The sequence below is a fragment of the Polyodon spathula genome, chromosome 8, assembly GCF_017654505.1.
Source record: "Polyodon spathula isolate WHYD16114869_AA chromosome 8, ASM1765450v1, whole genome shotgun sequence".
Taxonomy (NCBI): domain Eukaryota; kingdom Metazoa; phylum Chordata; class Actinopteri; order Acipenseriformes; family Polyodontidae; genus Polyodon; species Polyodon spathula.
Genome location: NC_054541.1, coordinates 18,398,588 through 18,542,766, shown reverse-complemented (window position 1 = coordinate 18,542,766; position 144,179 = coordinate 18,398,588). Strand labels below are relative to the sequence as shown.

At 39.3% G+C, this 144,179-nt stretch overlaps 3 protein-coding genes across 6 annotated transcripts; 1 reads left to right on the top strand and 2 right to left on the bottom strand.

The window, feature by feature from the left end:
* Positions 1 to 54,361: 54,361 nt before the first annotated feature.
* On the top strand, positions 54,362 to 78,713 carry LOC121319556 (protein FAM180A-like). Its single transcript, XM_041257126.1, has 3 exons — positions 54,362 to 54,601; positions 75,309 to 75,406; positions 77,957 to 78,713. Exons 1-3 carry the CDS (start codon positions 54,523 to 54,525, stop codon positions 78,275 to 78,277), a joined length of 498 nt encoding a protein of 165 aa, XP_041113060.1. The 5' UTR covers positions 54,362 to 54,522; the 3' UTR covers positions 78,278 to 78,713.
* Positions 78,714 to 87,863: 9,150 nt separating this feature from the next.
* Positions 87,864 to 117,858, bottom strand: LOC121320217 (solute carrier family 23 member 1-like). The gene is made up of 12 exons (XM_041258469.1): positions 117,829 to 117,858; positions 110,333 to 110,476; positions 109,508 to 109,665; positions 103,551 to 103,710; positions 98,811 to 98,992; positions 98,107 to 98,227; positions 96,080 to 96,236; positions 92,974 to 93,227; positions 92,171 to 92,335; positions 91,529 to 91,637; positions 90,060 to 90,155; positions 87,864 to 89,119 (listed from the first exon to the last, which is right to left on the bottom strand). Exons 1-12 carry the CDS (start codon positions 117,856 to 117,858, stop codon positions 88,869 to 88,871), a joined length of 1,827 nt encoding a protein of 608 aa, XP_041114403.1. The 3' UTR covers positions 87,864 to 88,868.
* Positions 117,859 to 129,359: 11,501 nt separating this feature from the next.
* On the bottom strand, positions 129,360 to 142,110 carry LOC121319552 (nuclear pore complex protein Nup205-like). Of its 4 annotated transcripts, none has more exons than XM_041257120.1 (8): positions 140,504 to 141,303; positions 137,030 to 137,238; positions 134,783 to 134,881; positions 134,198 to 134,346; positions 133,852 to 134,037; positions 132,445 to 132,551; positions 131,232 to 131,373; positions 129,360 to 130,609 (listed from the first exon to the last, which is right to left on the bottom strand). In XM_041257120.1, the coding sequence occupies exons 4-7, from the start codon at positions 134,333 to 134,335 to the stop codon at positions 131,358 to 131,360; spliced, it is 447 nt and encodes a 148-aa protein (XP_041113054.1). In that variant the 5' UTR covers positions 134,336 to 134,346; positions 134,783 to 134,881; positions 137,030 to 137,238; positions 140,504 to 141,303; the 3' UTR covers positions 129,360 to 130,609; positions 131,232 to 131,357. The 4 variants fall into 4 exon arrangements, with proteins under 4 accessions (XP_041113054.1, XP_041113053.1, XP_041113055.1 ...); XM_041257119.1 differs by having other exon boundaries at positions 134,198 to 134,399; positions 140,504 to 141,297; XM_041257121.1 differs by having other exon boundaries at positions 131,232 to 131,370; positions 134,198 to 134,399; positions 140,504 to 141,296.
* Positions 142,111 to 144,179: the final 2,069 nt, after the last annotated feature.

Here is a 144,179-nt window from a genome sequence, read left to right as displayed (position 1 = left end):
CAGGCTAGGTAGCCGGCAGGGCGTAGGACGGTGATCCGGGTCGCACGGGCAGCGGCGACCGGGATATTGCTGCAGAGTGCAGCCCCTTTTCTTTGTAGTTTTGTTACTGTTTTATTTTTCCTGTTTCTTAGTGCCTTCGATTTTTGCAGTATTGTTTTGAAGCACCTGCGAGTGCGCCTGAACTGTTTACCCTTGCTTGGTATTCTCGTGGTTCTGTTTACCATAGTTGGTAAGCAGACCACGGACCAACAGCGCCCTCTGCGGGCTAAAGAAACCCAAAGCGCCCCTGAAATAAAACTGGGCACCTGTGTGGTGTTTTCAATTACACCTGTCTGTCTCCTGGTCAGTGAATTACCCACACCCCTTCCACAGCAATATAAACCCATTTATATATATATATATATATATATATATATATATATATATATATATATATATATATATATATATATATATATATATATATATATATATATTTATTTGTCATAAAGGTTGTACAATTTTGTATGCATATGACATACCTGTATATACAAATTTATTTTCAAATAATTGTTTATTTCATTTTTTACCATTTTTTGAAGATGCGTGTTATGTAACATGTCTGTATATAAATACATTTCTGTTCAAATGTCCGTTTATTTACAATGTTTCAGTTGTGTAGATGCTTTATATGATGTTCCTTAAAACTACAACTTATGCTCAATTGTTTGTCCTTTCATTATTGTTTTTTGACAGGTCATGGTTGTTCTATGTATGCCTATAAACACAGTTATTCTAGTGTTAAGGAGCAGCCACATCCTCACTTGTTTTTGGCAGGGACGATAAATTCCAGGAAGAAATAACCCCGCATCAGCAGAATGACTGTAGCTCTCTGTCTGCATGAAAATGATTTGCATGCTCGGAGGCCGTTCAGAGTTAACATGTTGACAGCTGAGAGATGAAATAAAAAAGCTTTATGCTGACTGTTGTGTTGTTCAAGTTAACCCGTGGGGTGGTGGAAGTGTGAGGAATCTCCTTTAACACAAGAATGCCTTTGGGACAGATTAAGGGTAACCTTACTGCTCAGCGATACATTGACAAAGTCTTTGAGGCAACTGGAAGTCCTGAAAGCCAATCTGGAAGTGTCGATTTTCCAGCAGGACAATGCAAGACCACACAGTATTAAGATTATAATTGCACAACTTCAAGAAAACAATGTCAAGGTCTTGCCGTGGCCAGCTTTTTCTCCTGACCTGAGTCCAATAGAACATCTGTGGGACCAAATCACCAGTGCCATCCACAGGAGGCAACAGTGACCAGCCAACTTTCATCAGCTGGCTGCAGCTGCACAGGAAGAGTGGCAGAACATCCCGCAGCAGTTTATTCTGGCTGATAAGGTCTGTGCGTCAACGCTGCCAGGATTGTGTTAATGTTCAGGGAGGTCATACCTGATACTAATGTGCTGTTTTCATTTTGACATTGTGTCACGTTTCAAACTGAAAATTTATCAGAATTCTCTGATTTGTACTTCTGTTCACATTTTCTGTGATTTTGGTAGATATCTATGTTTAAAATATTTGATGAAATTCATTAGACCCGAGTGTTGCATTTCTTTTGTGCATGTTATATGTAGGATTACTACTATTCAATTTAATTTTTTTTTTTTGCCAAATCAACAATAGCAATTTATTTTGTAAAGAATTTACTGGGTTTTTTTCAATCTTTATTTTTCAACTCAAGCAGAGCATGGGTGAAATCAACCTTTATGGTAAAAAAAAAACAGACTTTTTATGCCATTAGAAACTGAACCCCTTTATCATACTGTCTCCTTTTCTCCACTTCACCTCACTTGTTCCTTGATCAAGAAAGAACCTGTATTCAATTATTTGCAGTATAATTTGCTTCAAATTGGCATAGTCGAAAAACGACTTAATTAATAAACGTATTTGATTACACCGTGTAACAATTTTTATTTTTTTTTGTTCCTGGGTAGTAAGTGTTATTTCCTAATTGCTTATGCCTCAAAAGTATAGAAAATGGCTATTATTTCCCACAAACTTTGCTTTTGTGACCAGGACAGTGATATTTCAAAATATCACTATTTCCAATGGGAAAAAGGGCAAATGTGTGTCTTTTAGTTCACATAAAGTCAGAAAAAAACAAGATATGAATCCAAATTAACATGTATTTATACTAAAGTAATACAAAAATGACTACAAAAGATTTAGAAGTGAGTAGTTTTTCAAGATTTACGATTATACTGTAAATACAGTATAATCGTAAATCTCGCAAAACTACTCACTTCTAAATTTATTATTTGCTGATTTTGAGGGGCACCAATATAGTAATCATTATCAAATCCTTCAAGCCACAATTGTGTCACCTGTTTCATTGCTCCAAATAGTACACAATGCATGTAATCAGGAACAAAACCACTTGCAAGTAGGGCAAATTAATTAATGGAGATGAGCCTTTGACATCTCTAATACTTTGTTTAGTGCAGACAGCCTCCTCCATATCCTGAAGCATCCCACTGTCTTTTTTGTCCTCATACACCTCAGGACCAACAGGATACTTAATACAGCCACCGATATACACGCCTGGATGATAACAAAGTCCACAACCGTAGCAACCATTATACTGTATTGTGTTCTGCATGAGAGGTCTTGCTACAGCATCAACACAACAAGACATACCTGCCAATTTGCTGTTCATCGGAGCTGAATTGTTCTTCCTTGTAACTCCATTATGTGCTAGCTGTTTGGCTTCACTTTCAAACTTGCTTAAAGAAATATCCACAGCTTCACATGGTCGATATATGGCTGATATAGCTGCGGACATCAGACCCAATAACCTCTGGAAACACACCAGGGGAATGCTTGATCCCTAATGAAACAGGGAGAGACAGTCCTCTATATCTGCTACTCTGTCGTGTGACAGGTAAGCGCGCATTACAAGGGAGTCCAGCCAGAGACTCATGAATGTCACACGCTGCACTGGTACTAGTTTGCTCTTTGCATCGTTGAGGGTGAGTCCCAGCCTCGCCAGATGCTCCATCGCTATTGCCGTATGGGCTACTGCTCCTTCCCACGACTGGGAACAGATCAACCATTCATCTAGGTAATTCAACACCCTGATCCCTTGCAGCCGCAAAGGAGCCAGGATGGCATCTACACACTTTGAAAAGGTGTGGGGGGCTAGGAAGAGGCCGAATGGCAGCATTGAAAACTTGTACACACTTCCCTGGAAGGCAAAGCGGAGATATTTCATGTGCACTGGACGAATGGGAAAGTGAAAGTACACATGTGGTAAACCACTGTGGTAAACCAGTCACACTGCTAGATCGACTGGAAAATGTGACAGCAGGTCAGCATTTGGAACCTCTTCACCTGTAGAAAACCATTGAGGTGCCTCAGGTCTAAGATGGGACGGAAGCCGCCATCCTTCTTGGGCACTAGGAAGTATCTCGAGTAGAACCGCTTCCCATGGGAGATGGTGTCTACGAGACGGATAGTCTGTTTGCTCAGCAAGGTGGATACTTCCTGATGGAGCACGAGGCCTGGAGAGGGTCTGTCACAGATTTGTGACCCCCTCGAAAGGGGCCTGCTGCCTGGTCAAGAGCTCTAACACTTGGGATAGCTGGGCCTCCAGGTCCATAATGTCCCTCACCCGGGTCGAGCGCTTAACTCACCTTGCAGGTTGCTCTGGAGAGGGAGAGCACTGGTGTGGCCTCTATGGCGGAGCATAGTGCCTGGGTGAGCTCTGTGACAGCTGGAAGAGCGGGGGACTCAGGAGCTCCCAGAGCCGCTGGTGGCCTGGCCCCACCAGGCGAAGCCCACTCTGAAAGAGCATCCGAGAAATCTTCGGAGTGCTTCTGAGTGTGAATTTTTCTTTAGTTTTTTTTTTTTAGTCATAAACAAGAACACAAAAGTTATGGTTTACTGAATGATTACGGAAGTCAAAAAGGATCCACACACAATGAACAGGAGAGTGGCGACAAGGAAACCACTACACAATCAAAGTAAGCGAAAAAACATTATTTTATTTGATCAAAGAACAAGCAAATAAAGAAATAAATTGCTCAGTGCAAGTGCAAACGTTTCAGTCGTTTGACCGTCTTCAGTGCTGTGCTGGATTGAAAACACTTTTGATAATGTTTTATAAGATCTTAAATCTGACAGTAAGGATGAAAATGTAAGCCAGTCCAGCCAGTTCGTGGAAAATATAATACTGATAGTACTATTATTAACTATGATCACTGTGCATTTGTGCCGTATAATGGCTTTTTCTTAGCCCGATGTAACTGGTTTAATTTTATTATTTATTTTTTTTTTTTTACATGTTTTCAACTCTTAAGTCTAATATTACTGTAATTACTACTGCTGCTGTTTGATTTTTTTTTATGCAGCAGGACTGTTTTTGCTGATTGGTGTTGAACAAGGCTAGCCTCCCCTTTCTCCCCTTCAGTCACTTCAAAATGTAAAACCTGAACTTAAAATTTGTGGAATATCATTTTTTTCTCAAAAAGCATTAAAATGACAAATATAGAAATAAATTATAAAAATTGGTTTAGAATATACCCAAATAAACATTACAAGCATGAGTACTATTGATTGCAGTAGTCATAATAGTAAAGGATTGAATTGTATAGGATGTGATAGTACTGGATAAAGGCATCTGCTAAATGTAAATAATAATAATAAGAAGAAGAAGAAGAAGAAGAAGAAGAAGAAGAAGAAGAAGAAGAAGAAGAAGAAGAAGTAGTATGTTACACTGCTGGTGGCTAGGCAGGTTGTGACAGAATGTGAGGTGGGTTTCATAAACATTTGTTTTGAGACCTTTCGAGGGACACAAGGATGATGGCTTTTCTTTGCTACTGATAGTTTTAGTTTTATTTCTGAAATAATAAACATAATGTCCATAGCCACACAGTTTCTAATTGACACTTAGATCTGCTACATTAAAACATTATTTAAAGACAAACATTAAAAGGACTGCGTATAGCAGTTATGTGGCAAAGTGCCCGCCCCTGTATGTATTTTGTGTTGTGTATTAATGTTGGTATATAGTCATTGGTACACAGGATATAAACGGGTCTGTGTAACACGAGTGTTTAAAATGTATATTTGTATTTTGTCACAAAGATTGCATAGCACTTCACGTGCAAGTTAAACGTAATAATATGTGAGCACGGGGAATTGCACTTTATTAATTCACGTGCAGTTGTACCGCGACTCCAATTGAATGATTGATTAGCAATCGAGTATCAGTACAGCTGCATAAAAGCTGCATGTTTTCATCCACTAGGGTTGTTGTGTGTTCGGTGAGTGGAGAAAGGGATAGGAGACGGAGGTAATAATTGTGATAATAATTGTAACAGTATTAAGTAAATATCTGTTCACCGTGTTTGTCTGTATGGTCCATTTTGTTTGTCTTTTTGTTTTGGAGAATGTGCCGTGTCCTGTGTTTTTGTTTGTTACAACCTTTTTATTTACTATTCTGTTCACTCATTAAATGCTGAGCGAAACCATTCGCTCAGCTCCACCAAACTCCACCTCTCTCTGTCATTTATTTACTGGTTCCTGTTTCTGGTCTGACGTCCCCCACTCCGGCCATCTTTGTGACAAGTTATTATCTGCATCTTGTAGTTCAAAACTGACAAATAACTTTAATTACAGTGAAACAACATCCAATGTTAATAATAATACTCAATCTGTTTTTATTGATTTAGACCTATGGACATTCTAAAATATGAATTTAGTTACACGAGAATTGAACACGGTTAATGCTAACATTACAGTATTAAATGTATTACATAACTGACAAATTCATTTTTAAATATATAGATAGGTCAATTGCCCAATCGGTTTGATGTATCAAAATCAGCAGTTGAAGTCTGTTTTCAAGGTGTCATTCGAGTCACTTGCCAGCTCTCAAAGAAGTTGATTGAGTGCCCAGGTTTTATGGATGTTGTTGGTTGTTTTCCTGGAGTAATTGATGATACACAGATCCCCATCAAGGCCCCTCAAGAATACTCTGAAACATATGTGAACAAGAAAGAGTTTAATTCAGTACCTCTTCAAGCAGTGTGCTACCACAGTATGATGCTTGCCAATTGCTACAGTGGTTACCCACATTATTTAGATTTACTATACATTATTTAGATGTGTTAAGGTCTCATAACAGCTGACTGCTGCTCCAGTAATTTCTGCAACATTGCCATTTCTTCAGTGTGTCTCTGTTGTTGTTCTTCAGCTTGTCTCTGAGCAGATGCATGACAATTTGCTACTTCTGTCTGGTATTCTTTTAGCCAAGAGGGCTCATCAGGACATTTTCTTTTTGTTGTTTTTTTGTTTCTGCAGTAAATCGCTGGCATGTTGACAGATGTTCCTCGAGTGTAGGCGTAGTTGGAGTGTTGGATTGAGTTCCAGATTCAAATGATGACATTTTACTTCTTGTTGGAAAGGTGTTATTTTTACTAATGAAGATGTGCTACGAGCTTTCGATCAGGGATTTATGTTTGGATATTTAAATAATAAGGTATCAAGCACATTAAAATACAGGCATGTTGCACGACCAGCTCCAGATTTTTTATTATTGGTGACTGCCTCCTTGTACACCTTTAACATTCCCATCCATTTTGTGTCGCATTGAATCCCAGTAACTGTGTGCACTATTTTTTAACCATTTCTGCCGCTAAATTTTCCCAAGCTGTTTTTTTTCATTGTTGAAGAAAAAAAGTTGCTGTGAAGCAATTCAAATAAGAAATGAGCAAACGCACTGCTTCCTAACTCCAGGAAAAAGACTTTAATCTACCACTGCCCTCAAGTCCCATGTCAACATAATCTACCTGTTGTATTGATCCTGTAGAATCTTAAAAAAAAAGATATATACTTGTAGCTACATTGTTATATACATTTAGCTCTATACTTTATATCATTAATAATAAAAGCCTAATAACAAAAAAAGAGCTATATAAAAGTGATGGTAATTGTCATTGCCCTTAGCCCTGAAAACATGTTGTGTCTTCTTTCCTGCTATGAACTTCAACTTACTGCTCAACGTTACATACTAATGTCTTTAATAATATATGTAATCTATAAAAAGCGTACGAAAGGTTGGTGGAGGTTCAAATGGATCAGACATGAATTGTTGACATGCACACACTACGGACACTATTAATTTAATCTTCCACCCAGACCCAAAGTATTATTGATTTATCATACTTAAGCACTTTACACATTTTTTTTTTACCTTTAACAGCAAGCTGTTAACTCAGTCATTTTGAAAGAACACTCTGAGAATCCAGAAGAATCCAGAATTATCTGAAGCCATGGATGCTCAAATGCACATGGTCTTCAAAATCATTTCTATAAGGGCTTTAGTGAAATGCATTTTAATTGGTTTGTCATCCCTGAATTTTCTAATCAGTATTTTTTATCGCAGAAAATATTTTCTTGACAGCCTTCTTGGCTGATTTGGTATGTTGTAAGGTAATGCTATATTGTCACCATCAAATCATTGTGTATGCAAAATCTTCCGATATCATGCCAAATTTCACCCCCCTGAGTCGCATGTCAGCATTTTGGTTGCTATGTGTGTCCCTAAGTCACATGACATGTCAGCGTTTTGTTGGTAGGTGCATCCCTGCTTAGCTCCAATGTTGCTATGTGCATACGTTGTTTAGCTCCACATGTCTTAAAAATATTAAAAGTAAAACTGCTAAATAAATAAACATCGTAAAGACTTGTAAACTCAACAAACTGCATTTTGATTGAGTGAAGTGTGAAAAATTATTTTATGCTAATATGAAAAAATAAAATGTCACTGCATTTTCTACCTTCACCCTTAAAATATTTGCCTTATTCTCTGTAAACAAATTGAATGCTTAATTAGAGCTACTATTACATTAAAAAGACCAAAATATGCCGATTTGTTCTAGGTTCCTTTTGAAGTTCTCTTTTACATATTATGTTAGTTCTTTATCTGAATAGGTAAACCACTAAATTATAAAAATAAAACTTCAAGTTTCAATATTTAGTCTGGGCAAGCCTTAATTTTCAACCCTAACCAAATGCTGTATGCAAACACACAGTGTATCATTACTTGTAACAAATAAACAAATTAATTTAACTCAATTTGTATTTATTTTTAAAGACAAGAAGCATCAGGACTACATGAAACACCATGGAAAAGCAGGGCCAAGAACTGGTGATTTCGTAATGCCATCTACGTCAACTGTCAGTACCACATCAGCTGTAAGTTCCATACCAACTACAAGTTCAACTGTTACATCTTAACTTGCACCTAAACAGTCAACCTCATCAGCAAGCACCATGCGGTCTTTTGTCAGTTCAAATCCAGCTTTGGCTGCAGAAAGTTGCTGGACAGCCAAAGTAATCACTAGTCACTGTTCATACAAGTCCTGTGAAGGGATCAGCAGCATTGTTCAATGAATGCAATAGCTCAACAGCTCACTTGTGGGGAAAGAAAAACAGCATACGTTGCAACATTTGAGATAGCGCCCCACTTCTTTTCTTGGCTATAAAACAGCCAAGCAACCAGGCTATGTTTTACTGTTTGATGAAGGTTTGAACAGTGAGATGCAAAGTAGTCAGCTAGATGTCCACATCAGATTCTGGAATGAGAATTTGGTCCAGTCATCAGATTCTGGAATGAGAATTGTGTCCAGTCAAGATAGTTGGCATCCTACTTTATGGGTCATCATACATCTGTGTAGATTTATGAGAAATTTGAAACAGTGTGTGGGGACTTAAGCTTCAATAATCTTGTGCAACTCTCCATGGATGGACCTAGTGTTAATTGGAAGCTGTACTCCATGTTGCAAGAAAACACTGAAAAGGAAACAAGTAAGAGCATGCTTAATGTGGGGAGCTGTGGCTTGCAAGTACTGCACAATTCAGTCCGAGGTGAATGTGCAGCAACAGATTGGGAAATTGACCATGTCCTTTCAAGTCTGTGATGGCTGTTTAAAGATTCACCAGCTCACTGTGAAGACCTCATAACTGTGACAGGTTTTCCCCTGGATTTCTACAGACACATATGGCTTGAAAATGTTGAGGCTGCTGAGAGATTCCTTCACATCATACCTTATGTTGAATGGTATGTGAGTGTGGCAAAATCAGACCCAAACAATAAATCATTTAGGCATGTCCAGATAGTTATTAAAGATTTTTTTTTTTTTTTTCACAGCCAAAGTGAACTTTCTTGATGATTGCCAGAGAAATCAAACCATTCTTAAAACTTTACCAGACAGGCAAACCAATGCTACCATTTCTCTCCATTGACATGACGTCTTTGATCAAGGGACTGATGGAAAGGTTTATCAAAACTAAAACAACCACATGGATGTATCCAAACTAAAGGTTGGCTTTGTTACAGAAATAATTCTGATGGAACTCAAAGCAAAGCAGCAGACATTTGACAAACAACTTTTGGAATTCAGATGGAACTGCAAGTCTTTTCTGCGAAGATGGTAGCTAAACTGCTAGAGAGATGCCCACTGTAGTACCTTCTGGTGAGACATGTGAACTTTCTTGATCCTAGGGTCCTCATCTCTAATACAGAAGCATGCAACAGTAAACTGACCTGGGTTCTGCAGCTACTGGCTGAAGCAGGCTGCATCCCAGGAAACAGGTGTGATGAACTTCTGAAGGAATTTGACTTTTTGGAGATTCCTCTTTGTTTAGTGGCTTCAGACCCGAGGTTTATCAATTGGATACATACTTTTATGACCACTTGGCTAATAAAGCTGAGTTCAGACATCTTTGGGAGACTGTGAAGATTGTGCTTATCTTGTCACATGGACAAGCAACAGCTGACCATGAGTTTACAATGAACAAAGAAGTGATGATGGAAAACCTTGCTGAGCAATCCCTGATAGCACAGCTATCATTAATTACCATATTCATAGTGTGGGAAGTGTGCTTAACATCAGTTACTCCAAAGAGCTCCTCCTTTCAGCAGCAGGTGCCAGAAGTACCAGACATACCTGGAGGACCAATGCTGAAAAAAGGAGGCTCAGAGAAAAAATATCAGAAAAGGACCTTGATTGACGAGGTTTCAAAGATCAGTGCAAAAAAGAAGCGAATGAAGGATGATGTTCAAGTCCTTATGAAATCAGCTGACAAATGTACAGAAAAAGCTGAAGCAACTGGCAAACTGGGTTTAATTTCCAAATCAAATAATTTGAGAAGAACTGCCAAGGAAAAGCAAGTTCAACTTAAACCTGTGGAGGTGGAGCTAGAAGACAAACAAAGAACTAAAGGAATCATTTTAATGTAGTCTATGGAATAACTTGCTTGTAGACAGTAATATCTAAAAAGTGATTTTATTTAGTTTTTTCAAGTTTTGTACAAGATCAGCTATGCTGGACTGGATTTATTTTATTTATTTATTTTACTTTATTCCCCTCTGATCTGTAACTTGATTTACTAGACTAAATTCTTGGATGATTGCTTGCAACGCTGATTGAAACATTGAGTTTTGTTATACTGCATTCAGTTTACTGATCCAGAGCTAATCTATACATGAAAGGTGAGATTGATTTTTAAAGTTGGTTATTAGCATCATAAACATTGAAAACTGTTAAAACCCTTAAATTAGGGTCTTGGAAATTGTTACAGTGGTCCTTGATGGCCCTTGAAAAGCCTTTGAAATTTCCATTAGAAAAACTGTATGAACCCTGTTATTATTTGGTTTCTAATTCTTATCTTGTTTCTATTTTTTAATCACTTCATTGAAACTTTTTTTTATTTAACCAATTAACTCAACTAGGTTCATAGCCTGAAGCCTATTTGCTGAAAACATTTCAAGAAACCTTAGTTGTGAGGTTTGAGCTAATTTGCACACTTACCATTGCCCACCTTAAACCCAGTCCAGGCAAGTAACGAACTAGATCAGTTTGACAACATTATTCTTAGCCATAGATACAAAGTTACTAGCAAGATTTGTATCTGGGTTATAAACTGTTCATTAATTAAGTTTTTTTTTTTTTTTTTTTTTTAAATCAACATTTGGCCGTGAATATTTTATTGGGGTTAGACAGTAAGTAACATCAGGATATACGTAACATTGAACCAGATTCAGGACTATATGATGGCGGAAATTAATTACTGTGGAGTGAATGAGACTGTCAGAAGAAAAAGCAAAACAGATAATGGAAAATTAAATCCACCACCAGCACCACCGGTACGTTTCAATTGCAGATCATTTTTGATTAAAAAATGTCAGTTGTGTAGGCAGAGACAGATTCAGGAGCACACAAATAAAAAAACTCTTTCCTCAGCAGAAATAAAAGAAAGCAAGAATGTCATTGTTCAAACATTGCACAAAGCAACACTGAAAGGTTGAAAATTAACATAGAACCACCAGATTTTCGACTACCTCAAAACCGCCATGTGTGTCTTTTTGACCCATACATTTTAAAACTACTTCGATATGAAAACGAAAGACAAACTATTCAAAAGTTGTATTCATGAACATCATATATAACATTTAAATAGCAGAATCACCATATTTCTATGAAAAAATAATCATAGGGTGTTATTTTCAAAAGTAGTGCATGAACAGCACGACTACAAAAAATGAAAAACTATATTAAAATTAACAAAAAAAAACTAGTGTAAAAAAGGTGTAAACATGTATATGTATATAGAAAATTGTAAAAACGATTTATTTATTTTTGTAAATAACAAAGTAAATATAACACAACTTCCAGTATTGAAAGCGATAGCGCTTTGTGCGAAACACTGTTCAGTGGAGCTTCTATATATTTTTTTCTAAGTGTTCGACCTGGCAGCTTACTCAGTCATACAGTCCACACAGAAAAAAACGCTTCTCAATATTTCCTGTGGATTTACCACAAACTGCCTTTTAACAGTTGTATTGTCATTGCACTTTGCTACCTGGCACCTTTTCCTCTTGTATGTGCCTATCAGGTGCAGTACTGGGTGAAGGCTGCGAGGCATTTGCAAGCTGCTTTCCATGTTTCTGATCCAGATGTTTCAGCCGAAGCTCCGTGGCTAACTGTAAAATGAATTCCCTCCACTGATTTTGATCCCGGTGCATTCCCTGTACAAAACATAGGCATTTATGGCTGCCAGGTCCAAAACATTGTAAAAGACAGCCACTCCATGGACGTATTCAACAGTTTCTGGCTACTTTTTCCATCAGTCCCGATGACCACTGCATTGTGTAAAGAGCTGAGAATCAGCATATGTTTTTTGCACCTGTACACAATCAGGGTGGCACAGTCGTCTTGCTTTGTTCACTGTTCCTACAAGCATTGTTTTTTTCTTCTTCAACACCCTGGCCAAATGAAATGAAGTTAAGAAATTGTCTGTGGTGACATTTCGTCCCTTTCCTAAATATGGCACCATAAGTTTAAGCACAACGCTATCTCCCAGTCTCTGACCGACAGGACACATATCGTCCTTTCCCAGGTAAGGGAACCCATTCAGCAGGTACTTAAAATAGAGTCCTGCATCGGGTCGGGTACCTGCGGAGCCCGTGGGTGACCCGCAAATGAGGGTCAAGTTTGGGTCGGAATGTGAACTTTTTTGCAGTTTCCAGTTTGGATGCGGGTCAAAAAAATAAATAAACCGGATCTGAATTTGAATCACCAAAAACTTTGTGTACTCGTCTGTAACCCTTTCCCAAAAAACGTAATAGGTAAGTGAAGGTAAATGTACCAGTATTTCCTGCACTAAAGCAGGAGGCGATTATGGAGGAGTCAGCTGACTAAGCAGTGTTGTTTTTTATCACGTCTGCTTGGTGATATTAAAAATGTTTGTGAACGAGGTGAAACAAATGATATCATGTAGTTCGAGAGGTAAATCAGAAGTGCGAAATTATTTTGGAATAATGGCGATTGAAAATAATAAAACATGTGACTGGATCTGTTGCTTGTAAGACCTGTCACCTTTTTGTGAATGACAGCCACAAAACTGGTACATCATCTCTGTGAAAGCACAGGTGTAGCTCCCTTTCAACTGGTGGCACGAAAGGAATAGAAAGGTATTTTATAGCAAAGTAGAGATAGTTAATATGTTACAGTGTTAAAATATATCCACACTAGAGAAAACTACCACGCTGTATAGCCTATTGTGTAAACTCAGTCTGTGAAGAATGGTAGAGATATCTGTGTGTGAATGTGAGAGAGTCAGTTGACGCAGGCAGTAGTAAAGGACAAACACTTGCAGTTTCGGGTCGGGTTGCAGGTTTTATTAAAGTGGGTCAGGTTGGGTCCTGGGGAAAAATACGGTGTTGCAGCGGATTGTGGATTCAGGTAGGGTCCTGTAGTATCGGGTCCGGGTCGGCAGCGGGTCATAAAAATCGGACCCTTTGACAGATAGTGAGAGGATCTGAGCTGTAAATCTCTCTCCCGATCCAAGAGGGCGCTAAGCAGAGGTACTTGCACACCTGTACTGAGACGGGCCGGCTTGGAGAGAGACTGGCAGAAAAAGAAGTTGCCATCTTGGTGCAGGGCAGAATGACCATATTAGGGGACAAGATTACTGTGATCAGCTGTGCTGCTTTAGACAACTAGCAGGTGTGTTGAGTTGCGTTGATTATGGTGGAGTCTCCTGGTATACAAGGGCTGTCATTTTGCAAGTGCAGGGCTTTTGGATGTAACACTGAACCTGGGTTGCTGAGCCATTTGTTTGTTTGCTGCGTGTTTTTGATTTGATTATTGTCAGGACCGGGGTCGGAGTGAGTCATCACGACAAGGAGCTGCCGCACTACTGCTAGAACTTTCACCTTGGACACCACACACCCCGCACAACTGAATTGGACACTTCAGCACCTGAGCACCTGCACTTTCCACCACACCAAAAGTGCACAATAGAGCTGAGAGGGACTCGCTCTATTGGGACTTATGATTTGTATTTTTTTGTTGCTTTGGACTTCATTCTTGTAAATAAAACACATCCCCTACCATTGCTGTTATTAGGGTTATTTAAACCTGGACCAGTGACACTGTGACGTCTGTTTCATCACCACACCCACTGCACCGTCACAGACCCGTACAGGACTCTACCTTAGAATCAATGTCCATTGCCAGCCAGAATTGTATTCTGAATTTGTCCGGTTTGCGGGGAAACAGCTGCTCACCCACTGTGATGTGGCTTGTAGCAGGCAAGGTAGTTTTCAATTAAGCCATTCCATACTTTGGAAGCCAGGGCAAATTTATCTGTATCAAGTTGCATAATCCTTGTTGCTCTCAGATCAAAACAGAAGAATCTGAGAATTTCAGGGAAGCGATTTCTAAATATTATTAATAAAGAACGAAAATCCCCCACTATGTTGACCAGTATCTCTCCAAGTATTGGCTTTTGCAGCTGTAGGCGTCACGAACATACAGGATTGCAATGGCAACTTGTAACTCCTCCACAGACAATGTCATTTTTTTTCGTCATTTTTTACCCAATGTGCCTGTGCTACTATACAGCGTTGAATGTACAGTAGCATTGGCATATTGATCAATAACAGGAACACACTGAGGCTCAGATTTATAAAAGGACTGGGCATGTTTTACGACCGTAAAACAGGTGGTGAGGGTTCTGAATTCTTGGATGGGATTTATACACAGACGTACTGTCCAGGACTGTTGTTTTATAACTGTGGTCGATGACTTCACGTTTTCTTTCTGCGAACACCACGGCAGAGAAAAATGTGGTGTGGCGGTCCTTTTATTGTTTCGACATCAATACAAAATAATCTGTGCACTGTGGCAGAGCGAAATAAAAGAGATAAAAGGCACAAAAAGGGGGCACACTGTCCGACTGTCCGACACAAAAAATACTGACACCAGTACTGCAGTTGAAAAGAAGACGTGTGGTGCGTCCTTTTATTTTTAACACAAAAATAAAAGGTTTTAACAAAAGTAAACACTTGTTCACAGAGCGAAATAAAAGAGATAAACAAACACAAATCACAAAAATAATAACAAAAATAAAAACAAAAAGGTTGGGTCATAGACTTCACTGAATGAGTACACTTTGCTTTTGCTTCTCGCTCTCGCTCTCAATACTCCTCACAATCCTTTTTTATATATTCAGCCGGGGGTTTAGCCAGCTACCAATTAGCTGGTTATTCCCCGGCTGCATTCTGCATTAGTTTTTGAATTACAGGCAGAGACGATTTTGCCAAACCTCGCCTCTGCCAGAATGTACACACATGCATGTACACGCCATCTTCTTAAATAACTAGACAAATAAATATACAAAATCATAATACAAAAATGAAACAGTGCAAAACAATAACACACAAGGTGGAGGGGGAACCCATTCTAAAAATAAATACAAATAAAAAAAAAAAAAGTGTAAAAAATAGCCGTCCCGAAACGGGACGGGGAAAATATACACGTCCCGAGAATCCGGACAATATGTAGAGGAACTGGGAACACGATTACGTGTGTACCGGGTTACCGGTGGAGGGGGGAGTCAGGGTTCGAGGGTCTTTCTCCCCCAGACCTTATCAGGTACCCTTCTCAGGAGGAGGGTGGGTACAGAAGGACCGACCTTCGGGGGAGAAGGCCCCCGAGACATTCTCCCGTCCCCCTTGACCAGAGGACTGGAAGGGGGAGAAGAAGCACCGCCCATCGGTGGGAATTGGACCACCCGTAGTAGCACGGTGTGATGTTATAGAGGGGAGAGTAGGTCTCCTGACCTCTCCCTTCTTCCTTGCGGTTGGCAGCACCCTCTGGTGGGCCTTTGGCCACACTGTCGCAGGGGGAGCTGCTCTCCTGACCTCTCCCCCCTTCTTTGTAGCCAGCAGCCCCCTTTTCTGAGACGCCAGCCCCAGTGCTTCCTTCGGTCCTGCATCTCCGAGCAAATCAAGACCGGCAGCGACCCCGGGCGAAGCAAGACCAGCAGCGACCCCGAGGGTCCCTCAAGGAGGCGACGGTGGCAGAGGACCCTGGGGAGACGAAGGTGAGAAGGGAGCCCCTGGCCCTGAAGACGTCCGCAAGAGCTCCACTTCTCCCATTTGTGGACTCAGGGTCCGACATTGTGCTGTGATTGGCCCTCTTTGTGGCCGGATGGCTTTCTTCCCCGCTCCCCTCAGTAGCTTATGCAGGGGCTGTTGAGGTCTGTCTGCCTCCTATCCTGGTCCCTCCCTTGACGATGAGAAAGGCAGCTCCGGTTCCTCTCCCTCGCATGGTTGAGACAGCTCCTGGTCCTCTCCTCGTGACCATGGGGATAGTGAAGGCGGTGGTGATGGAGGTGATGGAGGTGAAGGTAGGAGGTTGGGGAAGGCGATGAAGGTGGTGAAACCAGCAAGCATCCTCCCTCTGCTGGTGGGTCTGGAGGCAGAGGTAGCTCCTGCCCCTCTCCTCGTGATTGTGGGGGTGGTGAAGGAAGGGGAGGTGTCACCAGCATGTCTCTTCCTTCCGCTGGCAGAGGTGGGATCAGCAGACTCTCTCTCTCTGCTGGTAGGGGTGAAGCCAGCAGGCATGCGCCCTCTACTGGCAGAGGTGGAGGCAGAGGCAGCTCCTGCTCCTCTCCTCGTGCTGGGGGGTGATAGTGGTGGTAGTGATGGGAGTGAAGGTGATGAGACCAGCAGGCATCCTCCCTTTGCTGGCGGAGGTGGGAGCGACGGGTAGTCCTCCCACGGTGGTGGAGCCGACACCAGCAGGCAATCTCCCTCTGCTGGTGGAGGTGGGAGTGACGGGCAGTCCTCCCAAAGCGATGGAGGCACCACCAGCAGGCATTTTCCCTCTGCTGGTGGAAGGGGAAGAGGCAAGTCGTCATCCCCTGGGTTTGGAGGCAACACTAGCAGGCATTCCCCCTCTGCTGGTGGAGGTGGAAGTGACGGGCAGTCCTCACATGGTCATGGAGCTACCACCAGCAGTTATTCACCTTCATTCCTGTGTCACCCCTATAGTGTGGAGGAAGGCTCCCCAGCTGCTCTCCTGCAGTGGCTGTGGTGGGACCAGCATGGGATCTTCCTTGCTGGGGCAGGCTTAGGCTGTGGCTGTTTGGGATCCTCCCTCTTAGGCATTGGCTGGGTCTGGTCTCTCACCCAGAACCACTCTGCCGCATCTCCAACCAGGCCCTGGTTCCAGGCCTACTTATATTGGGGGTCGCTATAGGGGCAGTCCTCCCGAACGTGCCCAAACTCAAAGGCTCCACACATGGGGGCCCCTTCAGCCCTCTATTCTTCCTGCTTGACTGCCCAGTCCAGGGGTCCACCACCTCTTCTGCTGCTGCTATTGCTGCAGCTGCTGCTTCTCGTTCCCCTTTCCCAAGAGACCCCTTTCCCACCTTTCCTCTTCTTCCTCCCATATTTTCTCATCTTCCTCTCTCCAAAAAGTTATATACAAATTAAAAATTTTAAAACTGCAGTACCCTCTTCTGCCTGCGACCAGGAGGCGCTGGTGATCCCATTCTGGACAGCATGTGTGACAGGCTGGCGTTATGGTGACGTCAGGCCAGCAGCAGGAACAAAAAATACTGACACCAGTACTGCTGTTGAAAAGATGTGTTACAAGTACTGCTTGTACCAAAATTTCCACTTCCATATTGGTAAATTTCAGTTTTCGCTTCAGAGAATCCTCATCACCATGGCTAGTACCAGGCTGAAGTCTTTGTGTGCCATTCATTTTGGAATGTGTAGGCTACACATGCAGGGTAGACCCAAACTCATTATTTATTGTGAGAGGTGTGTAATTCTCCACCGCTAATTGCGGTGAGGGGTATTTAAATTGTTTGATTGCGGAATCGTCTGCTTCACCTAAGTAGTCTTATAAAATAGGTTGCTATTTTGACGCTGAGTGCGGCCGTACTAAACAAGCACATTAAGTGGATTTTTGCGGTCAGTTTTTCCCCTTTATAAATTTGGGCCTGAGTGGGGTATCAATGCTATGTTTTGCGTGCGGCATTGGACCTGATGTTTCAGTCAAAACATTTTCAGATGCACGTCTTCCCACAGCCTCATATCCGTGATTTATAATATTCCATAGAGTCCCGTCTTTTCTGGTCTCCTGAATGTTGCTTCCAGAAGCCGATGAAGCCGTTGTTGTTATCCAAGATGCTGGTTGGCCAGAAGCCAGCACTTGAAAAGCTGCTGCTGCAGATGGCAAAACCACCCCTGGCACCACAGGTAATTACCTGAAAGTGGAACATTTACATCCATGCCCTTGATGTCTGCTCCTGGTGGACACTGTTTGAGGAAGACCTTCTGGCAATTCTTTCACACCATCTTCACTTTCATTCTCGGAACTGCTCGTTTCTAGAACCCAGGAATGGGTCATTGTCACTCAGATCCCCTGCATCAGACGCATCTTCAGGCAGAGTGCGGAGCATTTCAAGCAACTGTTCTTTTCTCAATTTCTGTATTTCAGCCATTTTACTTTCCTGCCTATTCTCTGTCACTGTACTTGTAACAATGAATTGCTATGCCAAGTAGCTATGTGATGACAGAATATATACTGTACTCATATGAGTTTTCATGCACTTGCAAGGATTAGAATACACATTTACACGCTCTTTTATTGCCTTTAACAGGCAAGACTGTCTACAATATTAAAAAAACATGTATTGTAATACATGGGTCAAATTGACCAACTTGGCGGTTCTAGGAAGAAGTGCTTATAATTTTTTCTTTTTTTTTGCAAATCTGGGGCTATATTACAGTAATAATTCCTAACTTGCTTTCCTATCTTATCTTCTATTGTTAAGATAGGAGTGGTATTACAGAAGCGTTTCCTAACCCTCTAGTTGCTGTACTTTCTTAAATGCTCCACCCTATCTTAACTTTAGTTAGAAATTCCTATCTTTATGAACGAACATTAACCGTTATCTATTAACAGCTTATCGAGTTTGTATCCAATGACAACTGTCACAACTCACTCATAATCTTATCACACAAGGTTGTTATTTTTTCTAAACAATAGTATTTGTAGTGATTTATTTTAATTATTTAAAATATTTTAACTGCATTAAGATACTAAGACTACTAAACAAATGTGTTAAAATTGAACATGGTTCTCAGATCAATTATATAAACATGTTCATCTTTATAGTAAAAGCTTAGGCTAATTGTGACATTCTTCATGTTTTGTACCTGCTCTTCCAGAATCTACAAAGTTGTTCCTGTTTAGCTCTATATTTTGTGTGTGCTCTGTTGTACCTGGTGACACAATAAAATAAGCCTTAACATTTCTTTATTTTCACAGCAATACTCTGTTCCGCGCTGTTTATTGTTTTACAGTAGCTACTGTTTTGCTGCTGGTGTTTGCTCATTCTCGACCGGTGTCATGAGGAAGGGTTTTAGGGGATACCTGGAATCTCCCAAAATCCAGCCACTTGGTCCTCTGCCCTCCTCAAAATAGGTGTTTACAACACTGTGTATAAAAAATGATTACATCTTATTGTATATTTATAAGCTTTAAAATGGGTGGCATATAAAAGAGGAAAACATATTGAAATGTTTCCAATTTTGTCTATGCTGTCCTAAACATTTTTTAAAAATCTAAATGCAAACCGGACAGAGTACATAAATAGGCGACTCATTTTATGTGTTGGCTACAGAGATTAGGTTTTTTTTTTTTTTTTCTTTTTTTTTAATGCTTACTACAACTGCATAATTTGTATTATTATTATACAAAGATTAAAATAATTACAATGTTTATTTTTTATAATCTATGTCTCTATTAATATAAATCCTTAAATTACAATACTTATAAATGTTTATGATTATGTAGTGTCATGCTACTTGCCTTGTGTTAAAGATGAACGAGTCGTGTGCTGAACCTGGTCATTTTACTACTAAGTGCCGTATTAAAAGGTTATTGTCACCAATGGTTTGGACATTTACTGCATGGTAACCTTTACGGCACACATAGGCTGGTTCATCTCCACCAGGTAGCACTTTGACTGGAAAAAGTAAGTCATCAACCAGACCAATCACACCCGGCATCCCGCTATCAGCTAAAAATTTCTGCTTGATGGTTTGAACTTCCGCATGGGATGGTAATTTGATATACTGTGCAGAAAGGCTGGCAATAGCAGTGGCTACTTCAGTTCAATTTTAAGATATCGATGGTTGAGAGGTTTTAGAAAGATCAACTTGCTCTGACTGAAAATCACCTTTTGCAACGAACTTCGTTACCTGTGTGACTATGGGTAAGGCCCCATGCCTGCGAGTGCTTCTTTCCAGCTGTGGTTTTAAAACTTGAATTATATTTAAAATCATTTCTCTTGGGAAACGGTAATTAGAAATTAGATTTTCATCCGAAAAATCAAGAACTGCGTTTGGATCTGTAAGAAGCCTTTCTAGCATTAGTTTTCTATTTTCTCTCCTCTAATTAAAAAAAAGTAACGCTGCCATTTTGAAAATATGGTACGTTTTATTTATTTATTTTTAAAAAACATGCGTAAGTTAGGATCGAAATAAACGAGTTAGGAACGTTCTGTAATACACTATTTCCTATCTTAAGATAGGAAAACAAGTTAGGAATCCTAGTTCTGTAATACGGATTTTCCTAAACTGACACTTAGAACGTCCTGTCTCAAGAGAAGATAGGATTTGGCAGTTAGGATATTTCTGTAATATGGCCCCTGGTGCTCAAACACCACCAGGATATTTAATTCATATATTTAGAAAAAGGTAAGAATGGACATGTACATACGATTCACAGTGGAAGAGTAATTAAAATTAAAAATCCAAAATGGGTCAAATTGACCTGCATGGTGGTTCTAGTGTTAAAGTATTTGGGGGGTAGGGCGGGGGGGGGTTATTTTAGAAAGACTTGGAGCAGCCTTGATATTTGGGATTGTGTGTTTGTGAAGCAGCTGTTCTGTGGTAAAATGCAAAGACCCTCACTGACTGCAAAGTGGCTCAGTGCCAAAAACACCAAAGTTGAAGTATTGAAGCAACACAAGAAAAATAAATTGACTCTAGATACTGTATGGTTCTGCAGTTAAAAAAAAAATATATATATATATATATATATATATATATATATATATATATATATATATATATATATATATATATAACAGCAATTATAAAAAAAACAAACAAACAAACATAAAACCAAAGCATGAACATAAATCACAGGCCAGTTCTAGACAAAGGACACCTACATCATGCAGCAAGTGGCTGAATCAGACCTGTGTTATCAGTGTTAGGAATGGCTAGACGGCACTAAATCCTATCAGAGCTGGATAAAGAAAGTTTACATTGGAACTGACGGCAAAGGACACCAATGCTAAAACCTTTTTTTTTTTTAATAAGACGAAGGAATGAGTCACTTTCTATCCCTGCAGTAGCAAGCAGATTGACAGGAAAGGACATTGAACCAAATCCCTTTAAACTTGTCGGAAGCAGGTTAGTGCTGTTAGCGTCAGTCTTGACCATTGCTTCTAAATCATTATGAAAATGACTGTTGTGGGTTTACATTGTTAGCAGCTAAATCCCATTCTTTATCCTGCTAATGCTGGTACTACAAATGTAGCTAAAGTAACTGGTAAAAAGTGCTTAATTCATTGCTACATTAATGGGGTAGAAGAATCCATTTTCTGGGACACCTGTGCTCAAGTCTCATTGATAGACACAAGGGAAAGAGAAACACTTACCAGAAATAGAGGTGACGTCAGACCCGGAAGAACACAGAAACCAAAACATGCAATGGCGGTGAACCTGAGACGTTTTATTAATAAATAAAAAAACAAAAGATTTAAACAACACACAACACTGAAAATAAAGTTCTCCACTTCTGAACACACAACCCAGAGTGAGTGAAAACATGTTGCTTTTATGCAGCTGTACCGAGACTCAATTGCTAATCAATCATTCAATTGGAGTCTCAGTACAACTGCACGTGAATTAATAAAAGTGCAATTTCCCGTGCTCACATATTACATTTTACCTGCAGGTGAAGTGCTGTGCAATCCTCGTGCCTAAATACAAGCATATATTTTAAACACTCGTGCTCATAACCCATATTTATATCCTGTGTATTTTATACATAAACACCAACGTTAACACACTACATACAACATAAAACACTAATAAACCTAAAGGGACAGGACACTCTGCCGCAGAGACCCATAGAAGACATAATTGAGATGGAAGGGAAGCTAGATTTGAAGGTAGTTAAGGGAACCGAAATCTCATATGAGGGCTGGACTGAAGTAGAATTCAGTTTGCCCACTACTTTGAACAGTTGCAACAAAGCGCATGTTCCTGTTTTTATAAGCCAAGAGGAACTGCAACACCCTGTGGCAGGCTGGCGAGTGGATAGAGGCCCAGAGACAGACTGCAGTTCAAAAAAATAACTATTTTATTATAAATAAACAAAAATAAAGTGCACAAGGGCAAAATAAAAAATACTCAAACACAAATAAAGCAAAAACAAAACTCACAAAAATAACAGTTTCCAGGCTGGGCAATGCCTTCACTGGATTCAAGTTTTCTACACAACCAAAAAAAACCAACCTGCTTCCTCAGCTCCCTCTTCCCAAATGAGAAGCAGAGGCCTCCTTTTATATCAGGTGGCTGGGCGCTGATTGATCGTTAATCAACCTAATCAACTAATCAACCCCAGCCACCTGAACATAATAAACCCAGGCAGGCAGGGGAAGTTAACCCCATCCCTGCCAATTTAAAAGGGCAGAGCTTTGCTCTGCCACACACCTCCCCCCATGTACAACGTACACCGGCCGCAATCGGCCAACTCCCCCCTCCCCCCCCCCCCCCCCCCCCTCCTCCCCCCAAGAGTCCAATTATGTCCCTTGGGTGGGCTGTTATGGTGGGTGGTGGTGGGCGGGGTTGATGTCGGAGCCCCCAAGCCTTCTTTGGTTGAGGGGGCCCCGAATGTCCAAGGTAGCATGGCGACGGCGGCCCGGCTCCCTCTGGTGGCGGAGGCGGCGACGGCGGCCCGGCTCCCTCTGGTGGCGGAGGTGGCGACAACTCCGGCTGGCTCCCTCTTGTGGCTTAGGCGGCGACCACCGCCTGCCCCGCTTACCACCGGCAACCGCCCTCCGCCGCCTGCGGCGGGGCCTGGGAACCACCGGCCTCCGCCTAGGCGGCCGCCGGGCCCCTCTGGTTGACCACCGGGGTGGCGGAGGCGGGCGGGCCCGGCTCCCTCTGGTGGCGGAGGCGGCGGCCCGGCTCCCTCTGGTGGCGGAGGCGGCGGCCCGGCTCCCTCTGGTGGCGGAGGCGGCGGCTGCGGCTCCCTCTGGTGGCTCGGTGGCCTGGCTCCCGCTGGTGGCGGAGGCGGCGGCCCGGCTCCCTCTGGTGGCGGAGACGGCGGCCCGGCTCCCTCTGGTGGCGGAGGCGGCGGCGGCTCCCTCTGGTGGCAGACCTCTCTGGCTCTGGGAGCGACGGCAGATCCTCCTCCCTCTCTGGCTCTGGGAGCGACGGCAGATCCTCCTCCCTCTCTGGCTCTGGGAGCGACGGCAGATCCTCCTCCCTCTCTGGCTCTGGGAGCGACGGCAGATCCTCCTCCCTCTCTGGCTCTGGGAGCGACGGCAGATCCTCCTCCCTCTCTGGCTCTGGGAGCGACGGCAGTCCTCACCCCTCTCTGGCTCTAGCGAAGGCTCCTCACCCCTCTCTGGCTCTGGGAGCGATCACCCCTCTCTGGCTCTGGGAGCGACGGCAGATCCTCCTCCCTCTCTGGCTCTGGGAGCGACGGCAATCCTCACTCCCTCTCTGGCTCTGGGAGACGACAGCAGCTCCTCCTCCCTCTCTGGCTCTGGGAGCGACAGCAGATCCTCACCCCTCTCTGGCTCTGGGGACGACGGCAGCTCCTCCTCCCTCTCTGGCTCTGGGAGCGACGGCAGATCCTCCTCCCTCTCTGGCTCTGGGAGCGACGGCAGCTCCTCCTCCCTCTCTGGCTCTGGGAGCGACGGCAGCTCCTCCTCCCTCTCTGGCTCTGGGAGCGACGGAGGCTCCTCACCCCTCTCTGGCTCTGGGAGCGACGGCAGCTCCTCCTCCCTCTCTGGCTCTGGGAGCGACGGAGGCTCCTCACCCCTCTCTGGCTCTGGGAGCGACGGAGGCTCCTCACCCCTCTCTGGCTCTGGGGGCGACGGCAGCTCCTCACCCCTCTCTGGCTCTGGGAGCGACGGCAGCTCCTCACCCCTCTCTGGCTCTGGGGACGACGGCAGCTCCTCACCCCTCTCTGGCTCTGGGAGCGACGGCAGCTCCTCACCCCTCTCTGGCTCTCGGGAAGGCGGCTCACCTCCTTTATTGGAGTGACCGGTGGATCTCCCATGTCTACCGCCAGGTAATTAACCACCATGAGGGCAACCTCTGGGAAGGAGGCCGGGTGGTGCTGTTCCTCCCACTGTTCCCACCTCTCCCCATCTCGACGCCACAGCGTGTTGATAACTATGGGGAGATCGTGGACGAGGTCTGCCTCAGGGTGCATCAACCAGTCCCAGATCTCCTGGGACGGGTGGTGAAGGTGGTGGTGCTGGAGGTAGTGGGGTGGCCCCTGATGCCCGGGGCTACTGCACCTCTTCCTGGGCCTGGTTGTAGGGGCATCCTGCCCAGTTGTGGCCGTCCTCCTCACACCGGCCACACCAGTTTGCCGGTGGCACGTCTGGGCAGGACCGCCAACGATGGTCCTCCTTCCCGCACCAGGAACACCAGGGGAAGAGGCTGGCCGGGTCCTCCAGCGGTGGCTGCAGCAGCTTACATTTCTTCAGCTGCTGCTTTTCCTGCCTTTGCCGCTGTCTGCTCTTCTTTCCCATTTTTTTTTTTCCCAAAAAAAAAAAAATAAATAAATAAATACTGCTCTGAGCCTCTAGGTGGCGCTATCCCACTTCTGACACCAAATGTGGCAGGCTGGCGAGTGGATAGAGGCCCAGAGACAGACTGCAGTTCAAAAAAAAAATAACTATTTTATTATAAATAAACAAAAATAAAGTGCACACGGGCAAAATAACAAATACTCAAACACAAATAAAGCAAAAACAAAACTCACAAAAATAAAGTTTCCAGGCTGGGCAATGCCTTCACTGGATTCAAGTTTTCTACACAACCAAAAAAACCAACCTGCTTCCTCAGCTCCCTCCTCCCAAATGAGAAGCAGAGGCCTCCTTTTATATCAGGTGGCTGGGCGCTGATTGATCGTTAATCAACCTAATCAACTAATCAACCCCAGCCACCTGAACATAATAAACCCAGGCAGGCAGGGGAAGTTAACCCCATCCCTGCCAATTTAAAAGGGCAGAGCTTTGCTCTGCCACACCCCATTCTAGGGTTTAATGTTATGGAGGAAATCATTAAATCTGTTCTAGGGACTCATGAATGAATGCCTTACTGTGTGCAACTCTTAAGCCCGGCCCTTTAAATTAATATAAACCTAGCCAAGACTGTTTTCTGCCTGATACAGTGCAAGTAATGCAAAGCTGAAGACCTTTGTGCAGTGAAGGCAGGGAAAAGGAATGTTAATTTCAAAAGGACAATCCATTGATGTGAAGTGCCTTTTCCATACCAATCTGACTGATGGGGATGTTACAGTACTTTTTGTAACCAGTGAGAAAACATTAGCCAGAGGGATTAACTGTAACAGAACAGTTAGTGAGACTTGCAAAGGGCAAAGCCTGCCACACAACAATTAAGCTATAGAGCCCGTTGATGTGGGCTCTACCATGTGATAGATGCGTTATGCGTCCTGAGCTGTAGACGAGGACGCTAACAAAAGTCAAGGTCATCTACCCCACCTTTATTTTCTCTTTAAAAAAAACTTTAAAACCTATATTTACCTTAAACTTTTGATATTTCTCCGGGTAACCTTCCGCTGAGGAAAATAGTCCCTAACATAATTAGAATAGAAAAATGACACACGTAGAGAAAATGGTTTGTATTATTATTATGACATTGCCAGATAAATTAACTGTAGGGTTGTTGAATTGTCTATGTAGTATAGAGTCAGACTCGAAACTTGTTGTTGAACGCGGGGCGTCAAACTGGAAGGGAGTGGATTGGCTGGTGCGGATAGAACTGAAACAGGGTTGTCAGTTTGACCGGCTGGTTTCCTTGTAAAACCATTCCCTTATCAGCTCAAAAGTCACATCTGCAACAAAAAAACATGCTCCAACACCCCAGCCCTGTATCTGCAATGCCTGCCCAATCAACTATCACTTCCCATACACTCACCTTGCACTCGTTGCCATTATTGGTCTTGTTCATTATCTTCATTGTTGGAAATATATTGCTTCATGCTCTTTCAGGTATTCTTGTATGTATGGGCTAAATATCTGTCCATGTGTGCCCTCATCTACCTGTGCCTTACCTGCATGTTGTCCGTGTGTCTTCCCAAAGGATATTTGCCTGCACCTGTGATGACGCCTCTCCCATTCCCTGTCTGTCTTTCTCTCTGTAGTAGTGCTTTTAAGGATAACCAAGAACACTTCAGTTCGTGTTGAGCACTTTCCTTGGCACATGTGTCTCAGCATATTTATTCTGGTTACAACCCAGCTGATAAGGGAATAAGCATTTCAATGTAAAGCGAAGCGATAAAGCAGAGCAATCAAAAAAAGAAGCCAAGTTATAGGCAAAAATTGTGTGAATGTTGGGCCCCAGCATCTTTCCAATTGTGCCTATTTGCTTGTTCCTTATAAGGTTGCCCCAATTGCTTCTCCTAACTTGGGCTTTTGTATTTATTTGTACTTATCACCCACACATTCAAAAATGATTGTTTTCAACTGCTCTGTTCAGAGTTAGTTCTGTACCATGGACAATAGTCCTGGCTCTATAACTGTTTCCTTGATACATTTTATGTTGTTCACAAAGGGTAATTTTAGGAGGTACGCCCTCCAGCCAAAATACATACGTGGGCCAGAATTCATTATTTTTCATATCATTTGGTCCCCAACATTTTCTCTCTTGCACATCATCAGTGGTCAGCCATGCAAAGGGTTCCAGTGATTTATAGCACACAAGGTCTAAGCCAAGGCTACCTGTGACAGCAGCCCCTCCCTCTCTGGCTCTTGGGTAGGCAACTCCTCCCTCTCTGGCTCTTGGGTAGGCAGCTCCTCTCTCTCTGGCTTCTTTATTTGACTTTTTAATGGAAGAGGTTGCATTTATTTTTTCATTTATATCCTTTGTCAGAATTCACACATACTCTGTCTAATTTTTGGAAAGACCTTCGATTCAAAACTGCTGATGACCAGTGAATCTTGCTTTTTAACAAACCAACAAGGAATCCTGCTTTGAGGTGCCAAAGACCAAGCCTTATCATTTGAAGGTCTAATAGCCTTCCAGTATTATACTGTGTACAAATAATTTCCTCTGTTTATCACTGCAGTAAAATCTTTATATAAATTAAACATGTATATTCTTTGGTTTAATTGATACTGTAATATCTAAAATACACTTTTTGCTTGGCTGGAGAAATTGAACTAATTCTTAAATTGATTAAATTAAATGAACATTATTTCAAATGTGACTTAACAATATATTTACAATATTGTCAACGCCATGCTTCTGTTATAATAAACTTTTGATATGTCCTTTCAACAGTTTAACTTTAAATGGCACCATTAGATGTATTTCTAATTAAGTTACTTCAGTATCCTATTATTTTACTCCATTGATAAATCTTTTATATTTTGAATGGAAGGTCCAGTTATTTATATCTAAATACAGGCTACTGTTAACATATTAGAATGGTATAACTATGTCTGACCTTCTTCACTATTCATACAAAATCCAGTCAAAGCAGGTTTTAAGACAACCTTTGCTGTTTGCCAATTTTAGGGTTGATTAGTATGAAACACAATCATAAGCATTATTCAATACTCATTATTTCAAACTAATATCTAACTTAACATTTTAACATGTTTTAACATGTCCAACACTTTCCATTCCCATCTCTTCCTGCCAGGTTCTAATTAATTTCAGTTATATATAGAAAATTATTATTGTAAGATAAACTCTTATCTTCTATTATCCAAAAGATATTTCCATTCATTAATATTATAGAGAGGATCTTGGATGTTAAATTGCTGATCATCAGAAAAAATTCGGCTTCATCAGCCAACACCAATGAATCATCTTCAACACTGCCTGTACCACAAGCAAGTGAGAATCAAGGTTGCAGCATTAGTTTGTATTCCTTTAGTAAGTTTACTGTTAGAAATACAGTTTACACTATTTTTATTTTATTGTCTTGTTTCTTTTAAATACAACATTCTAATAGCTGTATTATTGTAACCTAAATAAAAGATTTACTTCTAACTCAGGGACTCCTTTTAGAACAAGTCTTTATACTTTTTTTCAAATAAGATACATGACTGCACAGTCATTTAAACTATAAATGTGTTTAGCTCCCAGAAATATAGCAGCAGTTGTAAGACTTTAAATAAGAGACTTGACTATAAGTCTGCTTTTTTAACTGGTTACCCTTTACAATCATTTTCTTTTTAGTTTTTCCATTACAAGATTTTTATTATTTTTCTACTTTAAACATCTAACAGAACATGCATATATTTATTTCAAAGTATGTTTTTCCTTTGGTACTCAGCTCAGCAGCTTTATCCAGAAAGTTAGCTACCAGGGTCTAACACCTAAATCAAAGACTTGCCTACTTCTGATAAGGGTCTGCCTAGAGCTGGTCAGCCCGACCTTTCTCTGCATGCTTTTACACAGACTGTACATAACAGCTACTTAATATTTTCTGCCAAGTATACAGGTCTATTTGAAACAGAGTATATACAGAATTACTATGATTACTGACTAAGAGTATATCATATTATTTAAATCAATACATGTTCATTTAGACCATCCAATTCATGTCTAACATGTTTGGCAGGAACACCCTCCTCACATTCTAGCCTACCCAAATGAGCCCATGTCACTGGATGACCACTGTCACAACCCACACATTCAAATCTCTTTATATCCCATGGGTCTACATTCAAGTGTGAAAATGACATCCCTTCAGGACTATTACATTAAAAAAGATTTCAACAGTGTCTAACGAAGTGACTACAGGCAGGGCAAGATTTGGACGTAGTCAGGGGTAATTCACCTCGGCCCCTATCACATCTGCACTAGTCACATCCACACTTAAAAAAGGATTGAGTTCAACTGCTCTGTTCAAAGTTAGCTCTGTACCGTGAACAATGGTCCTGGCTCTATAACTGTTCTCTTGATACTTTTCATGTTGTTCACAGAGGGTAATTTTAGGAGGCACTCCCTCCATCCATAATACAGGAATGGGCCAGAATTCACTATTTTTCATATCAGTTGGTTTCCAACCTAGTTTCTCTTGCACATCATCAGTGGGCAGACTCATTGTAACTGAATCTGGGTCCATTAAAGAACCGTTTACTTTGGCAACTGAGACCTGCCATGCAAAGGGTCCCAGTGATTTATAGCACACAAGATCTATGCCAAAGCTAGGTGTGACACCTTCCATATTTTACATTTAGCAGTAGCTCTGGACCTTTTGCCGAAAAGAACGGTTTGAGTGCTAAAATCTCATTGAGCAAAAGCTCAACATGGGTGACTAAGAATTTTTTTTCTTTCTTTTTTCCCCATTGCTGCGACGACATGCACACTTCCTCACTGTTTTCCAGATAAATGGAAGTCCAGACTATTGTAATGTGACTAATTGGCTTGTTAAGAAACCAGAAAATCAATTGTGTTTCAATTGAATCAGTCAAAAGGCTTTGCGAGTAGGAGATATGAACTTGTGCCTGTTGAAAATTCTACTGCCTTTTCACTGCTCTACCCCCCAATTTATTATATTATTATAGTAGCATGGAAACATTCACTACATTCCATTGCTCCTGAGTCATTCGCTCTCTGACTTACACATCAACAGATTGTGAAATTCTTAAGGGTAGTTTCCTACAGTTCAAGTGATTGTAGCTAACAAAATCATTCCATAACTCTTACCTGTTATGCACTACGTCTCAAACGTCCTATTTTGAAAGAATGGTATATCTGGTACTACACATGGTTAAAGGAATGTATTTGTAAGCTATCTTTTAATTGCACTTTCTTGGTCATTTCACATGTGAAATTGTCCCCACTCCTTCAATGGCTGCTTTCTTGTCATTAACCAACCACCTGCTTCCCCACTTGACTGACATGCTTTCAGCCCCTAACATGCTTTGACCCAGAAACCACTGCTGAAGTGAAATTAACAAGGACATGCAAGTATAACACATATCCTGAGAATAAGGCATATACATTGAGAACTTTCTTTAACCTAAAGAAGTACCAGATGTCATGTTTTAAGATGAAAATACATGTTTCTTTCAAACAGCTAATATGAGACCTGTGTAGCTATTAGAAGTTCAAAAGAGTTAGGATTTAGAGAACTATTTTGTAAGCTACAATTACTTTAAGCACTGCATATGGGTATGTCAAATTTGCTGTCAACCACCGTGAAGTGACCAAATTCCTGAATGATCAAATTGTGAAATGACAAGAGAACACTATACCTAGTGTCAGTGTTCAAGAGATGTTAGCCAAAAATGAACAATACAGCAGAGGTTTGATAATACAGTGCTCCCCCGTTAGAAGGTGGCCCTTTATACCACAGAACAGGTTATAAGGTGGTTTGGTCGTGGTTCCCATTCTCCTTTTATTTCTACCAATTTGCCTATACCTGGCATTGAACTTGGATTAAGTTTGTCTGAGGAATCATGAAAATATGTGACAATAAGATCTTTCAACTCAATCAGCACACGATTTGAATGGAATAAGAATGGCTGTTCAGGCACTTAAGATTGTCCAGACAAACTTCAAGCCAGGTAAAGGCAGATTTAGAGAAAGATTATAACATTAAAAGTAAAAAATGTATAGCAGTTTACTGGGTTATGTTTTACTATGTGCACTGGGCATCACACTGTCACTTAACATTCTAGAAACCCAATCGTAGGAGTACAATAAAGAACAAATTCCATACATCACAACCAGTCATTCTATTTTTCTAGATATGGATAACATTTCAGGTGCTTATGTAAACCTTGTGACCCTTTTTGAAGGCTATTATCTATTCAGGGATACCAAGCTATTTACCAAACAAGGGCTTTGATTGGGTTTAAATGGGAAATAAATGTCCCACCCCCATGGCTCATTGTGCCTAGAAAATGGACACATTTTGAGGTGCCACCACTCACACATGTCATTAAAATAATCTGCATCTACAAACTTCGACCTTGGTTTAATAGATAAGTCCCGATTGTGATATATATATATATATATATATATATATATATATATATATATATATATATATATATATATATATATATATATAATGTTTTGTATGTGGGGTCTTATGGGGTCTTACTGTGTTTTACATTGGATTATTGTGGGTTTGTTTTTTGTTTGTTTTTTAAAACGATATTGAAAGGTAGCTTGCATGTGCTTTTCTATGCTTTATCTATACAGAGAAACCTTGTTTTTTAGGTCAGTTAGGAGACCAACAGGACTTGGCCTTAATATAGGGTTGCCTTACCATTGAAGGCACATTGTTGAAGCATTTGTAAAATAAATGTATTAAGATAGTTTATTTATTTTAGTTTTCCACTATGCAAACTATTCTAATGTATACTTTCTAATGTTTGGATTATTTTTTTTTTTAAATCAAATGAGTTACGTTTTGCATCCAAGTTATCAGAGGTTATTTAGCACCTCTTTTGGTGGTTTTAATACTAAATACAGGGGTGACCTTAGTTTTGAAGTTGCTTGTTGTCAATAGAAGTTAATCAGGGTTCAAAAGTGGCCTTAATTGTGAGGTGGCCTTTTTATTGGTGGATTTTACTCCACTTCACCTTGATATGCTGTTGCCTTGGTAAACCACAGTTAATATTTCTAAGGAGTAGACTTATTTTAATGGTTTATTTGATCAATTCAACAATATTATTTTTGCCAGTAGACTTGAATCAATATCAACCCTGCTGTGACCAAAAGGCTAATGATGTCTGTAATCGCTGTTAACTGAAAACTACTTAAAACTAGTGACAAAACCTAAGGGGCACTTTTGAGTCCTTAAAGTTCAGTTTATTACTGGTTTCGTATGATCAACGGTTTTAATCTCCTTTCACAAGAAAATAGTGCAAACTGCACTTTGGTATAAAGACTTTAATAAATCTGAACCATTGTGGTCTGTGATTATGTAGCTATATTTTACTGTGTCTTAATTTGCAGGCATGTGTTGCTGTGAAGAAAAAAACCTTCAAATTAGGTTATTTAGCATTAGAAAAACAATAAGAGGAAGAGGAATGCAAACATATTGTTGAGAAAATTAGGTAGAGACACGTCCCATAGTAGCTGACTTGAGACTTTTATCATGTGGTATACAGAAAGAAAAGAAAATGTGTATATATTGTCAAGGGCAGATTCATTGTTGATGATTTGTGATACTTTCTTTACGTGATATATCATATTGTAGTAGAGGTATGTATAATTTGTATATAAGACCAAAAGCAAAGCATAGCTCACAAAAGTGGTTCTTAAATGAAGAATAATTGTGCTTTATAGTTGGTGTGAATACATACTAAGGCTGGGGTGATGTCTAGGTTATCATTATCGATGTATCGTTCTCCAAAAAAGCCAATGCATCAATTCATCAACATTATGAAGGGTAAAAGAAACAAAAAAAAAACACAGTAATACATGTGGAGCTGTGGATTACTGTGTAACAGTGCTAGTAATGCTTTAACAACTATTATGCATATTAAATTGATTACATCAGTTTATGCATATATATATATATATATATATATATATATATATATATATATATATATATATATATATATATATATATATTGTATATTATTTGTGTTGATTTGTACCTGTTGGGGGTCAAAGTAAAGTCCCCCCAAAAAAACTAATTTTAAAAAAGTTATCCCTGTCCACAGCAATTTAGTAACAAGAGTGTTGACCAGGGCTTTTATTTGAATTGTGTTAAAGAAAATTCTAGTGACCACATTTTGTTTTAATTGAAGCAATGACTGGCATTTGCTTACAACTGCCCAGCATTGCAGAATACCTGCTCACTAGGCACTGACATTCTGCACTCTGCACTTAATGCAAAAAATAATTGTAGATTCCAAATTTAATAAAAAATGTAAACTTTCCATTGCTTAAACCCTTTACACTAAAATGATGCACAGGCTTGATTATCAACCCCTAGTTAGGGCACCTCTTATTTTGTATTGTGTTACATAAAGGTGCACTCAGCAACCAACTTCCCAATGGGATATTGGACAGGTAATAATCAACAATAATTAATGCATTGATAACAGTTTATTATTCAGAAGCAAGAGGCAAAGAAAAAAGCCACTGTGTACAACTGAAAACACAATATAATTATACGTTCAGCAAGATATAAAAAAAATGCAAGCCTTATAGAATAAAAAAACATGCATGTTCTAGTAATATAGCATATGCACAAGGCACCAAATAGGGCACCAGGATTTGAGCAACCGATGAAGAAGGAAGCTCCTTAACTGTAGCTAGGCACCTTATAAAGTACAGCTCCCAGGCTTGGGTTGTTGCTCAAACAGCACCTATACCTCGTCTTTGGTGTGTAATAAAGGTGAGAGAATCTGTGTGCCCAGTATACCTCTTTTAAGATATATGTGAGGGAGACAAAAGGGATGCAGCCAAGTCATGTTACGCCTCATTAGCATTTAGTCCTCATTCATGGGCCCTCCATTTCCCAAGTGCCAGTGGCTTATTAGTATTCAAAAGTGGCATTGTAGCAATAAAAAAATGACTACCGGGTCATTTCACTTGCATTGGCATATGGTAAGCCATTTGTTGCTTCAAAAGAAGACTAATTCTTAGCAAGATGGCATAATTAAAAGGAGCTGCTACTAACTCCCCCTGCAGGCACAGTGTGTGTCCATAAAAGCTTCTGCTTTGCTCAATAAACGTCTGGGCCTGGCAGCTGTGAAGAATAATTCAGTGACAGGTGAGGTCTACCGTGCTTCTTGTACATGCTGGAGCCTGGTGCTTGCCTCTCATTGGTAATTTACTTGGGGATAAATCTCACTTTTCTTTTGGGCCTGAGGCAGATTTTTCACTGAAATCCCAGAAGATATGTACCATTGCATCACTGTTCCCCTGTGAAAGTTTCTGACACAAGTTGACTTAATCAACTACAAATAACCAACGAGGTACATGGCTGTGTGGTGTACACCCAGACATCAGCAACTAACAGAAGTATGGTGTTGGTACCAAGGCTGGGTCAATCTGTTAGCATTTACAGAAGTATGTTTGTATGTCACCGATCCTCAGGTACAAGCCTGTGTATTTGCCCCATACTGGGGTCTGGGTCACGGTCACGTTCACAGAATTCAGGACAGCACATGCCATCTTCTTACAGCGGATCACTTATTCAGCAGTACTTGAAGAGTGGTTTACTGCCAATGTGATTTACAATGTATTCAAGTGACTCAATTTATAATTAGTATTAGTGTTTTAAGCAGAAGTTTTGACTTTTGGTATAAGGTATGGTGGTAAATTTGCGGCAGGACTGCATTAGGAACCTTGAGCAGGGTCAAAACCCAGCCCCTTAAAGAGCAACTTTGTACAGGTCTGAATTCTAAGTTATCTGAACTAACTAGAATTCTTCTCTGTATCATTTACTCTTTCCAGTAACCAATCTCTGCTTTCCTGCGACTGAAATATTTTGTTGTTGTTGTTATTCCATGCAACCTCTTCAAGTAAAATATGGGGTACCGGTGTAGTGTTAGAAAGTGGTACATCATCAGAATGTGGTACGTGTACCAGAACTTGACCAGTGTAATGCCAGAAAGCGGTACGTTGTCACATTGAAAGTGGTATGCTCTCAGATTTTGGTACATGTGCAATCAGTTGCAATCTGATCGGTGTTTTTCTATTGTCAAACAGAGTTACATTTACCATTAGCTATATAAATATTTGCATACTATTTTCTTAATGGTGGAAAAATATGATAAATTGCATTAACAACAATGTAAAAGACTGGAAAATATAATAAGTTAAGGTAAAAAAAGATGCAAAAGACCTAAAACAGCATAACGTACCAGATCTGAATGGGCGCTTCCCGGCTTTCTTAGCGGAAGTTGTTTAGGCAGCGTTTAGGCACGCGCACGTAAGCGCACGGCCGGGCTGCACATGGTGTAAGGTCCGAAGTAGGTCCGAACTTTGGAACACTAATCAGGGAAACATAATAATTTTGAACTCGTATATGATAAGAATTTGAATATTTTGGTTCTTACCTAGTTAGACCACGGGACGGGGACACACATAAAATATAAATATACAACACACACCACATAATTGCAACCACATATACATAAACATGTACCCTATATTACACCACACTATATCTTACTCACAATATTTTTATTATAAACACAAATTATATATTTAATATATATATATATATATATATATATATATATATATATATATATATATATATATATATATATATATATATATATATATATATATATATATCATTATTTTAGTTTTACTTACTCAATGTGAAACTTATTGCTTCTGCTGAGCAACAATTCTGTCAAGATGTGGAGGTATCTTCTCCAAGCACACACGCATGTCATGGTCAATGTTCATCTTGGCTCGGTACTTTGTTTTCATCTATGTCATGGCTGAAAATCCAGTTTCGCACAAGTAGGTTGTACTGATCCAGACCAATGCTTTCAGTGCTGCAGATGAAGCAGTGATGTATTCATCGGACCACTCACATCAAAATGTCTCCAGTGGCATTTCACTGAACTTCTGAGGGAGCTGTCTGATGAAATGTCAATGAGCTCTTCTAACAGCTTTGATGGGACAGAGGGTGATAGTTAAGCTCCAATATTTTCACTAATGGGGTTTGTAGCCCACAGGTGAGTTCAGGAAAGTAAGTATTACATTTGGTGAGTAGACTAGACAGAGATCATACATATTAGTTGTCCCCCCACAGACACGAACTTTCCAAAGTTGTAGTTTCCTTTTGAATGCGTTGATTCTTTCAAAATGAGTGCTCCCACTTTGCATGGTGTTATTCAGCTCATTCATTTCACTGAATATGTCTGCAAGGTAGCCCAGTTTTGCCAGCCACACATAATCTTTCAGCACTTCAGCAAGTTAGGTTTCCTTATCAGCTAAGAAAGCGCGTAACTCTTCCTTGAGATTAAATATACGGGTAAGCATTCTGCCTCGAGATAGCCATCTCACCTCTGTATGCAAGAGCAAGGAATGGTGCTCTGCGCCAACTTCCTCACAAAGTCCAGCAAAACACCTGGATGTTTGTTGCTCTGAATTTAATAAAATGAACGAGTGTTACCACTCTGTACAGAACACTGTGAAGACCTCCTTCCATATCTTTTGCAGCAAGCGCCTCTCGGTGTAAAAAGCAATGTGTCCAAATAGCGCGAGGTGCAGCAGCTTTTATTTTTTGGACAACACCAGAATGCTTTCTGATCATTGCTGCAGCTCTATCAGTGCAGCCCCCAATGCAATTAGTCCAGCTGCTTTCTGCTGAAGTCATAAAATCATCTAACAGTTTGAAAATACCATGTGACTTTGTTGTTGTCTTGAGCTCCTTGCAAAACAAAACATCTTCCTTTATTCCCTTATTCCACACATACAGAACATAGGCAAGTAAATGGGACATTCTAGAAATGTCTGTGGATCCATCGAGTTGTACAGCAAAACCATTGTCACGCAGCTAATCAATGCACTGCAAAGTTATGTCTTCTGACATAAAAGCAATCCGTCGTTTGACAGTGTCATTTCACGTTGGTATTTTTGCCAGGTCCTTGGGCTTCTGCTCTCCAAACAATTCCTTTAAAATTTCAGTGGCACACGGCATTATCAACTCCTCAGCATTCATATGCGATTGTTTTGCTTTAGTTATTTTCTGCGCCACTATGTACAATGACACTACAAGCTTTTTATCCAAGGTAGTCTTCATTACCGTTTTAGTACCAAGCAGTTCCTTATCCTTTTGCTCAAAAAATGAACGTTGCTTGTTTTAATATATTTCAAGCTTGGTAATTATGTTTTTTACTCCACCACCGCCTCCTTGCTGTTCTTCAGCTCTTACAGGTGAATTTAAAAGAAGTTCTGTATCATCATTCTGTGGGTTTTATTGTTTTTATGCTGATGGTTGAATTACAAATGTGTCCATATCTGGTATTTATTGTGTGTGTTTACAGCGATTTCTCCTCTGCTTTGTAATTTGTCGTGCTCCTGCAGAAATTGCTCTATTACACCATATGAGAACGTGTTACCTAATCTGAGAACTCATTCATTTCTGCCCATGCTGAAGCTAATAGTTTTCAGCATGTCATAAGCATACAGGAAAAATAACACATTCTCTGGTTTATTTTTATTTATTTGGAGGACCCCTTGAAATCTCTTCAAGGCCCCCTAGAGGGCGTCGGACCCCCGGTTGAGAACCCCTGTTCTCTGAAATGCAGTGTATCCAGATCATGCTCCTTCCTGCAACAATGCTGGTTTTCTGTTCCCACAATATGCCATTTCAGTCAGAGCGAGAAGGGTGTCTCACTCCAGCCGTGTACCTTCAGCCCTGTAGCTGCAGCCCTGTAGTCGTGCAAGCAAACTCCTAACAAAGTCATCCACGATCATTTCATAAACAAGGAAGTAAACAATAAAACAAATAATTTGACAGGTAATTTCAAACACACACACATTTATTTTTTTAATATTATAGTATTCACGTTGCATTGCAATGTTAAATAAACATTTAGCCCTTAATTATTTTCCAAGGAGTACCATTTTCATTGTAACTCCAAAGTTCACACTAAATACTTTTATAAGCTGCAGTAAGTTAGAACAAATACGTATAAAACCAACTGTCCTTTTATGGGCTTTGACATGAAATCACTAAACCTACAGCACAGGGACCGAACAAGGTGTGGGACTAATTTAATGATGTTAACCCATTTTGGGCATGATTTATTTGAATCATTGGTAGCTTGGTGTACTTTTGGTGTTGTATGGTGTATAAATAGTTGGAGCTCCCCCCCCCCCCCCCCCTCCTATGTTCAGTACGGTCTGGACAAGTTAGTAAGTAAAAAAATAAAACAAATAAATAAATGAAATCGATTCACTCCCAGCTTAGGTCAAAAAGCCAGGGAGCAGTAAGCAATAAAATACTAGCAGTGCTGAAGAGATGCTTTTATGAACCCTAATGATTGAACAAGTACTTCATCAAACTGCCTGCTGCCAGTGTTCTGGTTTTTTTTATAGTCGGTTTGTAGAAGATAAGCTGGAAATGAACCCTCTCTCTGTCTATACGTACACTGAAGTACTACCATCATTAACATCATTTCAGTTGTAATCATACAGATTCAAAGCTGGCATGAAATGGGACCTGGGTTTCAATCAACGTGACAAATGTCAGAAGATTCCAATATACCCTTTGCACATTCAATTTCACAATGTGCTGATTAGATTGCATTGTCCATATTGAAGGCTCTATTTTAATTTCAATAAATCACAGGAAAAATACAATAATATACACCTAATGATACATAACAAGGGTGATTTTTTTTTTTTTTTGCTGTATACTGTATTTTGGTTTGTATGTTGTAATTGTGGACTGGGGAAATGCTTGGAAGGTCACTCACTTACAATTCAGTCCTATCTCTCCAGATGTTTGAATAACCAGCAAATAAACAACAAACACATATAAATTGATGTAAATAATAATGACGGTATTGACACATTAACTAATGGCTACAGATTTTATATATAAGGAATTACATTGTGCATAGGATGTCTCTTAAGCCCCTTTCACACTGGCATGCTCTGCCTGGGTAGGGCTCTACCCTGGTCGTGACCCATGCAGTGTCATGCAGGTCGGCTGCGTGATTTCACATTGCTTTTTAAAGAAGCAGGGTTAACCTAGGGTGACAGAAGCAAGTACACAATGTTCTGGAAGCAGCAACGTTCACATGACCACGCTTTCATCTGTTTTTAATCTGCTTCTGCACCGACTGGCGTCCTGTGAAATCTAGCTTCAGCCAATCTCTTGCAAATTGTTTGGAAGATGTGTTTGTTACTGACGCTTCCATCCAGGCTCCTCTGGATTGAATCATTGGCCCAAACGTGGATTTTAATAATGTCACTGCATTATTTAAGCAGTAGAACCCAAAGAAGAGGGCTTTACCATCTGATAAGGCCTGCCTCGTGCTTTTAAATGTCCCAAGCTCAAATCGAGGGTATTCAACATAACATATAGGAGGCTGTGTGGTCCAAGAAAAGGACAAGGTCCCTGGTTCAAATCCCAGCTCAGCCACTGACTCATTGTGTGACCTTGCACAAGTCACTTAACCTCCTTGTGACCTCCTTGTGCTCAGCCTTTTGTGTGATAAGTTGTTGTAAGTGACTGCAGCTGATGCATTGTTCACACACCCTTGTCTCATATCTTGTAAAGCTCTTTGTGATGGTGGTCCACAATGAAAGGTGCTATATAAAAATAAAGATTATTATTATTATTATTATTATTATTATTATTATTATTATTATTATTATTATTATTATTATTATTATTATTAAATTGCTACTAGAAAATGGATTAAGTTAAAAAGATAACATTTACAGTATTTCTGTTCTTTTGTGTATAAATGTTTCCCCAACATTAAATGCAATTTTGTCAGAATTTCACTCCAATCCTGGTCCTGGAGGGCAGGTCCCTCCTGGGTTTTGTTCCAACTGTACCCTGAATTACTTAATTGGGCCAAATAAGTGCTTATTAGAAGCTTAATTAGTCCAATTAATTAATTAATAAAAAAAACAGAAGGGACACCGGCCCTACAGGACCAGAATTAGAAACCCCTGGTGTAAATAATAATTCACAAGAAAAAATATTTGACTTATATGGAGCTGTTCTTCAGTTCAGGTACCTCATACACAAAAGTGAACATGGTTTGTGAACCATTTGTAAAACATGTGCATAAATAAAAGTACTGGTAACTTTATTTTTAGTTAGGATTTGAGTGCAGGTTTGTGTATTTGAGTAAGTTTCACCAGTGAAAAAAAAAACATTAGCAATTAAAAAATATCATGTGTTAATACTGCCAGTGCTAATTTTTCAGCAACTTCAAGCCGTAGCTTTAGTGTTCTTTGAGAAGAGTTTTGTTTGTAGTGTTTTGTTCAACCCTTTTCGCTTGTCAGATTCTCTAAATGATCTCAAAGCAGCTCAAAGCCAGATAAAGGCTGATTTAGCAACAGAACCCAGTAAATGATTGCAATCACCATAGCATAGTAAGAGTAATATAAAACAGAACAGAAATTACACTAAAGCTACTTACTGTTACTTAATATTTGCTCTGCTTTCATTAGGAAACTTAGAGTTGCCTGACATGAGTGGGTCAAACCTAGGCAAACACAAAGACACACAGAGAAGGGAGAGGCATATCTCTGCTGTCTTCCATGTCCTTCTTTCTGAAGAGAATTAGTCCCACCTGGGACCAAGACGGCACTTGCTTTGATATCGCCCCATTACAGCGAGTGGGTGGAATGAACAGCCCATGTCTGAATGTTTAATTATCTGAACAATAATGCTTCTTTTAATTGCAGAATCTAATGCACTTGTGTTTCATCTGCTTTCAGGAAGGTTCATTTAAGCTTTGTGTCTTGTTCAAAATATTGTTCAAAAGCAAATAAGAAAGACAGGATGTTTGCTTCTCATAATGGAAGAGGAGAAAGAAGCCAAGGCAGCAGGCTTTTATTGTTACTTGGGAACAGCAAATTATTATTATTATTATTATTATTATTATTATTATTATTATTATTATTATTATTAATATAATAATAATAATAATAATAATAATAATAATAATAATAATAATAATAATAATAATTTGCTGTTCCCTGTCTCTCCAACAACTACAATTCAATATAATGTGAAATGTAGACCAACTTGGTGGCTTACCCAGAAAGTCTTGTGGGTACCATATTAATCTCATATTATAAGGAAGTTTTACTTTTGCCCTACATCTTAAGCTAATTCCAAGGTTTTGTGCCAGGGCTAAACTAAATTTATTCTGAAATATTATCCATATAAAACTTAACAGTGGTACAGTTTAAAATTACTGGAGCTTTTGTTAAATTCAACTACAGCAAGTCTTCGACAATGTGTTGAAGTGAGTTTTGGTTTGCATTCTTATATCCCCGCACATGCAGACAACATTATTATAACTTCTGCACTGTGTCTTCCAAAACATGTTAGGTTTGTACATAACTGGTACATGATTTCCATTACACGAAAGTAGATGTTAAAACTTCATGCTGATTTGAACTCGGCCCTCGCCAAGATAAGCACCAACTAAGACATAGTTTTACAGTAAACTAATGTGATCCATCTGCATCTCCACCCATTTACGTTTCTTTCCATCTGATGATGTAGATATCCTTCTGCCTGGTGTTGTTGGCTGAAGTGTAATGCTGGCTCCAGGGATCAGCTTATTTTGCCACCCCAGCGCATCAGCACACACAACAGCTGCGATGCTGCCTCCAGCGATCAACCACAGTGCGGTCTCCCCAGCGCATCAGCATGAACAACCGTCTGGATTGAGCCAAATAGGGTACATCTCTGGGGTCTTCAAGTGGGCACTTTCCGTCCTCTGTAATACAAACAATACTATCCAGATAGCAAGCATGTTTAGGGAAATGTATCTGAAAGTTTATTTCAACTCACAAAAAACTTTAAAACTTGCTTGCTGTTTTACAGAGCACATTTTTATACACAAAACAAATTTGCCTTTAAAGCTCAATCAATTATTTTGCTCTGAATAACACATTTGTTTCTGCTTCCTTGCTTGAGTATGATAAAAGCGAAATTGAAAATGTGAAACACATTCATACACATGTATTTTTCTAGGCTTTTTAATACAATATTCATGAAAAGTATCTAAAGTACCACTGTTTTATGTACCCCCTTCATACAAGACATCAGTATAGTAATTTTAATACCAAAAAGGAGCTTTATTTTTTAATAGATTTTATTTATTTCATGACAAAAATTGAGTAGTTATTTCTACTGCATATATTTTCTATTGAGGATTTGAGAACTGTTTGATAGCATCTTGAGTATAGTTCTCAAAGGTGTTATCTCGGTTAAACAATTGAATATTTACACAAATAAAGTTATAAAGGCTGAAGAGTCAGTTTGAAAACATTGAGAAAGACTTAAATTCGACATGTCTGTCTATATACATTTATTTAAATATTACTACAGTGCTTATACCTCTATTGAATGTTTTATAGTTATGAATTAAAGACTGAAGAGAGAAAATACAGTTCCAGGCTGTGGATTGAAATCATTTTTGCTCTACACATACCATCTAGTGGCTATCAGAGGCATTTTTATTTCACCTTTTTGCTATCCAGAAATATTAAAAGACTGCACCCTTATTTAAAACAGTTCATTTGCATAGTAGTTTTCCCATCTTTTACTCATAGTTATACTATGCATTTAGCAAAGAGTGCCATATTTTTAAATTTGCTTTATCGTAGGTCTTTGGGCTTTTTGCAATGCTTAACTATTCTTTATAATGCTTTATTACACTTTGTGATGCGTTTATAAGAGCGCCACCTGGTGTTATACAGTGGTATTATTTACAGTCATATGAATAAAACATTAGGTTATTACCATAACCCTGGTTCCCTGAAAAAGAGAATCACAACCATCACCCAATGGGAAGAGCCTCTCTGACCATCAATCTCTGAGCAAATATATAAAAGCTCCCCTATCAAGGTCCTGCTGTGAGGGGGAAGTCCCTCCTACCCCCTGCTGAAGAGGGATGTCCTCACAGTAGCGCATTGCCATTTTCTTTCGTAAACAGAGGTCAGCTGGGGACACGACCTCAAAGGGTAATTGTTGTCATTTTCTTTTCAAGAAACCAGGGTTTAATAACCTAATATTCCCTTTCAATTCGAATGACAACCATTACCAAATGGGAAAGCTATACCAAAGCTGTACCAGATTACTGACAGTAAAGCCCCACGGCGATAGCAACAGAGCCAACATGACGCCTAAGGGCATGCCGCCTGCAAAACTCTAGAGCCCAGAGAGGGTCTAGTTCGGTTGGTCACATCAAGGCAGTAAAAGACGCAAAAATGTCTGACTACCTGTCCATGTAGCAGCATTGCATAATTCATCTAAGGAGGCGCCATGAAGGAAAGTCCACGAAGTTGCCTGGTCCCTGGTAGAATGGGCCGTAATGTCCCCCGGCAAGGGGGAGTCCGTCCGTTCATACGCCAAACGTATCGCATCTGTTACCCAGTGCGCTAGACGTTGATTCAATAGGGCCTGACCTCTAGAGCGGGACCCGTAGCTGACAAACAGCTGGTTGGACTGTCCCCAGAACGCTGTCCTATCCAAATAACAGCATAGAGTCCGAACTGAGCATATCGTATGTCGTATACAGTCCTCCTCTGACTCGTGCGGGGGAGGCCTGAAAGTTTCCAAAACCATTGATTGGTTTAGGAATGAGGATACCACCTTTGGCAGAAAGGATTGATTTGTTCTTAATGTTACCCGCGAGTCACTTCCAGTGAAAGCCATACATGTGTCATCAATGGACAGTGCATGAAGCTCACTTACTCGTCTGGCAGACGTAATGGCTATTAAAAACGCCACCTTCAGTGAAACAGGGCACAGTTCTGCTGACGCCATGGGCTCAAATGGGGGATCCATAAGGGCCCGAACTACCAGTTTTTTCATGGGAAGACAAAGCCTCAGAGACCCTTTAAGAAATTGCACTGCCAGGAAATGTGCCCCAGGGGACACCAAGTCAGTTTTGTCATGGCACACTGATATTGCTGCCAGGTATACAGTTAAAGTGGATGCTTATTTTCCTGCGTCAAACATGTTGTAAGAAGGTTAATATTGTCTCAATCGGGCAGGTTACAGGATTGTGACCTTCGGCAAGGCACCAGTCTTGGAAAACTTTCCATTTATATGAGTACTGGGCTCTAGTGCTCAGCGCCCTAGCAGACTGTAGTGTTTCTACTACTGCATCTGGAAAACCTCATCTGAATAGACGGCTCAGTTCAACGGCTAGACCCAGAGTTGGAGCTGGGCTGGGTTTGGGTGCCATAATAGCCCCTCCGCCTGGCTCAGGAGGTCCTTGCGCAGTGCGAGCTGAGCAAACCAGGGGCGTCTCGGCCATCTGGGTGCAACCAGCAGAACCTGTGCTCTCTCCACCCTGATCCTCTCTAGTGTCAGGGGTATTAATGGTAGTGGAGGGAACGCATACAAGAGCCCCTGTGGCCAGGGATGAGCTACCACGACTACTCCCAGGGGGCCCCTGTCTCTCTCCATGGAGAAGCATAGGGGGCAATGAGTGGACTTGGCTGTGGCAAAGAGGTCGACTCGTGCCGTCGAAACCGCTCCCAAATCTGTTTCAACACAAGCTGTCTGGAGCTCCTCTCGCACAAACCAACCAATCACCCAGATAGTTTAGGATCCGAATACCCCTGAGTGGAGCCAGTGTTGCATCCGTGCACTTTGAAAATGTGCAGGGCACCAGCAAGTGGCCAAATGGCAGCACGCAGAACCCGTATGCATTGCCTTGAAAGGCGAAGCGCAGATATTTTCTGTGCGCGGGACGGATCAGGACGTGAAAATAGGCGTCATGCAGGTCGATCGATGTAAACCAGTCTCCCAGTTGGACGGACTGGAGGATATGCTCTGCTGTCAACATGTTGAACTTCCTATGAGGAACAAGTTGAGGACCCTGAGGTCCATAATTGGTCAGAAATCGTCGTCCCTTTTGGGCACCAGGAAGGACCTGGAGTAAAAGCCGCTGAGGGCATCGCATATCAAGCATACAGCGTTCTTCCTTCGAAGATTGGCAATCTCCTGTTGAAGGAGTATCACCCTCATTGGTTCGACGGTGGTGAGGAGCACACCCTTGAAGGGTGGCGGAATTGTGGAGCGTATCCGTGCCTCATAGTCGATAGCATACAGGAGTCCTGGGTGCATCCTTGCCATGGGTCATTGCCCTTGGTCAGTGCAGTTGTGGGGGGGTTTGGTGGCAGCCGGGGGCCTCAGGGTTGGTCTCCCTTGGGCTTGGGAGGGGGCAGGTCTTTCTTAGGCCGCGGCCTCGGCCTGCTTGTCTACTCTGGGGTGGAGGGTGATGTTCAGACCCTTTTACCCCAACAGGCTGTGCATGCCACCTAGGGCGCTGACTGTAAGCTGGAATGCACAAGAACGTTGAGACTACCTCCGTGGCCTTGTGGGACCTCTCAAGGCTCACATCAATGGTCGCCCCGAAAGTCTGCCCCGGTGTAATGGGGGCATCCAGCAGCGCCACCTTCTCAGTCTCTACGACATTAGCTTGCGTCAGCCACAAATACCGGTGCACGGCCACCATCACTACCCACCCCTGATGCCTGACCTAACTCCCCTATTAAGTCAGCCATCACCTTAGCCACCGCCTGGAGCTCCCCTGTGTCTGCCTCTGTGGCTCTGTCCTCCAGCCTCTCCACCAACTGGCTCTAGTAGAGCACCAGTATGGCCATGGTGTTTGCTGCTCGCACGGACAGTGCTGCTGACGCGTATGCCTTTTTAGCAACGTGTCCGTTGTTCTTCAGGGCTTTGACAGGCATGTTGGGTCCTTATCCCCCTTGGTGAAGGTGGAACCTTGCACCAGCACCGTGACCGTGTGTCCGATGGTGGGGAATGCGCCTAGGCCCGATTCTTGAGCTCCTGCGGTGTGCATGAGAGACTCCGTTGTACTGGAAGCTGAGGGTTCAGATGCTGGGTTGTCCCAGGAACAGCGCACCAAATCCAGGAAGTCCTGGAATAAGGGGAGGGCATGCTGTGGATGTCCTCTCTGCTGGAGGAAGCAGTTCCCCTTTCCCTCCTGTTCCGCCGGCCATGGGAGGTCGTTGGCTGCAGCTTCCCGCTGCATTAGCGCCCAGAACTCCTCCTTCTTGGACAAGTGTGGCAAGGGCGACAGGGTGCTCCCCTGTGGCCTGCCTGACGGAGGTGGCTGGGTCCGACCAGTCCGACCTGTACGCCGTGAAGGACAGCTCGCCTGGGCTAGGTGGTCTAGGCAGAGCGGACGGGGAACGAGACTGTGGGGGTTGGGGCTGCCCGGTGGTAGGGGGCAGCCTGCCCTTGGATTTTAATAGGCTCTCCAGCATAGTTTGCTGAACCCTCACAGTCTCCGCCAGCTCGGCGAAGCGCCGCTCGGCCAAGCTTGGGTGCCTCCGAGGTGACAGCAATAGAGAACGTCTGCACCTGTGTAGCAACCTCCTGTCCCTTGGGGAAGGGGAGCGGTACCTGTGCGGCGACCATCTGTCCCCTGGTGAGCATCCCCTTGAGTGGTACCACCTCAGCGGTGACCATCTCGGCTCTCCTGAGAGGTGCCTGTGCCTCTGTACCGGTGGTGGAGAAGGGGAGGGTGACCCGGTTGTGCGGGAGAATGCCCTGGTCAATGTAGCAGGGGGGGTCCTGGACAACCTTTGCAGGGGCTCTTGGACCATCAATCTCATTCTCCCATGGCTTGAGGAGAGAGAGCTGGGGATAGGGCTGCTGTCCGTCGCTTTGTTCTCCTTGAGAACTTCCGACAGGGAGAGCAGTCCAGCTCACCTGCCAGTGCAATGGCCGCGTGTTCAGGCCTGAGGTACCTGGCGCAGGATCTGTGTTCATCCTGCCTGGGCAGCTTCACTGAGCACCGGTCACACTGGTGGAAGATCACTGATCCAGCTGACCGACCGACATGTTTGCAGTTGTTGTTGTTGTTTTTCCAAACTTCTGTGTTCAATGAGCAGCCTGCAGATGTGTTTTTTTTTGTTTTGTTTTTAACGACTCACCGGTGCTGAACCAGTCGGTGTCAGGATCGGCGTTGAGGCGAGCTGTGTCGATGCCGAGGTCAGCACCGATTCGATCGGGCTGTAGACGGCCTCGAAGCTATTCCCAGGTGCCAAATCAATCGGTACCGGGATCGGCGCCGAGAAAAGTGCTGTCGGTGCCGAGTGGGTGGAGCCGAGTCGATTAGTGTTGAGGTGATGCCGACGTGTAGCGCGGTCGGTGCCAGGCTGTAGATGGCCTCAAAGCTATTCCCAGGTGTTGAATCAAGCAGTGTCAGGATCGGCATCGAGAGAACGCGCTGTCGGTGCCGAACAGTTGTTGCTGGGTGGACCTGTTCCAAGGCCGGTGCCGATGGTAGGCACGGTCGGGGCCGAACTGTAGGCAGCGCCGAAGATGTTCATGCCGGCTCTGGGTCAATCAGGGCCGGGTGGGGACTGTTTCTCTCAGCCTCGCAAGTCGGTGGGAAACTGCGGTCGGTGCCGAGGTAAGCAGCCGATTCAATCGCTGTGGTCGCCGAGGGAAAGCACAGCTGCGCTAGGATAGCCCAAGGCTTGAGAGGGAAGCTAAGCCCGAGCTGCTTTTTTTTTGTTTTTCTTTTCGGTTCGCTGACCGATTAAATGGTCTCCTTACAGCACCACAACAGCTCTAACACGGTGTATCAGCTACATGAAGCCTCGTGTAGTGAGAGTAATGGCTGCTCGCTAATCCCTGAAGAGGGGTCGAAACCAGCTCTAGCCAGAAAACTGACGTGGGACTATAGCAACAGCAGTGTTACTAATGCTCTAAAGCATGATACTGTAGTTTTATAATTGATTTGGAGCACTAAATAAACCAGCCAAATTCGGACACAAATGCAGACGCAATTTACGACCTGTCTCAGAGATATGAGAGAGAAAATGGCGATGTGCTATTGTGAGGACATCCCTGTTCAGCAGGAGGTGGGCGGGACTTCCCCCTCACAGCAGAGCCCTGATAGGGCAGCTTTTGTATATTGTATATTGGAGGTCAGAGGGGCTCTTCCCATTCGGTAATGGTTGTCATTCGAATTGAAAGGGAATGATGGTTGCTATGACTTGCCTTTTTTTCAGTTGCCATCAGAAAAAATATAGTGACATTTTGTTACCAAAACTGTTTTTAATGACTGATTAAAAGGTTAGGATCAGACTCATACTGTACTTTATATTTGAATTATGATGTGGTGTTGAGACATGGCCAGGAAGTGGTCAACGTTGTCTAAAATATTTGAAATGTTTTACACTGTAAACAGTGTGACATTTTCTCAGTAGAACTTTGGGTTTCAAATCATAACGCTACTGTAAACTATACTAATATTTTAAAGTGTTTGAAATGATGGTCATTCCTTGAGGGCACATTCTTATTCTAAACCTACAGTCCTGTTCAGAAAGGAATACAACCATTCTGACCCTGTTACTGCATAGTATCCTACACTCACTACTGCAATTTACAGTCATAATTGTTGAATAATGCAGTACATTACCAAACGTGTGCTGTAATTCTTTGTTGTAAGCACTACAAAGTGGTAGCAGCATTTGGCAGTACTTAATATTGTTAGTATATCTAATGCAGTATTCTGCAGTAAATGCTAACATTTAAAGTACTGTAAGTGCATTTTTGCAATACTGAATTCAAATATTAAAATAAATACTACAAAATATTAAGCAAAAATAAAGTACGGCTACCACACAATAGTGCAAGGCAATTTGCAATTTTTGTTTAATTTTATTGGAGATGTCTGTGATTTACTAAACAATCACGATTACCAATGCCAATATCAAATGAAACCTTAAGAACACAGAAATGCAGTTTATATTATAGAAACATACATGCATAAAAGAGTACCACATTCCTAAAATGGCAAGGAACAAAGCTTATAAATTCACAGCATGTTAAACATATTTCCATACATCAAATAACTGTATTGAGGTCTCATAGGACCGGTATGACATGTTGGTAGGACATCTTATGAGATATGTTTTGTAAGATACTTTTGTGAAAATTGCAGTTAAGTGCATTTTACACTGTAATTGTGCTTTATAAGGGAAATTAGCAAGAAACTACTAAAAACAACTAAGTTGTTTCTTGCTAGGGATGCATACTGGACCGCAAAAAACCGGTCCGACATCCGGTTCAGACCTGTACCGCGATACGTACAGTACCGCTATTGGCGAGTCAAAAAAATCGAATTGGACTTCAACATTAGCGGGCCATACCGGTTTTCCGCTACTGAAACGGTCAGCGCGGTCGTAAATCCCAGATCTGGCTCCCAAAGCTGATTATAATGGCTCAGGTTTATCAGTCTAAAAAGACGCTTCAGGTGTCTGTGACACTGCCGGTGTCCAATTCGGTACCCCCTGTCCAATTCGGTACCCCCTCAGAAATCTGTATTTCCTGGCTTATTGCAAAGTAAAATGAGATCGTCCCATAGGCAGGTCTAATTTTTCTTTTGCTCGTGTCAGGTAAAATATGAGTGATGTGCACCCTCAGCAGTAGTTGGATGCATTTTGCAATCATTTACTAACTTTCGACAGGGCGGCATGATTTCTTTGTGATGTGTATAATTAGATATAGTTTGTTTCCATTAAAAACGCCTTTGACATGCGCAGCTAAAACAATCTTAACTAATGCTTAATGTATTAACTATGCGACCTACCTGTTTATAAATGATTGTGCCGATTTCACAGTAGAGTTCAAGTTTTATATATTTTGTGGATTTCAAAACTTGAAAGTTGAAAGTAAATGATCACGAAAGTTTTCACGGATGTTGTTGCTCAGTCGTTTTTACCGTTATGTCTGGAATAAACACGAGTTGTGTAAATGATATTACAAATGCAGAATGTATTACACAACGTTATTGTTTATATATTTATTTTATATACAATACACACACTCCAGTCTTCAGTTAACTAGTTAAAGGAGAATAACACTGATTGACAGTACAAAATGTGTATCAAACAAGTAATGTAATGGAAAGTATCTTGAGCACTCTTAAGTTGTTTCTCAGTTTTGTAAATAAAAAAGGTAGTTAATTATAGACACTGAAAATATGGCCCAGTGTTACTACTCTGGGAGAGTCCAATAGGATTTATATAAGTCTTTTGTCTTTTTATTTGTTATTCTTTTGCTAAAGTTTTAGTTTTGTTAAATTAACAGGTGTTTTTTTCTTTAAATTTATTAAAGACAGGTGTGACCCCGATGGTTGTGGTGGTGACATCAGACCAAGAAGAGAATGACAGCAAAGTCAAGTACTGTGGGGCGAGGCGCAAATATGCTCGTTCCTTTTATTAAATAAAATATTTAGACAAAACAAAAACAAAACACTGCTACAAAATAAAAAAGGAATGTTGGCCAAAATAAAGACATTGAATTAAAACAAGTAAGTGCTGGTTTATAGCCAGCACAAGTAGCAATTGTTTTTCTCTTTTCACTCGTGTCTCCACCTCTGAACATCCAACCCCGAGCAGCAAAAGCTGCTGTTTTTTATACCGTGGTCGAGGGATTAACTGTCTGTCAGTTACGTAGTTTATCCCTTGACGACCTTCTGCACAGGGTTATCCTATCTGCGTGGCCAACAGCCAATTTATTAATAACTCATTAGCTTCCGACCATGCATTCTTACGAGATGTAGTCTGGCAAAGACAAGAAGCAAACACTGTCTCTGCCAAACTACATTAAATTATAACAATAAAACACAAATAAAACGGTATATTTAAATCATAATACTAAAACCAAATACAGAAAAAACCAACTACACACAGGATCGAGTTGTACCCCGTCACACAGGATTAAAAGACAGCTTGGAGTTGTGCCCGGGGGGTCATTGGGATAATACATATTGTTTGTATATTACTTGGACAGGCAGAATGCTGCTGAATTTAAGACCCCATTATAAATATTAGTATGGGCATATTTTTTTTTATATTCAAGCTGTTTTTGGCAGGAATTTTACTGAATTCTGTGTTGATTTTTTTCTCTCATGGGAATTTGTGTCTTTATGCCTTTTTAGGTAGAAAATAACAACAAAAGAAAGACTTCTTATATTCTGAGTTGACTGTTGTAAACCTTTTCTGCTGTACAAATGTTCCACTAAACTAGCTCAGAAATTCAGAGCTTTTGGTAGTCATGTATTTTTAGAACATCTTTGAGTGAAGCTCTGAAACGCTGCAGCTCATATTCTAACAATGAATAGGGCTGGGCAGCATAGAACCCCATTTTGAAATCTCTTCATTGGTTTCTGGTGCGATACATGGTGGATTTTAAAGTTTCATTAGTGACCTGTCAGGCCTTGCATGGTCTTGTTATATATCATAAATGCTCATTTCTTTTGTCCCTGGTGGAGCCCTGCACTGTTAAGATTTATTAGTGAAGCAGTGTTACGCTTTCTACCCTGGGACTGTGTGTCTTTTTTAAACTATGCACCTAAGCTCTCAAACTCTGTATTCTCCGTTTTATAGCTTTTTTAATAGTTGTATAACCTTTCCAACTGTTTAGGCCTATAATTTTGTGTTATTGTGTAGGTTTGTCTTTATTTTTATTGAAGATCGCTGCATTTTCTACATTATATTATAATCTATTCACCTGTTTAGACTTTTTTATTTGTATTATTGTCTGCAACTGTTTGGGCCTGTGTTTTTAAAACAGTAGTTTTGTGTTCAGCTCTTTGATGTGTCTTGAGTTTTTTTTGGCCTCCTAACCTCATTATATACTTTGAGTGCAAAAGTATTTAAAAAATGTTGTTTTATTTTGATTTACATACGGTAATTGTCATTACCAGTAGCTATTTTTTTTCTTGTTTTAGTTTGTTTGAATATAGTATCTGATTCTTTACTGATTTATGAAAATAAAAACAGAGCTTATTTGAGGCCAGAATCTCAAATGCCCAGGTAAACTGTCCACTAGAGGGAGCCCTGGAGCGCAGGTTGGTTATTTGTCTGGTTAGAAATCATCTGGGGATATCTGCTGCTCCAGGTGTTGTTCCAACCCTGTTCTAAATTATATAATTGATCCAATTAAATCTCCATCCAAAACCATGAAGTAGTTAACTATATCATATTACCTGTTAATCCTGGAGTGGAATGGTCCCTCAGGACTGTGATTGAACACCCCTGTGATAATCACTTTAAGTTTAGGACAGGTCCGACATTACAATTTTTTCTTTCCGGTCTGATGTCAGACATTAACAAAAAGACGTCAAGCACAGGTCCCTAGTCGTTTTTTCTCCCGGGAAAAAGCTGAGGAAAGCTTTCAATGGCCGAGTGAGACCGATAGAAGCCAAGAGAAGCCGAAAAAAGGCAGATTTGAGGAATACGCATATTCCCTTCACCACAAACATAACGCGGACATAAACGAACAAGATAGCTGCTTCCACATCCAGCACTTAAAGAATATCACTGACATTTGCCAAGCTTTTTGAACTGTTATAGTAATAAAATAATGACTTGGACAGCAGTATTGAGGAGCTTGGTGTTAAAACGAGTGAACAGGAGATGATTTATCAGTATGCACGACTATGAAAAGATGTGATAAATACAGTGAACAAGGGGTGGGGGAGGGCTGGAGATGCAGTGCTGAGTGTCCTGTTGATATGCAGTGCCTTTTAAACCTGTTTTACTGGGAATAGAATTACTTTTAAACAGTGCATGTAAAATAACAGCATGTGTGAAAATAAATTGGACCCGACGCGCCTGACAGGCACTGAATAAATGGACTGCAAAGGGTTAAGTTAAAGGCTTGGGGTAAAGAAATGTATTTGGTTTATTGAAGAAGCATAGAGCTGTTCCTAGAGCATTTGTCCCTGGATGCTTCTATTAGACACAGGTTTACGCTACACATCATGATTTCCATTATATGAGAGTAGGTGTTAAAACTTCATGCTGATATTGGACTCAGCCCTTACCAAGATAACCAGTAACTAAGACATAGTTTATTTTGCTGTAAACTAATATGATCCATCTGCATTTCCTTCCATCTGATGATGTTGATATCCTTCTGAAGTGTAATTCTGGCTCCAGGGATCATCCTATTTTGCCTCCCTGGCGCATCAGCATACACAACAGCTGCAATGCTGGCTCCAGGGATCAACCACTGTGTGGCCTCCCTAGCACATCAGCATGACATCTGTCTGGGCTGAGCTGAGTAGGGTACATCTCTGGGGTCTTCAAGTGAGCACCTTTCATCCTTGGTGTTTCGTCGACTAGCCCACAACACCTTAAGATGGCTCGACAGTGATTCTGGCGTTACAGTATCACCCCCCCCTATCCGTCCACCACTCAGCTAAGACCAGCTTACTTACCTTCCTTTACATCAATGTTGCTTTCTTTCTACAATGCTTGAGGTCCCCAACCAGAATCTTTTCGTCTCAACCAGAGCCAGTTGCTGCTCCTCTCTGCAGCTTCAGATAAGTTCTTCACTATGCATTGCAACTCTTGAAAACTGAATCCGATGTCCCTGAGAAACCAGGCTTTGGAGTGTGCCACAAATCCTGGACAACCCTCCTCCACTGGGTAAACCTGGCCACAGCATCCTCGCTGTTCTGCTTCAGCAGGCAGTTGAGTGAACCAAAGTTTCTTCCATCCAGCATCCTCTCATGGCACTGTTAACTCTACAAAATGAATAAGCATGCTGATCCAGTCTCTAGCAGCTTCCAGTTGTCCTAAACGAGTTTTGGTTTTGATACCTTTTCTTGGTGGTTGCTTCCCTGGATGAGGAATGTTGTTCTTTGTGTGTCATATATTTCTGGAATTGGTGGCAACTTGTTGGTCATGCTAAGGCCAAACATCGCAGCACCTGGTCATGACACCAAGTAAACTGTCCTTTGCTAAAACCAACCTTACATTCTGTCAAAATGTGTCTTAATGTAGCTGCCGATGAACATAAAGGACGCCATGGATCCTCTCCTACTCATAGATTAAGGTTCTGTGGTGATGGGAGAACATCACATGTTGACCTGCTGAGCAAACTGATACTGCTTTGTTCCATTATCCATAGATCTTGCCAGCCAATCTTGTGTTGTGCCACATTTTCCCATCTCGTCCATCATCCCTGCTTGGCCTGGGAAACTGCCTTTACGCACCTCATCCTCTCCTCCTGCTTTTGCACCTCGTTGACTACTAGCTTCCTCCATTGAGCTGGGGCTGCTTTGTGCCATGTAGGAGGAGCTGAACTGAAACCAAGGCCTCCTCTTCCATGCTGTACTTGTCCCATGATATCACTGATACGAAGGGCAGCCTTTGCATCTTCCACAGTTTCCTTTGCTGCCCACTTTCTTCTAGTTTTCAACACAGGTGCTGCCTCCCTCACACATTCATTGTGTAACTCTACCGATGTCATTTCCAATTGAACCTTGACGCACTTAAACTTCTCATCAGATATATATTTCACTCACCAGCGGTGCATGAAAAGTGCAGCCCTGATGAGTGGATTCAAGTGAAATGACAGAGCTAATTCCTGATATGTGGATTCAATTGAAAATCTCCAACACATCATGGGAAAACATTGGAACCGGTGTCCCTGGAACAGCTGCCAAGCAGCACACCCGCTTCTGGTTCTGATCACTTCCAGATGCTGAGCGATGATCACAAGGGCTGGCAGAAAATAATTCAGGACCAGAAAGAGAGAGAGAAGGAGAAGGACTGCTTGTAGTTTAATGTATCCTAATGGAGTATTTATTTCAAACTTGCCAGGATTCTGAAGTCCGTCGTGTGCACATGTAACTCTCCTCAGAAATGATGCATTGGGAAGTCTTTGTTATTGCTCTTGTTTATCATAATGTCTATACTTCTGCCACTGCAGGGAAAAATAAAGGTAAGGACTTTTTTTTCTGTGGGTACCATAACTTTTCTTCTGAAAGCCATTCATACGACATTTCAAAAGCATTTTATTGAATGCCAAGTTAAGTGCTCAGAAAAATACTTCCATAAATATATACAGGGGACTACAAAACAGGATAAAGTTGTCTTAGTTGAGTAATGGTCCTGCTGATGGCATGGTCTTCATATTGAGACCCAAGTTTACTGTAGGTGTTTTCTGAATAATACTGACAGTTCAGATCATAATTTCAATGTCTCTAAATACCTGCCAGCCAAAAATCTGCTGCTAGGTCTATCTGGTTTGGAATTCTACTCTCAAGCTTACAGAATACTGACAGCACAGTTCTTGGAAATGATTGTTTTGTATTGCCCCCATTGTTCTTGACAGGTTCATAAAAGTTGCATAACACTGTGTAACAATGTGCAGAATCAGAGGTTCAAATAAAAATAATTGGGCAGTTTGCATATGAGGACCATCAGAAATGTTTTGTTTGCATTGAGATCATTTTAATAATAGAACAAATATTAAACAAATAACTCCAAGACTAAGGACTAGGCAGACAAGCTTATGTGTTACAAACAAAACATTTGAAATGCCAATTAGTAACCCAATAACAAAAAGTAGACAACGTGTCTTCAAAAAGCACTATAATTCCAATAAAATGATGTGTTCATATTTTTTTATTTGTTTTGCTCTGGTAGGAAAACAAATGCACATGTAGAATTTCTCAATCCAAAAATGCTGTTGGACCATTACAGTAAGCATATTTTTTAAAATGACTAACACATGACAAGTTATCTAATGGTGCTTTCATTTAAAGCTTCAAAGTTGTACAACACTTTAATCTCTGTAGCACCATCCACGCGCAGAAGACATTTGCTGTGATGCGATTGGTAGAAGGTACTGTAACCAGTAGTGTCGGAGGTTATAGGATGTTATGCCTGTTTGTTGTGGGATCACTGCAAGCTCTATTTTTACATTGGTTTGCATAGTGAAAGCATGGTAAAGCATACCATAAATACTGTAAAGCCAAGGCAGGTATAAAACATATTAAAAAAAACTGTGGTAAAAGCATAGTATAACCATGGGAAAACTGAAAATGTACTGCAGTAAACTGTGCTCACGATCTGTGTAATTAGGTTTGCATTTTTAATTCCTAGTTCTTAATGATCCATAACAATGAAACCCGATATAACATTCAAATAAGTATTAATTGTTACGTGATTGCAACAGTGCTAGTAACAGAGCAGCACTAACAGTAGAACCTTTTTGGAAGGAAATACCACCTTCACACTACATTTAGTAGCTCTTTGATCTATGCTTAAACAGATTTGTTGTAATGAATCCACATTTTTTTTATGATCTTTCCATTTTTTGTGGACTTGAATATGTGTGTATGTGTATGTATGTAAGTATTGTGGTAACACTTCCAGGCCACGCTGGTTTGCACCCTTTTAGGACTGTATTTAAGCGCTTTTTTTTAAGAGTTAGTCGACACTGCTATTTTATTATTATGTTGTACTTGTAAAAAAAGAAATAAAACAAATGTGTACCAGGTGGTTTTACTGTAAAATACTAAAATTGTGTTGCTGCTGTTTAATATCTCTTTTTTTATTCTGCAGTTGATTTATCTACTAAAAAATTTAAATAAATCAGACCGATGTCTAATAGCTATGAATAAATAGCTATGAACACACTGGAACTTCTCAGTACAGACAGCAAAAATACTGGGCATTGGTAGTTTCTTTTTAGAAGACTAGAGATTGATGTCTGTTGAAATACGCACTTAAAGCACCAATATGGCAAATAGCATAGCTATGAACACACTGGAACTTCTCAGTACAGACAGCAAAAATACTGGGCATTGGTAGTTTCTTTTTAGAAGACTAGAGATTGATGTCTGTTGAAATACGCACTTAAAGCACCAATATGGCAAATAGCATTTTTTTTCAACTATTAAGACTTTTTTTTTTTTTTTAAACTAAGCCAGTATTTAAATTACTGCAATACAATTTCCCACCAATAAAACTTACAGTTTGCAGCATCTGCTGTGGTTAGGGCATGGGAAATTTAAAGTTGAATACCCTTTCAAATGCAGTTAAATACACCACAAAAACTACGCCACCCCTTGTTTATGTAGAGAGATAGGGGAATTCTAAGTCGTTACCAAGATATGGGTTCCTTCACACAAGCCCCTTCAATTAAATTAAAGTCAAAAGTCACAAGTGCAGTTTAAAATGGCCTTTTTCAAAGCAGTTTTATTAAATGATAAAGTATAAAAGGAGCACCCCGGGACTCTAATGTATCAGAAGAAATTTAAAATTAGACAGAAGTAAATGTCAGGTTTCTAGTTTAACAGGTTGAAGTTAAAAAAGAAACACCAAGTATTTAGGATCTGTAGCGAGACTAAAAGTACACAGTAGGGTCTGGAGAGAGAAAGAACATTCTCACCCCATGCTCTGGGTGCGTTGTGCGTTCAACCACCCAGGAAGTTCGGAAAGAATTGTCTTACCGCACAACCTGAAGTGTGGTCATTTCGTTTATAAAATTTCCCTAGATTATAAACCAGCTAGAAGATATGTGGACTAAATGACTTCCATATCAGTTTGTGCAGTGCTGCAGTCCTTCCCGCCTGCGGTGAGCACAATAGAATTCTATGCCGAACATGATCTTGTTTAAAAGCCCAACAGAGCAATAGAGTTTTTAATTTTGTTTTAAATATGTTTTTGAAATCGGAGGCTAGTGACGAGATGTATCTGTTATGTCGAATAAAAAAATTGCATATTCGCTAGTCAGTTTTATAAGGCGATATTTAGTTTAATAAGGAGATGCTGCTGCTGCATATACAGTATATTACATGCTGAGTGAGACCTGAGTGGTGATTTCTCAGATGGCTTTTGAATAGTGTTACTGCTCCTGCTTGCCTCAGAGTTTTCTTTGATCTGTTCTCTGACTAAATAAATACCACAGTATATTTGCCAATTTTTCTGTAAGTCTTAGTGACAGAGATGAAGAAATTCAAAGGAATAATTATTTAAATCCATTTTCATCCTCTCACAGTTCTACAATTATCAGAGCGTGCAGCAATTTTAATTAGCTCTGGCAGTTCAAATTGGTTTGAACTCATTCCCAGTGGCAAATTGAGATACTGATTGACTTTAGCTGTGATGAAATGTAAGATCCATAGCATCAACATACCTCATGCTGTCAGGGTGCCTTTGAGTACACTTCTGCTTATCGCTGCTTATCAAAGTTGCATATCCACAGGGAGAATTGTGTTGCCTCTGGTGACCCTGCGAGTTAGTCAGGCAAAATTGGATGGGACTGTTTATCACTGAGCTAAAGCCAATTCTATTTGCCAGGAGCATGATGAGCTCAAAGAGAACATCTACAGACCTGGTCCTTCAAGGGTCAGTAGTTTGCTGGCATCCGTTCACGAGTCCATGGGTGTAAAGAGACAATTGGTTTGGTTGTGAGCTGTTGTGGGCTTGCTGCAATGTAGCACCACTGTAGCGAGGAACTGTAATTGGACATTCTAAATTGGAGAGAAAAACAGGGATACAATTATTGGGCACACTATTTAAAAAAAATGTAAAAAAAGTATTGCTTCTAAACAAAATTCTGAGTTGTATGAATAATCTTATGGCAGGAGGCAGTATGGTCCAGTGGCTAAAGTCCAGGGCTGACTGACTCACTGTGTGACCCTGAGCAGGTCATTTAACCTCCTTGTGCTCCATCCTGAGGAGGAGATGTTAAATCAGTGTCCTATTGTAAGTGACTCTGCATATAATGCAAAGTTCACACCCTACCACTGTGAAGTGCTTTGTGGTGATTGTCCACTGTGAAAGGCGCTTTATAAAAAAAATAAAGAAAGATAAACCGGAACCAAAGAATTTACTAAAACATTTCATACTTTGCACAAGGGCAGTCGTCAAGTATAATCTTGTGAATTCTCCTGTTTACATTATTGTGGAATTCTTGGCAGCTGTTGTCAAAATAACGTCCAGAGATAACACCATGGACACAAACATTTCTTGGCCAAAACATGGAATACTGCCAAATTCATATGCCTGTTCGATTATGTATGGAACCAGAAATAGAAGTGCCTTCTATAAAAAATAGTGAAGGTTTCACCACTATAAAATGTCTCCTTTGTAGAGACTCACCAGGCTTGTGAGAGCTTCTCCTTTCACAATGTACAAGAGGTCATCCAGATCTATTAAACAATCAGTAGTACATAAAGAAACATAATGAATTCAACTGCAAATGTTTCTTTCTCAATGTCAAAACATGTGTTATTGGTTTTATTAAGTTTCCTTTAGTAATGTTAAAGACACTGAGAAAGACTACTAGTTGAAACGTTTGTCATTGATTTTGTTACATGTCTTTTACTATTTCTAAGTGTATGAGAGAGGCAGGTTCTTCACTATATAGTAACTTTATAAGTACTATTCTAGTGAAGCTAGTTTTGTTATAAACAAACCAGGATACTAGGACTGTGAACAATTAAATGCTGTAAGCATATAGCTGCTGACCATTGCTGATTCACTCACTACACAAAGTGACTGCACTGGGCTTGCAGGGGGCACAAAGTGATAACTAAGTTATAGTCTTGGGCCTGGCGGATATGTGGAAATGATACATTATGGATATAGTGAACAACACCAACTGAAATGCTTCAGCTCAAACAAATACTGTACACTGGTATAGCTAGAACAGCATAGAAGATTATTAAGTAGGTAAACAAAGCAACACACAAAACGTCTTCTTTAAGAAGCAGTTGTTTTTTTTTTAACTTGATATCTCACAGTAATTAAATTAATAAACATTTCAACATAACTTACCTGAATAAACCAGAGCATTCAATTTGAGACGATGTTACACTTTTGAGAAAAATGAACCTTGGTCTGTCTTGATTTTATACAAATGGTATGAATGACAACAAAAAACAACAAAAGAAGAAGTACATGTGATCAAATTCTCTGTAGATAATCTACAACAGGGGTTCTCAACCAGGAGTCCATATTTACGGAACACGTTCTCGGGTTCACATGGTGTAATAGAGCTATTTCAGCGGGAGCACAACAGATTACAAATCATTGGAAACACACACAGTAAAAACCAGATACAGATACATTTTTTATTCGACCGTCAGCATCAAAACATCAAAAACCACAGAATGATGATCCAGAACTTCCTTCAACAAGTTCAGCTGAAGAACAGCGAGGAGGTGGTGTTGTGAGTAAAAAACATAAAGCCATTATTAATCCTGCAAAATTAAGGAAATGTAAAGACAGCTGCTTGATTTTTGATTTTATTTGTACTGGAAGTGGAGACATACCTTAACCGCAGTGTATAATTTGTGCACAACTACTGTCCAATGAATGTTTGAAACCCTCCAAATTAAAATATATAAAAACAAGCAACATTCATTTTTGGAGCGAAAGGCTAAGGAACTGCTTGGTACTAAGCAAAAAAAAAATGCATACGATTGCTGAGGAGTTGATAATGCGTGCGCCATTGAAATTATAAAGGAAATGTTTGGAGAGCAGAAGGCCAAGGAACTGGCAAACATACCAATGTGAATTGACATAGTCAAACGACAGACTGCTTTTATATCAGAAGACAGTTTTGCAGTGCATTGATCAGCTGTGTGACAGTGATTTTGCTACACAACTCGATGAATCCACAGACATTTTTTAAAATGTCCCATTTACTCGCCTATGTTCGGTATGTGTGGAAGAAGGGAATAAAGGGACATGTTTTTTTTTTGCAAGGAGCTCAAGACAACAACAAAGTCAGATGATATTATGACTTCAGGAGAAATCAGCTGGACTAGCATTCTGGTGTCGTGCAAAAAAGAAAAGCCGCTGCACTTCGCGCTATTTGGACACATTGGTTTTTATACCGAGAGGCGCTTGCTGCGAATGATATTGAACCAGATCTTCACAGTGTTCTCAACACAGCAGTAACGCTCGTTCATTTTATTAAATCCAGAGCAACAAACATCCAGGTGTTTTGTTGCACTTTGTGAGGAAGTTGGCGCAGAGCACCATTCCTTGCTCTTGCATACAGAGGTGAGATGGCTATCTCGAGGCAGAATGCTTACCCGTATATTTAATTTGAAGGAAGAGTTACATACTTTCTTAGATGTTAAGAAACCTGAACATGGTGATGTGCTGAAAGAAACAAAACTGGGCTACCTCGCAGACATATTCAGTGAAATGAATAAGCTGAATAAAACTATGCAAGGTGGGAGCACTCATTTTGAAAGAATCGACGCATTCAGAAGAAAACTACAAGTTCATGTCTTTGGGGGGACTACTGATATGTTTGAACTCTGTCTGGTCTACTCACCAAATTTAATACTTACTTTCCTGAACTCACCTGTGGGCTACAAACCCCATTAGTGAGAATATTGGAGCTAAACTGCCACCCTCTGTCCCATCAAAGCTGTTAGAAGAGCTCATTGACATTTCATCAGACAGCTCTGTCAGAAGTTCAGTGAAATGCCGCTGGATACATTTTGGTGTGAGTGCTCCAATGAATACATCACTGCTTCTTCTGCAGCATGAAAGTGTTGGTCCCATTTAGTACAACCTCCCATACAATAGGGGTTCTCTACCTTTTTGCTTCTGAGAGCCCCCTGCCCGCTATAAAAATTACACGGCCCACCATATACATTATATATACACTGCTAGACATGTTGCAATTTTCTACTCTGATGCATTATGAGCATCAACAATTTACTCAAAGCTCCACTAGTGTTTTCTATTATTCTAAAAATCATGACTTGCAACCGTCATATCAACAGTACGAAGTTCTTGAAATCAGGACTTAAAGGGACAATGATAACACTGTTTTAAGAATGATTTTGGTTTTGAAAATAGCACTAAAAGAAGAAACTGCAAGACAAACAAAATGCATTTATTATAAATGTCACAACTCCGGAAAACCTTGTTTAAAAAAGTAGTTGAAGCCCTCTCCCAAAAAAAAAAAGAAATAAACCAATGTCCCCCTTTCAAATAGTCGTTATTTAGCACTGTAATAGGGGGTTTTGTTACCTGCTACATCAATTATGGGTGTCCGCTGAACAACCAGAGAGACAGAGGGATGCAATTGGAAATGCCACTCAGGCGTCCAGGTTTTGTTACGGAGCTGACTTATTTCGTGACACCGGACCTGTTTCTGGAGGATTTATGATCGAGCTCACATGGTTTATTCACAAAACGCTAAACTAGCAGTGACACAAGTATCACCTAACTGGTCTTTTGTACTGCGTAAATGTGCATTGAGACTAACACAATGCTCATTCGTCAGAATAATTGGACACCACTGACTCAGTGAAATTGCTGGCACACAACAAACGCATGCCAGTTTTTTTTAATCTCACAAATAGTGCTTAATGGATCTAATAAAACATTTAGTGTAATATATATATATATATATATATATATATATACCCGACATGCGCTTCACTAAACTGTTCTGTGAGCATCCTTTCTCAGGCTAGGATGAATGCTACTAGCACCGCCCTGCAGGTTCAGTGTGCCTAACCAAACTAGGGCTGTCAAGTGAACAATGAATTGCTATTAATTTAATGTCAGTTCATCTTGTTTTAAACGCATATTTAATTTGTTTTATTACTGATATTTTTATTAATAAAAACCCTGTTTTCTTATTTATGGATTCATATTGTTGGCCCCTTGTGACACAAATACAATGATTCATGGTTGTAAATCTCCCTCCCAACCTGTGAGGGCACCAAGCAGCAAGAACAGAGTTCCCTGGATGGGCTGATCTGACAGTTCTTTCCCAGGGTTCAAGGGAAGTCAGCCAGCTAGGATGGGGGTGAGACTCAGTTGCAATAACACTTTGACCCGGAAGGGAAACGACGTGGCAGCCGCAGATTGGAGAGGCAGTTGCACTCGTTTACCAAGGGGTCATGTGTGACAGCATAAAAGGGGACGGAGAATCACAATCTGTTCCATCGCACTGGTTTGTGTATATAAACTGAGAAGGACTGTGACAGACACCATTCCGGAGTAAAAAGTACCATGAGTGTTTTGTTTGTTTTGTTTTGTCTTGTAATCGTCTTGTCTTGTCTTGCACATTACCAGACAGCTAACACAGTTCCAGAGCTGTCGCCAATGGCCCCACTAGTGCCTTTGTCATCAGTGTAAATTCCGTTTCAGTGTATTGGGGTAGAGATACTTGCACTGCTAGACTAGACTACATGCATCTATTGGTCATTTTGGATTACACTATGTATTATCCGAAGGCCATTCCCCTCCGTTCTGTGACTGATAAATCTGTTGCCAACAAGGTAGTGAAGGTTTTCTCCTGGGTAGGGATCTCCAAGGAAATACTGACCAACCAAGGTGCCTACTTTATGTCACGGCTGGTCCTTGCAACGTGTAAACTTTTGGGGATTAAGACCATCAGGATCTTGGTTTACCACCTCTCCTTCTCTTTGCTGTTAAATAGGTTCCCCAGGCTTCCACAGGGTTGAGTCTGTGGGTTGGTGGGCAAATGACAATTTGCAACAGGCTCAACACAGACAGGAGACCCAATACAATAGGGGGGCCTGGTTGTGCATGTTTCAACCGGTGGATAATGTGATTTTATTATTACCCAGCTCTGAGTCTAAACTTCTGGCGAAGTGGCAAGGACCTTTTGAGGTTACATGCTGGGTTGGGATGATGGACTATTAGATCTATCATGTAAACCTCTTGAAACCATGGTTGCAACATGAGGCATTGGGACCTGATCTTTCTGTTTTGGCAAAAACTGTACATTACAGAGACACCCAAATAGAAATGTCAGGCTCTAGCGCTGCTGGTGGAATTTCTTGATGTATTCTCTCCAGTACCGGGGCAGACTAGAGAAGCCCAGCATCACACTGAAGTTGAGCCGGGGGCACAAGTTCACCAGAAGCCATACTGTATACCTGAACGCGAACAGCAGGTAGTAAAAGTGGAAATTGCCGAAATGTTGGGGGTAATAGAGGAGTCCCAAAGTAACTGGAATAGTCCAATTGTTTTAGTGGATAAGCCAAATGGATTGACTTGGTTTTGTATTGACTTCAGGAGGGTCAATGAAAAATCAAAGTTTGATGTGTATTCCATGCCCCGGGTAGATGGGTTGCTGCAGCGTCTAGGCACAGCAAAGTTTATGATGACACTGGATTTAAAAAGGGGTACTGGCAGATACCCCTAACCATGGAATCTAACGATAGAACCACATTTTTGACTCCCTTCGGGTTATATCAATTTAATACCATGCCCTTTGGGTTGCATTGAGCGGCAGCCACTTTCTAGTGGATGATGGATTGCATTTTGCAACCCCATCAGCAGCATGCCGCTGTTTACATTGATAACGTGCTTGTCCACAGTGAGTAATGCAATCCTTGTGGGAGGCTGGGTTCATTGCTAACCGAAAGAAGTGTGCAATTAGGAAGAGTGAGTATTTGGGGTATCGAGTAGGGAGTGGCCAGATCAGACCTTTGATTGCAAAGGGGAAAGCCTTGGCTGACTAGCCAATTCCTACGAATAAAACCCAGGGGCGCTCCTTCTTGGGATTAGCGGGCTACTATAGGAAGTTCATCCAGAACTTCTCCATGTTCGCAGCTCCCTTGATTGACCTCACCTGGAAGGCTGCCCCAAATACAGTCTGGTGGACGGAGCCATGAAAAGGAGACAGTGTAGCAAGCCAGATTTCAGTAGGAGGTTCACCCTGCAAACAGTGTCTTAGACAGGTCTCGGGATTGTTGTCTCAGGAGGTGCAGGGGAGAGAGCACCCGGTCCTGTATATCAGCAGGAAGTTCCTTCTCCATGAGAAACAATGATGGTAGCATCGAGAAGAAGTGCCTGGCAGTAAAATCAGCAGTTGAGTCACTCTGGTACTACCTCCTGGATCATAGATCATGTCCCCTTGGCATGGCTTCACCGCATGGAAGACAACAAAACCAGGACATACGGTGGTACTTGGCACTGCAGCCCTATGCCTTCTGGGTTGTCCACTGAGCAGGAAAACTGCATCAAACAATGATTTTTTCTTTAGATTTTCAAATGGACTGCTGGTGCCATTCTAAGGGGGAGGATGTGTGATAGGGGAGACCTGTGCTGGCTATTAGAGGCATGCATGATCCTGCGGAGGACTGTTCTGGAGCACCGTGGGATCAGTCTGCCAATCATGGCAGTGACAGAGAGGTTGGGTGAGGGTGTGTCGCACTCTTTCTCTCTCTCTCTGTGGCTGAGAGGTGGGTCTTGGGTGGCCAGTCGACCAATAAAACTGACACTTTGCTATGCCTTCACTCTTGTCCTTCTAGGCCGATCTTCTTCTCTCACCAACTATCGGTCTCAATCGGCCATTGAAAGGTTTTCTCTGCTTTTTCTGGAGAAAAAATTACTAGAGACCTGTGATTGATGTCTTTTTGATGACTAGAAATGGAAAATTCTAATGTCAGACCTGGTCTGACATAGGACCGCAAAGGCGTTAAATAAAAATTGAACGCTGGTGAGAAGGTATCAAAGAAACTTTCTGTCTCCAGTGTGTTCAGTGTATTCCCCCCAACCACCCACCCTCCTCACAGCCTGCAACTTCAAACTCTCCAGGCAAAACTGCACCCTTCACTTTGACCTATGACCTGTGACTTAATATGGAAGCCATATTGGGGTCATGTAACTTTTTGGTTTCTGGATGAGAAAGATCTATCAAGATATTGGCTTCATGCTCGGGTGTCATACAACAAAAAGTAGCCCTTTCCTGATAGTTTTTCTGCAAAGCTGCCACCACAGTATCAAAGACTTGTATCTCAGAAACCATTTAAGGTAGTGATTTCATATTTGCAGGGTTATATAAACCTTTCACACTAAATAAGTAGCTGACTATGATCTTGTCCACTGATCTGAAATGGCTGCCATAGAGGTCATATGACTTTTGAAGTTACAACTGCATAGAGACTATGAGTTTTTGTCTTTAACTTTCTTACTACTAATTATAAGTGTTGTCCAGTAAAATTAAACCTTACATTGCCTTAGCTCTGTCCATATCAGTGATACAGACAACATGCTTTGCTATGGGTTTTTTATAGTAGGTACATGCCTGTATTTTTTTATTCTCCCAATAAAGTTCCATTACAGATGGTGTCCAATGAACATTAACTACTTTAGACTATGCTAGCGGGGATGCTTTGTTTTTGTTCCAAAAATCTCCAGTTTCTAGTTTGTAGTCGTAGTAGTTTTTAAGAGTCTCTTATTATAATTCTTTAGTCACTATTCACCTTAAATATGACTATAAAAGATTCTGCCTCATAATGTTTCCTAAATAATAATAATATCCCTGTTCCACATTGGCAGATTTAGGCATCGTTAATCGAATAGTGGTTTTACCATTCATTGAACTTGAATTTTCTCCACTGACGTTCTCATTCTACAGCTGTGCAAGTCATTTTAGAACAAAACAAAAGTGTAGATAATAGTCTGTAATGCCATACCTGGCTTGCTAAACAGCTCTTATGTGTTAATAATGTCACCAGAACCCCTCTGGAAATTACAGTTCGGTATTCTTTATTCTTTATTTTTATTACTTCATCTCCCCACCCCCCTTTTCTCAGTCTCACTCAAAAGCAAGCACATGTCTTATTTTTATAGTGTATTAAGTTTCTTTAGCAAGGAACTGTAATACTAAGCTCTGTGTTTGATCTGGGGGAACAGAGAGAGTGTGTTCCTGGGTAATCCTGCACATTAACATCAGTCCAGCTTCCTGTCCATCTCCAGCTAGGAAGATCACATTCCATCTTTGGCTTCTCTGATCTCATTCCTATCCCAGACTTACAGTACTTTCATTTAATTCAACTCAGTAAACACATTTACTAAAAATGTTTCTGCAAGTATTATATAAAACATTCTTTAACTGAAAACTGAAAAAAATTGCATTTGAATAACATTTAGTACCATAACACAGAATTAGGAATGTCAATACAATGGATTTGGAACAAATACTGCACAGTGGTTCTGATATAGTGCAGTGATACTGCAATAGATATCGTGTATTCTATGTTACAAAAGTAATGGAGTGCTTTATTTATAAGAAATATATATTTTGTATTTTTCATGTTCATACGTATGTACGTGCAAATACATTATTTTAATAAGTTTTCCATTAAGCTTTTATAAACAAACCACACCCGTTGTTTTTGTAATGAGAGCACAGGAGACTACTTTTAAAAAAACACTCAAAATAAAAGATATGGAAATTCAACCAAGGAACATCTGGAACTAACCTAACCCTAACCCTAACCCTAACCATAACGACAAGGTTCATACCAACAAAAGAACTATCGCATTATCGGTAATAATTGTGTATCTGAAGTCATCTAAAGCTGAGAAGGATCAGCTGAGATGTTTTATCTGCTGCCGAGATGCTACCAAGATGTTTTGTTTCTATCTACCTGCAGCAGCTGATTTGTAGTTAGGCACTGGCAAATTACTTTAATTCAGTCCCCTGTCTTTTGAGAAATGCAATTTCTTTGCAATTTTCGAAAGCCCAAAGCAGGCAGAGAGTGGAGAGAGAAAGAGCTGCTAACTAGGCAGAAAGTTTTAATGAATGAGTTTAAACATGATTTAAGATCATCATGAATATCATGATTATTTTAGCTGCAGTGGTACCATCTTATACAGCACCATTGTAGCTGACCTTGTGATACCATTGCCGTTTAGTAGGGAACTGTTAATTTCCACGGAATATATGTATGAGTCTTCCCATCCTAACAAAAGCATTACAACATACAGTATATGCTATAAAGTGTGAAATACAGACAGATGGAAAACTCCATACATTCACAGATTATAGTATTCTCAAATAACCATAGGCTAAAAGGTTTTAACCAGATTTCATCCCAACTTGGCAAACGTTTTGGGTTTTTTTTGTACAAATGAAGGTTCGATATACTGGTGGTCTGAGAATTAGACATGGGAAAAACAGGGTAGGATAAAAGAAGAACCAGAGCCATCGAGGGGTGAAGTTTTTAAGGATAATGTTTGGGTGGAGAATGTGTGGAATTCATTGCTGGGCTGCAGCCCAGTCCATGTGGCTTTCTATCTAGTTGTACTGACACATTTAAGGTCACAGAAGCTAGACAGATTGAATCTGAGGGAACAGTCAGAGAACTTATCAAGCTACTTGCTTATCAAGGTGGGTTTAGAGGGATGTGAACCAGGGATTAACAACCTTAAAGTGATAATTCTAAAATTGCAAAGCCATATAGCAGAATTTAACCAGTCAGCAGATATCACTTACACCTACAGTATACAGTTAATCTCTGGCGTTTGTACACAGATTTTGTTGACAAGAATGAATATTCATATAGCGGTGGCCCCCTTTACACCTGACATCTAACCAGCCAGTGAAGCAGGGCGAACATTATATGCGATGATACTGACATGAGAAACTGATGTTGGCCCATGTCAAACAAAAATCAGTCATCAGCATGGATTTATTATCAAGGAAATGTGAACACAAATATCAAAACAATTCTAATTGTTTTCATAAAAATATATTACGAACAACAAAGCAGGCAGCAACAGTAAGTAATGTCTTTTCTTAACTCTATAACCCGTACAGTTGAACTCTAACACAGAGCTTACTGTGTGGTCCGTTTGGGATGTTAATATTAGCAGTGTCAAAACAAGACACCGACCCTGCAGTGTAGATAAGGTAGCTCATGAGAAAGCACTCAGGGTTGTAACTGCTCATTCAAGTGAACATGGCTTTTTTGTGCTGAGGTTAAAATAATTGTAGCTAGCCAGATAACCAAGTGTAGTACCAGATATCATGTTTCCTATAAGATGTTACTTTCACAATTGGACATTTGACAGTCATGTATAGAAAGAGTTCTAGAATTATTTTATTAGCTACAATCACTTTAAGATATGGGTTGGTAAACAATTGAAATTCTGTGTACTCTCCCTGTCGATCCCCTGCCTCTGCATTAAAACACAATGATTCAAAAATATTCTAGCTATTATTTCCACCTAGTAGGATCTATTGACCCATATTGTAGTTAACACCATTTGCAATACATATGCAGTGTTTACCTGCCACTTACACAGATCATTAAAACAGAGCCCACTGTGTTGTTGGTATTTAGCAGCATTTCACTGGAGTCTTCAGCCATATGTCTCCAGCAAATTAAGATCCCAACATCCCAGCAGTTTGTTGACTTGTAATTTTGCTTTCAAGATTTTTTAATTTTTTTATTAACACCAGAAGGTTTACCAGAGCGTCGTATTTCATTATTTCCAGAATCTGATACAATATAGCCAAACCTTTATAATATCACTTTGAAGGGCACTTGGTGACAATTAGCATTGAATTGCAAAACATATGTGTTGATGCAACAAATGTGCCTGCTTTGCCATGGGATTTGGGATTTAGTACCAGCTATTGCATTGATTATTAATAAAATGACTCGTCACATACAGTCTGTGTATGTATTTATATCTCAGTACATTTCAGTACTGTACAGCAACTAACATTTAAGCCTTAATATTTTGTGCTTTTATTTCCCAAAGTGATATTGAATGGGGTATGATAATAAGGGAGGGTGTCTGTAGTTAACTTAAGATGTGTGTAGCCTGGGATACATTTCACATGTATCCCTCAGCACTTATCAATGCAGTCATTTAGTTCAAAGGAAATATTTCAAAGAAAAACAGACTCACAACCACAGCGTTCCCAGCCACCATAAAAAAAAATGATTTTGTTTAAATAATAACAAAAGAGTCATTAACAATAACAGCAATAAAGTAAGTCTGTTGCACATTAGTGCTGGAATGCTCTACCAATAAATTAGCACAAATCCTAATTCACTACAATATGATAACATATCATGCAGTTGTAATTTGCGATCGTATTTCATTAAATACACTGACTCATGTACAGTAAATGGGTGCTTATTTAGCCGCTGGAAACTGTATTTTGTCAAATGTTGGTATTAAAGGTTTCCTAAGATATTTTACTTTGGCCAAAAGCTAAACTAAAATGGGTTCAGACTGAATCTTGGAACATTTACATTTCAGTTTGGGTGATTCAGTAAGACTCCAGTAAATCTGAGTCTTACCCTTGTCATCTCTAAGCAAACCTGTACATATTATATTTATGTGCTTCAGTATCTGTGCTGTCAGATGGGTGTTAAAAGATCCCATATATGTGTGAGTGACTTTACCTGTCCTCATTTGCCAAATACTATCTTTAGAAATAGTAAAAGATGACTAAGGTTTTGACTACTCTTTGAAGGGATTGAAAAAGACTTCTAGTCAAAACATTTGCCTTTTTTTTGTATTTCTACATATTCAACACTATTGAGCCTTTAATAGTTATGGATGAATGCTAGCTTGTTCCACGCAGCTCTGATTGGGTTATCACCCATTAAAGGCACTACCACACTGTAGGGAAAGCCATCATTTGATTAAGTGGTTCACTGGTTCAAATCCTGGGGGCACATAAGTTCTGCATTGGCCCAAAGGTTATGGAAGAAATTCTGGGTCCAGGCTGAGATTTCAAGGCTGGAGCCTTGCCTCTTGGGTTCAGAACCTTAGTAACATCTATAGCTTAGGTGCGGCTAGTGAAAAAAAGCCATTGGTTTGACAACAGAAACACAGGTAGCCTGTTTATCTTCAGTCCTCCTGAGTGGTACATTGATTATATTACTAAGATAACTTTGGAGTTAGGCTTTTCAAATTGGGTGTACAACTTATAAACCAGACTTAAATTAACAACCTAAAAAACAATGAGTTGAAGATATATGAATTACTGTATGTTGAATTATGCAAATGTTTAACTGCATTTTTTAAATGATAGTAAGATGAGGGTAGCACCGCATATTTGACTAGAAAGGTGAGTCAGCCTCAGAAACGGGCAGTCAGACAATCAAACACTTCAGTTTCACAGTAGTTGTAAAGTGTGCAGTTTCAGATCAACAGAAAGTGCTCATGTTTGTGAATGGAGTAGTTGCTATTGATCACCTAATTGTTACTGCTCTGTTAGAAGCTGATTCTACTTCTAATCTGAACATATCTTCCATGAAACCAGACTGTCTACACTATGCTTTCATTGTGCTTTTACTGATGCTTTACTACATTTTGCTATGCTTTTATCATGTACATCCCAGTAGTATTATCGTTTGAGAAAAATTAAGCAAAGACCGTTTCCTCATATTGGTTTGAAAGGAAAAAGAAAAAGAAACTAGGACCAGGGGTCACAAAAGGAGACTAGATAAAGGGGCATTCAGAAAAGAAAATAGGAGGCACTTTTTTACACAGGGAATTGTGGGAGTCTGGAATTGCAATAGGGACCACTCATGATTAATGGAAACCTCACATGACAGTCAAATCAAATAAGAAAAATGTCATTTAGATCTGACAAAAGGCAAAAGGCAAATAACTAGGCTTATATCATAAACATTGATTTTGCAACCACATGTTTGATTTTTAAGAGCATGGGAAATAACTCTAAAACATCCCAGAGTAACATTCAGATGACTGTTAATAAAACTAGCAAGAGAAATCCATGATTAAAAGGGCTGCACAGCTGCTTCTGATATAAATTCCAGTTGCCTTCAGATACAAATTTAGCTCAAAGCAAATTTAGCTCCTCCAAAAAAAACAATACTAGAAACACCTGCCAAGTCCAAATGTTGATTCTGAGTGCGGCTGTGCAAAGGATGTTGTTATCCGGCTGCTATCATGGAAACAATATGTCAATAAAACTCACCTCATCTGAGCTGGTTGAGGCAGGAGTTGTCTGGTCGAAATGTTGCTGGCACACAGAGATAAGTCAGCAACTAAGCTTTCCACGCAAAGGGGTGTAAAAACTGAATGAAACAGCAGGGGCTTGGAGGTGCATTTGAGAAGCAACAAGATCCTCCATGAACACACACAAGTGCCATGTCTGATGCTTCTTCCAGAAATTGATAACATAGCATTACTTAATTTCTGTTAATAACTAGTGACCCCATTATTATGTCTAATGAAAATGATTAAGATGTAAAAGTGTAACTTTTGATTATTGGGATCCGTACAAGGAAAATTGTTAAATTCTGCTCAGATCCTTGTTGTGTGTGCTCCCTCACACAGGGAAATAAAAATACCAGTAGTTTCCTTATATGTTTCCATCATTAAAATAAATGCTAGAAGTCTGAAATTCCTTAGTAAAGAAGTACAGAAAAACAAGTGACTCAGTCATGTTGTGACGGCCAATTACACAAAACTGTGTGCTGCAGTGCACAGGTGTTTCACATTATTATGCATCCCCCCTTATAAGGAAAGCCTTGTCACACATTATGGCAGCTTAAAGCCTTTGCTTGAAGATGAGGAAGGGATATCAGTAACTTTTGCAGTGATACATTCCAGAGTTGATGAATGAAAATTCAGTTTCAAAGCAGGGCTAACCATACTGTTTTAGTTATCCGCTCTTAAAATAGAGTAATATATTATTCCAAACTGCATTTTTATGAATCACAGCAGAATCTAGCATCTGGTTTGAGGCTTGTGAACCTATAGCAGCTGATGTGGGTTACTGATGTGTGTATGTGTGTCTGGAATTCTCCTTGTCTAACTTTGATGTTGGTAGGTGTTTTTTGGAGTCTGTGTGACTGATGTGGAGCAGGTTTTGAGGACTGGTGTCAGGTTAATAAGTGCCCTTGGTATTGACCCTGCCTGCTTACTAAATATGTACAGTTTGTATTTAAAGTAATTGTATCTGACAAAATAGTTTCATAAACTGTATCCACAATGCACATCCATTCATTATATAGGTCTCAAATGTGCAGTTATACCAAACATGAATTTTAATTTTAAAACATGATATCTAGGTTAAATAAATCTCTGTTTAAGCCATGCTTTCTGACTGTCTTGCCCTTCCTGGGTAATTTTACCTGATGACTGAAACTGTCCTTATCCCTTCAATGGCCTCTTTCTTCTTAGTAACCAGTCAGCTGCTTCACTAACATCTTTCCACTCTATATTTATTGAAAGTGGTGTTCAATAAATAACACTAAGTGGCATAGGCGCTGACTACAGGACGGGCTCGGGGTCCCCAGCCCCCGCCAGAACTTTAAAAAGGGGGTGCAGCACTCTCTGGGATTTTGATACGATGTTGTTGAACTTGTAGAATTTGGGACACTAGGACCACGTGGAATGCAGGTTGTAGCTCCCTTTTTGCAATCACTAATTAAGAAGCTATAAAAATGTAAATGCTAGCCTGTTCATCCGAACAGCTGAGAAACATAGCAATGGTTTATATTAATTAGCGTTTTTACAAAACAACAATACACGTATATGAATTGAACTTTTCTGATAGCTCCTATAACATCACTGCAAAGCACATCTCACATCATTATTTACAAGTTAATAAATGTAAAACTGAGTCAAACAAGTGAAGCACTGCTGTTTTATTTGTATGCACATGCATATCAATGAATTGCTTTCACCTTTTTTTTGAAACGTTAAAAAAAGGAAAAACTATAAACTTAACTCAGTACTGAAAACAAGCTTCAATACTATTCTCAAAACAGCAGGCTGCATTCTAGAGTGCTGTTGGTCTTAGTTTTGCACTTATATTTGTGTGGATATTTCCCCCAAAACAACAACAAAGATTGACAGTTTATGATGTTTGAAATTAAATCAGCGATAATACAGTATCATGTCTTTTTGAACAGCTTCTGTATAAGTTCAAATGAACTTAACTCGGGTTCCACCTGTAATTTGTAACTTACGTTTCAAAACTCAGCGCCTATGCTAAGTGGAAATATCAGCAGGAATAATATTGAATCATTGTGTTTTACTGCAGTCACAGCTGTATGATGGGACGACAGCACAGAGGGAGACTGGGCTTCATTTGTTTACCAACCCACATCCTAAAGTGAATGTAGCTAACACAATGATTCCAGAACTCTTTCAGGTCGCATACTTCCATTCTTCATATGAGTGTCAAATGACCAGTAACATGCTTTGACCCAGAAGACACTGCTGAGTTGAAATCACAAAGGAAGTGCAAGTGTGACAGATACCCTGAGAAAAAGGCATAGAAACCGAGAGCGACATTTAACCTGAAGTATCACCAGACATCATGCTTTAAAATGAAAATACGTGTGTGCTACAGCATGTCTTTCTCTCCAAACTGCATGGAACACCTTTGTGGCTAATGGAAGTGCAAAATGGCTAAAATTTATGGAATCATTTTATTAACAAGTTTTCAGTCAGTTTTAGGCAGAGTGCTATTTATAGAGTACACATACTGTATAAAACAAATAGCGTATACAATTAAGAATGTCATGGGTAGACTCTTCACAAGATACAACTGAAAACATGCATGTGCATAATGTTATACGTAAGCAATAAGGCACAACAGGGTGTGTGATATACTCTAATATCCACACGCCCCGGGTGTGTTATAAGTCTCGAGGCGAAGCCGAATGGTTTTAACCTCCCAGGGCGTGTGGATATTGGAGTATATCCCACATCCTGTTGTGCCTTACTGCGCTTATAAAATGGGACAACTAACTAAGAAAAAAAAAACATAAAAACATGTTTTAATCAACAAAAAAGTATTTTTTTAAAAATAAAATAGACCTTAAAACTTGAAAAATAAAACCAAAAATGCATTAATTATTATTATTTTTTTTTTTAATAAACATTGAACTATTAAAAACAAGAAGCACTGATTATAGACGTTAAATTGAACACTGCTATTGAAATTTCAGCTTTGAAGATTAACAGGCCCTTTTTTTAGTTGTTTATTCTGAAAAGTAGCTGGAGCTGCAACAAGCGATTTCGAGCAACATGTTTGACAACATTGTTGTCCTTGTCGTTGTCTGAGGAAGTGCAGCTGGACAATCATGCAGACCTTCTTTGCTACGTCTGGCCATATTTAGTTGCACATCAAACCAAACCTTTCTCTCAAGACCTGCGGCAATGTGAAGAGACAGAGTTGGGGAGGATTTCTTTTTTTTTTTTTTTTAATCGTGCTTTGTGATCCGGGGTAGTCACAGGAGGTATCCATGCCAGATTTGCAGTATCATTTCACAGTGGCAACAAAGATGAAGATGTTGTTTACATTTTGAAATACTCGCACAGTGGCATAAAAAGGACACCCGATGCCCAGGCAGTGGACTCCTGTGTATTTTTTATTTTCTATTTCCAGAAGCTGTGCTTCAGTAAGTTCGATGCCTAGCAGTATTGTTTGTTTATCTACCTTGTCAGTCATCTTTATTGCAAATTTAAATGGCTACCATTTTTTTTCAAAATGATATATTAAATGTGGTTAGTCATATTTATTAATATAAATTTAAATATGGCTCCCATTTATTTTTTTTCCAAAATTCTAGTGGTGTATGGATATGTACAAGTGATTCACCCCTTTTTGAAAAAAAGATTCAACCCATGAGAATATGCTGTATTGTTCACCTACCCCCATGTGACCTGTTTTGACCAATCAGGATAGAGCATGTAAAAGACCCATTTTATAAATAGTAATATACAGTATGCATATAGACTTCACAAAAACCTTGAAATATATGACGGAAAAGCAATAAGCTAATTAATTATTCAACAAATGTTTAATTGAGACTCACAAAATAAAATTAATGGTGATCGATAAATCTCTACTAAATAAAAATGTTTGGCGTTGTTTTTTCCAGCCCTGTTCCCGTCTGCAATGCTGGTAAAAAGAGGGACAGCTGCCCTGCTAAATCCTGTCTTCCAGAACTCATTGGAGGAAGTAAATCTGCTGTACGAGGTAAGAGACACAAACAAATAGATGTCACTGGTATGGAGCTAAATTACTTAAAGAGTAAATGGCTTCAAATGTCATTTTATTTATGAATTACATTTTGTGCTCCTTACTATTGTGTGGTGTTTGCAATCATTTTGGGAGTTTCTATTTTGTTACTCCAATATTGAATTATTATTTTTCTCTAAATTGGCCTAGCTGGCTTTGAGCTTGTCTGTTGAATCCTACTAAATGCCAGAGCTGAACATCCTTCCACATTAAAGACTGATCAGTCACGGCACCTAGGGATTTCCAGGCAAGCTCAAAGCATCTCAAAGAAAGAAAAAAGTAGATTTAGCAAAAAAAAAAAAAAAAAAAACTGATGAAAGTTCTGTATTGGACTAACAGAACCGAGAACCACTCAGACTGATTTGCTCTACGCTACTGTTGCCAGTTTAAACTGAATGATTAGTAATTAGTGTCACTTTTTCATCTGTATGCTATTCCAGCAATGGCCAGAAAGCTGAAGTAATAATAACCTATAGAGTGGTTAACTGGTGGTTGTGGTGATTGGTTTAATGAGAAGATTATAAAATAAGAACATTTAAGAACCACACAAAAGCCATTCAGTTCATCAAGTTGGGTCTTAAAGGATCCCAGTGATTTCACTTCTACAACATGGCCTGGTTAACCCACCCCTTTCTGTATAAAGAATTGTCTCCTAGTCTGTTCTAAGTCAGTCTCCATTTAATTGCCAACTTAGTTAATCAAGTGACATAATTGGTCCTGGTTTCTTTGCTGTGTTTAAAGTATTGTCAAACCATGTTAAGACTTCAATCAAGCCCCCCCCCAAATATGCTTTCTTATAAAGAGGTTCCCCTCACAGCTCTGCTGATGTGAACACCCCCTGCCATCCACCAGGCTTACAGAAAGACTGCCCATTATAACCAATTATATTGCGGTTTTGTGATGTGAACTAATGTCCACAGGGACAGGGTGAGACTACCAAATCCGTAGTCAAGTGTTCATCCTAGATGACTCAGAAAGCATCATTGAAAGCTCTGAAGGGTCTAGTCTGGCAGATTCAGGAGAGATTGTACTGAATTTAGTTAAACTGATGCAGAAGCTAGATTCATAGTATAGAGGAAAGTATGCATATTTTGTTGTATTAGGTAAGATCCATGGTCGTTCGTTTGCCCCTTTAAAAATGACCCAGGACACAGAAATTGATTTTTAAGCGCTTGCACGCTGTTTTTAATACACAATAACAAAAAGAAAACAAATGAAAATAAACACCTACCTCCTACAGAGCTCTTACTAAACAATTTTGCAGATCCCTGACTAGCTCGCAGGACAGCTAAGCCGTTTACCTGACATAAAAACAAAACAAACATTTTTTACACGGCACTTACTGTTGTATTGACTGCTTGGAATCAAAGCCTGCCTCCTTCTACTCAGGAGTCCCGAGCAGACTGACTGCTCTCCTTAAATACCCTGCACCTTGTTCTAATTTGCAATTACTTCCAGGTGCAGGGCATACATGGTTTTTGATTGTGGATGTAGGTGAAAAAATAAATGAATTAGGCACCATATTAATGTTGCAATCACTGTTTTCTTGTGGATGGATTCTTGTTTTGTACTCATGCACGTACATGTTGTAATATTGTCCTATCAAATCCTGAAGTAGATCTATTTTATATTATAATATTGTGTCTGTCCTTCATTCTAAAAATACATTTAATGGGACCTGCAGTGGCCCTGTTTGCACTACAGAAGTGCAGCTGGGTATGAGAGGTGGAATATGTTATTGGTAGACATGAAAGCGAGGCTGAAAGAGAATGGAAGCTAGGGTGGAAGTAAACTCAATCGCATGGCACAAACTGCATTGAGAGGCTTACATTATTACCTGGCTTGCATGTTACTGGTTACTACTGCTATTGATACAATGGAAAGGATGGTCCTGCTATTTATTTCCATGGGTTATGTGACTTCATAGGTGTGGCAATATTTCAGGACATTGCAACAGTTCAATTTAAAACTATTTTTGTAGTTGTTTAGAATTTCAGTTTACCTTATAGCCATTGTATATTCACAATATGGCAGTCCAGGGTGTGTCATTGTGTGATATCGCCACTTCTCGGCCAGTTGAAGGCACTAAATTTTAATTTCAAACAGGCATCTGGTACTATACTATCTTAAAGAAAAATCTCAGTTTGCTTGCCTTGCCTTCCGGCAGTCTGTTATTGCTTTACCACCATGGTCATTTCAGTCCAGCAGTGTCTTCTGGGTCAAAGCATGTTACTGGCTGAACAAATGTTATTCAATAGGGGTAGCGGCTGATTGGTTATTGACAGGACAGAAGCCATATAATGTTTTGTTTTTTTTTCAAAACTGCAATTGTTAGCATGGGCACGGGAGAGTTTATCTAACTGTCTTTGCTTTACTGTTACCTGCCTGAATCATTTTTTTCCTTTATAGAAATTAATAATGGTGTGTGCTTCCACTAAAAAGGTTGTACTTTGTGGATCTACCACCCTAGAACTCTTTCAGGTAATGATCATTTGCTTTTGTTTTCAGATACTTTTGGCTGGCCTTGAGATGAATAAGACTCAGAGTAAATTCTTAGTTAAAGATGAAGAACTGTCTTCGCTCAAAAAAACCAAGAAACTGGAGGTGATCTGGGAAGACGTGCTCCCCAAAAAGATCACCGATATTCGGCGTCTGACCTCTAACCTGTCAAGACACAAGGGCCCGCTAAGCAAGGATGAGTTTGAGCGGACTGTTCTGACCATGGTTTATACAACGTACTGGCTTGCAGAGGCCACAGGACATCAGAAAGAGGTTTGGGCAGAGTCCTTTGTAAACCTCTACAAGGCCTTAAAAGACGACCTGTTATAAAGGGAAAAAATATGGCAAAGGAGCCCGAGATTCCATTGTTTATTGTTGAGTGCCTATATTAATAAAACTTATAGTATAATTAGGGCTTGAACTTCGAGGTTTCTATTTTCCATATCTCTGCCCATTAAATGTTAATTAGTTGTTGTTAAGCTGTGTCTGCATCCTAATAAAGAGAAAACAAAATTTTGCTACAAACCAAGAATATTTAAATGATGGACTTGCTATCAGTTTGTACTGGGTATTTATTTATGCTGAACAGAAAATCTGTTAGGACAACTGATAAACGAGTGAAACTAACAAAAGCACAACAATAAATGCTATTAGGATCAGCGATGAACAATTAAAGTCATTTGTCACATCTGTTTGAATTAAAAATTAAGCGAAACAGCAAGCAACATTGTTTTGTAATTAACAGCTTTTTCTGAGTTTAATTAGGAAACAGAGTCCGCTCAAAATAAGTTTAAAGGGATGTCATGTGATCAAAAATAAAACCTGAAAATTTCAAACCCTGAGCATAATGTATTTGAATAATAACCCAAACTTTATTCTATTTTAATTAATCTTCATGTAAATGTCATTTTAAATCGTACCAGTTGTGCACTTCCATTAGCTACATAGGTCTCATACTGTGTGTGCAGTACTGAATGAAACACAAGATATGTATCTTTACTGTATTTTAAAACATGGTAACAGGTACTACAAACCCCTTTCTTCCTGTGATTAACCAACCAGATTCCTTTATTGACGGACATGCTTTCAGGCAGACCCCAAAGCGTAAGTGTAAAGGATTTCCTGAGAGTAAGGCTTAGAACCTGAGAACTTTCTTTAACCTGTAGAATACGAAATAATGGTATTAAACTTACCGTCTCCTTTATCAATCCAGTAATAATGTTTAAACAGCATTTACCATCAAAAAACATCACTCATCATACCACTTTTCTCATCAACATATAATTTGCAACACAGATCTAAAGATCAGTCTATTAATTTTTTGGAAAAAAACACCATACAACTATTGTTTTTTTTGTTTTTTTTTTGTTTTTTTTTTGTAAATTCAAATTCCAGGGATGGGGCAAGGCTACTTACTGGTTGGAAAACATAAAAATGAGGTTTGTAGCCTATTCATTGTCTAAATGGGGAATATGGCAGGCTTCAGAGTGCTTGTGTGGGCTGTACATCAAGATATATTGGAAGACAATCCTCCCAGAAAGACCTTGCCGATTGAGTTGCGACTTGACCATCTGGATTACTCTTTTGATGTGAGCACAATTACTCACCTTTGGGGAGAATGAGAACATAAAGTGAAGAGTTGAACTGATGAAAGTTACAAACTCACTGCATGATTTGGATTTGATGTTTGCAGATCTTTACAGATAAAAAAAACCCTCAGTGTTTTTCATTCCTATATTGATCACTGTCCGTGCCCAAAAAGCTAGTACTGCATTTTACATATTTTTCATAGGATTCCATCTACTGGTAGAGGCAGCTAAAAGTAAATTAGTCCCACAAAACGTGTGTTTACTATCTACAGTTATGGTCATAAGTGGTGAATCACCCTATAGAATGAAGAAATGTTGCTTCATAAAGTCAAATGAAACCTGCTGAACAATGTTACGTTAACATCGAATTACATAACGCTTTGTAGTTTTCCAACGATACTTAATGAAAAACTGACAACAAATAAAAAATATGACATTTCGAAATCAATCTATATAGATTTTCTTTGATTACATGATGTTAAATAAAATATCAAAATTACATTGGTTTATTTTTATTTTTATTATTTCTCAATCTTAAATTGTAAGTGGTGCAAAACGTTTTGCCACAGCTGCTGAAAAATACATATTCATGTGAAATGGAATTAGTTCAAAACGTTAGATTTTAGTAACTAAAAATAAATTGCAAGAAATGTGTAGCAATTTCTAATCCAATTTTGCTATGAAACTGAGTAGTATTGTGTGACAGGCAGGGTTTTTCAGTCTAGCTGTATATATTTATTTTAGTTTAAAATAAGCTTTTTGTATGGTAAGGTGTACTGTATCACTGTAAAACCAAATGTTTAAGAATTAAATAACAACAAGAAACAGATAATAAACACATCTTGTTGTATATTTTGGAAGCATGATTAAACTACACACTAATTAAATTTAAACACGAAAATTATTTTTCTCCCAATATGAATACTTACGATGGGTTATTCTTCACCTTGCTCAAAAACGCATTAAAATAATTTTGACAGACCTTGCTGTGTTATAGGTAGGTAATTATGAGCACACAAAAAATGCCAATATAGCAGTCAACAAAGAAAGAGACAGACAGACAGACAAACTGAAAGAAGCATTTGCATTATATCTAATTGTATTTCATTGTTTTTTGTCAGTTAGATAGGCTTTAGAGACATAATAGGAAACCTGTTTTAAACCTCCAAAACGGATTAGTGTTATTAAAATAAACATGCAATGCGTCTCTCGGATTTAGAGATAAGAAACAGTGTAAATGTATTATTACTGTACAGGCACTTACAGAGTGAGGTAATAAAAACAGTCATTTAACAGTTATTTGGAGGCTATTTTAATGTAACTGTGTGGTGCTTCCTTGCTAGGTCATGTGTTATTCAAGCGAAAGTTTTAAACAAATCCCCAGAGCTTGCTGACGCTCCAGTGAAAGGAAGCATGTACTAACATTAGAGGATACTTTTTTCTCAGCCAAAATCTATATAAAATTATAATAATTTATTAAATCAAACAGCGTGTACTGCGGCAAACCTCTGACTCGCATCCATCACCTCTGTGTGTGCAGTTTATTATATATATTTTTTAAAACCTGACCACTCGGTATTCCAGACAGCCTGTCTGCCTCCAGACATGTCCCGTAGCTGTAACGTGCCGGTGTCAACACACTGTATATGCCATTGAACAGTCGCAAAACCCCAGTTCCGACAGTATGAGGGATGTTATGCTAATGCAGTGGGTAGCTAATTAACATACTCCCCGTGCAAAAATCAAAAGGGTTGATGTGGTCGGATTGAGTATTTTCCATCTAAAATGGTTCCGCCTGTTTCAAAGAGTCCTATGGAAGTGGGAACATATTTCAAACAGGCTCCGTGCTAAAATAGATTCCAGTATGGACTCACAGATGGTGCCAAAAATACCTAATGGGGTTTATCATCAAAGGGCCACCTGTTTGGACCTTACAGAAGAGCAAATGCTATGAGCATATGGATAAAGATACAATGTTTTATTTAGGTGACAAACTTGGAGGATTTAGATCATGCTTTGCCAGTATCACTTACTCATTATTAATAATAATAATAATAATAATAATAATAATAATAATAATAATAATAAAGAACAGAATATACATTTCCACAATTACATTAAAATTAGCTATGTAACTTTTTTCTTTTTCTCTTTGTCCTGATGTTATTGTGTTCTATTAAATGTACCTTCTTTCTCCGTATCTCCTGAAACACAGGCCTGTTTTGTTTTTCCCTGCCTTTACTACCTTTCAATCCCACCTGTCCATTGATTGAAGTCCTGAAAGGACGTAAAAACTGTCATTTGCATTATTAGCATATATGTTTCTCATTTAAATACTGAGTAGTTATTCCGTCACCTTTATGTAAATTGCATCGGCATAAGAGTCGGGTTAAAACAGATGGAAACAGCAAGTTTCGGACTGTCGGAACTTGATATTCAGGGCCTCTCTATAGCAATCCATGACGTTAAATCACATCTAAACACACTACTGGTCGGTAAAATAACCAGGCAGTAGTTTTATAAATCACGTCTTAAATACTGCGCAGTATATATATATTTTTTTTTGTTATGGATGGAAATTACAGCCATCTTTTATGCATATGACCCATCATGTTTTAAAATGTTTTATCAAAGCTGCACAGTTGAGACCTATGGCAGACAAGACAGAAGTTTTGATTTTGTGTTCTCGGCAACAACTGGAGGTTTCCAATTCAACAAAAACAGAGTTGGGTGATGTAACTTTAAAGGCCGCAAATGTGGGATTCATATTTGACTCTGATTTATGTTTTGTATCATATCTGTAATGTCACCAAAGTGTCTTATTATCATCTATGAAATATTGTTATTAGGTCTCGTCTTACATAGCCTGACTCTGAGAAGCTAGCTTGATCATTGCAATGCTCTTTTTGCTGAGTTCATGCCTTTTCACGGCTACAGCTTGTTCAAAATACAGCGGCACAGCTTAACTCCCATCTGATATTAAAGATGATCAGTCACTTAATATTTTGAAATCAAGATTAAAAACTTACTTACTTTAGACTAGAATTTTGTACACATTTATAAATTGGTTCTTCTCTTTTTATCTAATATTGATGTTTTTATTGTTTTTATTAATTTTACAATAACTTTTTCATGTTCATGGTTTTTATTGTTTTAATTGTACTTGTAAGTGCTTTGAGATACTGCAGTATGAAAGGTACTGTATAAATAAATAAACTTACTTATGTAGCAACAGGTAGATGTATGGAATTGTTATGTTAACTGTAATCACTTAAAAGAGACTCAAAAGCCCCTTCCACACTGGCATGATCTACCTGGGTCACAACCCACCTGGGCAGGACCCAGTGTCATGCAGGTCGGGTACGTGATTTCACATTGTTTTTGATAAAGCAGGGTTAACCTGGGTGACAGACGCGAGTAAATAATACGCGTATCAATGCCCCGGAAGCAGCTTGTTGCAAATCATTCCATCCAAACTTCTTTGGATTGAACTGTCGGCCCAAATGTTGGTTAGAGCAAATGTTTCTTCATCCTTGCTGCAATTTGGCTAATGGTGTGTCTCAAGCAACACAAATATGGCTCTTTGTTAATGCGTCGGCTTACGAACAGCCATCAAGCATTTTGTCTAGCTCAACCCAGGTTAAAGCGTGTAGACCCACATCCTGAGATGGCTAGCCAGGACCCCGGTAGGAGTGCCAGTGTGAAAGGGGCTAAAGATTCTTCGTACTAAACGCATTGTCTCTTGGCTATAAGGTGTTTCCATGTTGTAACTGCAGTCTGTGTGTCACTCCCAGATTGTCACTTCACACAAGGCATATATAGAAATGCAATAGTCTGTGGGTGTGCATTTACTCTATATAACTTTATATAATTATATTATAATTTAAGGAATCTTAAAGACAAGTTGTTAATGTTTAGTCTTTATGTTGAATGTTCTCCTTTTGAAAAACAAATTAATTCAAGACAGATTACCCTTATGTTTGTGGGTGTTTTAAAATATGTAAATAAACTTCAAAGCCCCATTAGAAACAGACAAGTAACATTTTATAAATACCAAGCATTAATTAAAAACAATAGGACTCAAAGAAAAGGGCTTTACCGAATATCGAGGAAAACAAAAGTTGTCCTCAATATTCCATGAGTAATGCAGCTTGCTCAACTCCATTTGTGCACTGTAGCCTTCAGGGTTCAATATCCCAGAGTCATCCTGGGTTTTACCAACAGTGTAAATAATTCATTTCAACACAAAAAAAAAAACTTCTACTTCATACACAAAAGCAAAGATGGCTTGTGAACAGTTTGTAAAACATGTAAATAAATAAACGTATCAGTGTCACGTCACTTTAAACTACCCATCAAGCTTGCGTGCTGTGCAGGCCCAGACTATTTGCACCCTGCACTGTGCATGCCAAGATCTCTTTTCCTTAAGACACAGGACCCTCATCTAAAACTGCTACCTATTTTTTTTTGATGAGAAAGTACATGTTTTGTAAAGTTACATTTTACTCCAGATGTAATATAGACATTTTGCGTTAACGAACAATAAAGTGTATTATCGAGCTAGCTACCTTTTTTATAAAAAAGCAAAAGATAAAAAGGCAACTATATGCGGACTGCAAATGTTTTAAGCGTAGCGTTTTCTTAACACTATAATAACTTTTGATTGTAACCCTTCAGTACATCTTTGTAAAATTTTTTTGCAAAGTTATTATTATTATTATTATTATTATTATTATTATTATTATTATTATTATATTATTATTATTATTATTATTATTATTATTATTATTATTATTATTATTATTATTATTATTATTATTATTATTATTATTATTATTAAGAGATCATAGTACAAATAAATAAACCCCCCCCCCCCACCCCCAGATTTTGACAAGGTAGCAAAAATTGATGTTACATATATATTTTCGATGGCTTAAACCATTTCGTCGTCTTTAAGTACCATTTTGGCAAATTGCAGAAAAAAATGTTAACACCAGACTTTTTTTTTCTAATTAGGATCTGAGTGCACATTTTGTGTATTTGTAAAGTTTATGACAATTAGGTTACTGTTAGGTCCTAAATATTTATCACGCGAATATATATATATATATATATATATATATATATATATATATATATATATATATATATATATAGTTTAATAATTAAAGATATCTAATAGTCTATGTGTAAATGCTGATCATGCTGTTTGTTCAGTATTTGTTCACAGTATGTGTTCATAGAGCTTATCCAAAGCCTCCTTCCTGTGTTAGAGAAGAGAGCACTGTCCTGTTGTTATTGTATTGTTATATACTGAAATAAAGTTGCTGAAAGTAATCAGACTGCATCCAGTTGTTTGATTTCTTCAACTCGTCGTTCAAACTGGAGACGAGTTGCAATCGTGGTTACTTTAGAGCTGCTGACAGCAAACACTGTTCTCGATTTTTTATTTTTTTGTAACTTTATTTGCTATACTAAATGTAAATTGATATGTTGGATGTCTAGAACAGGTCTACATTGACAAACAACGTTCAGAGGGCATGTTATGTACAAGAACTAAGATTTTCTTTCATCCAGCAGAATACATGAATACTGTATTTACATATTTTCCGGAGGATTGATTAGGAACAGTGATTAAACCTTGTTTGAAAGATAACATCCAAGGTCCTAACCAGTGATTAAGGCCAGTAGTGGTTTTAGGCACATGCAACCCATACAGTTGCAAGGCTCCCCGTATCGTGGCTCAGTTACTGTAAAATAGTTTATATTCACCTGAAGTCTCCACCAGAATGATTTTACCACTCTTTTTATCTATAAGCCGCAAGACATAAACAGAAAAAGCACAAAATATAGGGGTTTAAAGCCATACACAAATTTATGTTAGAACCTACCTGTGGCTTGCATATCGCTTATATGTTTACAACAATAAATTAGCATGTTCACCTTGCAGTTTTCCAGTGTTTTTCCCATGGTTATACTATGCGTTAACCACATGCTTTATCATACCTCAGTGGGCTTTACAATGCTTACCTATTATTTATCAAGCTTCCAATATGCTTTATGCCACTTTTCTGTGCTTTTACTATGGGAAAGCTTTTATAAGGGATAGGTTTTTTCATCATGCATTTTGTGGAGGTAGGCGCTCAGGAGGAAAGGCATTTGAAATTGGAAAAAGACAACTAAAAAATATAGCAGTCACCCAAACAGCAGTTTACATGTTTCAGTAGCTGTGAATTGTTTAATTAAAGTATTTTTATTTGCCCCATACCCTCAGTTCTGCCTTTACTTGACTAAAAGACTGTAGTTTTTCATCCTTCATTTTTAACTTCTTGTGACAGAGAACATATAAACATATTCCTCTGAATATGTTTATACAATACATTCATTTTCAGGTGGAGTGGAAACTGAAGGTAAAGAATGTTTGTCTTAAAGTAGCAGGGTTCTGAAAAAATATAGCGTTACACCTACCCACCTGTTGCTACAACTGTTTAAATAATGTACCTGTAATTTTTCGTTTCATTGTTAACACCCTGACAACTTTTTACACTTACAACTTTAAAGTGTTTCAAAGCTCTTTTCAAAATGTCCGCTCTAGTGCACATTTAGTGTAAGGATTATTGCCCACATTGTCAAACAGTTGCGGAACGGAACAGAAAAGCCAGAGCACATGTTATGTTTATCTTGTTTTTAATCCTCTTCCTGCAGTGATTTTGAAACAGACTTTAAAGTTGTAAGTGTAAAAAGTTGTCAGCATGTTAACATTGAAAAGAAAAATGACAGGTACATTATTTAAACAGGTGTAGCAACACATGGGGACATGTAACATTATATTTAACCCTGCTACTTACTCTTTAAAGCTCTTTCTCAGAACATTGAATTTTCTTTCTAAATCTCGTAACATAGATATCTTCAAGGACATGATGTAAACAAAATATTTCCAGTAATTCTATTGTAATATGTATTGACATCACTTTGTAGGTTTTCTATATGAAAAATGCACATATTAGGGTATATGTTAATTTGATGTTTAATGGTAATTTCTTTGAAGCTGTTAGTGAAAAAAACTGATTAAACATGATTTGCAAGTACTTCAATGCTACACTTCCAGATTACATGAATAAACTAAGTTGAACTTGTCAATCTTAGGAAAACCAGCGATTAGTACACAAAGGTGAGCTTTATGTGAAGCCTTTGAGTTGCTTTAAGAAAATAAATGTAATCAGTAACTTTTTTTTTTACAGAGAAATATATATATTTGTTCTTAAAGTATGCTCAGCAAGAGTCATTATGTAAAAATGTACTTTAAAAAAAACTGTGCCCATTTTCGTCAGTTATAGAGCTTGTATTTCTTGTCTAGCATTTTATACGAAAGCAGTAATACACAATAGGGCGGTCCAATATCTATGAGCCTAAGCCTTATTGCAGCATCCTTGAGAAAGGTACTGCATTTATAAAATGGTACCAACCTGACTCCTCCCAAAGTGAATCGGGAAGGTTTTGAAAGCTCCAAGCCGTGCTGGTTTGGTAACATATTTGCTGAGGTTGAAACACTTGTTAGGTTCAAGACTTTGCATGCAATAGAATGTAGCAATTAATGAACATAGTTTTTGTAACAGTTTTTTTGGGATGTTTTGGACAAAAACCCTCCAGCTGCTTAGAAGTGCTGAAGAAGGGCTTTTGTCTGAAACATCCTGAAATTTGCGTTATATTTCTACACTACCAATATACCTCCTGTCAAACATAGAAATAGAAAGACAGACAGACAGACATTAATCCACAGGAATGAACAAATGTGGTACTTTTTGACGACAATAAAGCAAGATGAAATGCTTGGTTGCTACACTGTTTGATTGGAGTACTAATTTAGAGTTTTAAGCTATAACTTGAATATAGTAAGTGATCTGTTTGTTAAAAATAAGTACACATTGCATGGGTCATGTCTGTTCTGTGTTATTTTAGCTAGTACCTTACTGCCCCCTAGAGGGAACTCTGTGCAAGCAGTTTGACTTCAATAGCAGCAGTACCAGTAGTAATGTTTGTGAAGAAGTGTGACCTAGTAGCTTACAACTAGGAGAAAATGTGTACACAGCGAGATGTGGACTGGTTGAAAGTGTGGCATAGTTATTTACAAAGTAGGTCAATACACACTGTACTAAAATAAGCTTCACTAAAATAGACAGGGACTTAACTGTTATACATTGTTTCTGCTCTATCATTACTTTAACTCCTGCCACAGCTGTAAATTGCAAATCACCAGGATGATGAAAAAAGTGTACAGAATAAGAATTTGAATTGAATTGTTTAATCACAATTTGATGAGCCATTCTCAACACATATGCTAAAATGCAAGGGTGAAATACAGATGATGTACATACAAAGAGCAACTCTTTATCCCCAGAATCTGATACTCTCAAAAACCTGTGCTACAAAATGTTAATTCCAAGTTTCACAACAATTTGATTAGCCGGTCTCCAGACATATGGAAAAAAAGGTGTTAAATACACTATGTATATATGCCGCCTCTACTAAATCAGCTTTCCAGGGGTAAAATAACAGTTAATTTACACAATGAAATTAAACATATAGGACCACTGCACAGAAAATAATAGAGCTGGCAGGCACGTAACTGTAGTGGACACCTGATCTGCCTAATCCTGAGAAATACATTACTGCTGATCGGAGTTTAGTGGATGATGGAGTTTGAACATGGATAAAGGTTCTTGATTTGCAAACTGAAACTCATTCCTGAGGGAAGCTGTTCACTGGATAAACTGAAGTCTACAGTCAACCTGTTTAGTAATGTTGTATCATGATTTGCTCTGAATAATATTGGCATTTTTGGAAACACTCCCAGGTATATGAAATGGCCGGGAACAGAGTCATTTCTCACTGTCCTCATCTTTATTGTGGTAAATTATCATGTATTTATGTTACATAATTTATTTTTTCTAGAAACTGAAATGTAGTAGTAATTTGACACATATTTTTAGAATATAAGGTTATTTTTTTCTCTGCAAGATTCAATTCAAGTTGTTAAAAGTTGAAAAAGTGATCTATTTCAGTAAAAGTTAAGTTCCAGAGATATTGCAATTTTATAATTTTCCACTGGGTGTGCCAAAGTTCTGCAAGTTGGAATTTTCGGAGTTCCTAAGGCATATTGGACAATAAATCATTATTGCGGGCAGTTTCATACACCAGGGATGGTGCATTTTCTTAAATAGCTGAGAGATACTGACCTGTCAAACAAATCCAACACCCTGCCTAGTTAGCTGTTAAATATTTTCTATTCATAAATACTTGCTAATGGTTTTCATGTTAAAGAGATACAGCGACTATAGTCGAGTATCTCTCTTTGGTAGTGCCTGGCCAGTGTTCTCTATGATTGTGTCCTCGTTGTTTCCAATATTGCCACTGCCCGTCCCAGCTGGTTTGGGACAGAAGGGTATATACTGAACCCAGGATGCAGTGCAGATGAGCGACCCAATCCCGAAGGGCAGGCTGTACACCTCCTCGCTCCCCAGAGTCTCACCAGACTGCTGGTGCCCCTCCTTCCAGGCAAGGATGCCACGCTCCTTCCTTGACCCTAAAACCAAGTGCAGAGAGAGCTTTCAGAAGCATACTGTCATGGGAACCTCCAGTGGTCTGTGTCCGTCAATGGGGTTCAGCTTCAGGATCAGTCCGAGGCCAAGGAAGACACAGACGCGTGTGGTTCCAGTGAAATAAGCTTACTTGCATTACTGTAGTTCCCAATATAAGACAACATGTTACACATAACTTCAGTTCCCAGTTTTCAATTTTTATTTGGGAAGGTTCACCAGGAGAAAGATAATTTGTCTACTAAACATCGCAGTATATCCAGTTCATGCTCCACAGGCTACTGGTGCTCTGATTGAAATGAGTGACGTATTGTGGGAACAGAAAAGCTGTAGTTTTGAGGGAGAGACTCTGATCTGGATACACTGCAATGCTAGAAGACATTTAACTTTCCTCCTGGAGACCATCCTGAGTAAATGTTGAGAAATATATTACCCATTTGATTTATGACCCATGATGTGTGACTAATAATTTCTGAAAAGTCAGCAATATGTTCAAAAATACAACACAGCAATATAGACAACATGGGACACAGCAAAGGTAACAATGCAATTCTTGTAAACTTTGCATGGTGTTCTGTAATAGTTTAATGAACAAAAGGTTCACTTAACACGTCAACACTATGCAGAAATTCAACAGGAATAAAAGGGAATTTGGAAATGACGTGTTTTCAATGTCGACTTAGTTCCTTCATGCAGTGCCTCAAATGACTCGATAAGTTTTCTTCACTAACAGCTTCAAATGAATTGCCATTACAAAATAAAATTCACCTTTACCATAATGGGTGCATGTTTCAAATAGGAAAATGTGAGATCTAAAGAAATGATGGCAATAGATATTAAGTAAGAATTATTGGAATTAATGGGATCATCCATTGAAAGGCTTGTCCTTTTGAATGTTTTTAAAATGCAGTAAGACTGCCTGTTCACCTGGAATAGTGTTATCCAGGATGAAGCCAAAGAAGCCGCCCACAAACATATTGGTCGTCAACAGAACCCGAAGCACCTGATCCAGCTCTGTCACACCTGCATGGAGACAGGAATGCATTGGAAACCAGCGAAATAAAGATTACTCTAATCAAAATTGAACTTTTCAGACAATTAATACATCTAAGGTATGGGCCAGCGATGGCCTGAGTGGTCACTTTTCATGAGGTACAAGATCTCTGAACTAAAGGCTGAGAACTCAAATATATGACTTGTTTTTGTTAGAGATTTGCAATAGTGTTTAAATCTGTAACATAACTTTAATCATTTTACTATCAGCAGGTCTCTACATTGTTACTAAAAGGGTCCAAAAACTGGACTTGAATTAGTATATTGCTACTTTCAGTAAAACACCAGTGTGGCAATCTTCAAAATCAAGATACAGAATTAAAAAAATAAAAATAAAAACAATGTGTGCTGTCTGACATCAGTGACTACCTGTAACTGTGACTACCTGGCATTCTAACTCTCTGGCATTGTATTTGGTTAGTTAGTTTTATGGTTGGCTAATTAAAAGTCTTTAATGAATGTGAGCTTGATACTACTGCAGTCTTGGCTGTCACTATTGCAGAAAACAATTTTTGTGGGTAAAATGAAGAACCTTGTCATTCTTCATTGGCACTGCCTTTGGGATGGCATGCTTAATACAAACCTGCCTTATTTGGAAGATGAGGTGATTATCTATTCAGGGATATAACTATATATATATATATATATATATATATATATATATATATATATATATATATATATATATATATATATATATATAGTGAATGATCCACTCACTTTTCACTTTCGTCGCCCCTTTAAGATAGACCCAGGACACAGAAATGGAATTGCTTTAGCGCTGACGTGTACTTTTAATAAACATAAAACAAAACAGAAATAAACACCTAACTCCGTTTTGGAGCTCTCACTATACACCAGCCGATCCCTGACTCACACACAGGACGGCTAAGCCGTTTACCTGACCCAAACACAAAAGACAAACTCACACAGGCTTCACTCAGCACTTCACTTTGTAACGACTGCTCACACACACAGTCGGGCTCTTTCACTCAGCAGCAGCCCCGAACAAACTGCCTATCTCTCTTAAATACCCTGCACCTGGCTGTAATTTACAACTACCACCAGGTGCAGGGGATTACTAAACAATTAAGAAATTAAACCCAAATGTGCATTCTCACAAGTTTTAGCAGGGAAGGATTTTAACCCCCTCCCTGCTACCTTACTATACTATATATATATATATATATATGATTTATATATATATATATATATATATATATATATATATATATATATATATATATTATATCATATTGTTTCAGTCACACCAAGGGTGTGATTGGGATTAAATAGGCAATAGAGGTACATTGAAAACAACTGACATGCCCACCACCCCCTACCTGTCACAATGGCTTCAGGGTGCTTAAATACCCAGTTGGGAATAGCCAGCCCAGTGAACATGGAGAATCCAAATATAAAGATATTCCGGGATGAGTTCATATCAGTATACTGAATGAAAAACAAACACAAATATGTTACTTGTCAAACAAACCTTGTAAAAAGATTAAGAAATGAAACAATATCCACAATATATTTCAGGACTAGTAACAGGTTGAGTACTGTTTGCCCTGATCATAATGTAACGGAGAGGAGGCTGGCCGTGAACCGACCAGCCCGCTTTCCACAAGTGAGTGTCTTAATCACAATGCGAAAGAGCCGGGCTTGTCTGCATAAGTGATTTTAAAGCTTTTGACCTCATCTCACCAACAGGAGACAGGACAGAATCCGTAACGCCAGTATCACACAACACTGCTTGCTACAAGGGCATAGACTCCAGGAGGTGCTGGAATGAGTCTGGAGGGATGTTCATCTTTTCAGTCATTAATATTTCACACAATTGCTTTTAGTAAGGGGATCGTAAAGGCAGTGTTCAAGTTTATCCCAACATGCTTAACTGGATTGAGATGTTTGTCATGCTCCTCAAACCATGTGCACACAATTCTGTCAATAGATAGATGGATAGATAGATTGATATGCTATACCTGTAGGTTTGAAATTCCAGCAGCAGTTATAACTCCAAACATGACAAAGAACATACCCCCTATGACAGGTGTTGGGATTGTAGTGAAAATAGCCGCAACTTTCCCAAACATTCCCATTAAAATCATCAGGAAGCCACTGATAACAATCACCATCCGACTGCCCACCTGAAGGAAGAGGGAGTGAGGTGCAGATTATTCACATATCCAATGTTAAGAAGCCATAACACTGTCAAAATAGGTGCCATAGGAAACGAGGAGGTTATTGTTTTGACTTTGTGTTTCAGTTTTTCTGGAGGGATATTTGACCATTTCTCAATGGGAGTGAAACAAGACTACCCTATTTAGGAAAATTATCATTCCTTAGCAGCACCCAGTTGCACTCTTTTAATTCACCTTTATAAAACTGGACTAGAGTAATTTCCCTGTTAAATGATGATATTCAGTTTCCAGAGGAGTGTTAGATATGAGTTTCAAAGGGCGTAGTAAATGTTCACATGTGATTTTGTCATGTGTCTTACTACAGTCCCTATATAGCGTTCAATTGTGGTCCCTACATTACCAAACGGACTTGGAGAGAGTTCCACAATGAGAACCATTGTTTAAAGGAAGTAGCTATGGTTAGGTGTAGGGAATTCAATTTATTTTGAGCCTTGAACAAAGAATTAAGGGGGATTTGACTGAAGTCTTTAAAATCTTTTAAAAAGTAGAATGGAACAGCTCCATAGAACAGGCGTTACTGTACTTTTTGCTTGAATCCACCCCCAAGTAAAGCCACCTTAATTAGCAGTGCCTTCATCCCCTACCTTGGTGATGCCCAGCGCTCCCACGTTTTCACTGTAGGAGGTGGTCCCATTGCCTGTGCCCCATGCTCCTGCCATCAGACAGCCAATTCCTTCGATGCCCACTCCACGATTGATTGCATGTTTGGGTGGGGGAGGAGCACCCGAGAGACGAGCACAGGCATGGTAGTCACCGACAGACTCTATCATGGAGGAAATCACCCCCGCCAGAATCCCAAACACCCCCGCAGGGCTGACTGTTGGCATACCCCACTGACCTAAGGGAAAAGAAAGGGGGGATTGCATTGAACAGTGACTGTTGACAGCAATACTATACATTCCTGATACCCCAGTTACACTAATATTGGACTAGCTTATTTGATAACATTGAATAGTTTAAACCAAGATTAGTGCTGGATCTGTGAAGGCAATTGTATTGCACCCTTATGTTATATTATGGTTACAGATTATATTCACACATTATGCAGTTTATTGACAAAGTGCATTTAATGTCTGGTTGGTTTATGTTTTGTTTTTGGTATTGTTGGGTTTTTTCCAGTAGCTAAATTAGTATGTTGGAAAATAACAAGTGACTGAATTTAAAAAAAAAATGGTAGCAGAGTATAAATAGCCATGTAATTACATATTCAGAACTGGTTAGGTACTAATACTTCCTGTTCTTACTGCTGTGTAATTACCTGAAAGTGGCAAAGTGAACAATATTATGTTACCTGATGTTTTTACCATTCTTCAACTGATCTGAGATTTACTTACAATGCTTTACTACACTTGTTTTTATGATGTAATATCACAATAAATGACTTGTTTAATAATTTGAGATATGTAATCACTGTTTTTTATACAGTTAAGTGTTGTTTGTAATAATTGCCAAGAGAGATATAGGGCCAGATATTCAAAGATTTTGCTAATTTATGCAACTTTTATACAACTGAATATTTTGCATAGTATAGAGGCAGAAAATGGAGAAGACATGTTTGTTTCAGCTCCAATCTCTTTATTAATTTGCAGCACCTTCTTACAGGCTTAGCCCGCCCTTTATGCTAATAGAGAACCAGGCTTCAGAAACATCCCATTGGCCCTCAGCCACACACCAGGACCAATGGCCACAGACAAACAACAACCAATGAGGACGCACAGATAACAACCAATGGGAACAGACCAGGGCAAACAAACAAGCAGAGGGATACATGGTAAGGGAATACACACACAAAAGGTAAACAAGCAATGGCTGAATACAGTGGGGAGGAAATAACACACACAGCATGCAAACACAAACAGACAGCAGGGAATACAGTACATAAACACAAATGAATGGATCACTACAATATATTCGCAAGTTTGTGAAATTCAAAAGAGTTGCAGAGAAATTGCTAATCTCACAAGGCTGTGGAACTGAATCCATTTAAATGACTCCAAACAGGAAATGAATCACAACTCCAAAAACACCAAACTGATGCAGGTGTATTTGTGTAAAGGGTGAGACAATAGCTAAGAGTGTCCAAAAGCATATTAAGGGCAACTTTACTGAAGAGGCGATTATAATTATTTCTGCCAATTGTTTGGAAAGGGAAAAAACAAAACAATCCAAGGATAATAGTATTTGATACTTAAACAATGCAAAATCTCTTAAAAACTATACCACACGATTACTCCGTCACTACAGTCTATATTAAAAAAAAATATCATTTTTATATTTTTTAATCAATCAAAATATTCCCGGACTGCTCTGTCCGGGCAGTTTCCCAACCCAACCATAAATTCCTGTTCCACAGGATACAGATGCTATTTTAAAAAATATATCATGATTTGAAATATAGCTAAAGAAAAAAATTGCTCAGATTTGAAACTCTGCCATATCCACCTGCCTTAGAGCTGATCATTTTAACAGAGAAACCTGAACAATTCCCATGGAGGTTGAGGTAGACATTACAGGCCATGATATTAATGGGAGGGCTCCTGGCACAGCTAAACCGTCAGTGCTACCAACATTTGTTTTAAAGTACCAGTATCTGACACTGGGAAGCTAAACTGACCTAGGACACCAGCATTCTCTGTTGGCACTGTTGGAGCTGCAGACATCTTAGAAGGAATGCGTCGAGATACAGGTATTTCTTTTCGATGCGTATTTAACAATGCAAATAATAGATACTACAGCATTAGTTCTGTAGTATATTTTTCAAATTTCATTATTGCATCAAATGAGGACGTTTATTTGCCACACTAGTTTTCCAGTCAGCGTTCGGATATACAAATCTGAAATGCCGTCTTTACTAATTTCAAATGTTCACACACTCAGTCACCCTTTAAATAGTGTTTTAGCTTGTTTGCGAATTACAGTAGATAAGTGAAGTCAAACACATGCACCAGATTTGTCCCCAACATTGTGATTTGCAGAAAGAATATTTCTTGAATTTCGCACTTGCAAGTGAACTTGCATAATTCTCAGAACTCTTCCTTCCAGCTCCCGAGTGGCACATTCGGTAAAGATACTCCACGTAGAGTGCAGAATGCACCCTATAGCCTGGAGGTCACTGGTTTGGGTCCAGGCTATTCCACTGCCCACCGTGGAGTTCCCAGGGGGCAGCGCACAATTGGCCAAGCACTGCCCAGGTAGGGAAGGCTTAGGTCAGCCAGGGTGTCCTCAGCTCACCACACAAGAGCAACCCCTGTAGATTGCAGGCCTGCATGTAAGCTACCCAGAGATGCGTGGTCCTGGGGTGGCTGCATGGCGTGCCTGCAGAGTGAAAAGAAGTGGACGGCTGACGGCACACATTTTGGAAGACGCACGTGTCCATCTTTGGCCCTCCTGGGTCAGCGTGGGGGTGGCAGCAGTGAGCCGGGTTGAAGTAAAAATAATTTACTTCAAATTGGGGAGAAAATAAGAAAAATAATTGTCGATTACGAATTAAATAAATAAATAAATAAACTCCTCCTCCTACAACTCCTGTTTTCACATTTCACTCGCAGGCACAACTTTTTCTCAAGAAAATTCCCATAACTGCCCTTGTGAAACGCATATCTCTTTTGAATATCTGGCCATAGTTCATGCAGATTTATTTTTGTATTTCTTTTTATTTTTGTATCAATTGGTCTGACATGGGTAGCTAACCTGGGTATGGGAAGCGGAACCAGGGTGCTTGGCGCAACACATCCGCTTTCAGGTCAGTCCGTGCCCAGTAGCCGTATGCCTTTGGGTCCGATGGCAGGACCCTGTACTCTGTGAGGATGTAACAGATCAGCCAGGACACAGTCATTCCCGCCAGAACCTGCAACATAAACACCTTTTTAACCTCCTAACTGCACAGCAACTTTATAACTTATAGACAGACATTGAAATATTCGAAACCAACCATCCCATTATATATTATATATATATATATATATATATATATATATATATATATATATATATATATATATATATATATATATACACAGCTCTCTACAGCCAAGTACAAGGTTGTCCTGGAAGAAAACTTGCTTCCTTCTGCTCTGACAATGTTCCCCAACTCTGAGGATTGGTTTTTCCAGCAGGACAATGCTCCATGCCACACAGCAAGGTCAATCAAGGTGTGGATGGAGGACCACCAGATCAAGACCCTGTCATGGCCAGCCCAATCTCCAGACCTGAACCCCATTGAAAACCTCTGGAATGTGATCAAGAGGAAGATGGATGGTCACTAGCCATCAAACAAAGCCGAGCTGCTTGAATTTTTGCGCCAGGAGTGGCATAAAGTCACCCAACATCAATGTGAAAGACTGGTGGAGAGCATGCCAAGACGCATGAAAGCTGTGCTTGAAAATCAGAGTTATTCTATCAAATATTGATGTCTGAACTCTTCCTAAGTTAAAACATTAGTATTGTGTTGTTTAAAAATGAATCTGCATTATTCGAGGTCTGACAACACTGCATCTTTTTTGTTATTTTGACCAGTTGTTATTTTCTGCAAATAAATGCTCTAAATATTTTTATTTGGAATTTGGGAGAAATGTTGTCAGTAGTTTATAGACTAAAACAAAAATGTTCATTTTACCCAAACACATACCTATAAATAGTAAAACCAAAGAAACTGATAATTTTGCACTGGTCTCTTAATTTTTTCCAGAGCTGTATACATTTCTTTTGAATATCTATATATCTATATCTATATATATATATATAATATATATCTATATATATAATATAAGATATATATATATATATATATATATATATATAAAGTTTGACTGCATAACTCTTTCCTCTATAAACTAGAATTAAAGAGATGATACAGTAATTACAGTAAATGTAACCTAATATGCATTACCACAGTGATTTTCACTGTTTTTCAAACTGAGGGCCAAGCACCTGGGGGGTTTGAATGAAGTAACTTTGGGGGGTGGGCATCTAAGGGTGGCAGATTATTTACACTGATTCAGTGTTTGGGTTGAAAAGGCTATTTGAATTTCACAGTTAAGAAATGTGTTAATGTTTATCATAAAGAAGTGAGAGTAAGTGTAGTCACGTGACAGTTTAATGAAGGTCTAATTGCGCGGGGAGGGGAAAACTCAATTGAAAGTAAAAGCAGGACTCCAATGCAAAAAGTTGTTTTACTGTCAGTTTATGAAAGACGCAAAGACTACAGTATTAGTAAACAAAACAACTATTTTGCAGTTCCAAGAGAGATCACATAAAGTAATGCAGATCCCTGAAAAGCACAAATTTGTAAGAGTGTGAACTCCTGCATTGTGGGCATGAAGAGTTCTTGTCAAAGGAAAAACAATTCAATATATTTAGTTTTTTTAGACTATTAAGCGTAACTCAAAATATATATTTTCTCTCCTTCCATTCAAGAAGAATCTAAAAAACATTTCAGAAGTCTTGCATTTAAAACAGTAACCAATCGTTGCTTTTCCCAGTGTGTATTCTCAATGTCTCTTCGTGTGTTCTCTTGAAGTAGAATTCAAGGATGCGAAAGTGCAGCAAGGAGTCACCAGAAAACATTCTAGCAGTTTTTTCTAACACATTTACCATAATGCATGTACGTTTTATACTGTATATATGAAACCTACAGAGTGATGGTATACAGTACATATATGATAAGATTTACTGGAATGATTGATTTGCATGTTTTCCTGTTCTTGCAAAGTACGTACCGGTAGAATCTGAAAGACATAAATCTTGGTAGAATGAAACTTCTTAGTTTTGTTGTAAGCAGGCATTGGTACAGGAATATGTCGGAGGTACTGCGAGCACAACACAATGATACTGACAGTCCTGTAAAGAAAAAGAAATACAGTAATGAAATTGCTCTTCACTTCAAGAGATTAATGTCATCTCATACATCTAAACGTTTTTACCATTGTGAGAGAACCCTTTCTTTGAGGGAAACCTCTATTTTCATAATGTAATAGTGTGTATTCTCACAGTTACCTTTGTTCTTACTCCACCAGTTGTGGAGTGATAGCTCTGTTTTTTTTTTTCATTATGCAGTTAAAACTATGTTGCACCTTGCAACGCTTAATTACAAATAACTGAGAATATTACCAGAAAATAGGGTAGTAGCAGACACAGAAAAGTAATAAATATTAATATTCATTTAAAAAACTGTTGTAATTTCAAAAAATCTATTAAAAGGTCATTACAAGCCTGACTAATACTAATACAAACCCTTCAGGTATGTTTCATTTTATACGCAATAAAAGGTCAGTGTAGTTTACCCACTAGTTTTTCTTCATTTCTTGACCTTACTGTCAGTGTACTAGCACTAATAAAGTGGCCATTAATCCCTTTTAAATGTGTGTTGTTGCCCTTGGCACCTTACATTCAATATTAAATTCTGGTTTCAATATTAACTCACAAGGCGGAGATCCCCCAGTGTTTGCCCGCATCGTTCCCCGATGAGTCAAACAGGGACAATCCGATGAGGGAAATAGTCGGCGCGATCGTGAGAGGCCCAATAAACTTCATAAAGAGACCAATGAGACCAGAGAATCCCACAAAGATCTGGAAACAGGATGCGACCATGATGGATCCCTGGAGCTGCAGAGCAGGGAGCAGAAGCAAAGAACAGGCAAGGTGTTGTCAACAGTGTTGGGGTAAGTTACTTTTAAAATTTAATATATTACAGTTGCAAGTTACTTGAATTGTAACTAGTTACAGTAACTTATTTTGAAAAAGTTACACTGCCAGGCTGCAGCTCGAAATATTCTTTGAAGATCAAGCTATCGAACCCATTTGTTCCCTCCTCTGATGCTATTTGCTTGAATGATGATATGAAAAGCATGTGCACGTGTCACGTAAGACTTGACTTGCACTGTTGAAGCACTTCCTGACTTCCCTGTTATACATTCGCTGTAGTCCTTTCTTTAATGTATTGAAAAGTAACTTTTCACATACAATGTAATCCATTTCCACATTTTTTTACCTGTTAATGAGAAATTAATAAGAAAGGTAATCAGATTACAGTAGTGCATTACATGTAATAAGTTACTCCACAACACTGGTTGTCAAGCTGGTACATATCCATATAATCCCAAGATACCTGTTGAGTCTGGAGCACCCATGTGCAAAGAACTTGCTAGGATATATATGTATGTTCATTTATATTATTTGTATTGTTGTTGTTGTTGTTATTAGTAGTTGTATTACGACTGCAGTGTGTGTGCGAACGGATGGGAACCAAGCTCTATTTATAATTTGAGACCGTCAAAAAGCCGGTCTCATAAAATATAGCTGGCGTGGACAGGGTTAAATCTCCATCCTGATAAAAGCCAGTGGGAATGTGGCTGGAGTTAAAATAAGGTGGAGGCTGGGGTGCAGTCAATAGCACAGACTGCAAAGAGAGGTAGGGTTAAATATACTCAATAGCACAGACTGCAAAGAGAGGTAGGGTTAAATATACTCAATAGCACACACTGCAAAGAGAGGTAGGGTTAAATATACTCAATAGCACACACTGCAAAGAGAGGTAGGGTTAAATATACTCAATAGCACACACTGCAAAGAGAGGTAGAGTTAAATATACTCAATAGCACACACTGCAAAGAGAGGTAGGGTTAAATATACTCAATAGCACAGACTGCAAAGAGAGGTAGGGTTAAATATACTCAATAGCACAGACTGCAAAGAGAGGTAGGGTTAAATATACTCAATAGCACAGACTGCAAAGAGAGGTAGAGTTAAATATACTCAATAGCACACACTGCAAAGAGAGGTAGGGTTAAATATACTCAATAGCACAGACTGCAAAGAGAGGTAGGGTTAAATATACTCAATAGCACAGACTGCAAAGAGAGGTAGAGTTAAATATACTCAATAGCACACACTGCAAAGAGAGGTAGGGTTAAATATACTCAATAGCACAGACTGCAAAGAGAGGTAGGGTTAAATATACTCAATAGCACAGACTGCAAAGAGAGGTAGAGTTAAATATACCCAATAGCACAGACTGCAAAGAGAGGTAGAGTTAAATATACCCAATAGCACAGACTGCAAAGAGAGGTAGGGTTAAATATACTCAATAGCACAGACTGCAAAGAGAGGTAGGGTTAAATATACTCAATAGCACAGACTGCAAAGAGAGGTAGGGTTAAATATACTCAATAGCACAGACTGCAAAGAGAGGTAGGGTTAAATATACTCAATAGCACAGACTGCAAAGAGAGGTAGGGTTAAATGTACCTTGCTTGAATACATTTGGTAACTGTGGCTAAATGAAGGATGACATGACAGTGTTGGAGTTACCTCCTTCATCGTTCATTCTGCTTGACTTGATGGTTGTAGGGGATCCTCTTGTTGATCAAATTATCTTTTTTGCAGGTGTATTTAGAGTTTCTTGCCTTCCTGATTACACAGCCTTGCATTATGTAATTCAGTTTCCCCAGTCAATTTCATAATAAAGTCAATTGTCTTTTGCACTGCTGAAATGTGTCCCATACCCTTTTCTGTAATCAAGGATCACAAGCGATACATCAAGTATATTCATTATTACTTGATGTGCAGTCAATTACAATGGTTTTAAATTGTTGCCAAATCGTTTAGTCACATTGTAACTTCCTGATAAAAGAAAATAAAAGTTTTATTGATCTGGTTCTATATCATAAAGGTCATTGTCTGAACTCTTGAGTCAATACAAAGCTTTTTTTATTTTCAAACGAAATCAAGCATTAACTTTACTCTTGTTACCTGCGAGAACTGACAGCCCAGCAGTCAGTGAAACATTCATCACTGGTATGTTCGAGCAGATCATATACGGAATATGGCTATTCTAATAAGTATTACCAATCCTTTATTTATAAAACATGATAGCATAACGTTTCATTAAGGTGTCAAAATGGCCGACTAATCTGCAGACTAATCTGGTGGGTTCTGTATAGGATGACCAGATTTTCAAAGCTCAAAACCAGGACACACTGTAAAATAATTGATGAGATATATATATAGAGAGCGAGTCAACGACAGGACGTCACACAAAGCGCGACAGAAGTGAGCTCCAATACATTCAATGTTAATTTATTTTAATGGTTTTTTATACGATATACTGCTCAAGGAGAGGCTGAAAATGCTTCAAAAGCTCTAGTTAACATGTTTTCAATTGAAATGGTTATATATTCATTTGCATTACAGTTCCCCTTTAAGACTTTGTGTGAAACAAAGTAAGTACTGTCGAAAAATATAAAAGTACCCACAGTTAAAAATTTATGAAGTCAGTTTAACAAAACGATGGCTGATACCAACTAAAAGGAGGAAAATATCTGACAACTGGATCTGACCGAACTTACAGAAAATGACTGGTATGTACTACAAATAAAATACCAGAACAGTGTCTTGTTTAAACTAGGAAACTGATTCGTAATGCAAATTAATATAAACTGGAAGACACCTTGATGTCTTTAGTACCTTCCATGACAGCAGGTATTTTGACTGGTGTTTTCTATGATTTTGTTGGCACGGTGATATGTGGTTAGCACATGTGCGGTGATTTGCCTTATTCCTAAGTAGTTCCTAATTGTGACATTGTACTGGATATTGTAACTGCTTGGAACTCTGATGGACCAATCAACATGAAGCATTTTAAAATCCATTTTATAATTACAGTTTTAGTGTTTAGTCCTTTCTGTCTTAATAATCTTTACGCAGACAGAAGGGCCTTTTCATTTGAGGTTAGTCGAGGGCATTAAATGATAAAAGGTTTCTGCCTAAATACACACATGAAAAAGTGTATGATTTTAAGTTTTGACATCCTATGCTTTATAGTTAATTCAGTGGAGCAAAATAAAGCCTTCGTAACCTATTCTGGAGTACTACACATAGTTTCCATATAGTTGCATATAGTGTTAGGATAAATAGTACTGGAAATTGTTTAATTTTGCTAGATTTAGCTGGGAATTGTAAAATGAAAGTAAAAGTAGTTTTAGCATTCATTTAATTTAAATACATTAGCAATATACTTTAGCTTAGGTATTGTATTAAGTTATACGATTACCCTATTACGTTTGACCTGGTGTCAGAGCATGTTTTTTTTTTAATCTTACATAACACCAGATTTCTGTCTCCAGTTTATTATAGAAAGACTTGGGAAGTTGAGAGGAGCTGCTATGTGTTTTAAAATGAGAAACAGTTTGGCTTTATTATAGATATACATGAAAAACTATTTTTCATATGATAAACTAAGTATTTTTTGGAAAAAATAGCAATGCAGCCACCAGTAAGTGTTCAGGCACAGGAAATTAGCAGAAGAAATCGAGCCTGTCAAAGATCTTTTATTTGGGCTCAAAAAAACCTGTTTGGCAACAGTAAGAAATGTACCTACAACACGGCTCTCAAAGACAGCACGTTGGATATGCACTTAAGTTTATTTTCTTTCTGTTTACTGTCATGCTATGTATTTAATTTAGAAGCTTTTCATTTACTTTTAAACACATTGGAGTTGAACATACTTATTTAGACAGTGTGCTGCACTTTTAGTCATGCGCTTAATAAAATGCTTATACAACATAAATAAACCAATAACTAATTGATGTGCTTTCATTAGTTAACTTGAATGCTTGTTGCACAGTCATTTTCAGAACATTTTCAAGTTTTAATAAAATTAAACTGAGTAACATGCTGTTTTAATAGCATTAGAGTGGGATTTGTATAACTATTTGTTTGCATGATGTCGTTTGTCAGAAAAATATCAGTAAAAAATAGAGATGCTTTCTATTTGTATTATTAAATGGCGATCAGACATTGTATCATTGCAAGCAATTATTTCTGACATGTATTAGTTGGTTGGTGCAAGTGTAGTGTTGCAAAGTTCTGTTACTGTATGTAAAGTATGATTCTATAGTGAGCTTTTCATGACCATTTAAACAACCCCCCACCAGTACTCACATCTTGAGCACCCTGTGACCCCCCAAGGTTTGGACATTGCCTTATCTGGCCCACCAGAGAATGTAATTGAGTACCCCTGTGATACAGTATTGTGGTTGTCCATGGAACTTAGGCAAGAGGTGTGCGTTAAGCAAGGGCTAAAACCCCCAAGGCTGCTTAGTCATGTTCGTTATACACAGGGTGCACTTTATATTCCTGAAAATGTCTGGAACCCAGAACTCACCTCTCGAATCCTGGACTGCCACACTTCAATGTACTCAGGAGAGCTGGTGTTGACAAGGTTGGCATTTTGAGCCCAGGCTGGGCACTTCCACTGAGGCATTGACAGCAAGGCGAGGGAGGGGGCCAGGAAGGTGAAGGTCCCGCCTTGGAGGATCGGTAACCTCGGGGGCAGAGTGCATTGGATTGGATGAGAATGATTAGCTGCAACAGTCTGGATCACCATTGACATTGAGGTGAGAGAGAGTTAATTAATTATCATTAACAACTTTTCAGAATAAAACACCCTATAGATATTGTCTTTATTCTAATGTCATTTTGTACATGTTTATTGTATAAGTTATTGGGATTTAAATTTTATTCAATATACAACATAGATAAAAGTTATGAAAAATTCCCCAAAAACTACTGTGTATAACATATACACTATACAATATATCAGTACCCTTATAAAAGTTGACAATAGTAAGCATAGCAAAGTGTAATAAAGCACAGTGAAAACATGGTAAAGCATAGTAAGTACTGTAAAGCCCAGAGAAGTCTGGTAAAGCATTTTCAAAATAGATTTTAAAAAGCATGTTACAGTTGGTCACAATGTAACACTGTTTTTATTCCAGTGCCAAGTTTGTTTTAATGAACTTACAGTACGGTTGATGTAGTTGTACTCTGGCAAGCACTATACACATATAACAGTTTAACATAGCAAAGTGTAGTAAAGCATAGCTAAGTATTGTAAAGCATATTAAAAACTAAAAAAAAATAGTAAACTATGGTAAATGCATTATATAACCATGGGAAAAGCTTTAGAAAACTGCAAAATTACAATGCTAATTTACTTTGCTAAACTTTCAAAAGGGTAATTAAGAGTCTCTGTACAAGTGTAAGTAAATTAACATTAACAGTTCCTAACTTAACCTTCCCTTATATTTTGATTCACTCTGATCAGTAAACACGGCAGCCATATTGTGCTCATGTGAATTTTTGGTTTCTGTATAGTACAATAAATAAACGCATCTTCTCCTTTGTTACACATGTATTCTATGATTCCCAACTATCAAATTTTGTAACAGAAATTTAAGATCTCTCTACCTCTTATGAGATCATTATGAGATACGGATTTCCTAATCGCAGCATTATATAAATATTTGAGAATGTGTCCCAAAGGCCTTGACATTGAAGTCATGTAATTCTGATACCCTTATGCGAACATATGTGGCAAGCCAAATAGATATATCTCAAATTAATGTACAGATATCTCTAAATCATTTTAAGATATCTTGAAATTACTTCCTGTTCATTTAGAGATATCTCGAAATGACTTCCTGTTAATTTAGATATATCTCTTAAAATCATTTTAGATGTCTCGAAATAACTTCTTGTTCATGTATAGATATCTCTAAACTGACAAAGTTCATTCAAAACATTTTCAAAGGACGTCATTTAGATAACTTGAAATGACTTCCTGTTCATTTCGAAATATCTTAAAATGATTTACAGATATCTCTAAATGAACAGGAAGTCGGTTTGAGAAATCTTTAAATAATGTAGAGTCTCTAAATGAACAGGACTTTATTTGTAGATATCTCTAAATTACAGTTTGGTACCATGCTAGCAAAACACTAAAGATATCTGTAAATCAATCTGAGATATCTCTATTTCATTTTTAGATATCTCAAAGTGAAAATATGATCTCTATAAAATGGTTTAATTACAGCAGGGGTCTCCAACCCTGGTCCTGGAGAGCCCATATCCAGCAGGTTTTATAGGTGTTCAGTGGCTAAAGATCCTGAACTCCTGTTAATTTTGATTAATTAAGCCATATTATTGGTTCAATTATGTAACAGAGATTGGTTGAAACAAAAACCAACAGCCACAGTAGGTCACCAGGACCAGTGTTGGAGACCCCTAATTTACAGATATCTCAAATTCATTTTAAAATATCTGCAAATGATTTACAGATGAGATATCTCTAAATATTTCAAGATATCTTAAAATGTAATTTGAGATATCTCTTAATGATGATTTCTCCATACTACTTGGTTAAGTGAATCACAAGTAAAAATATGCTTCCCATGGCATGTGCACCCCTCTCCCTGCTGCAGGGGATAATTACACAACCAGTCCTGCATAATGCTCTCCAGTTTGTTTTAAAATTACCTTAAGGTTACATGCCTTAGTCATACCAACTCAAATGTTCAATTCTGAAAAAAAAACAACACCACATGAATTTTTTATTTTATTTTGAAGCATTATATCTGGTAATACACTTGGTTAAAAAAAAAGCTTTACAGCCAGTAACATGCTTTGACCCTTGATATAATGCGGCTGGACTGGTTTGTCTGACCTATGGGAGGGGAACCTAAAAACATGTGAATATGTGGTCAAGCTGAAATGGTTAATTAATTTCCAGTTTAGCTTGACTACATATTTAAAGGAGGAGCTGGGGGACAGCTTCTCAGGTCAGTCCAGCTCAAGAGCAGCCAGTGCTTGTGCTCTTGGTGAAACTGTGAAAGCCTTAGCTTGGGTGGAGATTATGGTTTAGCATTTTACTTAAAATCCTGTGTTTGAGGCAACTTGTTTTCCTGTATTGACTCACTCAGCTATTCTCTTCGCTAGCCAGCCTTGAGAGCAACACTTCCAGAAGTCACTGCTGAAGGGAAATGACTTAGGAAGTGAAAGACATTGCGAAATTAAGGCAAGCAAACTGATAACTTCTTTTAACTTAATGTAGGACCAGATAACAAATGTCTAACGTGTTTCTTTCAAAATTTTGCAATTGAAGCATATATAGCTAATGGAAGTACACAACAGGTAAGGTTTATGGGGTTATTTTGTGAGCAACAACAGTTTCTGTATCGCAGTGGCTTTCTGAAACTTCCTTTTTAGCCGACAAACAGTGTGATTGGATTTCAAGTCTAACTGACTCAGGGTTTTAAGCCCAGGTCACCAGTGAAGACAGAGTTGTTATTTGTGAGGAATTTGGGTTAAAGTGGACTGGATTCCAGGCTAATAGGATGTAAATGCCAGTCTAATCTCATTATACTATTATACTCCTTGTTAAAGCCACAGTGACAAACTATATACAGCACTATATAGAGCATTGTTACTGAATGTATTCAAAAACTCAAACAGGATGCTAAAGCTGACAACATGCACATGGGCTACGGACAATAGTTTCCTAACAGGGCTTGTGAAATGTCATGCAACTATGAACAACAGTATGAGCCACACAGCATTGCCTGTGTGTGTAGTGAGCATGTTTTTCCTGTAGTTTTATCATTTATTACATTGGTATGTTGATGCAAACACACAGTATGTTGCGAGTACAGTAGACCCCCAAAGTTATGAATCTCACATTTAAAGAGCAACTTGGTATGGGTCTGAAATAATACAGTTAATTAATGTATTCTTCCCCTTGTTTAGGTGCATGTTGTATCATATTCTGTTTCAGTCATCACATTTTTGTGGCTTTTTAAAAAGTAACCCTATGGGATCTCAAACACTTCTTCAAGTGTGACACGTTGAAGTGATACTCTGGTGTACCAGTTGAAGAGAAAATACATGTTTGAGACCTTTTTAGGCCATAGGGATCAGTTTTAAAATGTGATTTGATGACTAACAGAAAATGAGAGTGATCTAAACAAGCAGAAGGATACATTAGTTAAGATTAGTGTGATATCTCAGTCCTGTGGCATATTCCACTGCCCAGTCAACAGAAAACACTGTTTGAAACCGGAAAAACTACTGCCCTGGTGTTTGTGACAGAACTGTATGGTGAAATTATTTTCTTAGAATTCACTGCAGCCTGAATGTTAATGTTACCAACATGTTATAAATAAGTCATGGTGACCTACCTGTATTTTACCATGGTATTGACATGGTCATCCATAGAAGGCTTTATCTTAGGAATCCCTGAAACCATGCGTTGTTCTATTTGTGTTGCACATGGTCCCCATATAACTAAACAAGCAGGACTTTCAGCTTCTGTGCTGTGAGATTGGAACTCTTTGCGACTCTCTTAGGACTCTAGTTCAATGGAGGTTTTTTAACGAGACTTTCTTTTTTTGTTGGAAGTATTTTTCCCCAGACTTCTTAACAGCTACGTTTATCTTGTGTTCTATTTCGAATGGCTTTTCAGATGTTTCTTTAAGTGAATAGTTATGCAATGACTGTGAAAGGTTCTTTACAATTTGAAGATTATTCTTGTTATTCTTGTTAAATATTGTATTGGTGTTTTATTCTTACTCATAGTACACACATTCACAGAACTGTCAAGAATGAAGTAGATTACTGTCACATGATGCACTGCTAAAGGGGTTATGCGTATGCAATTAGTGTTTTATGAATGGGGTCCTTGTCTCTCAGACACTGATAGCAGAACTAGAGACATTTATCCCGAAACTGCAGACATTCACGAGCACCATACTCCAGACAAGCTCAAAGCCAGGTACTATTGAAGGGAAATGATAATAATATTGGAACAACCTCTCAGAATGATTGCAAACATCATACAAATGTACAAGAGCAATTCAAACGACATTTGAAGCTCTTGTGCATCTTCACAGTGATTGGAGTTGTCAGTGTCAAGGTTGCCAACACAGTACTTAAACAGGGTTTCAGATGAAATGCCAAGACTGTCAACAAGTAAAAAAAAAAAAGTTTGTCCGAGTTATTGTTTAGATTAAAGGAATAGTTATACCATGTACATTGTCTAGCATTTCATTTTGTTTGTATTTTTAACATCATGTTATGTATGCTCGCTATCATGTACTACTGTTTAAGCTTACTAACTAATCTCAGTCACTGAAAAAAACTGCATTTGTGATGTGATTACTAGGGTTGTGCATCTGACTGCTTTCCCTGCTGAAACTATGATTTTGTATACAGTTTTGTATACACCCATTTCATTTCTTTGTGGCTGTCACAGTTGCAGAGGGGGGCAGAAACTATAGTCCCACATCACCTAGTGGTTGTTGGTTAAAAAGGGGCATTAGTTAGTGAGGTGGGGGGCACTGCCCAGGAATACTACTCAACCCTGCGTGTAAGATGAGGTGCTTGATGGGATAGATAGTTACCTTTATACAGCATGTCATGTTTGCCTTGGTACTGTGTGGCCTCCTGTTCAAGCCCAGTAATAAATACACATCCAAACCCTAGAGATTGAAACTATCAATTTGTTATTGATCCCCATGAATTTTATTTTGCAAGTCTCAATTTTAATCAATTAATTGCACTGTTGCCTTATTTTGAGCCTCACATATTGTAGCTAGCTACCCAGTAACACATGCTTTTCCTGCACATTGTTAATCCATATATTCCATTACTATGTATGATGATGTGTTTTCAGTTGTATATGCTGATTATCACCTGTCCAATATCTTATCAGGGAATTGGTTACATTGCCCCCTCCTAGCAATAACACACTTGAAGACGAAAATGATCCCTGAATATATAAATCAGCTCATCTTGAAATAAATGCAAACCATTTAAATGAGAAAGTTGTCTCACAAGTGCAGTGACATCTAAGTATCTATTAACTACTAATGCAGAACAGCTGGGTGCCAGCTGGAATGAAACCATATCCAAAGGGGTCTATAACAGAGTTAGCTTCTCTCTAACGCAAAAATACTAATTTCTCTAAATAATGCTAAACAAACAACCTATTAGAACAGAAACTGAACTGTAGCTGGTTGCACACCTGTCTTCTGGTGGTTACAAGACTGACGTGTAGAATTCTGTTTAGCTTGGTGTAACAGGGCAGAGTCTGGGTGCAAAACCGGTGACCACACATACCGTAATCAAGCATCTAAACCGTTACGCAAAAGCTCCTCTGCATTCATGGTAATAGAGTTCACCTCATCGACAGGGAACAGAATCCATAACAGTAGTGCATCACACAAATGTACCTGTTACACTGGCAGTGAAAAGGTTCAATCTTTCATTAAAGCCCCACCACCTTACCTCACCCCGAATGTGACCTGGAGCAGAGTGCAGAGCCCTGACACAAAGAAGATGGTGCTGATCAGGTGGCTCTGGGTGAGGGTGTCATGCTCCAGACACAACTCCTTCGACAAAATCAGGGGAATGGCAATGATCCCCCCAAATGCTGTCAAATAGTGCTGAAAAAAACACAAAAATAAAGAACATAAGAAAATTGACAATGAAAGGGGGGCTATTCGGCCCATCAGTGCCTGTCCAGTTTAGTAGCTGGTTGATCTCCAAACAATGTCAAGTCAGGTTTAAAGGATCACAGTGATTTTGGTATCAACAACATGACTATGTAACACATCCCACTTTAAAAAATTGTCTTCTATGCTCTCTTAGTCTTAATCACCAACTGTGTCAGCTCCTTTTAAGATTTTAAAGACATCAATCATCCTTAATTCCTCTTTGCTCTGTTCCTTATCTTCATAGCTCATTCTTTAAACCCCTGGGGTCAGTCTGGTTGCTCTTTGTTGGACTCTTTCCAATGCCTCAATGTCCTTTTGGGACTGTGGTGACCAGAACTGAACACAGTATTCTCAATGTAGTCTTACCAGTGAGTTACTGTATACATCCTCATCATAGCCTCCATAGATTTATACTCTATAAAGTGCACAGAGCTACCAAAATAATTCACATAGAAAAATGTGAGACAAACAAAGTGATGGCAATACAAATTAGGTAAGATTTACTGGAATTATTTTGTTAGTGTATTTATTATTTCTTTTTCTTTTTCAGTGCTCAAATAGTTTTCCCGTGATTTTTTCTTCCCAATTGCGTGCAGACTAGCAGACAGTATCGCACCTGAGTCCCAAGGATGATGCAGAGGTACCAGGGGGGCACCTCAGTCACACTGTAGGCCAGCTTGTTTTGTTCTGCCTCCCTGTCTGGCAGCTGCTTCTTTCTCTCACTGTCATCTGCAGGGATCTTACACACATGCTCACTTTTCTAAAAGACATTATAAATCACTTATGAGAAATCAACCAATCACTGTCAGATTTTCAGTACATCTTACCTTATGTATAGATGTCATCCCATGCATAGAAATATGACAGAATTCTAAAAAAACACTGTTTATGTTTAATAAGTTCCTGAGTGCAATCTTCATTTTGTGTGATTTGTAATAAGTTAATACGTTGTGTGTAGGGTGTCTCATTTCTAGCTCATCAGCTTTGCTTTTCAGACCTCTCACCCAAACTGCACAAGATCACTGGCCATATTTTCACAACGTTTACTCCAGTCTTTAAATAACTCCTATTTTAAGAAAGGAGGGAAACACCAAATATGTAGGTAATGCAATAGAAGGTTTCTCGAGCACTCAAGTTGTTGGTTTCTCAATTTTATACATTATTGTTCATTTTCATCTTTAAAAAAACGCAACTTATTAACATATAAAATAATATATTTATACAAAACAGAACTCAAAAATGAGCCCTTCTGAATTAAGATGTCACTTCCAGGACAAAAACAACAACCTGCAACTGTTGCTGGCACATTTGTGTAAATGAGTCATCTTTCACATGCCTGATTCGTGTATCAAATAAAATACCTGACACAAATTCTGTAAAATATTAAACATTATCCTTTAACTAGCCAGTTTCAGTCACATTAGGCAATAGAGCAGATCTGAGTGACTGTGAGTTGTCTGTTGGTGGGCAGATACTTTACAAGGAACGAGATGACTGGGCGATTCTGCAGGGCAGACTTTGTACAGACTGATACACCCAACATGCTTCAAGGGACAGTGTGGCAAAGTGCACGCCCCTGTGTGTATTTTGTGTTGTATGTTGTGTGTTAATGTTGATGTATAGTCATTGGTACACGGGATATAAAAGGGTCTGTGTAACACGAGTGTTAAAAATGTATATTTGTATTTAGGCACAAGGATTGCACAGCACTTCACGTGCAAGTAAAAAGTAATAATATGTGAGCACGGGGAATTGCATTTTATTAATTCACACGCAGTTGTACAGCGACTCCAATTGAATTATTGATTAGCAATCGAGTCTCGGTACAGCTGCATAAAAGCAACATGTTTTCACTCACTCGGAGTTGTGTGTTCGGTGAGTGGAGAATGGAATTGGCGACTGAGGTAATAATAATAATAATAATAATAATGATAATAGTAGTTAAAATATCAGCTCACCGTGTTTGTTTAGTGTTAGTACTCTTTGTTTTGGCTACCAGTACCGAGTCCTGTGTTTTGTTTGTCATGCAACCTTTTATTTTCTGTCTGTCTGTGCACTATTAAATGCTGAGTGAGACCATTCGCTCAGCTTCACCAAACTCCACCTCTGTTGTTTATTTCCTGGTTCCTGGTTTCTAGTCTGACATCACCCACTGCAGCCGTCTTTGTAACAGACAGTCTCTGTGCAATGGGTGCATACACAGCAGTAGATAATTCAGTCAGCACAGCTCTTAAGAAAGGTCAAAGTCACATGTACGTGACAAATCAATTGCATTTGCTGTGTTTTGTTCTATGTCTCAATAAAATTACCCGAGTTAAAGGAGAATTTGCTTCCTAACAAATTTGATATCACTCAGTGTGGAACCTAATTACCATTGATTGGTACTCAGTTGTATTGATTATGGTAAATGAGTGAAAAGCGACTTTTCTTGTTGTCAGATTAACACATTTTTTGCAGACAAAAAAAAAACATGTTAAATGAAAATACTTGCACAGTTCTATAGAACACCTATGAAAAACACTGCAGCAAGTTAAGTCAAGGAACACCCTACACTGTAATTTAAAATAAAAATATTTTTAAATTCCAGAAAGAGTTGCATCCCAGCAATCAAGAGTAGAGGAAACAAAGGGCTATACACCCAGTTTTACTTTGTTTAAAATAATTGAGACCTTGTGGTTTTAGAATCTCTAATCAATTTTTATGTTCTGCTTCAAAGATTATTTAATTTTTAACAAAACAGCTAATGCAGAATTCCTTGTTAAGTGGCATTGATACTTGTAATCATTTAACTTCAAATATAATTTGTATCACAAAAAAGTACAATTCAGGACTTCCAGGCTTACTCGTTAAAAGATTATCGATAATGAAATCATTCAAAGCATGCCAGTAACACCCCCCCCCCCCCCCCCCCCACTATGACTGAAAATTCAAAGTGCATACAGAATTATGAACCAAAACTGCCAATTAAGTTTTTGTGGTTAGGTGGGTTTCGTAGGATACACATATAATCCACTTGCTGTGAATTAACCTCATTTGAGAAAATTGGATCATGAAATTACACGTGAGCTCTGTATTACTGGGGTGCACAACCTGAAACCCCAGGGAACCTCTGCCAGCCAGACCCATTCCACATTCATACGGATGTAGAGAGAGTTTGTATGTCATATTGTCACAGAAGTTGAGTAAAATGAGGAAGGCTGATCAGTCCTAGGATTCACCAGACAAGTTTACAGAAAATCAAAGCTAGGTATATGCTCATTTAGAGAAAAATTATAACTCAGCATTCGAGCACCAGACCCCAGAACCACTCAGGGGAATGCAAACCCCATAACAGCATATAATATTCAAGTGCAAATGCAAATACTGAATATGAAGCAAGGTCCTCATAAAACAGCATATGTATGTTTATGCATCCATAGCTATACAACACTCAATTGCAGGATGGGTAGTAATACTAAATGAAAAATTAAAGACATTGAGAAAGAATTTGAACCAAAACTTTTGTCAAAGAATGTTACTTTGACTTTCTTTTAATATTACTTAATTTGCAGTTAAATGTTTTGTAAATCTCCCGGGATGGAATTTTATTTATTTACACATTTTACAAATTTTCTAGCCTAAAATGTAAATAAGAGACTATACCTCTGAAAATAAACAAACAAATACATTTCAGAAAATATTCTGCAATGAAATATTAAAAGCCAGTCATTTATTGTCTGTTGAATGTTTTACCCAATTTTAAATGCCAAATTTGAATCTACATTACATATTGAAATCCAAAGTTATGACTAAAATGACAACTATTAAATAATTACCTGTAGGCAGGGGAATAAAATTTGTCTTAAAACTGATTTCCGTCTTCCCTGGGACACACAAAAAATAACACTTTTCTTGCAAAATAACTTAGAATAAGCATACACTTTGTTAGTCACAAGTTTCTGTTGTGCATAAGCTTTTACAGTAAGTATTCTGTGGTTTGCTACTTATTGCTGCAAAATAAACAAAGACAACAAATACTTACAGTGAAGGAATAGTTATCCAAACCATTCTCAGGATCCATAGTTTTAAAGTTGTGTGTTGAGTTATTGGCTGTTCTTTCTATGATAAAGCTACAGGGATTATGAGAGTAGCTGAAGGCAGTCAGCTTCTCATGTGAGGGTAGTTCATGTAGAATGCTGGCATTCTGTAAAGGATTTCCTGATTGTGTTTCTCTTTTGCACAGCAGAATATTCTCAGACCTCCTGCCCTAAGACACTGAAGTAAATCAGTAACTGTAATAGATCATATTATACTCAATCGAAAAACTATTTAATGGAAGCCAACCGTACATCACAGAGTCAAAGTTAATAAGAGATTAAAAACCTGAAAGTAAGGCAATAGTTTTTAGAATGTATTTTTTAAAGTAACCTGCCAAAAAAGAATGAACAACTAAGCATTTGAAAGATCATGCATATTTTCTAATGAAATGTCCATCAACAACAACAGAACATCTATATAAACGAAGATGGAGATAGCTTGGACATGTCCTAAGGAAGGAAGCAAATGTCAACACAAAGCTGCAATGAGATGGACACCAGGAGGAAGAAAAATGGAAAGACCAAGAACAACATGGAACTGAACCCTTGAAACCCAATTGGCTGAGGAGAACCTTGCATGGGGACCTGCATAGTAGGCAGCCCAGAAGTACCTGGGAGGTCTACATCTTTCATGCTGATTGTTAAAATAAAACTTTTTTTTGATAATGTAATGCTTTTTTAATGTAATTTCCAGACTGAAAAACCATGCATTATGAGCCAGAACTGTTATTTAAGTTTTTGTTTTTTTGTAAAGGAAGACTGAGAATAGGTAACTGGCAAGATGGCGAATTACAAGAGGGACTCCTTTCACTCCTGTCACACATCACCCCCTAAGAGTGGAGCCGTAGGCACACTCGGCCAACCCTAACTTTCCTGATTGATCCCCCTCCCTAGAGAAAAAATCAGCACTTCAATGTTCCTTACCCGCACGATGTTTCACAACAAAGCTGAAGGGTTGCAGAGACAGACTCCACTGAGTGATACGCGCATTTGTGTCCCTTATCGTGTGCAACCAGTTCAGAGGAGCATAGTTCGTGACGAGTGAAAGGCAGACCCAGGAAGTAATAGCGAAGAGAGTCCCTGTCCTGTTTTTTAGATATTTTATATTTCCTTGCCTTCTCTCTCCAATTCTTTTTCCCTGAACACACCAATCTTGAGTGAAAAATGTGTACTGCTTTTATGCAGATGTACCAGGACTTGATTGCTAATCATTCAGTCTGGTCCTGGCACAGTCTGCACATGAACTATTTTGTGACACACCCGTGCCCAAATACCAGAGATTCTAACTGGATTCTTTTTCCGTTCCATTCCGGTTCGAACAAAATGAAATGCATGGTATGACTGTTGTATAAAATCAAAAGAACAAAGTTTCCTTTCATATTATGAAGTTATCTGGAATAAAAATATTTCAGAGACTTTTACAGGTGAGAAAAATAAAAACACATTTACAAAAAGTAACTCTCAGGCTGAGCTGAAATTGTAAAATTAGCCCAATAATTATTATTTGTATTTCAAACAAAACAAAAAAATCACATTAACAAAACTGTAGAGCTCTGCGGTGTGCCTGTGTGTAATTCTCCATGCACACAGGATTTCTAAAAAAAAATGTGTCTACAGCAGATTGCGTAAAGCAGTATCCTGCAGGAGTTTTACACAGTGATGGAGGTAAGCTCTTCTGTACATCCTGCAATGTTATTGTAGATCTCTACCGAGAATCAGCTGTTGATAGGCATTTAGATTCAAGTATCCACCGAAAGTGAAAAGCGGAAATGCAGAGCAGTACCGTGACTGCTTTATTTGCAAAAGTGACTTCCATGTTCTGAAGGTCCACTGCAAATCGTGACGCACGAAACACATTATATTTTTACCTGACAGAGGCATTTATTTGCGCAAATATCCCTTGGACAACCAAAAGTTACGCAAATTCTTCTGACCTAAAGTTACCGAGTATCACAACAGTCTGGTTGCTTGTCAGTGGTTACTGACGAGTCGACTGATGCCCAAGATCAGTATGGATTACACATTGTATTTGTTTTGCAAGACCTAAATGATGAATATGCATCTGGTGTACTAGAACTGAAAGCTGTCCTTGCAGATACACTTTACCTACAGGCTGTTAATTACAACACTATTTCACTAACTATTGTAAAGTGCTTGAATGATTTGGACGTTGATTTTTATGATGTCAGTGCATTTGTCTTTATATTTGATGTTTACAAAAATAATAATAATCTGTACACATAATTTATAAAATAGTTCAGTACAATACAATACTTTACCCGTAACACTACCATGAATTTTAAAGAAAATTTCTGTGATTTCCAAGGGCCTTAGTTACAAACTATAAAAACATACAAAGGTTGCTGACAATTTGAAGTGAAAGTTCAATATGTTGGGAATTTGCATCCAACATTTCAGCCCAATAGAAGAAAAAACAATCAAAATACGAGTCTGCGAACTTTGTTAGTGTTTTTCAGATATTTAACAAAAAGTGCCTATCAAAACATAAGTAACAAAACAACCATATACAAGAAAGAAAGAAATATATACATAGTGCAGTGCCGTGAAAAAGTATTTGCCCCCTGTCTGATTTTCCCCATTTTTGCATATTTTTCACATTGAATTTGGTCAGATCCTTTTGTGGGTTGTAGTAGTATATAGAGGGAGTCTGAGAAACAAAATGACACCAAAGTTTGGTGCTTCTTTCATTTGTTTGGTGTGCAAGGTAATCAAACATGTAATCTTCAGGTGTGAAAAAGTTATTGCCCCCCTAGTTAACTCAACCCAATTAAAGGGTTAGTTAGGGTCAGCTGTTTGAATACTTTGGTTAACAATCAGGCCTGATTTGGGCCAGCCCTGCCCAATATAAATCTGACTAACCTTGGCCCTTACCATCAGAGTGAAGTTGTTAGCACACAGGTTCTAGAGGCACATCATGCCACGATAAAAAGAAATTCCTGAAGACCTCCAGAAAAAAACTTGTTGATGTCTATCAGTCTAGAAAGGGTTACAAAGCCATTTCTAGGGCTCTGGGGCTCCACCAACCCATAGTCAGAGCCATATTGCCCAAATGGAGAAAGTTTGGCACAGTAGTGAATCTTCTCAGGAGTGGCCGTCCTACCAAAATATCTCCTAGAGCAAGGTGTAAAATCGTCCAGGAAGTTACAAAGAACCCTAGAACAACATCTAGGGATCTGTAGGCCTCTCTCGCCTCGGCTAAGGTCAGTGTTCATGACTCCACCATCAGAAAGACACTGGGCACAAATTGGATTCATTGCAGGGTAGCAAGGCGGAAACCACTGCTCACTAAGAAGAATATGAATGCTCGTCTCAAGTTTGCCAAAAAGCACCTGGATGATCCTCAAGGGTTCTGGAACAATGTTCTATGGACAGATGAGTCAAAAGTGGAACTTTTTGGCCAACATAGGCCCCCTTATGTCTGGTAAAAACCAAACACTGCATTCCACAGTAAGAACCCCATACCAATGGTCAAGCATGGTGGTGGTAGTGTCATGATTTGCGGATGCTTTGCTGCATCAGGATCTCGACGACTTGCCATCATTGAAGGAACCATGAATTCTGCTCTATATCAGAGTCCTCCCTCACAGACCTGGGACTCTCCAGCACTGCTCTTGTCTGGTTTTCCTCCTACCTTGGCGATTGCATGTACCAGGTGTCCTGGTGTGGCTCACCCTCTGCCTCTTGTTCTCTTTTGACAGGTGTCCCCAAGGCTCAGTCCTGGGACCTCTCCTGTTTTCTCTCTATACCTGCTCCCTGGGTCCCCTCATCTCCTCCCATGGCTTCTCGTATCATTTCTATGCTGATGATCCCCAGATTTTCCTCTCCTTTCCCCCCTCTGACTGACATTTCTTCCCATATCTCTACATGCCTCTTGGCCATCTCCTCCTGGATGCACTCGCATCATCTCAAACTCAACCTCTCCAAATCGGATCTTCTTTTCAGGCCCTGGTACTGTCCCGCCTTGACTAATGCATCTCCAAAACAGAAAAAGATCTTCCAAAACTCTGCTACTCACCTTGTCTTTTCCCTTCCTCATTTCTCCCATGCTACACTACTGCTTCACTGCCTCCACTGGCTTCCTATCACTGCTCACATCCAATTCAAAACTCTTGTACTCACCTAACGCTGTTTTGACCTTTCTGCTCCCTCCTATCCAGACTATTATTTCTCCCTACACCCCCTCTCGCACCCTCCGCTTCTCCACCACCGGCAGATTAGCTCTACACCCACCCTCTCTTCGCTTCTCCACCTCCAGATCCCGCTCCTTCTCCCTCAGTGGTGGAACAACCTACTCAGGGATATGGACAACATGCCCCACATGTCAACTTGTTCCTATCCAATTTTAAATAACTTTAGCATAACCAAGGCAGAAGTGTTAAAGGGACTAGGAGCTCTTAAAATAAACAAACCCCCTGGGCCAGATGTGATCCTCCCAATAGTTCTCAAAGAAATGAAAGTAGTTATTTATAAACCGCTAACCAAGATCATGCAACAGTCTCTTGACATAGGGGTTGTACCGTCAGACTGGAAAATTGCAAACATAATACCGATCCACAAAAAGGGAAACAAAACTGAACCAGGTAACTACAGACCAATAAGCCTGACTTCTATTATATGTAAACTTATGGAAACTATAATAAGATCCAAAATGGAAAATTACCTTTATGGTAACAGTATCCTGGGAGACAGCCAACATGGTTTTAGGAAAGGGAGATCGTGTCTAACTAACCTGCTTGATTTTTTTGAGGATGCAACATTGATAATGGATAATTGCAAAGCATATGACATGGTGTATTTTGATTTCCAGAAAGCTTTTGACAAAGTCCCGCACAAAAGATTAATTCTGAAACTGAACGCAGTTGGGATTCAATGAAACACATGTACATGGATTAGGGAGTGGTTAACATCTAGAAAACAGAAAGCACTGATTAGAGGAGAAACCTCAGAATGGAATGAGGTAACCAGTGGAGTACCACAGGGATCAATATTATCTGGTATAGTAAGCAAACTTGTTAAATTTGCAGATGACACCAAAATAGGAGGAGTGGCAAACACTGTTGCAGCAGCAAAGGCCATTCAAAATGATCTAGGCAAGATTCAGAACTGGGCAGACACATGGCAAATGACATTTAACAGAGAACAGTGTAAGGTATTGCATGCAGGAAATAAAAATGTACATTATAAATATAATGTGGGAGATACTGAAATTGAAGAAGGAATCTACGAAAAAGACTTAGGAGTTTTTGTTGACTCAGAAATGTCTTCATCTAGACAATGCGGGGAAGCTATAAAAAAGTATAACAAGATGCTCAGTTATATTGTGAAAAGTGTTGAATTTAAATCAAGGGAAGTAATGTTAAAACCTTACAATACATTAGTAAGACCTCATCTTGAATATTGCGTTCAGTTCTGGTCACCTCGCTACAAAAAGGATATTGCTGCTCTAGAAAGTGTGCAAAGAAGAGCGACCAGATTTATTCCAGGTTTAAAAGGCATGTCATATGCAGACAGGCTAAAAGAATCGAATCGAATCTATTCAGTCTTGAACAAAGGAGACTACACAGGGACCTAATTCAAGCATTCAAAATTCTAAATGGTATTGACAATGTCGACCCAAGGAACTTTTTTGACCTGAAAAAAGAAACAAGCACCAGGGGTCACAAATGGAGATTAGACAAAGGGGCATTCAGAACAGAAAATAGGAGGCACTTTTTTACACAGAGAATCGTGACGGTCTGGAATCAACTCCCCAGTAATGTTGTTGAAGCTGACACCCTGGGATCCTTCAAGAAGCTGCTTGATGAGATTCTGGGATCAATAAGCTACTAACAACCAAATGAGTAAGATGGGCCAAATGACCTCCTCTCTTTTGTAAACTTTCTTATGTTCTTATCAGGACTGCACAATCCCTGGCCACCTTCCAGAGCCTCCTCAAGACACACCTGTTCAAACAGCATCTGTAAATCTCACAACTCTCGACTATACTGGACTATATGGTACCCAGTTGTACCAGTACTTGCATCAGCTTGTACTTGCACTGAACTGCTCCACACCTTGTCATATTCTACTACTGCTCTTAACTGTAACTAATTCCTGTATCTTGTACGTGATTTTACTCCTATAGTTATCCTTAGCAATACATTTTTTTTTTCTATAAGTTAATTGCTCAGTCAAACTCTCCCTTGTATGTTATCACCTACTGTATTCTTTATCTTGGTTGACTTTGATCTTATTTCCACTGATTTTATTGTACTTTACTACTGCTCTTATCTGTAATGTGATATTATGCAATGTGATACTCTGTAATGTAATATTTTAAAATGTGATCCAGTTGCTGTACCCTTTCTGTTGTGTGCTTTTAGGCATCATTATTCGTCCAGTTATCAATTTCTTCCTGCTGTATTGGAGTTATACAAATCATCAATTTACTCTACGTATCAGTGGTGCAGCGGCCAGGACATTAGACCTGCAATCAAAGAATACTTGTTTATTGTTTTACACAATATTCAAATTTGACAAAATAAAAACGAAATACAATTATTTGTATAATGTTAAAGATACAATTGGAGTCCACCATTCTCCATTGTAACTATCATAGACATGACCAAGAAAGGCTTTATTAGAACTTGAGGATAATAAGGAAGGAATCACATGCAACAAATTTATATACAACTATGTTATTCTTTTTTATTTTTTTCAAAATTACATTTGAACTAATTAAATGCACTTCTTATTTTAAACTGAGGAAACCAGTCTCCTGATCAGATTATGTTATGTTTGTCACACTGGACAATAGCCCGTTATTTCTTTCAGCCTGACATGAGTTTCCAGACAGAGGTATTAGGCTCTAGTATATATCTAGAGCAGTGGTTCTCAAACTTTTTGGGCCATGCCCCACTTCTTCTTGTCTCCAATCCAAAATGCCTGTGGCTTCTCTGTATGTCATTGCTGTTGTTTGGGGGATTTCATTTTTTGCACAAACCAGCCACCGATCCATCGTAATAAGAGCAAACTTAACAATGCAAATTACAGTTTTGTAGTTTTGCGATTTATGATTATACTGTAAATTTACAGTATAATCGTAAATCTCGAAAAACTACTCACTTCTAAATCTTTTGTAGTCATTTTTGTATTACTTTAGTATAAATACTTGTTAATTTGGATTCCAGGGCAGCACCATGAACTTTGATTTAATTGAGATCGTGGTTGGAAAAACTGGAATGGTTCTTGAGGAACCTCCAAGTTTTCACACTACCAAACCATCATTCTAAACAGTTTGCACTATAAACTCCTTGTATTATTTCCTGTAGATTCTCTAGAATTAAAACAGTCTGAAATATTGATAAAAGCAAGCCATATTGGTTTTTGTAATCCTTTTTCTGTTGTCAATTTGACTTGTTTTCCAGCTCAATTTTAAATGCCTAACATCGTATGCTGCAGCCCAGTTACTGATCAGCAGGATTAAAGATGAAAATAAGAGCTCTGTTAAGCAACAGATATTTCCAAGCTAGTGAACCCTTGGGAAAGAAGAGGGTAATTACCATGTTGGGTCAGAGTATGCAATGGATGTTGCAAACCTCCTCCTCATCTTCAGGGTAGGATTACAGTTATTCACATTTTTTGCAGTGAAATGTACATTTTTGTATTTAAACAATAAAAATCAAAGCAGCATCATGATGGCCTCATCTAATGTAAAACAGAAGTGTCTCAACAAGTGACAGATGCAAACAAGCCCAGTTTCTTGAGTAAAGTATGCAAAAAAACCTCTCAGGAGATTCTGTAGACATGTGGCAAAAAGTTTTGTGGTCTGACAAAACTAGAATTGAACTTTCTGGCCTAAATGCAAAACGTTATGTTTGGTGCAAACCCAACACAGCGTATCACCCAAAGAACACCATCCCTACTGTGAAGCATGGTGGTGGCAGCATCATGTTATGGGGATGTTTCTCATTGGTAGGGACTGGGGCACTTGTCAGGATAGAAGGGGAAATGAATGGAGCAAAGTACAGAGAAGTCCATGAGGAAAACCTGCTGCCCTCTACAAGAAAGCTGAAACTGGGACGGAAGTTCACCTTTCAGCCTGACAATGACCCAAAGCACACAGCCAAAGCTACACTGGAGTGGCTAAGGAACAAAAAGGTAAATTTCCCTGAGTGGCCCAGTCAGAACCCTGACCTAAATCCAATCGAAAATTTGTGGCATGACTTGAAGATTGCTGACCATCAGTGATACCCAAGGAACTTGACAAAGCTTGAACAGTTTTGTAAATAAGAATAGTCAAATATTGCAAAATCTAGGTGTGCAAAGTTGATAGAGACCTATCCCAACAGACTCACAGCTGTAATTGCTGCCAAAGGTGTTTCCAGCAAGTATTAACTCAGGGGGGTGGAGACTTTCAGTTTTGTATTTTTAATATATCATTTTTTCGCAATAAAAACTTTTTCCCCTTAACAGTGTGGAGTATGGTGTGTAGATAAGTGGAAAAAAATCCTAATTTAAATGCATGAAACTCTGAGGCACTGACACAACAAAATGTGAAAAATGTTCAAGGGGGTGTAGACTTTCTATAGGCACTGTGTATATAAGCTATAGTTCTTAGTTCAATACAGATGAAGCCAAAAGAGAAAGTATAGGTAATTAAATTTATAGGCTATAATTTAAGTATTGTAATTTGACGTCAATATTAGTTATTTCCTCGCCAAAATTACCCACTATTGGTCAGGTAACTATGACCCACAGGTCATTATTATAACAATATAAAAGTATAAGAGACTAAACAAGGTATTTAAGGCACATGGTACAATCAATACTACAACCAAATCAATGTGTGTTGATTTCAGCAAATCGAAAATTCAAAAGAAGCATTTACAGCAGGGTTCCTCAATTGGCTGCCCGCGAGTGCCTTCCTTTCGGCCCGTCGCGTGTCAGCTGTCCATTACAAAAGCCCTTGCTATCTACAGGGTGATTGTGACCCCTAACAAGGTTTTTCTTTTTTTTCTTTTTGGCAACCTATTCAGGAACAAGTCAGCTGATTGGCCAGCTTTCATTCTGATGAGATTTCATTTTGCGTCACATCTCTCTGCCCATTTAGCTTAGTGTTAGTGCGATATGAAAACTGTGGTATTAAGTAATATTATTTTCTTTAGTGTGGAGAAACTATCAGAATATTCTTACAAACATTGCTGCACATTGATTCAAAGGCAAAAATTCACACCCGTCACCAAAACGGCAAGTGATGTGTGGTATTAACACTATTAACGCTGTATGAAAATGTGTCATTTGCCATTCTTTTTATTGTGAAGAAACTACAATGGCAGGTAAAAAATTTTAAATTAAAAAATAAGTGCTGTCTACTTTTGTACTGTTTCTGCCTGAAATACACACATTTTAAGTTTTGACATTCTCTGCTTTTATAGTTAATTCAGTGAAGCAAAATAAAGCCTTCACAACTTATTCTGGAATATTATAGTTTTAGGATAAATAGTATTGGAAATTGCTTTAAATTTCTCTAGTTAGCTGGGAATTATGCAGCATGTGATTGGAACATGAAAGTGAAAGTAGTTTTAGCCTTCATTTAATTTAAATACATTAGCAATATACTTTAGCTTAGGTATTGTATTAAGTTATACGATTACCCTATTACGTTTGACCTGGTGTCAGAGCATGTTTATTTTTTTTTAATCTTACATAACACCAGATTTCTGTCTCCAGTTTATTATAGAAAGACTTGGGAAGTTGAGAGGTGCTGCTGCGTGTTTTAAAATGAGAAACAGTTTGGCTTTATTATAGAAATACATGAAAAAAGTGCATGTGTCTACATTTTTTTTATTTTTCATATGATAAACTAAGTACTTTTTTAAAAATAGCAATGCGGCCACCAGTAAGTGCTCAGGCACAGGAAATTAGCAGAAGAAACCAAGCCTGTCAAAGATTTATTTGGGCTCAAAAAAACCTGTTTGGCAACAGCAAGAAATGTACCTACAACACGCCTCTCAAAGACGGCACGTTGGATATGCACTTAAGTTTATTTTCTCTCTGTTTACCATCATGCTATGTATTTAATTTAGAAACTTTTCATTTACATTTAAACACATTGGAGGAGAACATGCATATTTAGACAACGTGCTACACTTATAATTATGGGCATAAAAATATGCTTGTACAACATAAATAAAGCCATCACTAATTGACATGCGTTTATTAGTTAACTTGAATGCTTGCTGCAGTTACTTTCAGAACATTTTCTAGTTTTAATAAAATGAAATTGAGTAACATGCTGTTTTAATAGCATTAGTGGAATTTGTATAACTATTTGTTTTCTATTTGTATTATTAAATGGTGATCAAACATTGTATCATTCATTGTAAGTAGTTATTTCTGACATGTATTAGTTGGTTGGTGCAAGTGTAGTGTTGCAAAATTCTGTTACTGTATGTAAAGTATGATTCTATAGTGAGCTTTTCATGACCATTTAAACAACCCCCCACCAGTACTCACATCTTGAGCTCCATGTGACCCTCCAAGGTTTGGACATTGCCTTATCAGGCCAGCCAGAGAATGTCATTGAGTACCCCTGATTTATAGATTTCCATGAATTCCGTCCTCTTTTATTTCCAGTATTTAATACATATTCTGCATATTAAATCAAAACCACATACAATTCATCTTAAAAAGTCACATTTATTTTCACTTTGGGGGAGGGTTATTTTACAATTTTCAAATATCTGTTGAAAAAAAGAGAATCAAAAAGCATAGCCATAATGGTGGATTATTTAGCTATAAAGACACCAATTTAAATACAAATTAAGGCAGCTGAGCTACTTCCTGAACTGCCCTGAACTTTCTTCTGGCAATGTTCAGGGCAGTACATTAGCTCTTGGGGTTTCTTAGAAGGCCCGGGATGCGTCTCACCAGTGCCTGAATGAATGTGTATCGCGAGCTGACCTGGCAATAGAGCCCTTCCACGTCTAGAAGTTTCTTCTGAAGCGATTCCCCAAAACTGCAAGCCAAGTCGTTCTGCCACTGGAAGAGAACACAGAGGAGATCACCATATTGCATATTTGAAAGTTATATTTACAAATAAGGTTTGAATTAATGTTATTTAAGCATTTCAAGACATACTGATTTCAAGACATCATCATCATCATAATAATAATAATAATAATAATAATAATAATCTTATTTCACTCAGAGCACCAGCATTGGATACATTATTGTGCTCATAAAGGCCTGGTCGACTTTTGTCGACGCAACAAGGGGGCAACAGGATGTGTGACCACCCTGGGAAACACCCTGGTAACGTATCTCCCACTTATGACAATGTTTCATTTTTCAGGCGACACAAGGGCAACATTTTCAATACCAGAATTTGATAGTAGTATCACACGACAATAAGGATAGACCACAACGTCAGACAAACAGTGTCTTCCATCACAGAGATAACATGGACATAATGGAGATAGTTCTTTATGCATCCAGCGCTCAAAGAATATCCCAGACATTTACAGTAGATCTGTATCTATTTATATTATAGTAATTGATGGGACAGGTGGATTATTAACAGATGCGTGACACACATTGAACACTATTGAGCTTTGTACCTGTACCAGTAATGATGACTGAATTTCTCCAGTGACTAACGTTTACTGAAAGGATTAGTCACCAGTGGCTATAAAAATAGAAGCGCCAGGGAAACCCCTGCCGGGTGACAGTACCAACTTGCTGTTTCATAAAGACCAGTCTGGATTATTAAAAATGATCAGTTTTGTGCATCTGTCTGTTAATTTAAATGTTTACATTTTTATTCAAAAGTAAAACAAGAGGCAGCAGCACTAACAATTTCATAATATAAATTGTATTGAAACTTGCTGCACCATCAAGTCGATTTAAAAGCTGCATCGCCCTCCTCCCGTTTCCAGAACCCCCCAAAACTGCAAATAAAATAGATTTCTACACCTTTGCAGCAATTGAAGCACTGATTTTCTCAACATTAAAATCTTCTTACCTGATCTAAGTCCTGCTGGCTCACTGGAGAAAGGCCAGAACTTCTCACAGCAGTAGCTGGAAAAACCCCAAAAGAATCGGAGAGAGATTTAACACACACATACATGCAATATGAATATATTTTATACAAATAAAAAAACAGCAGCCTGCAATAAATACATTGAGAATGGAAGATGTTCAAAATATTGAAATGCCTGTAAATGTGTGAACCATTTATTCAATGTGTGTACTATTATTAATAAACGTTAGAAGGTAGGCTATTCCAAGGTATAAAGGCCGTCTTAAAACAACGGTTGATAAAATGTCAAAATATTTTCATTTGGTTGCATTCCTGAAGCTCCTGAGCAGATCCCTTTTGTTTTACTGGCAATACCGAGTGTTGCACAAGCTGGCTGTGGCACGTGCTTGTATAAAAGACTGACCGAGTTCAGAAATGTCTCTTCAATTCTAGTGGCCAAACACCTGAACAGAGACTTCTCTAAAAATAAAAATACACAATGTTTGAGGAAGTGCAATAATGTATTATTGTATACATGTATGCAAATATCATGAAGGGAACTTAGAAAATAAATTATCTTTATTAATATTACCATAATTATTTGCCACTCATGCTTGTTGGCCGAGCTAACTAAAAGCTGCAACTTGTGCACATTTTACCAGCAATTTAGAGCTAAAAAGGTGGATGCTGTGCCTCTCACTGACCGGGGGTGGAAAGGTAACAGTAATATCTTAAGGATACAGGAGCAGAGCGACAGCAGTTTTGTCCGGTTGTTGATAGCCCTTCAATCAAAACCTGGCTCTCATGGTCCGTGCTAGGGATTCTCTCCAACTCCCTCCAGTCTCTCCATATTCAGCATTCTGTCTGAACCTCTGTGGGATTCTTAAGAGCTTTCCCCCTGCCTCACCTTCCTGTCTGTCTATATCAAAATATGTTCTCCATTTGCTAATTTCCACTCTTCCGAAAAGCCACTTCTCCCCCTACAATGATTTACCCATGGAGATCAGTTGCCTCTTGGCCACCTTCCATGCTTACTCCATCACTTGGCTGCGTACCTCTGGACGGATCAATTCAGCGCTGTCCTCCTCTGCAGTGGATTCCTAAATTCATTCATCCTTCCCTGATATAGTTGCTGCTCCTTCTAAAAATGCTAGAATCATCTCTACTCTTCAGAAAGGCTGCTTCTCCCCCTACAAGGATCTACTCATGGAGACAATCTGCCTCACAGCCTTCTTTGGCTTTCTCAGAAGCTCCGAATTCACAGTTCCCTCAGCTTCTTGCTTCCCCTCGGTGGGTATTCATTTGTGACCTCTCTTCTATTTCCAACTCCTATTTTCTTATTCGGCTGCGCACTTCAAAGACAGACCAACTCCGGTGCGGTCAATTCATTCAGCTTTCAAGGACCAAGTCTGCTATCTCCCCTTTTCAGCAATGTCAAGGTATCTCTCATGCAGGAAACCCCCCCCCCCCCCCCCCCCCCCCCCCCCCCCTTCCCCCCATCTATTCCCCCCCCCCAATTCTTCCAAATCCATTGTCACTTGTCTCTGGTTCTCAACCCTCCTCTCCAGGACAGGCCTCCCTCCGCAGCTATTTACCCCATTCCTTCCGTATCGGTGCAGCCACCTCCGTTGCAAGGGCCAGCATCAATCAGAGCCTGATCAAGACCATGGGGCACGGTTCTGTTCTGCAGTGGATTCTTATGTTCATTCATCTCCCTCTGACATAGTTGCAGCCGATTCCAAAATTGCTAGTATGCCTGAAGTGGGGGCTACCTGTCTGCCAGAGCCACTAGAGGTTTTCCCCTAATTAGCCTCAAGGGGTTTTTTCCTCTCCACTGAGCAGCAGGTATACACAGTCATATCCTACTAAATTTACTAACCATTCTCCCGTTTGTCCCGTTTGTCCTTCTAGTCTTTTGTTTATGTTATGCGCTGACATGTGCTCTTTTGTTTGTCTCACGGTGTGGGTGATTTGTTGGAGTGCTGGGGGTCCATCCTTTGGGGGGCAAGTGATCTCACTTCCCTGACCTCAGGGCATGGCTTCAGCTAACCCTTGACCTTCAGGGGGGTTCTCACCGTGTGAGTCAGAGCGGACCCCCGGCCACACTCTGTTCTTTCGCAGCTCCTGCGCTTATCTTGCCTCACTCAAGGCGTTCTATACTCTGTCTCAGTTCAGGATGTGGCTACTCATGCTCGAGTCCCATACTAACCTCTATGCCTTGTTCTTATCTCAGGTCCCAGGCAGCGTGAAGTCTCGGCCAATTGGGGGTCTAACGAGCACCCCTTTACAGAAGTCTCTGATGCTGGGTACCTCTCCCTCTCTATCTCCTTTCATGTCCCAGTCTTCCGGGACCATCTTCCTCTGAGGGGCAGCTCCACGAGTCATAACCCTCACATATGTTTTCAGTTGCTAGGTCCGTCGGCCCTGAGCGTGTCGGCATCCCCTCAGTCAGTGACCACTTTTGTATCCCATTTCCGGTTGCTAGGCCTTCGGCCCTGAGCTCGTGTCAGCATCGCTGCCCTCAGTCAGTGACCACTTCTGTTTCCTGTCTTCGGTTGCTAAGTCCGTCGGCCCTGAGCTCGTGTCGGCATCGCCGCACTCAGTCAGTGACCACTTTTTGTCCTAGCTTCCATGTCCAGCTTCGCTGGTCTGCTACTAGAGTCGGCCTCGCCTGCTCTTCTATCCTAGGTCCGGTCCTTTCTAGCCGGCACTCTGTCCTACTAACCGCTCCCTTCTGCTTCGTCTGCCCTATCTCTATCCCTATCTCTACCCCCAGCTCACGCCTCGTGAATTAATGTCTTTTAGCAATGTTCCCCCTTCTTCTAGGGTGAGAAGATAATTTTCTTTGTTAAATTTTAACCTTGACGCTATAATCCTTTTGATAAAATAATTCTCGCTCTGCGTGCCAACTATACCTCCCTTATCAGGCACGGCTTTCTCTAAAAAACAGGCTCACAGAAAATTCGGGAAGAAAGTTCACATAAAGTTCAACTTTTTCAAAACCTATCCTCTACTTTTAAAATTACTTTTTATTATTTGTTTAAGCTTCTTATTTTATATTTCAAACAACATCTCTTTATGTTGCATCATCTTTTAACTCAGTGTCAAACCCCATAAACAGTTTATTCCCTATGGCACACGATTACTAACTATTTTAAATGTAAACTTATCTTGATGAGAAACAATTTCATGTACATTATTGTAACAGGCAGTGTTAAGCATATGGTCTTACACACACAAATTGTTTTTAGTAAAAAGCAAGCATATTAAACCTTATTTCAACATTTAACAACATTTTCTTAGGCTAAAAAGGGTGCTGTAGAAACTTAGCATTCAATTCTGGGAACCAAGCCCATCTTGATAAGAAACTGCCCAAAACTAGCCACTCATATCAAACTGTACCAGTTTCTACTGCATGATTTTATATAAAGGGAATACATAAGTTTCACAATTACTGATTAAAACAGCATTAAGCGTTACTTTTGATTACACACTTTCATAATTTTCCAGACTAAAGATTATACAAACACTGCAAAGGATTATAACACATATTATTGCATTAATACATTTCATTTTAAATCATCCAGTCCATGTCCAGGGTTTCAGCTCACTCCCAGCAGGATTCCACTTCAGTTTCGGGTTCAGCTTGGGTTGGCTCAGCGAACACGACAATGGGCCCTAGAATCCATCGTCTCGCATCACAGGTGTGAGTCACCATGGCCTTGACTTTGTACCTACAAGACACTTGTATACGCTTAACTCATTAGTGATCCACTTTTAACATCCTGGCCCAGGTCCAGAACAACACCTGGAACACAAAACACACAAGTTAGGGGAGAAAAGAACTGACTGACATACAGCAAGAGGTCAAGCAACCATCATCACAACATCATCATTGATGGCAAATATGTTTCTGTGACAAATCCATGGCAAACATCATCAACCCCTTTACAGCCGACGTCGGCTATGTTTGATTCCTTTAGAAGTCTATGTTCAATTCTACACTATGCCTCCCATTTAAGCTGTGCACCAACAGCAACATCTTCTCAAACTGCTCCAAACTTTGCATGGAGACAGTGGAGCACACTGCAAAATAGGAGAGTTTGTTTAGTTTATTCACTTTGTGCCCAGAAGGGCATTCCATAACCCCAACGCTGTGCCAAAGAAAGAATAACAACACAACTGAAGGCGAAAAGGACCGATGGTCAGTGCAGCTCTGCAGACCTCTCAGCCCAGGTCTATTCTGAGCATGACATACAGATAGAACACAGTGAATGCAGAACCTTATAGAAACGAACATTAATAAAATAGGACCTTCTGCCACTTAATGGTTTTAAGAGAAGAGCAACTAAGCAGGTTATCATAAGCAGAATCCCAATTCCAGTCATTCAATACTATCCTACAAGCACATTTTTGCACTCAAACTTTTTAGTATTGTATTTTTGAAATTTGTCCCAGACAAAACAGTTGTACCCTAAAGAAGCTATTACCAAACTCTTGAAAAGATGTGAAACAAAATTTGGAGGGGGCTATCTAAAAGCAACAAAAAAAAAAAAAAAAAAAATTCTTATCACTTTGACAAAAACATAATTGGCATAGTGTGTAGACAGCAAATTATTATTATGAGTGACTCTCGATTGGACTCTCTCTGAAAACAAGCACCTGTACCTGGCAGTGCAGCTTTGCTGATGATGCCCGTCAGTAGAGACAGCTCCTGCAGGGAGCCGGCCGTTACCTCCTCGCAGCGCAGAATGGAGTGGAGTGTGTTAGAGTGGACAATCATGAACTGCAGGACCTAGCGTTTGAGAAGAGGAGAGATTAGAAGGGTAGGTATGAGGCAGATCTCTCTCTTTTTTTCGTCAAAATAACTTTAGACCCCATTTATATTATATATATATATATATATATATATATATATATATATATATATATATATATTTTTTTTTTTTTAAATCATGTACTTACTTAAGTATTCAAGTGAATTGATACTTGCAGACACATATACACAAATACCCAATTGATCATATTTATATTTAGGGCTTCCAGTTTTCAATTTTTATTTTCCATCTCTCTCCCTCCCTTTAAACCTTAATTAATAGTTGTTAAGCCTTAACCGAATACCAGATTGTTTGTTTAAATTAGCGACGTGCTACTAGAAACTAACGCAGTGGAAATTAATAAACTGAATGCGGCGATTGGAGCTAGAACAAAATGCAGGTTCAAATAGAATCAGATGAGATCAATGCACGTCGTTTGTGAACTCAATCAAGATATGGAGGGTAAAAAGCAACAACTTCCTTTGGGAATTAGTGTTTGATTAAGAAAGCGAATCGGGTCAAAATATGTTTAAAAGGGACATCACGTGATCAAAAATAAAACCTGAAAACTAGAAGCACTATTTATATAGAAACTCTTACCTGAGCTGCAGCCTGCTGGTGCTGTGCGGTACTGGAGGTGAGGATGACCTGGCTGAGGCGCAGCGCTGGGTGCAGGATCTGTCTGTAGCGATCGAGTGGATTTGGAATAAAGCCCAAGGGGTCCCTCTATCCAAACACCCTGCTGAGACAAGGGACACCATACTGAGCATTCTCCTGCTTTTGACCTGTACCTCTCTCAAGACCTGGAGCATAAGGAAGGCATCGCCACCAGACCTGGGCTCAACCACAATTGCAGTTGTGTTGTTCACTGCAATTGCAATGTCATTGTAATTAGTTGAACCTTGACACACCTGCATAATTATAGTTGTAATTCCCATATAATTCAGTTCAATTACACACCTTTCTAATCTTAATCATTCGCATTTCCATGTTGTGTTTCATATTAAGAAATCATTACCCACGCATTTTCAACCACTTTCAGTGACACCCATGTAAGTTATATAGTATGTTTTTGTATTTGTACCTGTAAAATTGTAGTTATTTAGTTATTTTGAGTATTCAGAATAAATAAGAGTAAACATGTTAATGTGTGTAGTTGTTTATGCTACTCTTTTGTATAATTGGAATTCCTGCAGCGTAATTGTAATTGAACAAAATATAATTGCAATTTCAGCAAACAATGTGGCTGTAATTGTAATTATAATTGACCCCAGGTCTGGTCCAGACTGCATTGAAACTCATATACAATATACATGTAATAGGAGATAGCGATGCCATTCACCTATCAACATCATTACTACGTGTTTTTTCTTACTGGATGAAATGTGATAATATAGATACAGTAGACCAATATTGATGTGATACAACCATTTGACATGTCTTTGTATCAAAATGCTTGTATTAGATGGCTTGCATCATATAGTTTGTAACCGCTATAGTGTTTAATTATCTCCTAACTCTATATTAGAAAAAAATATAGTACGTAGGGTTCTGTGCACTGTACAAACAGCAAGTCCTACTCTGACCTCTTGTGGATATCTTCTTTGTGAATTTGGCACAATCAATACAATACGTATGTCCATACAGAGTTATATCACAACTGGATAATCAGTTTTAAAAAAATGAAAGATGCAAGTGTTAAATATGTACATATGAGCATCTCCAATCTCAAGTAACCTAGGAATGTGTATGTGTGAAAACAGCATGAGCTCTTTCAGTCACTAGGACGAATGTAAGAATCCCAGTCCCTTACCCTGGATGCATGTCATACACTTTGCACTGTACCAGCTGCACAACCAGCCCACAGCGCAGTAACTCTGCTGCCCCCTGGGGGTTTTTAGCAACCCGCGTCAGAAGTGCCTGAGGGGAGAGAGGAGTCAGAATGAGCAAGGAAGCAGGCCAGCTGTTGTTCTGTCAAACCTTCATGAAAGTTTAATGAACTCTTAATGTGTAAACCATTTAAATATGTCAGTCAGTATACACTAATGCTATAAAAATAATTATTGGGCAAATTAACCAATAACATTGAATGGGCACGAATGCAATTCAAGCCCACTAAACCAAGGAGCATCTCTATAATTAAAAGGCAAAATAGTAGATAAAAGGTTCTACATCAATGGTGAGGCAATACCAACAGTGTCTGAGAAGCCACTAGAAAGTCTAGGGAGATGGTACGACGGGGATCTAAAGGACAAAGTTTGTGTGGGAGAAGTTAGACAACAAGAAGTGGAAGGGTTGAAGAGCATAGTCAGCAGGGCTTTACCAGGCAAACTGAAACTCTGGTGCTTTCAGTTTGGTCTACTGCCAAGACTGCTGTGGCCACTGACTGTGTACAAGGTTTCCTTGACAAAGGTTGAGAAGCTGGAAGCTTTAACCAGTTCATACGTCAGGAAATGGCTGGGAGTTCCATGCTGCCTCAGCAAAGTGGGACTTGATGGTAAAGGAATACTGCAGCTACCAATCTCTGCTCTAACCGAGGAGTTTAAGTGCGCCAAAGTCCGACTGGAAATGACATTAGTAGATTCATGCGACAAATGCATAAGGGAGGCAGCACCTGTGTTGAAAACTGGAAGAAAATGGATGTCAAAAAAAGCTGTGGAAGATGCTAAGGCTGCCGTTCGAATCAGAGATATTATGGGGCAAGTTCAGCATGGAAAAGGAGGTTTCGGTCTCAGTTCAGCTCCTCCTACATGGCACAAGGCAACCCCAGCTCAACAGAGGAAGCTGGTAGTCAGTGAGGTGCAAAAGCAGGAGGAAAGGATCAGGTGTGTAAAGCCCATTTCCCAGGCCAAGCAGGGAGAATGGATGAGATGGGAAAGTGAGGAACACGATGCAGAAGGATATCTACATCATCGGGTGGAAAACAACGCAAATATATGGAGATAGAGATGGATCACATTAGTTTACTGTAAAGCTACGTCTTAGTTGGTTCTTATCTTGGCGAGAGCCGAGTTCAAATCAGCATGAAGTTCAACATCTACTCTCATGTAATGGAAATTATCATACACTGACTCGCTAAAACATTACAGAATGGCCTTAAAATCAGTAATCAGACTATAAAAACAAAGCATTGGTTATTATAAATCTCTCAGGAGGGCCCACACAAATAGATACACAGTACTAATAACCAGCACAGAGTGTGAGTCACTCTTTCTCTCACCATTTTCGTAAATGTAGAGTGCTTTAGTAGTGGAGGCTGGGGGCTGAGCAGACTCTGCAGGGCCAGGTCCTCTTGCCTTAAGCTTTCCACAAGGACCCTGAGGTAACCGCTGTTAGACATGTACAGCAGCCAGTGGCACTTTTTATCGATGCAGACAATGCGGTCTAGCACAGCAAGGGCCAGCATCTAGGAAAGAAAGGCATTTTATTACATCAAAACAATACCATTTTTTTTCTGGATGTATGATGTGTCCTCTATAACTCTTTTTCAAAAACATGGAACAGCTACCAGCTTTCCTCCATTATCACCAGATGGCTCACTAATAGTAAGTAGAAGAGTTTGATACCTGTCCAATCTCATGGCCATCGCAGGCATCCCGGCACACCACCTCCATGAGCGCAGTGCTGTAACTCTCAGTGATGGCCAGGTTCTCCTGCTGCTGTTTGGTAAAGGCATCTTCTGGGGCTGTGAGGTGCTCCCACATTAACTTGTCAGCTGGGAGAGAGGTGGAATATAAACCAAGACCGGACACTGCTCTCCACTGTTTTCTATGGAATTATTCAATAACAAAATGACAAACAATATTAATTAATAAAACCTTTTTTAAAACTACTGATTACTGATTAAAAGCCTTACATAAACATCCAAGCCCTGCTCTCCAGCAGTATACTAGTGATAATGACACTACCGTGGCATGTTCCTCTAGAATAAATCAAACTTTATTGTTCAAATAATGCCCTTAACCTCCAGTCACATAATTTATTGACTTCCATTATTACCTTCCAACAGGCCACAGCAATGCTATTATCCCTTAAATATAAAAACACATTAAAGTTGGCACTCTAAAAAATCATCCATTTTGAAAGCAGTGAAAGGCACGGCATGAAAGCAGCTCTTAGTTAGGCTACTGGAGCTCTGCTGTGTGTCCTACCTGTTTCCAGTTTCTCTGGTTCATCTGGTTTCTGTGCAACCTGCAAGTAATAGAGCAGAGCTCCATAGAGGTGAGCATGCAACCGCTGGAACCCTCCACCTGCAAACACAGGAAATACCTTCAGAAACACTGAAACTGAAATTACTATATATATACACACACACACAGGGTCCCAAAAACAGAATCATATACACCAACTGTAAGCTTTAATGAAGATATGGACCTCAAACACACACACACACACATTATATATATATATATATATATATATATATATATATATATATATATATATATATATAATATATATAGTATATATGGTCAGTTACCAGTCAAAAGTGAAACTAGGTTTTTTTCATAATTGACAATGTTTTACATCGTATACGTTTCTGTAAATAATTGAAAACACTTATTACAATATAAAAAACATAAGGCGTATCAAAGCAATGTTCAAGAAAATTGTCTCTAAATCTTGGATTCCTCAAAATAGCCACCCTTTGCCTTAATAACAGCCTCACAAACACGACGCATTCGGTTAACAAGTTTCAGCAGAAAATCACCCGACATGTCTTCTCAGCTCTTCTGTAGCAATTCCCAGAGATGTAGGACACTTGTGGGTAGCTTTGCTTTGACTCTTCTGTCCAGTTTGTCTCATACAAGTTCTACGGGATTGAGGTCTGGAGACTGGACAGACCAGGTCATTAGATTGAGTTGTCCTTCACTTTCCTTCTTCACCAGATAGTTCTCGCACAACTTTGAGGTGTGTTTCGGGTCATTATCTTGCTGAAGAATGAAGGACTGCCCAACTAGCCGTAATTCTGATGGAATGGCATGCCTCTGAAGTATGCTATGATAGCCATGCTGGTTGAGCTTGCCATGGACTTGGTAAAGATTACCAACTCTGTCACCAGCAAAGATACCCCACTGCCTCCTCCATGCTTGACAGTGGGAACCACACATGCAGAACTCATGCGCTCACCCTCTCTGCATCTTACAAATACTCGGCGGTTGGACCCAAATATTTCAAATTTTGCCTCATCGGTCCATAAGACCGACTTCCAGTCCTCAAACGTCCAGTTTCTGTGTTTTTTGTCCCAGGCAAGTTTCCTCCTCTTATTCTGCACTCTTAAAAATTGTTTCTTTGCAGCAATTCTTCCAATTAGGCCAGCTTCCCACAATCTCCTCTGAACAGTTCTTGTTGAAACATCTGTACTTCTAGAAGCACTTAGCTGAGCTTGTATTTCTGGGGCAGTTAATCGCCGGTTTCGCGCTTGAACGAACTTGTTGTCTGATTCTGAGGGCACCCTTGGCCTGCCTGACCTTGTTCGGTCCTCATGAGTGCCAGTTTCTTCAAATCGTTTGATGGTCGTGGCCACAGCAGTTACAAACACTTGCAAAGTTCTTACAATTTGACTTAAAGACTGACCTTCATTTCTTAAAGTAATTAAAGACTGTCTTTTTTCTTTGCTTAACTGGGTGTATTTTGTCATTTTCTGCTCCCTTACATTCAGGAATGACAAACTTGTGCCTATGCTACCTATATTTATAGTAATCATGGACCCTCACCTGTTAACAATAATTGGTGACAAAAGGTTAATTAGGTCACATGCTAGTTAACTCAGAGAACATCTAACAAAGACACTTTTATACTTAGGCCACTGTTCTAACACTGTGTTATACACATTTCAGACTTTTGACTGACAAAAATTTAATTTTTGAATGCAATTCACTTATGATTATCAGCTTATATAAGTACACGTATCATATAATGAAATAATAAGTGTTTATAGACAAGTTTATACAGTTAAAAGCATAGATAATCATGAAAAACCTGGTTTCAAGTAGGTGTACTCAGACTTTTGACTGGTAAGGACCACTTGTGAGGCCCTCCAACACCGTTGACTCCCCATGACTCCTTAATGACACAGCTTGAATGAAAGAAGTTGCATTCTTGGATTTTGAGAAAATAATTGCCATTTTAGATAAGACTGCCTATATTTTTTTGTTTAAAATGGTATAAAAGGTAAAACAACTGTAACATGTGCTTATTCTGCACATTTGAAACTAGTGAATAGAAATACAAAGAAATATATGTATAGAATATAATTACTTTAAGGGGAAGTGGACTATCAAGTGGATTATCAAACCAAAAGTCTAAATCTCATGGTCCAGGTAACAGACATTCTGAACTATACCCTGAAGTCTGCAGCTATGGACATACCAACCCCTATCCAAGAGATTTCCTACCAGTACAAAGGATGAAGTCCAACAGTTTCCTGAGGATGAGGTGCAGCGCAGAGTTGGTGATGGGAGGCAAATCCTGAGGTGGCGATCCCCTCTATACGCACCCCGTGCTGCTGCTCTGTACGCACAGACTGGCTGAGGTGGGCAGTGAGGGTGAATACTGAGCCAGCTACCACTGGCATCAGCTCTGCAGCTGCATCTTCAGATAAGACCTGGGGAGCAGTAACAGACTGGTGTGAGCGGAGGAGCAAGGGGAGCAGTAACAAACTGGTGAAGAGCGAGGGGAGCAGTAGCAGACTGGTGTGAGCGGAGAAGCAGTATCAGACTGGTGTGAGCGGAGGAGCAGTATCAGACTGGTGTGAGTGGAGGAGCAGTAACAGACTGGTGTGAGCGGAGGAGCAGTAACAGACTGGTGTGAGCGGAGGAGCAGTAACAGACTGGTGTGAGCGGAGGAGCAGTAACAGACTGGTGTGAGCGGAGGAGCAGTAACAGACTGGTGTGAGCGGAGGAGCAGTAACAGACTGGTGTGAGCGGAGGAGCAGTAACAGACTGGTGTGAGCGGAGGAGCAGTAACAGACTGGTGTGAGCGGAGGAGCAGTAACAGACTGGTGTGAGCGGAGGAGCAGTATCAGACTGGTGTGAGCGGAGGAGCAGTAACAGACTGGTGTGAGCGGAGGAGCAGTAACAGACTGGTGTGAGCGGAGGAGCAGTAACAGACTGGTGTGAGCGGAGGAGCAGTAACAGACTGGTGTGAGCGGAGGAGCAGTAACAGACTGGTGTGAGCGGAGGAGCAGTAACAGACTGGTGTGAGCGGAGGAGCAGTATCAGACTGGTGTGAGCGGAGGAGCAGTAACAGACTGGTGTGAGCAGAGGAGCAGTATCAGACTGGTGTAAGTGGAGGAGCAGTATCAGACTGGTGTGAGTGGAGGAGCAAGGGGAGCAGTAACAAACTGGTGAAGAGCGAGGGGAGCAGTATCAGACTGGTGTGAGCGGAGGAGCAGTAACAGACTGGTGTGAGTGGAGGAGCAGTATCAGACTGGTGTGAGTGGAGGAGCAGTATCAGACTGGTGTGAGCGGAGGAGCAGTAACAGACTGGTGTGAGCGGAGGAGCAGTAACAGACTGGTGTGAGCGGAGGAGCAGTATCAGACTGGTGTGAGCGGAGGAGCAGTATCAGACTGGTGTGAGCGGAGGAGCAGTAACAGACTGGTGTGAGCGGAGGAGCAGTAACAGACTGGTGTGAGCGGAGGAGCAGTATCAGACTGGTGTGAGCGGAGGAGCAGTAACAGACTGGTGTGAGCGGAGGAGCAGTAACAGACTGGTGTGAGTGGAGGAGCAGTATCAGACTGGTGTGAGTGGAGGAGCAGTATCAGACTGGTGTGAGTGGAGGGAGGAGCAGAGACGGAGGAGCAGTAACAGACTGGTGTGAGCGGAGGAGCAGTATCAGACTGGTGTGAGCGGAGGAGCAGTAACAGACTGGTGTGAGTGGAGGAGCAGTAACAGACTGGTGTGAGTGGAGGAGCAGTAACAGACTGGTGTGAGCGGAGGAGCAGTAACAGACTGGTGTGAGTGGAGGAGCAGTAACAGACTGGTGTGAGCGGAGGAGCAGTAACAGACTGGTGTGAGCGGAGGAGCAGTATCAGACTGGTGTGAGCGGAGGAGCAGTAACAGACTGGTGTGAGCGGAGGAGCAGTAACAGACTGGTGTGAGTGGAGGAGCAGTAACAGACTGGTGTGAGCGGAGGAGCAGTAACAGACTGGTGTGAGTGGAGGAGCAGTAACAGACTGGTGTGAGCGGAGGAGCAGTAACAGACTGGTGTGAGCGGAGGAGCAGCAACAGACTGGTGTGAGTGGAGGAGCAGTATCAGACTGGTGTGAGTGGAGGAGCAGTAACAGACTGGTGTGAGCGGAGGAGCAGTAGCAGACTGGTATGAGCGGAGGAGCAGTAACAGACTGGTGTGAGTGGAGGAGCAGTATCAGACTGGTGTGAGCACAGGTAGGCACTGGACCACAGGTCTCATTTCTAGGATTTATCACTTAATACAAAAAGAGTTAGTTTTATGCTTTAATATTAAAAATTTTGATTCCATAAGCAGAAGGGCACAAACAAGAACCTGCAGTGCGAACACTGAATAAAGTCTCTAAGACACATGTATGGTGTGTGACAGCGACAATAATGTGTTCAGAAAAAGTGCAGATACCGAAATGAAAGTGCATTTAGGGATGCAAGTCGGTTATGATTGGTTCGGTTTTTTATCACTTCTTTCAGCTGTTTTTTTGGTAAAACCGAAATGAAAGGTCAAAACCAAAAAAAAACTAACTGCATCTGTGCAGTCAAGGGAACAGAACATAAGTTACTGCATACATGCCATTTTTTTAAAAACGGTGTCTGTGTTATTGCATAACTCATACCAATGTATTATAGAATTAGACAATGTAGAAAGAATAAAATAAACAGTGTTATGAAACAGACTTTTTTTTAATCATTATTTTCCTGGTAACCCCATTGTCACTCCGTTGTAAATGCAAGTCACGTCTGAGTAGAGCTGCAGCTCATGGTTTTCAAAATTCAAATTATTTAATCATTATGCTGGCTTTAAAGTGACTGATGTTTGGCAGCATTTTTAAAGAGTTTTTTGATGAGGAAACATTTCTAAATTTAAATTGTCACCTAAATTGATATGAACAAAAAACTAAAGCTAGAACTCAGGCCCTCTCAAATTTCCAGCTTCAGCTTTTCATTTTTTAGTATGAATTTCTTGAACAAAGGGTTTAAGCGAGGGTGTGCCTGCTAGTATTAGCACCAGAACCGTTCACCAACAAACCGTTTTAGAAACCTGAAAAGAAAACAGCCAGACTACATTTGAAGCCATGGTTAATCCTACTGAGGGCTATCAGAAAAAATCATAACTTTTGATTTATGTTCCCATAGTAAAATTATGCTAATATGAACTGTCTACATGCAGCAGTGTGTGTGATGAGCTCCTGAAAACGCCTCCAGCTTAGTGCTGAAACCGCTTGTCTGTGTCATTCAGTTTGGAATTTTATGCAAATGACGGTTTCGGTTCAGGAAAATCATAATCTTTACATCCCTTCTTTGAATATTCATATTTTAGGACCCAAAGCAACATAAGCAAAAACAACTCCAAGTAAAAGATTGATAAGTTCTCCTGTGATGGTCAGTATAATTAAAAAGTTAGTGCAGAATATTAAAGAATTAGAAATGTCAATGAAATTTTTAAATCACAATTGGACAGAGGTACAGACAGACAGCCACCTCCATCTATCCCTAGATTCTGATATGCACAAAATTTATGCCAAATAACGAAAATATCCAGTTTCATGACAATTGGATAAGCGATTCTCCTGATATACACAAAAATGTAAGTGTGCCGTGCAGAAACCTCCATATAACCTGATAATCTGATACTCAAAAAGACGTTAGTCCCAAGTTTGAAAGAGCTGCTCAGTGAAGCCCACCTTGTCGTGCAGGTCCAGAAGCAGGTCCCTGATAATGAGCTGCCTGTCCTCAGTGGGGATGAGGTCCTGGAGGCAGGCAGTGAGCACTATCTCCACCAGGTTGCGCCAGGACTGCAGGGTGTGTCGGTTGGCACTCAGGCTCTGCTGCATGCGGTTCCGCTCCACAACGAGCTGCAGGATCGAGTTCACCTCCTTAACAAAGAGAATAGTACAGCTAACATCTGTGCTACACAAACAAGGAAAGATAGCAATACAAGTGAACTATACTGGACTTTCACTAGCAAAGTTGCTCTTAGGGATTTTAATTACACCTTGTTATTTTTGTTTTGCTAACTGGCTACATCAACAGGCTGATTTACAGTGGGTCTCTTTTGTTCACCTAATACATAAAATAACATTCAAAAACCAAAAGAAAGCCTTAAGAATAAGTACCTTTACTGCCCCTTAAGATTGTATGATGTTTGCAATTATTCTGAATGGTTCTTATTGCAGCTGCTCAACTAGCATGTTTTTCAAGCTGCTTTCATCTGACTTCAGGAGTAGCTCTTCAGTTCTGCCTAGATCAGCCAAAGTCTTTATAAAAGTAACAACCTGTACTATCAAGTGACCCGCCACCTTGATTCCTTTTGTTTGCTGGATGTGCACTAGCTGGTCTTACGAGTACTAAGACATTGACATATCTACGGCAAGGAACTAAACAAAAAAACTAAAGAGCAGCTCCTGACTTACCAAACATCATAGAATGGTACAGTGATAGTAAAACAAACTTTCACTCCTTAAAAGATACAAAAAAACTAATTACTAAACATACACATGTTAGATAAATTAGTATTGCATTTTGAATTAATGTATGGAAATTATGTTGCATATAAATATACAATAAGGTAAATGTTTTCTACAAAGATCTTTTTTCAGGTGTGCAATAATACAATATAAGTTTTAGATATCTTTTGCATTTGAGGTCATTGAAATCTATACTAGCCACTAAGGTATCTCATCCCAACAGACCCTATAGATAAACAGTTTTAACCATTTTGACTTGCCTCCAACAGTAGAGGCCGCTGTCCAATGGCTGCCATTCCCTGCAGGGCATTAACTTCTACAACCAGGATTCTGTTAACAGCTATCCATCAAAGGAGGAAGAGATGCAGCATGAGCAAAATATATTTAACTACAAAATAATACACCTCATCATGCAAACTACTTTAGGTGGATGGGGTGAAAATTGTCAAGAAATGTCATCATAAAATTAAGCAAACATTTGCGGAAATGTGTTATGATAAGCTTATCCCAGGAATACCTTTACAACATAAACAGCTTGTTTAGACACATTTCCATCTGTATCAGGAAACCAGTCAGTAAAACTAAATATCCTCTTGTTCCAAATCAAACTGGGAATGCTGCCAGTTCCATCTGCAGTTACAATACAATCTGTACCGGATGTTACACAAGTCAAATATCTCCTGTATTCATCGTACATCATTGTTTCTGCTGTTGGAGGTTTAAATCCTGCCTTTGACATCCTTTGCATTGGAAACGCATTAATTAACCTTTTAAGGACTGGGATCGTGTTAACACAATAAAAAAAAAAATAAAAAAACACTTCATTTTTTTAAACTTAAAAAGGCCACCGTACTTTGGAGTACAGGCTTGAAACACACATCAGTGGAGAGGGGAGGGACTGACATTCACTTCATGATAGTTTTTTTTTTTTTTCGTGTGATGTCACTGAGAGGGGCATTTGGTGTTTAAAGCACGGAGACAGTTTACAGCAGCGAGGCAGAGACAAAAGCAGAAACAAAACATCAAATGAACTTGTTTAGAGTTAATTAAAAAAAGGGGGGTAAGGGGGGGGGGGGCACTGTAAACCTGATGTATTTGACTCATAATTTATAAAGAACATTTATTCTGTCTCGTATTTTAATATATATGTTTTTACAACATTTATAAATATCAAGAAACAAGCGGATATAAGCATATACTATTTCATAAACTAAATGCATCACATATATTATTCCTTATTACTGATAATGAAATGAATAACTTATTGTATTTATAAATATTTATTTTGAGAAAATAAATCGAGAGTGGTGTCCATTATTGCTTACAAAGACCCTGGGAATAAACGTGTGTTATGTCACTGCAATCACTCAGGTGAAAACAATGACTTGTAATTTGCTTAAACAACAATATTTTTCAACAAAACTTTCATGAAGTATTGTAAAGTCACTCAAAGGGGGGAGAAATCCTTTCAATGGCCGAGTGAGGCCGATAGGAGCCGAATGAAGCCGAAAAAAGCCCCTGCACCCCAGAGATAACACAGATACAAACAAAGGAGATAGATGATTCCGCATCCAGCGCTCAAAGAATATCACTGACATTTGCCAAGCTTTTTGAGATGTTATAGTAATAAAATAATGACTTGGATCGCATTACTGAGGACTTTGGTGATAAAACGAGTGATCTGGAGAGGATTGATCAGTATGCACGTCTATAAAGACGTATGTGAAAAATACAGCGAACAAGGGGTGGGGCTTGGCTGGAGATACAGTACTGATGTCATTTTGCTATGCAGGACCTTTTAAACCTGTTTTACTCTAGAAAAAAAAAAAGAAAACAGCACGAGTAAAATAAACAGCGAGTTTACAAGCACTGAATAAATGGACCTCTCCCTATTTTACTGTATTTAATCCTGCACTGAACCTAATCTGTAGTATTTTGTATTTCACTTGCACTCGTATCTAACCCCGATGTAACTATCAACACTTATCAGCTCTTAAACTGCCCCTATATCAAATCGTACTGTGTTTTGTATTTGCTCTTATTAAGTCATTGTATTTTATAATCTTGCTCTTAATTGTACTGTAATTCTTGTTATGTATTTTTTTTGTATACAATTGTAAATCGTCCTGGGTAAGGGCCTCTGCTAAAAAATAAATAAAAATAATAACAATAATAGTCTGATTTCAAATAATTTTAAAGTCAGTCCCAGTGGTAGATGGAAACCTAGCATTGGACTAACCTCAACTAAAGGCAACATGCAGTAGACCAGGATTAGTGCAGATCATAGTCTTTGAAACAAGCCGTTTGACATACAGTGGCTCTCAAAAGTATTCACCATCCTTGGACTTTTCCACATTTTACTGTGTATCAACAAGGAATCAACTGTTAGAGGGGGCAGGGCAAACCCTGCTTGTATATATGTTTTGTATTATTATTATTATTATTATTATTATTATTATTATTATTATTATTATTATTTATTATTATTATTATTGTATTGTTGTTTTACATATATAATGATGATGAAAAAGCTGTGCATTTTTTTTTATTGTTTGGCAGCAGGGATGGGGAAGCCCCATCCCACAAAACCCTGTGCAGAAGGTGACTATCTCCCAAGTTAATTAATTGGTTAATTTGTTAATAATCGGGAAATTTATATAATAATAAATAATAATAATAATAATAATAATAATAATAATAATAATAATACTAAACATGTATACAAGCAGGGCTTTGCACTGTCCCCTCTAACTGGTACACCCATCTACTGTCCAGAGAAGTCTGGTCAGAAGTGGCCTTCATGGAAGACTTGCGGCCAAAAAGCCATACCTCCGACGTGGAAACAAGGCGAAGCGACTCAACTATGCATGAAAACACAGGAACTGGGGTGCAG

What these genes read in the sequence shown, in the direction of transcription:
- LOC121320217 (XM_041258469.1), bottom strand. Translation starts at nt 117,858, where the DNA reads ATGGGAGAAATGAGGAAGGGAAAAGACAAG. An exon ending in CACTGGGGGATCTCCGCCTT is followed by an intron (nt 98,228 to 98,810) that starts GTGAGTTAATAT and finishes TTTTCTTTACAG; the next exon opens with GACTGTCAGTATCATTGTGT. An exon ending in ATGTCTTTCAGATTCTACCG is followed by an intron (nt 96,237 to 98,106) that starts GTACGTACTTTG and finishes TTTATGTTGCAG; the next exon opens with GTTCTGGCGGGAATGACTGT.
- LOC121319552 (XM_041257118.1), bottom strand. Translation starts at nt 141,582, where the DNA reads ATGGCAGCCATTGGACAGCGGCCTCTACTGTTGGAG. An exon ending in TTCTGGACCTGCACGACAAG is followed by an intron (nt 137,239 to 140,503) that starts GTGGGCTTCACT and finishes ACTGCTCCCCAG; the next exon opens with GTCTTATCTGAAGATGCAGC. An exon ending in GGACTTCATCCTTTGTACTG is followed by an intron (nt 134,882 to 137,029) that starts GTAGGAAATCTC and finishes CTGTGTTTGCAG; the next exon opens with GTGGAGGGTTCCAGCGGTTG.
- LOC121319556 (XM_041257126.1), top strand. Translation starts at nt 54,523, where the DNA reads ATGATGCATTGGGAAGTCTTTGTTATTGCTCTTGTTTATCATAATGTC. An exon ending in CACTGCAGGGAAAAATAAAG is followed by an intron (nt 54,602 to 75,308) that starts GTAAGGACTTTT and finishes TGTTTTTTCCAG; the next exon opens with CCCTGTTCCCGTCTGCAATG. An exon ending in AAGTAAATCTGCTGTACGAG is followed by an intron (nt 75,407 to 77,956) that starts GTAAGAGACACA and finishes TTTTGTTTTCAG; the next exon opens with ATACTTTTGGCTGGCCTTGA.